The sequence below is a fragment of the Pistacia vera genome, unplaced genomic scaffold, assembly GCF_008641045.1.
Source record: "Pistacia vera cultivar Batoury unplaced genomic scaffold, PisVer_v2 Contig195, whole genome shotgun sequence".
Taxonomy (NCBI): domain Eukaryota; kingdom Viridiplantae; phylum Streptophyta; class Magnoliopsida; order Sapindales; family Anacardiaceae; genus Pistacia; species Pistacia vera.
Genome location: NW_022195996.1, coordinates 221,686 through 343,581, shown reverse-complemented (window position 1 = coordinate 343,581; position 121,896 = coordinate 221,686). Strand labels below are relative to the sequence as shown.

General features: G+C 35.7%; 9 protein-coding genes, 1 long non-coding RNA gene and 2 pseudogenes across 11 annotated transcripts; 7 read left to right on the top strand and 5 right to left on the bottom strand.

The window, feature by feature from the left end:
* The first annotated feature begins 12,397 nt into the window (after positions 1 to 12,397).
* Positions 12,398 to 14,719, top strand: LOC116127738 (annotated as a pseudogene).
* A 2,049-nt stretch (positions 14,720 to 16,768) lies between these two features.
* On the top strand, positions 16,769 to 21,317 carry LOC116127737 (cellulose synthase-like protein D4). The gene is made up of 5 exons (XM_031413379.1): positions 16,769 to 17,229; positions 17,316 to 17,445; positions 19,364 to 19,771; positions 19,855 to 20,192; positions 20,274 to 21,317. The coding sequence occupies exons 1-5, from the start codon at positions 16,769 to 16,771 to the stop codon at positions 21,238 to 21,240; spliced, it is 2,304 nt and encodes a 767-aa protein (XP_031269239.1). The 3' UTR covers positions 21,241 to 21,317.
* Positions 21,318 to 21,724: 407 nt separating this feature from the next.
* LOC116127777 (AT-rich interactive domain-containing protein 5-like) lies at positions 21,725 to 28,087 on the bottom strand. The gene is made up of 13 exons (XM_031413431.1): positions 27,881 to 28,087; positions 26,858 to 27,633; positions 26,721 to 26,760; positions 26,405 to 26,457; positions 26,028 to 26,073; positions 25,810 to 25,902; positions 24,480 to 24,602; positions 24,296 to 24,347; positions 24,099 to 24,174; positions 23,937 to 24,003; positions 23,790 to 23,840; positions 22,779 to 22,871; positions 21,725 to 22,285 (listed from the first exon to the last, which is right to left on the bottom strand). Exons 2-13 carry the CDS (start codon positions 27,613 to 27,615, stop codon positions 22,181 to 22,183), a joined length of 1,557 nt encoding a protein of 518 aa, XP_031269291.1. The 5' UTR covers positions 27,616 to 27,633; positions 27,881 to 28,087; the 3' UTR covers positions 21,725 to 22,180.
* A 323-nt stretch (positions 28,088 to 28,410) lies between these two features.
* Positions 28,411 to 32,959, bottom strand: LOC116127736 (protein FAR1-RELATED SEQUENCE 9). The gene is made up of 4 exons (XM_031413378.1): positions 32,834 to 32,959; positions 31,870 to 31,982; positions 29,971 to 31,483; positions 28,411 to 28,765 (listed from the first exon to the last, which is right to left on the bottom strand). The coding sequence occupies exons 1-4, from the start codon at positions 32,957 to 32,959 to the stop codon at positions 28,598 to 28,600; spliced, it is 1,920 nt and encodes a 639-aa protein (XP_031269238.1). The 3' UTR covers positions 28,411 to 28,597.
* On the bottom strand, positions 32,885 to 36,721 carry LOC116127771 (protein FAR1-RELATED SEQUENCE 5-like). Its single transcript, XM_031413417.1, has 2 exons — positions 34,096 to 36,721; positions 32,885 to 33,444 (listed from the first exon to the last, which is right to left on the bottom strand). The coding sequence occupies exons 1-2, from the start codon at positions 36,259 to 36,261 to the stop codon at positions 33,271 to 33,273; spliced, it is 2,340 nt and encodes a 779-aa protein (XP_031269277.1). The 5' UTR covers positions 36,262 to 36,721; the 3' UTR covers positions 32,885 to 33,270.
* A 6,940-nt stretch (positions 36,722 to 43,661) lies between these two features.
* LOC116127826 lies at positions 43,662 to 44,666 on the top strand. Its single transcript, XM_031413490.1, has one exon. The coding sequence runs from the start codon at positions 43,770 to 43,772 to the stop codon at positions 44,499 to 44,501; it is 732 nt and encodes a 243-aa protein (XP_031269350.1). The 5' UTR covers positions 43,662 to 43,769; the 3' UTR covers positions 44,502 to 44,666.
* Positions 44,667 to 46,573: 1,907 nt separating this feature from the next.
* Positions 46,574 to 49,958, top strand: LOC116127711 (probable L-type lectin-domain containing receptor kinase S.5). The gene is made up of 2 exons (XM_031413352.1): positions 46,574 to 47,981; positions 48,971 to 49,958. Exons 1-2 carry the CDS (start codon positions 46,727 to 46,729, stop codon positions 49,792 to 49,794), a joined length of 2,079 nt encoding a protein of 692 aa, XP_031269212.1. The 5' UTR covers positions 46,574 to 46,726; the 3' UTR covers positions 49,795 to 49,958.
* A 913-nt stretch (positions 49,959 to 50,871) lies between these two features.
* On the bottom strand, positions 50,872 to 53,258 carry LOC116127786 (transcription termination factor MTERF6, chloroplastic/mitochondrial). 2 transcript variants are annotated; one of them, XM_031413440.1, is made up of 3 exons: positions 53,158 to 53,258; positions 51,665 to 52,660; positions 50,872 to 51,163 (listed from the first exon to the last, which is right to left on the bottom strand). In XM_031413440.1, exon 2 carries the CDS (start codon positions 52,653 to 52,655, stop codon positions 51,666 to 51,668), a length of 990 nt encoding a protein of 329 aa, XP_031269300.1. In that variant the 5' UTR covers positions 52,656 to 52,660; positions 53,158 to 53,258; the 3' UTR covers positions 50,872 to 51,163; position 51,665. The 2 variants fall into 2 exon arrangements, with proteins under 2 accessions (XP_031269300.1, XP_031269301.1); XM_031413441.1 differs by lacking the exon at positions 50,872 to 51,163 and having other exon boundaries at positions 51,639 to 52,657; positions 53,158 to 53,249.
* Positions 53,259 to 53,353: 95 nt separating this feature from the next.
* Positions 53,354 to 77,364, top strand: LOC116127735 (pentatricopeptide repeat-containing protein At4g38150-like). Its single transcript, XM_031413377.1, has 2 exons — positions 53,354 to 54,233; positions 77,147 to 77,364. The coding sequence occupies exons 1-2, from the start codon at positions 53,354 to 53,356 to the stop codon at positions 77,362 to 77,364; spliced, it is 1,098 nt and encodes a 365-aa protein (XP_031269237.1).
* Positions 60,498 to 61,713, top strand: LOC116127820 (annotated as a pseudogene).
* Positions 77,365 to 81,955: 4,591 nt separating the features above from the next.
* On the top strand, positions 81,956 to 84,634 carry LOC116127765 (AP-1 complex subunit sigma-2-like). The gene is made up of 7 exons (XM_031413410.1): positions 81,956 to 82,053; positions 83,194 to 83,280; positions 83,460 to 83,551; positions 83,648 to 83,756; positions 83,868 to 83,903; positions 84,319 to 84,386; positions 84,485 to 84,634. Exons 1-7 carry the CDS (start codon positions 82,012 to 82,014, stop codon positions 84,486 to 84,488), a joined length of 438 nt encoding a protein of 145 aa, XP_031269270.1. The 5' UTR covers positions 81,956 to 82,011; the 3' UTR covers positions 84,489 to 84,634.
* A 3,126-nt stretch (positions 84,635 to 87,760) lies between these two features.
* LOC116127800 lies at positions 87,761 to 89,030 on the bottom strand. Its single transcript, XR_004127642.1, has 3 exons — positions 88,945 to 89,030; positions 88,401 to 88,507; positions 87,761 to 87,804 (listed from the first exon to the last, which is right to left on the bottom strand). It is a non-coding gene; the product is annotated as an uncharacterized LOC116127800 (long non-coding RNA).
* Between the last annotated feature and the right edge of the window lie 32,866 nt (positions 89,031 to 121,896).

Here is a 121,896-nt window from a genome sequence, read left to right as displayed (position 1 = left end):
TGTTGGAACTATTTTCCTATCTCCATAATTGTAATTAATTAGGAAACAAGCGATCTTAATTAATCTTACCATTAAACAACCCTAGACAAGCGCTATAGATTTAATCTAATGGCAGCCTTAAGAATTAGAGAGATCGATGAAGCTAAACCAACACAAACTCAAGCGGTGTATTAATTTAGTCGAGTGTTCTCTTAAGATAACTAATTCTGACGCAGCAAATTAATAACCCTAATTGCTTCACAAGTTAGAGGGATCAAACAATTACGGATTTGATATCTAACTTAGCAGTAGATTGTAACATATAATAACCTAGTAGGCCTCCTAGAAATAAATGAAACAATCATGAAAATAAGCATAGAAGAACATCCAATACTCAAAGCATAAAATTGAACACTGAAATAAAACGGATTAGATCTCACAGTTATTGATTCTGAGGCCCTCCTTTCCTTCGACCAAGTTATAAAGTTAGCCGCTCATGGCCATCACGAATATTCAAAGGAAAAAACGAAAATCACCCAAGAGAGAAGAGAGAGAGGCGTGTGTGTGTAGGTCTAATCTGATCTCTCCCTTAAAAAACCAATTCGAATTCTAATTTACTCAATCTCCTAAAATATTTAATATCCTAAAAAATAAACACTTATCCTAATCTGATTATTGGAAATAAAATAAAGTCATAATAAAATAGGAAAGTTGGTGTTCAGCTGTAAATTGCATGCAAACAGGTCTTCAACGACGTCCAAATAAATGCCTATTCAATTGCATGATAAGGCGGAATGTTCAGAACGTCGGCAGTGCAGGTGCGTCAACTTCAAGCCCAATTACAACCTTGATGAAGCGAGTATTTCTCAAAACTCAAAACATAAAAGTTGTAGATATCTTTTAATGTTCCATGGCATTTGAATCATCTCAATCAGAGCTCAGATGAGAGAGTTATGCCCAGATTATGAAGCAGTGTCGAAAAACTGTCCGAATTCACCTAATTAGTTCCGTTTTGCAATTAACACCTCCATTTGCTTCCTAAATCAAAATAAATAATAATGAGTACAATTAGGCAAAAAATATGTAATAAAGACTAAACATTAAGGGGGGTAAATATGATATTTTGCATTCCCATCAATGCATAAAAAATTCATAGAAATGTATCGTCTTCAGGGTGTTTATACATGCACAAGCTCATACTTAGGTGGTATATAACATATTACACATAGCCTCCATGGTCATTCGTTACATCACAAATATATTGTTCATACAATCATAAATAATCAAAAGACCACTCATTCAAACATGCTTCACAACCCTTTAAGCATCATTTTCATACTTGGAATCAATATAGATTATTAGACTACAAATAAACTAATAAATGGAAGCACTTTTGAGATAGTCATTCTGCACATGTCATAGTCAAGAAGGCATATCTTGAGTTATACACCTTATATTGCTATGATCTTGGCATCTTTTAAAGCTTAGAGAAAGGGCTACAACTTTTATGTTTATGACTCCACCTGTTTGATCGCTAAGATGCCCAAAAATCACTTAGAAGGTCACGGATTTGACAAGGCAACCTTGGTAACATGCTACTTTAAGGCTTTTCCATACCTATTTACCTCCACTTACTCCCTAATCTTTCCTAACCATTCTCCCTGTGAAAACAGGTTAAAAGATCAATAATATACATTCAAACTTCAAGTCTTGCCTTTCTCTAACCTTTTCCTCATTAGGGTTTAGCAACTCATGCATGCAATTTCTCTTGGATTTTCAGCAAACACTTCATATGCACATGCAAACTAACTTGTTGGCTACACTTCCACACTCTCTAATTCAACCAAATGTGAGCCAAAAACTCACTAATTATAGCATCAAACCTGTCCATTTTCAAAAATCTCTACACTTCAAAAATTCAACACAAAATCCTCCACAACTTCACCAAATAACACATAACCATACACTACTTCTCATGGCTAGAATTAAAAATCAATAAAACATCAAAAACAGCCCACAATTCTCTAACACTATCACATAAAACATGCAAAAATTCATTCAACACAAAGTTTTGCTCAAATTAAGGTTCAATTAGGTTATTACCTTGAATATGTGAGATCATTTCCCTTTGCTCTAAATCTCTTCCACTTGGACCTATATCATATAAAAAACCATAAAAATTTAAACTTTAAGTGTTAATCACATTCCTTTTGCTAGAATTACCTTAGGATGCTTTAGGATTGAAAATCTCCAAAAATCCAAACCAAATCCTATGATTTTCCTTTGAAATTTGTGAAGGAAATTGAGAGAAAATGGGTATAGGTGGTGTTAACAAGGGCTGAAGTATGGTAGGGGTTTCTTCACAATAAAGCCTTATATCAAACAATATATGCATTATGCCATTTTTGCCATTGCACTTTCTATGAAATTCCATCTATGTCCTTTAGTTAATTACTAAAATACCCTCATTTTTATTAGCTTCTCCATGTTATTCTATTTCTTTTCACTCTCCACTCTTTCATCTAATTAAGAGTGAAATGACCATTTTACCCCTAATGAACTTTTAAGGAATTTTCTTCACATTTGTCTAAGGTAACTTCAAAGAAATCCAACTAAGGGTATTAAGGCATAAGTAAAATTACGTACCATGATGTGGGTGTTACAGGAGGTCACTACAAGGACGCTCTCTACATGGCCTATTCTCTCTTGGCTCCCTTTGCTCCAGTGGGCTAGCTTGCATCTTAGACGCAAAGGGGATTTCACGCACCTTCTTTCCCGATTAGTCCTTTCAGCTACAGTTTATTTCCTATCGTTTGAATGAAATAACTGTGTGTTTTGTCAACACTGTAGCTCTCGCAAAGATACGGTCTTTGCTATTTGTGATTTAGTCTAAGCCAAGATATTGGGTTTAGCACCCAAGTATGAGATCTCGGCCCAGCTCTGTGCAATATGGCATCTTCCTGATTAGCTTTGTAGGGAGCCTGCGTGCTCTTTTATGCTGGTTTGTGGTTTATGGCATCTTCTTGTTTTGTTTTGTAGGGGAGTCTGCATGCTATTTTATGCCAATTTGTGGCTTTGTGGTTGTCTTCCTTGTGTTTTTTTTTACTGAGATTTATCAGTCTTTCTCTTGGGGTATGCCCCTCGTTTTTGTACATTTTTTGTCTCTTTTATAAAATTCTTACCTTTCCAAAAAAAGGTTTTCAGTTTTTTTGGGTTTAGGGTTTAAGGTTTTTTAGCTTTTAGGGTTTAGGGTGTATGATTTTTTCAAGGTTTACGGTTTTTTAGGGTTTAGCATTTAGCATTTAGGGTTTAGAGTTTAGGGTTTTTTAAGGATTAAGGTTTAGGGTTTAGGGGTTTTAGGGTTCAAGGTTTAAGGTTTTTTAGGGTTTGGGGTTTAGGGGGTAGGATTTTTTATGATTTACGGTTTTTTAGGGTTTAGTGTTTAGGGTTGAAGGTTTAGAGTTTTTTAGGGTTTAGGGGTTTTTAGGGTTTAGGGTTAAAGGTATTTTAGGGTTTAGGGTTTGGTGTTTTTTAGTGTTTATGGTTTAAGGTTTTCTAGGTTTTAGGGTTTGGGGTGTAGGATCTTTTAGGGTTTGCGGTTTATTAGGGTTTAGTTTTTCTGGTTTAGTGTTTAGGGTTTGGGGTTTTTTAGTTTTTAAGGTTTAGGATTTATGTTTTAGGGTTTTTAAGGGTTTAAGGTTTAGGGTTTAGGGTTTAGGGGTTTTTAGGGTTTAGGGTTGAAGGTTTTAAGAGTTTTCAGAGTTTAGGGTTTAGCATTGTTTAGGGTTTAACATTGTTTAGGGTTTAGGGTTTTTGGGGTTTAGGGTTTTTTAGGGTCTAGGATTTTGTGTTTTCTAGGGTTTAGGGTTTAGAGTTTTTCAGGGTTTAGGGTTTTTTGTCTTTACGATTTTTTAGGGTTTTAGTGTTTATGGTTTAGGGTTTTTGGGTTTAGCGTTTAGGGTTTAAGGCTCAGGGCTTAGGGGATTTAGGCTTTACAGTTTAGGGCTTAGGATTTTTTAGGCTTTAGAGTTTGGGGTTTTGAGTTTTTTAGGATCTAGGGTTTAAGGTTGTAGGTTGTTTAGGGTTTAGGGTTTAGGGTTTAAGGTTTTTTAGGGTTTAGGGTTTGGGGTTTTTTAGGCTTTAGGGTTTAAGGTTTAAGGTTTTTTATGTTTTAAGGTTTAGGGTGTCAGATTTTTTAGGGGTTACGGTTTTTAGGGTTTAGTGTTTAGTGTTTAGAGTTTAGGGTTTTTTAGTGTTTGAGGTTTAGGGTTTAAGGTTTTTAAGGCTAAGGGTGTAGGATTTTTTAAGGCTTTTTCGGGTTTAAGGTTTAGGGTTTAGGCTTTTGGTTTTAGCATTTAGGGTTTAGAGTATTGGGTTTTTTAGGGTTTTGGGTTTAGCGTTTAGGTTTTAGGGTCTTTTAGGGTTTAGGGGTTAAGCTTTACGTTTTTTAGGGTTTTGGGTTTAACGTTTAGGGTATAGGGTTTTTTTATTGTGTAGGGTTTAAGGTCTTTTAGGCTTTAGGGCTTAGCATTTTTTCAGGTTTTAGGGTTTAAGCTTTAGTGTTTAGAGCTTTTTAGGGTTTCAGATATAAGGTTTTGGGTTTTTTCAAATTTAACGTTTAGGGTTTATGGTTTTTTTTTACTTAGGGTTTTGGGTTTAAGGTTTTTTTTTTAAGAAATAATCAAGTCATGGCAACGGAAAACAAAAATTATTTACAACATGGATCGTTCCTTAGAACCAAGATCAAGGCACAAATTTACAGTTTATGCATTATATTAGAATCTACAGAAAAAATCATTTTAGAGTTAAGAAATCATACGCATGTTTGAAGGCTCCTCCAACTTGTCTCTAAACGAGTTTCGCTACCGATCCAAGGGTAGGATCGAACCAGCGATAATTCACACAAAGATAGCCCCAAGGAACCAAATAGGGATTTGCTAGATCCTCTTTAGCCTTAAGAACCAAGAACAAAATTAATAATATTTTGATTCAACAAAAAAAAGCAATCTGGCGTGGGAAGAGAGAAAAAGGGGGCTGGAATTTTTAATCTTAATGACTGAAATGAAATGTTATTTCATTTCACAAAAATTCTACACTTATATAGTGCACACAATGCCCTATTCCCTCACGGAATAGGCTTGGGCACCAACCCAAACAACCCCTATGTCCAAACAGCCCCATTTAGGTATTTTAATTATTATTATTATTATTTCAATTCAATTCAATTAATATATATACCATATATTAACATTTAACAATAACAATAATTCATTTAAATATATGAGAACACATATTTAAATATAATCTCACTTATTTAATGTTAATATCAAATTAAATAAAGGCTACGACCTCAGCAAATTTAATTGCATTGTGAGATTACCAAAATATCATTTTGCCTAAAAAGACGAAAAATGCCCTTCTTATAAACTGGTTCTTAAATTATCTTCTATATGTGTGACCCATAAGCTCTTTATCATACCGATAGTGTGTAGTATCGCGATTAACACCAATTAAGCATCTCACTATACACAGACCAAGATTGGCCCCTAGCAAGGTATCATGGTGACCCGATAGATTCGGATTCAGCGAAGCAACTACCTGTCAATGATATGGTTACCGAACAATCCAATCCTTTCATCATCTGTTATCTCAAAGAGACCGAGGCACAAAAATAGTGTCAACCTCAGTTACTCTCGACATGTATGTATTCAGTTATTGGACCAATGACCGGAATAATAATCTGGATAGAGCAACAACTCAATCCCACTGTAGCCACAGTTTTAGTGTCATTGCCATTTACTGAATTGCATTGTGAGATAACTTCTCTCGTACCGGGAGTATTGAATCCTCTGTCAATCCACCATAGTCTTAATACACTCTTTGATGTAGCCAATCATTACCGTATTGACAGCTCTAAATAGAACTGTATTGGGCTAGTGTCAAACTACACCAATCGGTGCACAAAGTGCTTTAGTGATCTCAAGTCTAAGGATCACATGCACCACTATTCATTAGAGGATTTGTTCCATAGACACTAGGGTTACCATCCATATGGAATCCTTTGGTGGGTCAGTCCAGTGAACTTGCCTACAGCAAACACCCATGTGTTGCACCAAGCTGTCACCAAACAACCTTGACAGGTAAGATCAGTCACTACCTTTCAATAGGGTCATTCAACACTTATTAGGAAACGACCCGATAACGAAGTGGAAAACAAAACAATAATTTCTAGGATCATTCCCATTGAGCCAAGATCAAAGGTATAAATTTTACAGTTTATAAAATAACAAGAATCTGCAAAAAATAAATCTCAAGTTTAGATTCATACCCACGTTGGAGGCTCCTCCAATGTTGTCTCTGAACGTGTTTGCTACCGATCCAAGTGTAGGATCGAACCCACAAAGTCCACACAAAGACAATCACAAGGAACCAATGAGGGATTTGCTAGATCCTCCTTGGCCTTAAGAAATCAAGAAGAAAACAAAAAGGTATTTGATTTTAGCACAAACTAAAACTGGGGTGGGAAAGTGTTTTTCTTTGTGTTGTGTGTTTTTCTTTTCTCTCAAAAAGGCAAATTAAAATCTTTTTAAAATCACACAAACACTTTTTCTTTTATAGGTAAACTTAGTTGCCCTATTCCCATATGGAATGGGCTTGGGCTCCAACCCAAACACCCCATGTTACCAAATACTCCCAATTAGATATTTTATTTAATTTCACCATTATCTCAATTAAAATCAATTAATATTTAATTAACATTTAACAATAATGATGATTTAATTAAATATGTGCGAACACATATTTAAACATAATTTCACTTATTTAATTTTTCTAAAAAATTAAATAAAGGCTACGACCCAGCAAATTTAATTGCACTATGAAATTACCCAAATACCCTTTCACCTAAAAAGACGAAAACGCCATTCTTTCTTCTTGGCTCTTAAATTATCTTCTATGTGTGTGACCCATAGGCTCCTCATCATACCGATAGTGTATAGTATCGCAATTAACACCAATTAATCGTCTCACTAATACACAGACCAAGATTGGCCACTAGCAAGGCATCATGGACACTCGATAGATTCGGATTCAGCAAAGTAACTACCTGTCAACAATATGGTTACTATGCAATTCGATCCTTTCATCATACGTTATCTCTGTAACGCCCCACTTGAGGTACGTAGTTAATGCTTCTTCTTTTGCTCTTTTTGAGTTGATTCATTATTGTTTGGTTGGCCTTTGAGTGTTATGTTGAACACTTGCCTTGATATTGGTTGAAAATAGAAGAAGTTTAGTGTTTTAGGATTCGCTGGGGCGAAGAATAATCTTTGCCGCGGCGAAGAGGTGTTGTAGCCACGGGGAAGCTGCTAGACAGTTTCGCCGCGGCGACAGAAGATTCCTCGCCGCGGCGATGTGCCAACCAAAATGTTTGTTAAGTTTTAGATATTTTCTTCCCTAAGGCCAATTTGACCTTTCTACCCCTAATTAGTAGGAAAAGTGGGGAGTAAATTGAAAGGATTTTTCATGGAGAATATGTTATTGTGGGGGTGTTTTTGTAATGAATCAAAGGATATAGATGGAGTTCTTAGGGAAGAGTAAGGGCAAAATGTGAAGGCTTGTGCTTAAAGAGAGTTAAAAGGAATTAAGTCATTGCAAACCGTTCATTCTTCTTCTCCATCGCCACTCTCCTTTCTTATTTCCTCTCAATTTCTCTTTCATTTGTTAAGGGACTTTTAGAAGGCTTTTGGAGTGATTTGGGGTAGAAAATCAATCTAAGGCATCCTAAGGTAAGGATTCTTGCTTTGGATGTGAAGTTTTGTGAGATTTTGTGTATCTCCACTCTTTCATCTAATTAAGAGTGAAATGACCATTTTACCCTAATGAACTTTAAGGAATTTTCTTCACATTTGTCTAAGGTTAACTTCAAAGAATCCAAAGGGTATTAAGGCATAAGTAAATTACGTACCATGATGTGGGTGTTACAGGAGGTCACTACAGGACGCTCTTACATGGCCTATTCTCTCTTGGCTCCCTTTGCTCCAGTGGGCTAGCTTGCATCTTAGACGCAAAGGGGATTTCACGCACCTTCTTTCCCATTAGTCCTTTCAGCTAACGTTTATTTCCTATCGTTTGAATGAAATAACTGTGTGTTTTGTCAACACTGTAGCTCTCGCAAAGATACGGTCTTTGTATTTGTGATTTAGTCTAAGCCAAGATATGGGTTTAGCACCCAAGTATGAGATCTCGGCCCAGCTCTGTGCAATATGGCATCTTCTGATTAGCTTTGTAGGGAGCCTGCGTGCTCTTTTATGCTGGTTGTGGTTTATGGCATCTTCTTGTTTTGTTTTGTAGGGGAGTCTGCATGCTAGTTTATGCCAATTGTGGCTTGTGGTTGTCTTCCTTGTGTTTTTTTTTACTGAGATTTATCAGTCTTCTCTTGGGGTGATGCCCCTCGTTTTTGACATTTTTGTCTCTTTTAATAAATTCTTACCTTTCCAAAAAAAGGTTTCAGTTTTTTTGGTTAGGGTTTAAGGTTTTTGTTGCTTTAGGGTTTAGGGTGTATGATTTTTCAAGGTTACGGTTTTTTAGGGTTTAGCATTTAGCATTTAGGGTTTAGAGTTTAGGGTTTTTTAAGGATTAGAGGTTTAGGGTTAGGGGTTTTAGGGTTCAAGTTAAGGTTTTTAGGGTTTGGGGTTTGGGGGAGGATTTTTTATGATTTACGGTTTTTTAGGGTTTAGTGTTTAGGGTTGAGGTTTAGAGTTTTTGGTTTAGGGGTTTTTAGGGTTTAGGGTTAAAGGTATTTTAGGTTTAGGTTTGGGTTTTTTAGTGTTTATGGTTTAAGGTTTTCTAGGTTTTAGGGTTTGGGGTGTAGGATCTTTAGGGTTTGCGGTTTTTAGGTTTAGTTTTCTGGTTAGTGTTTAGGTTTGGGGTTTTTAGTTTTTTAAGGTTTAGGATTTATGTTTTAGGGTTTTAAGGGTTTTAAGGTTTAGGGTTTAGGGTTTAGGGGTTTTTAGGGTTTAGGGTTGAAGGTTTTAAGAGTTTTCAGATTTAGGGTTTAGCATTGTTTAGGGTTTAACATTGTTTAGGTGTTTAGGGTTTTTGGGGTTTAGGGTTTTTTAGGGTCTAGGATTTTGTGTTTCTAGGTTTAGGGTTTAGAGTTTTTCAGGGTTAGGGTTTTTTGTCTTTACGATTTTTTAGGGTTTTAGTGTTTATGGTTTAGGGTTTTTGGGTTTAGCGTTTAGGGTTTAAGGCTCAGGGCTTGGGGATTAGGCTTTACAGTTAGGGCTTAGGATTTTTTAGGCTTTAGAGTTTGGGGTTTTGAGTTTTTTAGGATCTAGGGTTTAAGGTTGTAGGTTGTTTAGGGTTTGAGGGTTTAGGGTTTAAGGTTTTTTAGGGTTTAGGGTTTGGGGTTTTTTAGGCTTTAGGGTTAAGGTTTAGGTTTTTTATGTTTAAGGTTTAGGGTGTCAGATTTTTTAGGGGTTACGGTTTTTAGGTTTAGTTTTAGTGTTTAGAGTTTAGGGTTTTTTAGTGTTTGAGGTTTAGGGTTTAAGGTTTTTAAGGCTAAGGGGTGTAGGATTTTTTAAGGCTTTTTCGGGTTTAAGGTTTAGGTTTAGGCTTTTGGTTTTAGCATTTAGGGTTTAGAGTATTGGGTTTTTTAGGGTTTTGGGTTTAGCGTTTAGGTTTTAGGGTCTTTTAGGGTTTAGGGTTAAGCTTTACGTTTTTAGGGTTTTGGGTTTAACGTTTAGGGTATAGGGTTTTTTTTATGTGTAGGGTTTAAGGTCTTTAGGCTTAGGGCTTAGCATTTTTTCAGGTTTTAGGGTTTAAGCTTTAGTGTTAGAGCTTTTTAGGGTTTCAGATATAAGGTTTTGGGTTTTTTCAAATTTAACTTTAGGGTTTAGGTTTTTTTTTACTTAGGGTTTTGGGTTTAAGGTTTTTTTTTTAAGAAATAATCAAGTCATGGCAACGGAAAACAAAATTATTTCAACATGGATCGTTCCTTAGAACCAAGATCAAGGCACAAATTTACAGTTTATGCATTATATTAGAATCTACAGAAAAAATCATTTTAGAGTTAAGAAATCATACGCATGTTTAAGGCTCCTCCACTTGTCTCTAAACGAGTTTCGCTACCGATCCAAGGGTAGGATCGAACCAGCGATAATTCACACAAAGTAGCCCCAGGAACCAATAGGGATTTGCTAGATCCTCTTTAGCCTTAAGAACCAAGAACAAAATTAATAATATTTTGATTCAACAAAAAAAGCAATCTGGCGTGGGAAGAGAGAAAAAGGGGGCTGGAATTTTTATCTTAATCTGAAATGAAATGTTTTTCATTTCACAAAAATTCTACACTTATATAGTGCACACAATGCCCTATTCCCTCACGGAATAGGCTTGGGCACCAACCCAAACAACCCTATGTCCAAACAGCCCATTTAGGTATTTTAATTATTATTATTATTATTTCAATTCAATTCATTAATATATTATATATATTATATATATATATATATATATATATTATATATATATATATATCATATATATAATATATATATATATATATATATATATCAATATTAACATTAACAATAGCAATGATTCATTTAAATATATGAGAACACATATTTAAAATATATCTCACTTATTTAATGTTAATATCAATTAAATAAACCTTGAATATGTGAGATCATTTCCCTTTTGCTCTAAATCTCTTCCTCTTGGACCTAGATCATATAAAAACCATAAAAATTTAAAACTTTAAAGTTTAATCACATTCCTTTTGCTAGAATCTTACCTTAGGATGCTTTAGGATTGAAAATCTCCAAAAATCCAAACCAAATCCTATGATTTTCCTTTGAAATTTAGTGAAGGAAATTGAGAGAAAATGGGGTATAGGTGGTGTTAACAAGGGCTGAAGTATGTTAGGATTTCTTCAAATAAAGCGTTATATCAAATAATATATGCATGTATTCCCATTTTGCCCTTGCACTTTCTATGAAATTCCATTATGTCCTTTAGTCAATTACTAAAATACCCTTATTTTTATTAGCTTCTCCACGTTATTCTATTTCTTTTCACTTTGTCACACCCAGCCTTCTGCCGGCTTGCCCGGCAGGCCTAGGCCCAGACCCGAGTGTGAATTCTAGGTACTGTCCCCCCCCCCCCCCCCCCCTTTAAGGGATTTCTTTCGCCTCCCCTACTACTCGAACCCAAGACCAAGGGGCTATAGTCAATTGGGAAGCATGGTGAGTACCATCAGGCCTAGGCCCAGACCCGAGTGTGAATTTTAGTTTTTAACGTTTTGGGCTTACAGCTTTCTAAGGTTTAGGGGTTTTTAAGGTTTATAGTTTAAGGATTTTTTGGGTTGCGGGTTTAAGACTTTTAGGGTTTAGGGCTTAGCATTTTTAGGGTTTTAGGCTTTTTAGTGTTTACGGTTTAGTGTTCATAGTTTAGGGTTTAACATTTAGGGTTTACGATTTTTTAGGATTTAGGGTTTAGGGTTTTTTAGGGCTTAGGATTTTTTTGGATTTGGGGTTTAGCGTTATTTGGGGTTTTAGGCTTTTTAGGGTTTACAGTTTATGGTTTTTTAGGATTTAGAGTTTAGGGTTTAAGGTTTTTTTGGTTTTAGGGTTTAGGGTGTATGATTTTTCAGGGTTTAAGATTATTTTTATTTTTAGGGTTTAACGTTTAGCATTTAGGGTTTAGGGTTTTTTAGTTTTCAGGTTTTGGGTTTACGGTTTACGGTTTTCTAAGGTTTAGGGGTTTTTTGGGTTTAGGGTTTAAGATTTTTTAGGGTTTTGGGTTTAGCATTGTTTAGGTTTTAGGCTTTTTAGGGTTTAGCGTTTACAGTTTAGGGTTTACAGATTTTTAGGATTTAGGGTTCAGGGTTTTTTGTGTTTACGATTTTTTAGGGTTTAGTGTTTAGGGTTTTAGGTTTTAGGTTTAGCATTTAAGGTTTAGGGTTTAGTGCTTAGGGTTTTTTATGCTTTTCAGTTTGGGGTTTTGAGTTTTTTCGTAATTTATGTTTTTTGGGTTTTAGGGTGTAAGGTATTTTAGGTTTTAGGGTTTACGATGTAGGGTTTTTTAGGGTTTACGGTTTTTTAGGGTTTAGTGTTTGGGGTTTGGGGCTTAGGGTTTTTTAGGCTTTAAAGTTTAGGGTTTCAAGTTCTTCAGGATTCAAGGTTTAGTGTTTAGGGTTTTTTAGGTTTACTGTTTTTTATGGGTTAGTGTTAAGATATTTTAGGGTTTAGCGTTGTTTAGGGTTTTGGGTTTTTTAGGGATTAGGGTTTAGTGCTTAGGGTTTTTTAGGATTTAGGGTTTAGGGTTTTTTAGGGTTTAGGGTTTAGGGTTTCCCGGGCATATTCCACGTCACTCTTTCATTCTCTGGCTCGCTTTTCTTGGTCGGCTTCACACCATGGACCGGCTCAGTTCTCATGGTGTCACTACATCCTCCCAGTGTGTTTTGTGCAGATCAGCTACAGAGACCCATGACCATTTGTTTTTCAGTTGTGACTTTTCTAGTTTTGTTTGGCGGGAGGTCAGTACCAGGACGCTCTCTACATGGCCTACTCTCCTCTGGCTCCATCTGCTTCAGTGGGCGAGCTTGCATCTTCGACGAAAAGGTGACTTCAGCCACCTTCTTTCCCGGTTGGTCCTTTCAGCCACAGTTTATTTCCTATGGTTTGAACAAAATAATAGTGTGTTTCGTCAGCATTGTAGCTCTCGCAGAGATATTGTCTTAGCTATTTGTGATCTAATTCGGGCAAAGATTTTGGGTCTAGCACCTAAGTACGAGATCTCAACTCAGCTCCGTGTGATATGGCATCTTCCTGATTAGCTTTGGAAGTAGCCTGCGTACTCTTTTGTGCCGGTTTGTGGCTTTGTGTTTGTGGTGAGCCTGCATGCTCTTTTATGCCGATTTGTGGCTTTGTTATTTATGGCATCTTCTTGCTTTGTGGGGAGCCTGCATGCTCTCTTTATGTTGTTTGTGACTTTGTGGGGTTTCCCATGGGTTTTTGACTGAGAGGTATCAGTCATCCTCTTGGGGTATGCCCCTCGTATTTGTACTTTTTTGGTCTTTTATACATACTTACCTTATCCAAAAAAAAGTTTTTTAGGGTTTAGTGCTTAGGGTTTTTTGTGTTTACAATTTTTTAGGGTTAAGTGTTCATGGTATAGGGTTTTGGGTTTTAGCAGTTTGGGTTTAGGGCTTAGGGTTTTTTAGGCGTTAGTGTTTAGGGTTTCGAGTTTTATAGGATTTAGGGTTTAGGGTTTATAGTTTATTATTTTTTAGGTTTTAGGGCTTAGGATGTAGGGTTTTTTAGGGTTTACGGTTTTTTTAGGGTTTAGTGTTTGGGGTTTGAGGCTTAGGGTTTTTTTGGGTTTAGGGTTTAAGGTTTTTTAGGCTTTAGGGTTTAGCATTTTTTAGGGTTTTGGGTATATTAGGCTTTAGCATTTTTCAGGGTTTACAGTTTTTTATGGTTTAGTGTTTAATATTTAGGGTTTAGTTTTTTTTGTGTTTATGATTTTTTAGGGTTTAGCGTTTATGGTATCGGATTTTGGGTTCAGCGTTTAGGGTTTAGGGTTTAGGCCCTAGGGTGTTTTGGGCTTTAGTGTTTTGGGTCTCGAGCTTTTTAGGATTTAAGGTTTAGGGTTTAGGATTTTTTTGGGCTTACAGTTTAAGGTTTTTTTACGTCTTAGGGTTTAGGGTGTAGGATTTTCTAGGGTTTACTGTTTTTTATGGATTAGTGCTTAGGGTTTAGGGTTTTTTGTGTTTACGATTTTTTAGGTTAAGTGTTTATGGTATAGGATTTTGGGTTTAGCGTTTAGGGTTTAGGGTCAATGGTTTTTTTGGGCTTTAGTATTTAGGGTTTTGAGTTTTTTAGGGTTTAGGATTTTTTTGGGTTTAGGGTTTAAGGTTTTTTAGGTTTTAGGGTTTAGGGTGTAGGATTTTTAGGGTTTACAGTTTTTTAGGGTTTAGTGTTTAGGGTCTAGGGTTCAGAGTTTAGGGTTTTTTATCATTTAAGGTTTAGGGTTTTTTAGGGTTCAAAGTTTAGGGTTTAGGGTTTAAGATTTTATAAGGTTTAGGGCTTAGCATTATTTAGGGTTTTAGGTATAAGGTTTAGGGTTTAGGGTTTTTTATGTTTATGGTTTTTCAGGGTTTTAGTGTTTAGGGTTTAGGGTTGATGTTGTGTCAAACTACGCTAGGCGCCGTGGACGGGGTGTTTGTGTCCTCAACAGAACGGGAGCGGTTACTAATGTGACGTTGAAGCAACTGGCTGCTTTAGCTGAGAGTGTGATAACACTACATAGGCGGTTCGAGATTTTATCCCTCACGAGGACGTCACTACCACCACCGGCGCCACCAGGAGCGGGTGGCTTGACTATATATCTGGCGGGTGGATAGGGACAAGTGGTGGGAGGGAGCGTTGTGGGGCCTTTGACGGCTTCAAGTCCGGTGGTTTTGATAGTGGCATCATTTGCAAATGCAGTTTATGATAGGTTACCACTTGAGGAAGAAGAATCACCGATTTAGCCAGCTGCTTCCCAGTCATCGAGAGTGATAGGTGGTGGAGGGCAATTGGGCGATGGAGGAAACGACGGAAGTAATTCCGGTGGAGGTGTTCCTTTCTATAATTTAGGAGTGACTATGGGAAATTATCCTCCTTTCCCTGGTGATGTTTTTGGTTGGGGTAGTGGCACTGCAGGTGGTAGTACTACAAGGCCACCATTTTAATAGTAAGTTTGAAGAACAGGAGAAGAAAAATAAGGAGAAATCAAATTAAACTTGTCACTGAGAAACGCTGTAGAGATCATAAAGTCCTCTAAAATTAAAGCTAAATGAAGAAATTTTAAATAGGAATACCAAAGATCATGTACATAGGCTTGAAGCTTCTGAATCAGCAAGTTCCAAATTCATATGTACAAAATATTATTCTGACATTTTTAATTTTGTTTATTTTCTGTTGATGATCTATATATATATAGGCTCTGCACCAATGTCTTCTTATTCTTCTACCAGTACCACATTTATACATAACTCTATCATTTTGTATTTTGGTTTTGTAATCCTCTACGCAGTAGTAGTAACAGTAGCTCCACTTTGCATTATGCTGACTAAACGTTACAGAAGAAGAAGAGCTATAGGAAAGGAAAGTTCTAATGTTAGTTACGAAATGGCCTGGTAGAATTGAACACTGTTTCTCAGTCAAATCTCTTTTGTTGTTCAAAAGATTCTAATTAAACAAACAAACCACCATCTTGGGCAGAAAAGAAAAACCCTAATTCCAAAATGCAGGAAAACAGATGTTGGCATTGGAACTATTGAATCAAAACATTGAAACTTGAAAAATTAGTATGCATGGATGGGTTGGGTGGTGCTTTGTCTCTTTTGCTTCTTCAATTTTACTTAGTCATTGCTTTGCTTATGGTTAGCATTACCACTAGGGTAAAATAGTAAAGGGGCCAACATGGGTTCCTAAGTTTGAGTCCCCCAAACACTAATAGGGGTAACCACTAAAGGAATTTATCCGGTCATTCATTCAGGACTTCGAGGGATTAGTTGAGGTGCATGCAAGTTGACTGAACACACCTCTAGTCACCAATATATATATATAATTAATTAGTTGCATTAATAGTGCTCTTCTTAGGTTTTACCTTTTTGTTTCTTAGCCTATTTCTATCTCCTCCCCATTGATATCTCAAATTCACTGTCTTGACTAAAGGAATAGATTAAGAAGTTAGACTTATATAAAATTAAATTCCATGCCATTCATGATCCCTTTACCAATTAATTTTTTAGTAACCATTACTGGGTGGTATGAGGTAAAAGAGCAAAAAATATTTCATAAATCTTATGTTCGAGTCTCTTCAACCACTAATAGGAGGCCATTGGGCAGTTGGGCTTTATCTAGAGACAGTTCCAGGATCTGGGGGATTAGTTGAGGTACGCACAAACGGGCTTAAAACCTCCAATGATAAATAAATAAAATTCTTTTAGTCAAGTAGTGTTATCTGGTATGCCATTAGGCAATAAATTAACTTGTTAATTCCTCTGAATAATATATATTCTTTGATCTCTCAAATAAGCAGTTGCAATGATGTAACACCAAAAATACTACTGTTTAGCAAAATTATATATGCTTGGATTCCACTCGTACGTTTTTTTTTTTTTTTTTTAATCATCGAGGGTGTCCGAACCAGTTTGCCAACATATATATATATTATATCCTTGAATTAATTTTCTTAAATATGGAAATTAGTTAAAAAGCTAATTAACAAGCGTTTTTTATGGCCATGAACAAATGAATATACTTTAATTAATATAGTGGTTGCAATTGAAAATGTTACATGTTACACTTTGTAAAGAAAATAATAATGTAGATGAGTTAGCTATTTTGAGAAAGACAAGGGCAGAAAAAAAAGCATGGATTGATCAATGGTGAAAAAAATTTCATGGACGTGGAAGAAAGTGTTGAAATAACTGTCACTGCTTTCAAACAATCTCCTTAAAATTCGTAACAACACAGCCTTGTATCAGACTTGGTCTCTCACCATTAAATCACTTCTTTTCTTTCAATATTATTTCCAATGTGCCTTCCCATTCCGAATTTCGTCCCCGCCCCTAAGAATATGGTGGAACAAGCTTTCATCATCAGCCTGAATCCTGCTTCCATTATGCATCTTCACTTCTGTTCTTCAACCTCCAATTAATTAATCATGCTCTTACATTTTCATCACTCTGCAACAGATAATTGTAATTAACAAACAAACTTTTATTTATACAATGGCTTCTCTAACTTCACAAACGTCAAAGAAGGTAAGAAATGGCGGGAGTTCTAAGGATTCACCCAGCGGTCGCAATTCAACAAGTGGACAAACTGTAAAATTTGCAAGAAGAACTTCAAGTGGGCGGTATGTCAGTCTGTCGAGAGAAGATCTTGATATGTCTGGTGAAATATCAGGAGATTACATGAATTATACTGTCCACATTCCTCCAACTCCTGACAACCAGCCCATGGATTCCTCTGTGGCTGTCAAGGCTGAAGAGCAATACGTTTCTAATTCTCTTTTTACAGGCGGATTCAATAGCGTTACGCGTGCACATCTCATGGACAAGGTGATTGAGTCCGAGGTCACTCATCCTCAGATGGCTGGAGCCAAAGGTTCTTCTTGTTCCATGCCTGCTTGTGATGGCAAGGCCATGAAGGATGAGAGAGGAGCTGATATTGTTCCTTGTGAATGCCGGTATTAATTCATTTGATTAACAAAGTTTATCAGGTTCAGCACAATAGTCTTTCATAATAATAATGATAAAATTGTTTCTTTTCCAGGTTCAAAATATGCAGAGATTGTTACCTGGATGCACAAAAGGAAAATGGGCTGTGTCCGGGTTGCAAGGAGCCTCATACGTTTTACATCCTGCTGTATTTGGGTTGGTCTTTCTGTCTGAATTTGGGCTTGGTTTATGTAACACGTGAAGATGCCTCTTATAGAGCTTAATACCTTTCTCAACTTAAGCTTTTAGGTGAAGTTGTTTATCAACAAAATTGTTTTTGAAATTTCGTTGTAATTTCAATTTCTTGTGGTCTTTTGTGCTTTTAATATAAGTAATCAGTTTATGCATGCTTAAATGTTTTGTACATAAATAATATTTGTATACAGGAGATTAAATTAATAGTAATCATTTTGATTAAGCATTATTGAAGTTATAAAAGTAGTTGTGTTCTAGATTGACGTAAGAAAATTTTAATCAATAAGCAAACACTGATTATAAATGTTTAACGTTAAAATTCATGGATTCCCTTGAAATTAACTTGGCTTTTATGAGCATCGTGGTTAAACATTATTAAAATTATCTCATAAAATTTGTGGTTCATAGGATTAACATAAAAACAAAAAGGAGAAGATGAAAATTTAATCAATAAAAAACAAACGAATGTTAAATAAATACATATTGATCCATCCACTACATTTAATAAGAGAAATTAATTGAAAGAATTAACATGTCAAAACATTGAGAGAAAAGTTCAAGATTATGTTTCACATTTCATTAATTCTCTCGCAGAATATAATACGTTAAAAAATTAGAATAGAAAAGTCTTACACCTATCAAAATTTTCTCTCTTCTAATTGATTCCATCTATTATTGGAAGTATAGTCTAATGAACTTCAAATCCGACTTCGCTACCTCGTGGTGCACCTCTAATAATAGTCTATAATAAACAACATAAAAACTAATCTTATAAATGAAGAATTTTTAACTAGAAAAGGGATATGGACCTAATGTTGTTTGCTACAATACTTTAATCAAATGGTATTGCAAAAATAAAGAAGTTAATGAAGTTCTTAGTCTTTATCAGGAGAAGATTTTAGAAGGAATTAGGCTTAATGTGATTATAAATAACAATTTGTTAACTTGCCTTTTTCTTAAAGCTAATGTAAAATATGCACAGAAATTAGTTGGTGAGATGCAACTTAATGGTTTTACCTTGTTCTTGGACACATATCATTTTTATTGATGGACTTTGCAATAATAGATGTGTTTCGGAAGAAGTGGAAATGTTTCATACTTTAGTAAATATTAAGTTTGCAGTTGACCTTGAAAGCTTGAATTCCCTCTTTGATGGATTGTGTAAAACAGGGATACCCGAAACTGCTTGGTAACTATTTTAGAAATTTCTCTCATTGAAAGCCTAGTGCCTTAGAAATTTTGTAACTATTTTTAGAATTTAGTTTTGATGGATACCATTGTTTCCAAATTTTACATGCAACTAGGGTCATAATAGAGATTACAACGTTATAAGAAGCACATTCATAACAGAAGCTCTTTACTGAGATATGTGTATGTGCGACTGTCTAATCACTTGATATGTGCTGATCATATATGTTAATGTATAGTGCACGTTGTGGATAAGGTAATGTAGAACATTACAATAGTATCATAAAGTGTTAAGGACATCAAGTCAACTCCTTTGAGCTTCACTATAATTAAAGATATTCATTTAAGATTTTTGAAATAATAAATTTTTTCTAGTTATTAATAAACTATTAGTCTGCTATAACATATATCTATAAAATTAATAAATATTTATTAAATTGCCCTGATTCTATTATTTTAACCCTTATAATTTAACAGTAGAGATTTTTATTATTTTATAAATTTGATTATTTTTATTATATTAAACCTCAAGGCTGTCAATATAACTCTATTGTATAATACAAAACTAGTAATTATATTAAACTAACTCTATTGTATAATACAAAATTAGTAATTATATTAAACTATACGTACTATTATTTTAGTAATATAGATATTTCAGCAATATAATTAGCATANGATTTTCATCTTCATGTGATTATAATTCAATCTTCCTAACAGGTAATGCTGAAGCCTCCTAGCGGTGATCCTCTGCTGGGAAGCGCAGATGATGATAAGATCATAGACTTCACAGATGTGGATATACGCCTACCTTTATTTGTGTATATGTCACGTGAGAAACGACCGGGCTATGATCATAACAAGAAAGCTGGTGCCATGAATGCTCTGGTACGAGCATCAGCTATTTTGTCAAACGGACCTTTCATGCTCAACCTTGATTGTGATCACTACATCTATAACTGCAAAGCCGTTCGTGAAGGAATGTGCTTTATGATGGACAGAGGTGGTGAAAATATCTGCTACATTCAGTTTCCACAGAGATTTGAAGGCATTGATCCTTCTGATCGATATGCTAATCATAATACTGTTTTCTTTGATGGCAATATGCGTGCCCTGGATGGTGTGCAGGTAGATAACATATATTTCTTTTCATTTTGGTGTCTCTTTAACATTTAAAGATCATTTACCAAGTAATAACTCTTCACTCTCAGGGTCCTGTGTATGTGGGAACGGGGACCATGTTTAGGCGATTTGCACTGTATGGATTTGACCCACCAAATCCTAACAAGACGCCTCAAAATAACTCCACCGAGATGCATGCCTTGAGTCCCACAGACTTCGACTCCACTCTTGATGTGAATCTACTTCCCAAGCGATTTGGAAATTCTACAATGCTGGCTGAATCTATTCCCATTGCAGAGTTTCAAGGCCGACCTCTCGCTGATCATCCTTCTGTCTCCTATGGACGTCCTCCTGGCGCTCTTAGAATCCCCAGGGACCCCCTTGATGCTACTACAGTTGCTGAAGCAGTCTCTGTCATTTCTTGTTGGTACGTTTCTCTATTTTGAAAACAATTACATAGAACTTCAACTTATGGCCCAAATCTTGAGATTCTTTTTGTAAATGACAGGTACGAGGACAAGACAGAATGGGGTGAGCGAGTGGGTTGGATTTATGGTTCTGTCACAGAAGATGTGGTGACAGGCTACCGTATGCACAACCGTGGATGGCACTCTGTGTATTGTATCACCAAGCGTGATGCATTTCGTGGTTCAGCTCCAATCAATCTTACTGATCGACTCCATCAGGTGCTGCGGTGGGCAACAGGCTCAGTCGAGATTTTTTTCTCCAGAAACAATGCGTTTCTTGCCTCTAGAAGACTCAAGTTCCTGCAGCGCCTGGCTTACCTGAATGTCGGCATCTATCCATTCACTTCAGTGTTCCTCATTGTGTATACCTTCCTCCCTGCACTTTCGCTGCTTTCAGGACACTTCATCGTGAAAACTCTAAATATTGTGTTCTTAGTGTACCTGCTAATTATAACTATTTGTCTGATCGGGCTAGCCATTCTTGAGGTGAAGTGGTCTGGTATAGGATTGGAAGAGTGGTGGAGAAATGAGCAGTTCTGGCTCATCTCTGGAACCAGTGCTCATTTGGCTGCAGTTGTCCAAGGTCTTCTTAAAGTGATGGCAGGGATTGAAATTTCTTTCACATTGACTACCAAATCTTCATCAGACGATGACGAAGACATTTATGCAGACCTATATGTAGTGAAGTGGACTTCCCTGATGATTCCACCAATTGTTATAGCCATGATAAATATAATTGCCATTGTGATAGCATTCTTAAGGCAAATTTATAGCACAGTACCACAGTGGAGTAAGTTCATTGGTGGAGCTTTCTTTAGCTTCTGGGTGTTGGCTCATTTATACCCATTTGCCAAGGGCTTGATGGGCAGAAGAGGGAAGACACCAACAATTGTATTTGTTTGGTCAGGTCTCATTGCTATCACACTTTCCTTGCTCTGGATTTCCATTAGCCCACCTGGAAACGATGCATCAGCTACAGTTGGCGGCACTGGTTTCCAATTCCCATAAACTGGGACCAAATACTGTTTAACTATTTTTTACTTCGTTGCTATACAAAGTCACAGGTGGGGATTCTACAAGATTCTAATGCCTAAAAATGAAGAAGAAGATTTTGCATTCACCATTATTCTTTACCTAATCTATCATGGCTGGCTGTAGGTTAAATGATAGGGTATAAACAAGGTTTTGTTTTAGTACTGTAACTGAAACAATGTTTTAATATATTAGTAATGTGCTATGTGCTTCAAACTACAATTTGATGCTGCAAGTTGTTTACCTTTAGCAGATGAATCACAATAAATGGAGCAGTTTACGATTGAAGAGATGAGGAAAGGAACCATACTTTTTGCTCAGCCACCAGAATTGTTCTGTACATCTGAAATACCAGACTAGCAAATAGCAATAATACTGTACCATTCACTATTTTGTTCTCTGTTCATACTTGCAAAACTTATATGATAACTTAAATCAAAGGCAAGAGGTCAATGCAGTATATACAAAGGAAAATACATTTAACAAACAACTAGAAAGAAGGAAGTTGCAACATGAGTGATACAGGTGTTCTAAAATATAAGTTACTTGTTTATTTCAAACTTATGTTACTGACATACAGAAGCCTAAATGCAATAGAAAGAAGGAATTTGCAGTGAATAGATATAGACTACCTCCCGAAAGGTAAAAGATACAGTGTTCTACATATTTACCTCTCTCCATTGAAAAAGGAAAACCATAATCTTCCATACCTATCCAACTATGATACTCAACTATAAACATAACTAGAAGCATTCATTAAATAAGCTTGACCTTCAACCACCATTGTTGCCTAGTTAAGTATTCTTTCACCGCAAAATCAGACTTGATAATTTGATGTTAGCTTGTTTCATCTTCTTGGAGCCAAGCTGAAGGATAAATCCTTGTATGTGGGGAAAGGGACAACAATTTCCACAATCTACAGATCTGACTGCTCAAATGGGACACGCACAAACAACTGGCCATGCAGAGTAACCACTGCAGATGTTTGATGTGGATCAATTCTGGAAGGTAAGCTAACAACCTATTAAAAAGGCAAAAAATAAATATAATGAGATAAATTGTACATTTTCTATATTTAAAATAAATTTACTAGTCTGAGAATTCCATAAAGTTTCTTTTTTTTTTTTTCCCCCTCTCTTGTGCTCTTTTTCTTCTCGTCATAGAGCAATGTCCATGACAGTTCAAAACTAATGAGAAAAAATCACATCAACCCAAGGACTTCATCTTTCTTGAATTGGTTTAAATTATTATAAGATCAGAATTCAACAAAATCCACCTTGAAACCTCGTTACCATATAAGTACTCCTATAACCAAACCTATTAAGTGGTACACTTTGGAGAGGATAGATAGTAACATAAGTACTTCTGCTATTTTGGGATATCCAACAACTCATTAAAGAGAGAAGAGATCCACGTTACTTTTCAAGTGACCTAAACATGCTGCAAAACCAAAACTACTTCACACCTGCAAGCCACATGCAACTTTGCTTTTTATCTTATCAACCTTGACTAACCTTCTTAAAGGGTGTCACACCCCAGGGATTATCCAGTTGCTCTGGCTGACCAGATATAACCAAGCGTCCTGCTGGATCAGACTGAACATGCACCTGGTTTATAAAAGAGCAGAGTAAAAATAATTCTCAACAGAAGATGGACCATCAAAGCAAAAATTGAGCAGACATTTGTTAAAGAGAGGATTCTACAGGTTTACCAGAAGGTTTCTCCTTGTTTGATTAAATTTTCTACTTAATGTATTAATTTTCTGATAACCAAGAGATTTTCAAGCATGAGCATCTGTTCAAACTCTATAACTTTTAGTAGTTAGGACACCAATGAAATATAATATACAAGGTAGGTGATGTATAGGGAGATTTGAACATCATGAATTTTGTTAAATCCCTTGGAACTGAGAGTACATGAACACTAAAATGTGCATTGTGTTCTGACCTCAGTCAGTCCATTTCAATACGGGCAGGTGAACAGTACCATACCCTTGGCTAAAGCTACACTTTAAAGGGTTAAAACAAGCCGGCAAGAAGACAGCCCACCCAACCTTGACATTTAGGTGGTTGACCAATGTTATAATACAAACAGGTCAACCCTTAAGCTCAAATTCCATGACTCTGAGATCAAGACCAGCCTATGAGAACACAATTTAACCAAATATAAGTTTACAAGCTGGGTTTTTCAAATTTGGTCAACTCAGCAATAGGGTTGATTGTCTATTACTTTTTCTTTTTTTACTCAATCATAACTGGGAGGTGGCAGTGACTTGATCTAGGGCTTTCAGTTTTTGCTGACTTCAGGAATCTTTTTAGAATGTCCTGATCTATTGATTTTGAATTTCTTTTTTTTTCAATTGCCTTGGGTTGTCCTATACATGTCAATCCATACTTCGGAACTCTTGTGCATACTTTTGTAAATGTTTAATCCTTAGTATCACATCAATTTCTGATTTCAGTTAATGAAAAAACAAAAAACAAAACAAAATACAACCAAGCCTATGCATCCATTTAAAGTTTTACCTCCTCTCGTAGAAGCCCAGGAACTAAAGCATATACTTCAAAGCAATCACTCTGCATACAACCAAATTTTCTATGATAGTTATACATCCATCAACTATTATTCACTGGAAAAATATTACACTTTCATAAGAGCAACACTAAACTTACAGTTTTTTGTACATTAATCTTCACCCAATCAGCAGGAGGTCCAATATCAATTACCATCGTATCCGATCTGCCACAAGAATGGCATGAACTCTCTCTAGTCAGAATATAATTTTATTTATTAGAAGTTAAGAAGTGGCCCAAAAAATAATCACTGATCTTAACTGTGAATTTGCTCCTTTCATAGTAGAAACTTGAACGGTACGCTCAACACTAGACGGCTTTTTACGCTTCAGTATACCTGAGTCAATAAAACCAAGTTTTAGGGAGTAATGGACCAACAGAAGAAAAATATACTTTAAAAAATGAGGGACTATATTGATAATTGAGGTTGCTCAAGACGCTGACAGTTGAATTTGTACCTATATTTTTAATCTGTCTATCACTCTTTGGCGTAGAACTTGAGTTCTTTTCCTAGTTAAGAAAAAATATTTTGTTACCTGAAAACAGTTAACAGAGCACTATGGAAGGGGAAGAGGTTTATTCAAACTAAAATGAAAAAGAAAAAGAATAGATTTAACTAATAATTCTTATGTCTCCACAGACCTTGATGATTGGCTGACAAACCTCACCACTACCAAGAAGACGCTTAGAATGCCAACCCTGCATAGCACGAGCTGCAGCATCCCTCCGAGCCCTGCCTGATCCTAAAGCTTGACAGCTAACCGCCTGAGATATTCATAAGAATCATTATAAGTTGCATGACTTTACAGTAAATTAATGCACATGAGCATCATTTTGTACATAATTTAGCACTACCATGTGCAATAACCTATAAAAGCACCAGGAAGCCCACCCGCTAACAATGATTAGCATACCAGCACAATCACCACAAATGCTACATATGGCCCACAAGACCACTGGCAATTCCATTTCCTGGATTATCTTAAATACAGTATATTTGAAACACCAAAATTCAATTCCTTCAGGAAAAAATTGAAGATTGAGAAAACTAGAAGCAACAATGAGAATCTCCAAACCCCAATATACACCTAACATAGATTATTATTCTCATAATTAACTTTATCTTGTTACCCATAAGTTCATCAAGCAAGCTATGTTCAAAATCCACAACCAGTCTAAAGACGCAGCTTAAAAGAATCAACAGAATACAGCAGCAAAATCTTTCCCAAAGCTACCACTTAAAAAGATAGCAACCAAAAGCATAGCCAACATACTCTACACCAACCTACACAAAGAGATGCTTATAACACTAGCAACCACCCCACTGAGATTTTACAGCACAGATCATCTTCCATTGTATTGATCATATTAACATGACTGATTCATCTGACCAACACCAGCTATAAGTTTTCCCAACCGCCCAATTCTTTGTCATATCCCCTCACAAATCGCAATTTCCAACGCACTCCACAATCCATCAGTGCATTTATTTTCCAACAAGAGCATTCCTAAGCACCATGTAAATTATTGTGCGTAGTGGAGATTTAAATTTGTGTAAGGAAACCTAATTTATAAGGGAACCAAAAAAGATCAAAAGGGCCTAATTTACATAGGGCAATGACTACTACTTCCACAATAACTTCAACAACAAATCACTAAATGCCTTTGCCTTAGAATGTGAACTTCTATTTTCACCACCAAACTTCCACTCCTAAATCCTCCTTATAGTTTGTGTCCAACTGAGTATCACCAAGAACATTTTCTAACCTCCTTATAGTTTGTGTCCAACAGAGTATCACCAAGAACATTTTCTAAGAATGCAATACCCAACAAAACAGTAGAACATGATGCTACCAAACAAGACTATAAGGTAAACATGGTGCATCATGATATGCACACCAAACCATATCATTAAGATAAAACATTTCGTTCTTGATACATCAAAGACATGGTTCAACATCTTTCAAATTACCTGACTCTCAATCCTACTGGGCTCTGTAAGGGAAACATCACGGTAAGAATGCTCACCATCTTGCAATCTTTGCCTCTCATATTCGAGTAGAGCCTGCAAAAACTGATGATTAGTAAAGATTTAAAAGATGCAAATAATCAGGAGGCTGTTCTTTTTGCCTGAAAATAAAATAGCAGTAAAAAAAAAAAACTAAAATCGACAAAGCTAAAGAGTGTAACCTTCTCATAAAATATTCGGAATGTCCAGGAGACAGTGGTGCATGTCCTATCCAAATGTAAACCATAGAAATCAACCATTTATTGACCAACATAACTTCAATTTTTTTAATAAAATAAAAAAAGCAAAGTGATTAATAGTAATCACTATCAACAAGAGCAAGTAAAACAGTGATCAGGGGTGAGTTATAAAACAAATAATGGTTCACTAAACCTTATCTAGGGGAGGTATGAGTATTGTTGTAAGCTTTGGTAACTCCACCAAAGAAAAAAAATCACAGAAAAACACACATTGTGATAAAATTCATTTAAACAAATTCATAAGATGAAATTGTAATGCTCCTCATTTTTATTTTTCATAGATACATAGTCATCCTTACTTTGGGGGATTGAATGACTCTCCCACTTGCCTCCACAACTTGCATGAAGTGACCTGAGAATGCCCACAAACATAAAAAAGCTTTAATACCTCTCGAAATACTTTCAATCACTGAAACAGAATACAAAGACCAACTGAACTACAGCTGGATAATCGAGCAGAATCAGAAACCATTAGAAAATAAACACAATACAGGCAACCAGTAGAACATATAACTTAGAAAGAGACACACCGAAACCAAGTTTCTCGGATCAGCATTTGAAATAATTATAAATCACTTGAACAAGAAAATATTTCAACAGAGAAACCAAACAAACCTCTTCATAACCACCGAGTTTGATCACAGCTCTCCATAACCTGAACCAAAGGACCACAAAAAAACCTCTAATAATTAAAAAGCTGTCTAGTAGAAACCATACTCAAACTCAGAAGACTACAACGAGCAAAAACATACTTGAGCAAATTCAGGTCCTCTTTGTAGAACTTCGGGTGCTTAAATTCTAGGCTTCTCTCTTTATAGAAATTTTCTACCTCCTTCACAAATGCTGCTTGCTCCTCCTCCGTTCCTGATTCATCACCCTCGGCAACTGGAGGTTCATAAAGAAAGGAAAGGTTTGAGCTTTTCATACCAACTTCACACCCAACATCAACATGAGGATTTGGCTCCTTAACTTCACTGCTCGGAGACAACTCCATTTCAGCCACTCCATTCAATTCCAGGTCCTTCTCATCATTTTCAGCTTTTATCTCTGAATACCTCACATCCGATGCAACACAATCTAGCTGATTTGATGGAGGCTCATGACCGCCATCGTCTTTGCTATGAGAAAGTTCATTAGCAGTTTCATCAACAGCTGCAACATCATTCTCCGCTTTAGCAGCAGCAGCAGGTTCAACCAAATCTTTATTATCAACAACTGATTCATCAGCCTTGTCATTTTTATCCACAGACTCCATTTTGGCATCTTCATCTTTGCCATGTAATCCATCCACATTGTCAAAAGGTTGAACATCAGTAAGCGTTTGGTCATCAACGGAAGCAGGGTTATCATCAGTGGCTAATCCAACACTTTTGACATCACTATCCTCAACATTCTCAATAGAGTCTGGATTTTCTGGTTGAGAAGAAGGTGGGTCTTTGGCTTCAAGTTGATGGTCTTTATCTTCTTTTCCCTTTTCTTCTTTGACACCACCCATCTCACTATCACTCATCTTAAAAAACAAAACTTCCTGTACATATAAGCTAACGTCAAAACTCCTCCAAAAAGAAAAGAAGCAAAAGAAAGAAAGCCCTAAAAGCCAAAAGGGTCTCTGTAACAATAAGAGAAGAAGACAAGCCGCAGCTAACATTTACAGTAACCTCCCTTTAAACAAAAAGTAAAAGAAAAAACACAAAGAAACGTCATTTATAAACAGAGTAGATGACACATGGTTAGTTAAAAATAACAATGGGAGAAAAGAAGAAGAAGAAGCATACTTAGGTTGAGCTGAAACAGAAGGCAGCCGTTTAAATTAAGTTGAGATTAGTTTAAAACCCTAACGCTGTTTGTTTTTCTGTTTTGTTGAGGAGTTGCAGAAACAAGTGAGAGCGTGGCAATGTTTGTTTGCAGAGAAGAGAGAAGACAGAGAGCAGAGCTAAATTGTCACGCCTCTATTTATCTTTTTCATCTTTCTCACGTGTGTCACCCAACTATACTTCCATTTGTTTTTTTAATATTTCCATTATCAACTCATCATGTCTTTCCAAATTTTTTCATTCTGTTTTACAAGTTTCCTCTTTTATTTATACATTTCTTGACTTTCCTCTTGCTATACCACCCACCCCTTTTATCACATTATTTAATTTCCAATTTATTAACTTTAATGGAAAATTGTTAATTGTTAATTGTATTGAATGAGCAACTTTTCTGTTCCATTTCTCTGTTCTTCATAATCCCTGTAGTCAAGAGCAGATTTTGCTGGATAAAATGCACTAATTGATGTTTTGTTTCTTGAAAATGCAACATTGGAACATTGTCCTATTATGCTTTAAGAGGTGAGCCCTATAATTGAAGTTAAATTCAAGAATACTGTTGGTACAAGATTATCCGAAGTCTTTGTCATACATTCTAAAGTCTAAACCACAATGTGAACCAATTATTTCACCACAAATGATACAGAATGGTAAGACTTTCGACTTGCCCTGCCGATGCTATCACTCTTTCAAACTAAGCCTCGCATTTTGCACCTTCACTGACAGCTTTAATTTCTGTTCTTCCATGTCTCTTAAAACGGCTAGCAGATTTGTTCGGTACACTTCGCATCGATGATTTATATTCTCCAACTCAGCTGTCATTTCCCGAATTTTCTTTTCTTTCTCATCCTGGACAGGAGAGGGGAGAGAAACGTAAGAGAGAATTGAATTAAGGCATATGACCATAATTGAACTGCAAGTAATGTCATAGACAAAGAAAATCTATCCGCTTCAGATGTTATACAACATACTTAGACATCAATATAAGGTCATTCTACAAAATATGTGACAGAAACATGAAGAAGAAGAAGAACAGAACTCAGAGAAGCAAACTGTCCCCCAAAGGAACAAAAGTTTCAGCTCTCACTAGTGGAAGTACAATTATAGGCCAGCATGAACAATAACAAGCAACTATGATGTGCAACAAAACACTTAAAAGATACAAACACCATTTAAGGAGGGCGAAAACAAAATCCTAAGCAACCCAAAAATTATCAGATTATGAAGGTTTTATTAACTATGTTTAATACATCCTTGAACGTTTCAAACTTAATTTGCTCCTACTTTTTGTTTATTCATTATTGCACTTAGATACTGCAACTGAGCCAGATACAACTAATCACATGGGTTTATGAAGCAGTCTATGTTTTTTGTTTTATTATTTGTTTCCCCACGTACAACACAAATTAAATGAATCCCCACCAAGCTAGTTGCTAGTACAAGGGAGATTTCATCCTATACCTCTTGCTTCCACTTCAAGAGATCTAAGCAGATAGGCTGAGTTTACATACACATTGCTGTAATTTCAAAATTTATTGATTTTGGAAATATAGTTTCTCTCTCAAGCTGTTATTTGAGTTCGAAGGATCTATTGATTCAAGGAATAATAAGCTTGCACAAGTATTCTACATATAAAGCGTTATTAAGGCCTTACTGGTGAATATTGTAGACTCCAAAGATGGAGTTAATGAATAATGGCACAGAAGTTTGGGTTTAGAGACAGTAACTGAGGTATATAAGTAAAAATCCTTAAGGGGCCAAAAAACTATTACAATTTGCTTGTATAAATCTGTGACTGATATGCCCTCTAGACAAAAGCCTCAAGCCCTAATAAAAAAGGTATAAACAAACCAATCATCAGAAAATATAGGAGATCTATTATGTTATACACTTCATTTTCAGAAACCATTCCTAGGATTTAGCAACTCTAAAACTTGTACTTATCTTGTTTGGCTTTAAACAATTAAATGAATCAGCAGTATATGCAAGCATTTTTTCTTAGAAATAATGAAGAACCTTGAACTCTTATCAGTTGCAGAGTAAGAGAAACTAACCGTTGATTGAAATGTTGGAGTTGGAGTTCCTTCAGCTGCATGCAACTCTTGGCTACCTCCATTAGTCAAAGTGCTAGCATGAGTGGCTCCCGAACCTTGATTCTTTGTGGCAGTAACCTTACTGGTAGCCTCTCGTAAAGCATCCATTGCCACATTATAAATGTGAATTGATTTTGCCCCTTCTTCAACATATTTGATTGCTTCCTGGCGTAGATTATTATATCGAACTGTTAAAGACTCTCTAGCATTATTTGCCAATTCAGATGAAGGTTCGTCTGTCACAACTCCAGTCTTGGCATTTCTTGTCCATCGTTTTAATACATATTGAGAAGGCAACGTAAGAACATTTTTAGCTCTAAAAACTGCTAAAATGTGCCTACAAATTATTCCTGAATATTCAAACATTTGGCAGCTGCAGCTAGCTTTCATCTCAAAAGAATTGAAACTGACAGTTCGAGCTTTGTGGTCTTCACCAAATTTGGCCACACGATAAGTTATGATGGCTCCTGAGTCATCAATTTTAGTTGCAGGATTAGCAAGGGTCTCAACCAATTCCTCTTGAAATTTCATGAATGCTCTTCTTGTATACAGGTTCGCTGCTTGTTTTTCCATAGGAGATGGTGTCTTCAGCACTGGTGTAGTGTTGGTGGTGTCATAATCTGCCTTTAATTCCTTCTCATGCCAGCTGGCAACAGCTTTCTCATACTGTTTTATCAACATCTGTATGGTAGTTGATGCATTCACATACCCCTCAAAGAACAAGTTCCCTGCACTTCTGTCAGTAACAGACATCTCCCCAAAAAACGTTTCTCGCATATAAACTGGAACCCACTGTTGCCGAGCATTATACATTGATTGCAGCCATTCATTATCCATAACATAGTATCTTTCCAGCAGTGACTGCCAAGATGACTCAAATTCATCAATTGTCTCAGTCTCATTAATACACTTGTGAAATTCAGTTTCAAACATAGGATTTGATTGATAAATTTGAACCAGTTTCTCCTGTGTTTCTCTAAATATGCCCCATTTACTAAAACGATGACGGGTTTCAGGGAGAACCTGTGCAACGGCCACCTGAATCAACCTATCTGGGTCAGTTGTGATAGAGACAGGGCGGCACTCAGACATCGCATGAAGCCAGGTTTGAAACAGCCAAATGAATGAAGACTCAGATTCATTAAGAATTAGGGCACACCCAAACAACACGGGCTGACCATGATGATTCAGCCCTGTGAAAGAGGCAAATGGAACCCTATACCGATTTGACCTGTATGGTGTGTCGAATGTGACAGTATCTCCAAAGTAAGAATAGTTCATCCTAGCTGTTGCATTCGCCCAAAATATGCTTCCACCACTGTGATCATTATCACCCTGAGCCTGAACTGCATAATAGAAAGAAGGATTCTCCGCCTGCATCCGCTTCAGGTAGTCCAATACATGCTGACCCCCACCACCAAGGGGCCCTGTCTGCTGCCACTCATGGATCCAAAAATCAACTGTACCAGCATGTAAACATATATAATAATAAATCAGCAATTCCCAAAGCCATTACATAAACCTAACACATTTACACGATACATGATTTATTAAAAATGAAAAAAAAAAAAAAAAAAAAAAAAAGCTTGAACAGCGTAATACTGTTCTTTTCAGTCTAAAACGAGTGAAGCGGAATTAAGGATGTATAAATATAGTGCGCAAACTTTGTAATCGGGATTTGGGAATTTAACAAAGGGAATAGAAAATCATGTGGGAAGCATGTAATTTAGCAGAAAAATATAAAATTTAACGAAAAGGATTGAGGTTTCTGAAAGTAATAATGAGAAAATGGAGAACTGACCTAAACGAACCGCCAGAGTAGGGGGGGGGGGGGGGGGGGGGTGTTTCTAGGGTTCTGACTGATCGCTGTTATTGGCCTCTCCCTCCGCAAACGATTTAGCACTTGAATAGTTGAATTCCTCTTTTTCCAGTTGAACTAAAAACAGAAGAGATTCTGTTGCACTTCGCTGTTCCTGTTCGCATAACATTAACTTAACTTAACTGTTAACTCAACTCCCTCACGGGTTTGTTCTGTTGTGACCCGGACCCGAATAACTGAGATACTTGTGGTTTTATCTTATTTATTTATTTACTTTATTTTAGAGTTAACAACTATTTCCTACTTAAATAATAACTTAACGACGCATTCCCACGACTGACTTTAAAATACTGTTCTATATTCAAATTTATATTTTAATGATGAATAGAAAATAAACTCGGTCTAAGTTATTGGGGCTTTTAAAAAGAGAAGGCCGATAAATTTTTTAATGGTGGAAAATTAGATTTTGATGATTAAGATTAATCGGAATTTGACTTAGGAATGACGGTTATGCAAAACCTAATCATTCAATTGCCGAAAATTAGAGAGATCAACAAGAATAGGGTTTGAGGGGTTTTGATGAATGATGATCAAGAAAAAAAATTGTGATAATGTGAGATCATAACGATTTCAAAATTGAAAACAGAATATATATTTGAATAATAAAATTATATTTTAAAAATTTGTGCGTAAAAAAAGTGTCGTTAAGTTATTATTTGGGTGAAAAAAAACTGTTTACTCCTTTATTTTATTCCTTCCATGCATAAAGTTCAAAATAATAAAAACTAAGTTTGGATTATAAAGTTGGATTTTTATTTTGTTTTATATAATCTGATTTAGGTGTCTCCAAGTGATAAGATTGGGTGGGTTATCTTATCAGTTATCACTTCCATTTTCATGAACATTTGGATTTTAACTTTTGCTTACCATGAGTTAACAAATGGAAACCCAATATCTTAAACCATGAAGTGGAAAGAAAAATTCTTAACAATGATCATAACTTACAAAGACCCACTGCCCTCTATTATGATGAATCCCCCTCCCATGTGCTAAATTGACAGGTACATCCAATAAATGACAGACAAGAACCCTTTTAGCTTTAATTGATATTGAATTGGAAAAGGCCGCCATCTTTATGACTGCCTTTCAACCAATAAATCTTCAAGTTCATCAAGAAAAATGCCCAGTTGACTATACATATGGAGCAGTTTAAAACTTAAAATGAAGGAACTATAACTTCAAATTGGCAACATATGCATCTAAAGACATTACGTACACTGTACAACGTAACAGATTGAAAGGCTAACCTATATCTACACCATCAGCAGGCAAATGTTACAAAGCCTTGCCAAGGGAGTATTAGAAGTACAGACTTGACATAAAAAATAAAAAAATAAAAATAAAAATAAATAAAAAATACAAATTAAAATTGTATTGCATCTTTATAGGCTATCTTTCATACTAATCTTTATGTTTTGCACTTTTATTGACAACTGTAGCTTATGGTCCTCGATATCTTTTAATACTGAAAGCAGGTTAGCCCGATAAACTTCACATTTTCGACTTGCAAATTCAAGCTCATTGGTAAGTTCTCGAATTTTTTTGTCCATATCATCCTGCAAAATGAAGTCAAAATTACAACAGTCCATAGCAGATAATATACACATAGCACTTGAATTGCCAGAGTCGACCTTGTCGATAGAAATATGAAGGCGGTATGGCCAACATTAATACATGACAGGAAATGCAGCAATACAACATCAGTAATGATTCAGATGCCATGTCCATATAACTATGAGAATGAAAGAAATACTCCCATGAATATCATAAAAATCCTATTCAACAGTCTACTGCTACATGTTGCTGCACTATTGAAAAGAAAAGATTAAATCCTATGAATCATAAATTAGAATTCTTATAATACATACCTTATAGGACTGAAACTTAAATGGTGCAAAGCAAACCTAAATGACAGCTCTATGATACCATTAGACCTGAACAAACAATGCCTTAAACCATGTACCAGCCAGTCAATCAGTAAAACATTATGACATGCTCATGAAAATATATTGCACACAGAGGCAAAACTACAAATTCTTTATAAGTGCAACATTAGCTTTCAGAGTCTTATAGGTGCTTGGCACAAAATCATCCGACTACAAAAATTTATGAAAGAAAAGCATCCTCATTAAAGGGGTTTTAAATTGTCACAAAAACGTAAATAAATATATAAGCAATGCACTATATAACTGAAAAATGATTCTCACCTCAGACAAAGGTTGGCTGGAGACTACCTGATGATTCGCATTAATACTTATTGCTCGATTGGCCTCAGTTTTGGTCCTCATACGCCCATTCATCAAGGTAGTTTTCCCATCATTCTTTGTCGCCACTGCAACTCTTTTTGCGGCATCTTGCAAAGCAATCATCGCCACATTGTAAGTGTCCACAGACTGTGCCCCTTCATCGATAAATTTGAATACCTCATGACGTAGTGTATTATATCGAACTGTATGAGATTCTAGATAATTGGTATATACATCATTTGCACGCTCTTCTAATATAACACTGCTCTTAGCATTTCTTGTCCACCGTTTCAAGATATAATGAGATGGAAGCGTAAGGACATTAGTCACCCGAAAGACTGCCAGTATATGTCGACAGAGAAGACCTGAAAACTCAAACATCTGGCAACTACAAGAGGCTTTCATCTCTAAAACATTAAATTTGACATAGTAAGCTTTATGATCCTCCCCAAACTTTGCCACTTGATATGTAATGATCTCCCCATCATCATCTGCTTTTGATGCCGTGAATGTAAGTGTGCCAACCAGCTCCTCTTGAAATCTCATAAACAATTTTCTTGTGTAAAGCTCAGATGCCTGTCTCTCCATTGGAGATGGAGTCTTCAAAACTGGGGAAGTGTTCATTGTATCATAGTCTGCTTTCACTTCTTTCTCATTTCGAGATTCTAGTGCTTTCTCATACAGCTTAAAAAATTGACTAAGATTGGTTGAAGCGTTAACATACCCGTCAAAGTACGAATTCATACTATCACTTCGCTGAGTTATGGACATTTCTGCAAAAAAGGTGTCCCGCAGATATACTGGAACCCACTGCCTACGAGCATGGTAAATTGTTTGAAGCCACTCATGATCCCTGAGTTCATATCTATCAACCAGAGACAACCAACAAGACTCAAATTCTTCAATTGACTCAGTCAAGTTAACACATTTATGAAACTCTGCTTCAAAATTTGGATACTTGAGAAAAACATGGGACAATTTCTCCTGACATTTTTTGAAGATGTGCCATTTGCAGAAACGATGGCGTGTCTCCGGGAAAACCTGAGTGATAGCTGATCGTATCACGGCATCATGATCAGTTGTGATTGACACTGGAGGGCGACCAGACATTGCTGTAAGCCATGTATTAAATAACCAAATAAAAGAAGCTTCGGATTCGTTGATTAAGAATGCACAACCAAACAGGACAGGCTGTCCATGATGGTTTACTCCAGTGAAAGGTGCGAAGGGCAAGCGATACCTATTGGACCTGTAGGTCGTATCAAAGGTAACAGTATCACCAAAGTAAGTGTAATTAGCCCTAGCCTTTGGATCAGCCCAGAAGACGTTGCTCACAGACTGGTCGTCATCACCCTGGACAGCATAAAAGAAATTGGGGTTCTCTGCATGCATTTGCCTCAAATAATCCAAAAGTAGCTGAATGTCTCCTTCTAAGCTCCTCTGGCGGTTATTTCTCATGTAATTCCTACAGTCCACCTCTGTAAATCCAACTTTGCTTATTCCACCATATTCTTTTATTAAGGCTGACATAATCCTACGAGGGCCCATTCCAGCTGCTTGCAAGGTATCAATCAAGGTCTTAGCAGGACCAGAAATTTGCCTATGAGAACGAAGGCAATGAACCTGGTCTGGGGGAACCAGCTCATGATTGTGTTCTTTAACAAAACCAGACACAACCCATTTCCCAGAATCCTGCATTTTAACAGACAAAGACGCTTTGCACCCAACTCTAGTAACCGTTCGGGGTCTCTTAATCTCCCTATCCTTTGTGCGCTTCTCATTCAAATTCCTAAACCCTTCTTTAGCACAAACAAATTGCCTTTGGATAATAGCTCCATCACGCCTGGAACGGCGAGAGGAGCTGACACGAGTACTGAATCCAACACGTCGAGCATAAGAGTTGTAAAAGGCCTTGGCAGCCTCTTCGGACTCAAATTCCATGCCCTCATAAGGTTCAAGATCCGAAAGGTCACCTTCAGGAAGGTAAATTTCACCACTCCCAGTATTGCCAATAGTAACAGGAAGAGGACTATCATCCATGTCCTCATCATCAACACCTTCATCCCCCTCTCGCCCACTACCCACTCCTCCTAAACCTATATCAAATTCTAAAACCTCACTGTCCATGTCAATCTAATAAAATATACCTCTACAACACAATCTAGCACAAAAATGAAAAACAAACCAAACAACTAACCATTTGTACAATCTAAACTTCAAGTCTTTGCGCCTCACTCTCCCTCCGGTGGATCCTAAGTGTTAAAAACGTCAGCCCAGCAATTGATTGGCGAAGTGGAAGAGTTGCAACACTGACACACACAAAAAGGGAGGCTTTTTTATTGGTGTCTAGGGTTTCTAGTGAAGATTGAGAAGGGGAAAGAAACCCTAGAAGAATCGAAGTTAAATTTCGGAATTTGTACGGGATTGATGAGAATTGGGGCTGGAAGCGATTGAATTTTAGAGAAATTATTTAACTGAAAAATAAATTAAATAAAAAATAGTTGGAGAAGAGAGAGTAGAGAGAGAAGCGTGGGCGGAGAGGTGGGCTCATGTGTTCTACTTTCTAAACTTAACCTCCTTGCTTGAGTTCTATCTTTTGGCCCTGCCTATCATATCTACCGTACGATCTTATTTTGAGATGATCTGTTGCGTTTATACTTTATTGTTTATCTATTTCATCAAATGATGGGCAATTTGGTTTTATCTTTTGTAACTTAATCAAAACAATATATTTCAAAGTTTTGGGGTGTGTAGATATAACAAAAATCCCGGGGGTCTATATAATTAACCGAAATTTCAAACCCTAGACCCATGTAGCCACCAAATGTCATTTTCCCAAAACTACCTTTATATATAAGCAAAATTTTCTCCATTGTTCTCCCGTTAAAAAATAGAAGGCTTTTGGATTCTGATTTTGATTTTTGAATTTTCATTCCCTTATTGCATTAATCATAGTATAGATTTATTAAAGTAAATATTCTGACTACACTTTGATTGATTTTTAGACGATTATAGTAGTGAGAATGAAATTAACTGCGACATTTTAAAAGAAGTTGTTAGATTTTTTAGATTATGTAAGATTTAAGTTAAGGTGTAAAGATTTTAAATTTCTAGAGTTTTTCTGGTTAATGTGATTATTGTTGTGGTGGTTGTTGTTTAATGAATGTTATCCGTGTTATTGTGTTTAATGGGAATAAAAGTGTATTGATTTTGTCTATGATAGATTTGAGTAATTACAACCAATTCTACACTTGCGTGAAAAAATACGCCAACTAAGAGATTTCTTGTAAAGTTTTCCAGTAGGACTAATTTTTTACGCCAACTAGTTTAAAATTCAAATTTTACTTGTCCCTGGCAGCATATTTTCTATGCTATTAGTGCAAAACATTGACGTCTTTTTTAGTCAATTGGCGTAATTTAATTAGTCAATCGGGATGGGGTGAAAAAATAAGACACCAAAAATTCAAGAGTATAATGATATTTAATTAGAGAAGTTGGTTATATTGGTATAGAATTCGAAATTTTGGTTAATTACTATAGATGAAATTTGGTTACTTTATCAAAACCCCAAATTAAATTCTTTAAAATACGCGTTGCAATACACGTGTCATTGTATTATCACTTTAGCAACTTTCATATTAATGAGCGGCTTTTACTTAGGTTTTGATTAAATAATCATCCTTTTATAATTAATTTTATTTTAAAATTAAATTTAGATAACTGCAACTTCCATTTTTCCTCACTCTTTTAATGAAAAACTGATACTCTATATATAAATAAACTCTATATAGTTATAAAAAATTATATTCTTAATTTGGGATAATTATAAATAAGAATAAACTCTACATTATAATAAGTTATAATTTTTTCAATTCTCGTCTTAAGAAAAGTTGTCTCCACATAGTAATAATTATCTGTATATTACAAAAAAAAAAAAATATGATATGTTACATTAAAAGTTTAAGAGAAAATAAAATATTTTTCTGAAATTGTTTGAGATAATAATTTATGTTTTAGAGTTATTATTAACTTGCAGGTACATTACTCGCTAGCATGAACATTTTCTTATTAAAACCAAAACATTTATAACTTATCAAGCATGTTTAGAGTTTTTTGGCATGAAACTTTTTGTATTTCCATACTATCATACTCATAATTATTTCATTTCTCTTATTGTTTAAATGCAGAAATGATTTATTTTTTGTTAAAGCATACATGACTTGTTACTCATTTGGATAATTAAGAAAAACATTAATATTCATTCGATTAGTGTAGTGAAGTTATCGAATCTAATACTCAATTCTACAATGACTTTTTGATTCTCCTCATTCACTTCATTTGTAACTTGCAATTCATCGACATTGGGGGTCCTAATTTGTAATGCTTAAAATAATTGGCAATTGTGTGTAGCTTCATATCAGTTGTCATGAAGCAATTACATTTACAATTCCATTAAAAACAGTTATCTTTGTTGGTTTCAAAACATGATCTTTTGTCCGTTTCAAAAATAGGCAATTGAAGCGTTGAATTAAAACCATAATTTTATTAAAACATGAATTGAAATCATAATATTGTATTACTAAAACATGAATTATGAAATAAGAAATTTTTTTAACTGCATCTCTATTAAGTTATAACATTCTCATAGTAATTAAATTAGCTAGTCCCACCATTATGACTATACAGAGGTTTTATTGTATATTGTATATTGTTTTTTAATTTTTTAATAGTTTAAATAAAATATCAAGAAATACATACTATTTTTAACTACTATAAAAAAATAAATAAAGTAACATATCGTAAAAATAAATAAATAAAAAGTAACATTTTTTTTTAACTAAGGTGTCCGGACTAACTTTCACGTACCTATAAACAATTTTTTTTTTTTTTTTTTTTTTTAATGATTGAAGGTGTCTAAGCCAACTTATGTGTATCTCAAATAATCTCCCTAAATCTTGGAAATACCGATCAGATAAAAACTCTAGTGATTAACTCAATTAGCGACCAAGAAAAAACTCAAACTAATAAACTCTTGAGTAATATATCTAAGAAACTTTATCAAACTATTCGACTATCCAGAGATAGTTTACAAACAAGCTCCCATGCCACAATCCAATCAAATATTTCAATAAAAAACGTATGTGTACTTGTCTAATTACATTCTCCTTTAATCATGTGATATTTGTAAATTATGCCTTATGACTCATGATATACTATACACTCATTAGATGGGGGCACAAACACTTGGATATTGTCTTTTATTTCAAATATTTGTTTGTGGATGAATTAACGAAAAAAGTTTCAAATTTGAAATTGGAGAAAAAAAAACGTTTAACAAAAATTTTAATTAAGTGTAAAGGGTTATTTTTTATATTAAATGGGATTATATATATATATATAATTATTTAACGATGAGCGATACTAATAAATTAGATGTAAAAATCACTTGCAATACTTTAATTCATCCATGAAATCCTTAGGGTCTGAGAAGTTCAATCCATATGTAAAGGCCCGTACATATACTTATTGGCTAGGGCCTAGGGCCGAGCAAATTTCTACTTGGGCCTTTTCCTACAATTTTGACCTTAAAATTATGTGTGTATGCTTCTCAAATTTAACTATTCTACATAATTTTAAAAGTTTAAATTCTTAAACAATAATAATTGATTTACAACCCAATCTCATAACTCTTACATGATAATTCTTAGTTTTTTGCTGATGAATATTGAATTCTGAAAAATTCATCGGTAAAAAACTGGGAGCCACAACCCCAAAGAAAATTTATAAAATTGAGTTATAAATATAGTATTGTTCATTCTTAAAGCTTCCAACTCCACTCACTCTCTCTCATTGTAGCCGTCAAAGCATGCTTCCAAGGAACTTGCTGGATACAGATTCGGGTTTTAGATGAGGAGCTCAAGAATAAAATTGGCTAAGGAAGAGACACCAAAAGTCAAGTAGGAGGGAGATTTTCTGAGTTGGAATGATGACATGGCAAATGGGAGTGATGATGTGTCAAAGAAGAGCCAAGTCGGCACGAAAAGCATGAAAAATGTGTGAATATACTATTTTAGAAATTTAACTAAGTAAGAAAATATATGGTATTATGATAGTATTGTTGACGTGATACTGCAAGACAATGCATGTATGCCAAATATTAATCACAGTTAATTACAAGATGTAGTAGAGAAAAAAAATTCACAAGTGGCAAAAACTCATTGGGAGGTGATAATACTCTTATTGTATTATATATTTTTTCGTAACTTCCGTAAAGATTCATTTCCCCTCCCTAACAAATTAGTTGTTTATAAAAGAGTGATACATGTAATTAGACATGGTGTATTTTAATATTATATGATAAGTCCTTATTTGGAATCTTGAGAATAGAGTAAACCACTTTTCTCACCCAAGGATTGCCTTAATGAAACTTTTCCACCAAAAAATTTCAAAATACTACTTCCCACATGATGTTTATATTCTGTTAATATCTAAAATATACTTCATTTTCTCAATTGGTGTTCGACGAGTTACTAGAAACTAGGGTAACAGGGTTTTTATAGAGTGCAGACTAGTGGAGCGAATAGTGGTGACAGATTGAATATTTGTCACCGGAATCAGTTAAACCTTAGTTTTATGGTGGTTGACAATTGACGTAAAATCAAGTGTCTGAGTGTCTGAGTGAGAGGGGTTTTTTAGAGAGGAGACTGAAAGTTTAAATGGGGATGACGGAAAGAATTTTTGCTGTCAGAATTGGTTTTGAGTAATGACAAAATATTAACTTTGGATGTGAAAGTGATATTTTAAAACTTTTTGGATGAGAAAGTATCATTAAGGTAAACTTGGGTCGAAAAAAAGTCGTTTACTCCTTGAAAATACGGCATACATGTAGTATTTACAGAGAAGGCCAAAGGCCCAAAGCTTTGCTCTCACTTTGATTTTTACAATCCCATAGATTATCACAGCAATTACTAATTAATTGCATTTAATTAATTAATTAATCGACCTTCACTTTAACTGTTTTGTTGATGTTCATGAATGATGAAAACCTTCGAGTCCGAGAAGGGACAATCTTTCTCTTTTATGTATAGCTTCTTTAAGTGTTTTTTAAAAAAAAAAATTAAAGAAACAACAAAAGAGAATAGAAAAAGAAAAATAAAAACTAAGAAGGGTCTTAAATCTTAAGCTTATCTAAGCTCGTGTAAGGAAATCATGGAGAAGATGTTTTTACCTAAACACCCCTGAGATTTAGTCAGAGAAAATGGAGACCTATAGGTTTCCGAATGGAATTCTACTTTTACATTTGAATAAAAGCTTCTCACGGAGAATGTAGAACTTTGAAGCGTTGACCGAAATCTTTCTGTATGCATGCCGCCTGTAGTTTCAATTTGATGACCCCCATATATGATCTTGTTCTTTACGGTTCTATTTTGTACCAAAAATTCTTCATTATATTTATCACAAAGCTTCTCTTCTCTTCTCTTCTCTTCTCTTCTGGACCTACTTTTTTATAATTAGAATTTTTATTAGTTAATCATTTTTTTTTATGATGGAGGGTGTCTATACTAGCTCATGGGCACATCACTTATTAATAATTGGAATTTTTAATAATTAATATTTTTTTTCTTGACTTACTTCTTCATAATTGGAATTTTTAATAGTTAATCAATTTTTTTTTTTTTTTCTATGATCGTAGGTGTTTGTGCCAGCTCATGGGTACATCACTTCTTCATAATTGGAATTTTTAATAATTAATCTTTTTTTATGACCGAGGGTATCCACGCTAGCTTATGGACACATCAATTAATCCCTTAGACCTTGAAATTATCGACCGAATAAGAGCTTTAGCGATTATCCTTATTAACACTTGAAGAGTAACTCAAACTCAGAACTTTTTGAGTAATACACTCAAGAGTTCCTATCAAATCAAGTTACTTAGATGTAACTATAATTAATCATGTTTCATATATGTCAAAAGAAATACTACTTTCCAATATTAACTATCAAGAAAACTTGCATGTGTATATTTTTTCATCACAACTGTACCAGCTTCATCTTTATTTTAATTTGTTTAAATTTATGAAATTACGATAAATCTCGCCATTACTAAAAATTATCAGAAGAATATATCAAATTCATGCATATTCCTTATATTAAACCATGATCGATCCATCAACTTCCTACAGGAACAACCACTTAGGTGTGGTCGGATGATAAGACTTTGGATTACCCATAAGTCTTGTGTTGAGTCCTATAAAGTGGCCATCTATAATATTTGTGACTTACTTGACTCATTGGGCTTATAAGGCATTCAATAAACTATGATGATTAACTGAAATACTCGTAAATTGGCGCAGACACCCTCGTAACCAAAAACACAAAAAAAAACTTCCCACAAGAATAGTACAATACTAAACTATCATATAATATCACTTACTTGACCCACTAGATTTATAAGGTATTCAATAAACCCCAAAGATTAGTTGAAGTGTATACAAGGTGTACGTAAATTACCCGAACACCTTGGTTTAAAAAAAAAAAAAAAATTCCTGCAAGAATAGTACAACACTAAACCATGAGATACCTGTAATATGAGTGGTTTGTACGTCCTGGAATTCTTCCAAATAGTTGAGATGCTTTTTGCTTTTTCTTGTAAAAGTACTCAACCAAACATTGAGAATAATCCAGGCGACTGCTTTTTCATTTGTTGAATTCCTTTATTTATCAAAGAGATAAGAATAAGATCCATGACACCTGACCAGAAGCTCCTTTTGTATAGAATTCAGCTGAATCCTTGGAGCTTTGATTTGTTCTCTTGTTTGTGCTATTCCCATCCAAAAAGAAAAAGTTTGCCAATAAAATTTTATTAAAGTTATTATGAGTAGGTTTCTTTAGCAAAACTCCGACATTTGGTCAAACTAATCGATTTTAACACGAGAAAAATATTTATATGGAATAATCTTGTCATCTTATTACTTAATTGGTTAGCGTGGTGAGACAGTTTAATAAAACAAAGGTAAGTATTGTTAACTTCTCAAAACCACAGATGATAAATATATGAAAGAGAAAATTTAATAAATATATAGTTATACACACTATTATATTTTCAGATGATCTTATGTTTAAAAGGTGAAGTGATAAGACTGTTTTATATAAATATTTCTCAACCCTAAGGGGTTGACTTGATGATCAATCAAGTTTGCTCTATTAATTTCTTTGGTTTGAACTTTGGAGTTACCTATCACATTTGTGACTTACCTGATCTTTTAAGTTTTTAGGATGTTCAATGGACTCGGAGATTAGTCAAAGTACACATAAATTAGCTCGGACGCATCGATTGCCAAAAAAAAAAAAAAAAAAAAAATTGTCTAACACGGGAACTTTGATGGGTCATAGGAATGCTAATTATTCATGAAGTAATGTTAAAATGGAATTAGATTCTAGCCAATCCGCCTCCTTTTTCCTTCACTCAATTCCCTATTCATGAACTTAATTATTTCATCAGCATTCCCAGGTTATTCTCTCCTTGTGAAACTTAAGCAAAGTATCTGTATCTACCAAGAATTAAAACTGTTCAAACTCCCTTTTGCCTTATATATAAACACTTTAATTAACGAAGTGACATCAATAAAATCATCATGAAGATTGACAAAGAAATCTTTCATCCTATCCACCCACAACACAAACTGAAGCTCGAATACACAGAGATCCCATTCAACTGTGATGGCTGCAAGGAAGCCGGCATTGGGTTCAAATACACTTGCAGGCGATGCGAGTTCGACTTGCACAAGGCTTGCGCCGTGGCAGATCAAACCTTCACTCACCCTTTCTACAGAAAATGCGATTTCGAATTCCACTATCAGCCCCCGGGTCGAGAAATGAGGTACTGTGATGCATGTGGAAATGATGTTCTCGGGTTTGTTTACCACTGCAAGAGATGCGGGTTTGATATGCATCCTTGTTGCGCGAATCTTCCTCAAGTCCTTGACGACGGGGAGCACAATCTCTACCTCTGTTTGAAGCTGTCTAGCTCGTGCCATCGGTGCGGGGGCAAAGGCCCCGGATGGTCTTACAGGTCCAAGTGTAAGAGTTATAATCTTCACGTGTCGTGTGTTAAGGAGCTGCTGGTCGAGAGTTGGCAAGCCATGTATTTGAATGTGGATAAGAATAAAGTCAGGGAGATGCAGACAAGGATTCCTACTCTTAAAGGGACGTTGAAGAATCATCATGGACGAAGAGGGAGAGGTGGTGGAAAGGTGAAGAAGTGTTGTGAAATGGCTGGTGGTGCCGTCCGTCTTATTGTTTCTGCCATTCTTGGTGATCCTACTACTTTGATTGCAGCCGTCATCGGTGGGTTCATGTCCAAGTAATACAAATATATCATCGAATTAACATATATATATATATGCATGTTGTCGTACGTGTATGTTGTCGATTTTATGTTTGTTAATTAATTTATGGTTGTGTGCATGATCATTAGGGCCTATATTATACACGAGATCGTCCAAAGCATAATATTTTCCACGGCTAGTCTTGTTTTTTTTTAAATGATCAGGATGTTCAGATTAGTTTACGTGTATTTCAACTAATCTTTTAAGATTCTAGAATTATTGATCGGATAAAAACTTTAGTGAATATCCTTATTAACAATCGAAAAGAGACTTGAAATCAGAATTTTCCATAATTATATATATAAACATGCTTTGATTCGTTTAAATTTAATAAAGAACCATGTTTCTGATCGGCAATCATATGCGCAAGTTGCGGATCAAGTAAACAAAGTCAACCAACTTGCTCTTAGTCAATCAACTAATTTCTTCGTATCCTGAGTTAGTTTTTTTTGTCCCTGTAGTTTCAGTTTACTTCCTTGAAGGACAATGATTTTAAACCCTATTTCGATCCTTATTGTTTTGTAATATTACTGTATTAGTCCTTTGACTCAATAAAAGTTAGCTGACTCTTAAAATTTTATTAAACGTTGATATAAGAGTGTATTTAAAAAAAAAAAAAAAAGTGTAATAAAATTATATATATTTACTAATAACAAAAAAATACACATTACACATTTGAAAATCAAAATTATTAATTATACAAATACGATGAATTTGTAGTCTACAATGTTTTTATTTAATTTGAGTTTAAATTTGTAATGTGTAAGTGTTTATTTAACATTTTTTTTTCTAAATGGGGTATTTTTGTCAATTCATTGTAAATTTAACAATCAACTAAGATAAAAAACTTTAGTATTTGAAACTATTATTCCTAAACAGTAGTACATTTAAAGTACAGGGACTACAACAGAATTGACCCTTCATATCTGCTTCTTCTTTGTCTTCTTTATCTTAAGAGAAAAACAAAATAATGGTAAGTTTGAAATAATCTGTTGAATTTAATTTATCAAGTTTTTTATTGTAATTCTAACTTAATTATATTGGTGTGCTAACCGTGTTAGTTAAGATGTTAAAAGATTGCCGCGTGGGTCACAGCTTCCTTCAAATATATATTTCCCCCAAACTTTGATGGAAGAAGAATATACACGCCCTTTTTTTTAATCATTGGAATGTTCATATCAGTTTACACACACTTTAATTAATTCTTGAGATTTTTTTTTTTTTTTTTTTAATCAACGGAGTGTATGTTCTATGTAAGCAACAAATGATTAACCTTAGAGTTTATTGAATATCCTACAAGCCTAATATTCTACGTAAGTCATAAATTAAATTCATCGAGGTGTTCAAGTCAGCTTACATGCACCTTGACTAATTCAAGGATCTATTGAATACTCTACAAGTTTAATGTTCTAGGTAAGTTACAAATGATTAATCCTCAGAGTCAATTGAACACCCTATAAATTTAATGTTCTAGGTAAGTCATAAATTAAATTTGTGATAGATGATCCTAAGACTTGAACCCAGAAAATCAAGGAAGAGAGTAAACCTGACATACATAATTTTATTGTTCATTTTATGATTAAATGAAAAGAGAGTTATTTCTGTGATAACAAGGCAGACAAATTTAATTTATATTTCCAATATTAAAATGTAGTATAGTAACGAAAGTTATAGACCAATCTTCTTGTATTCTTCTACCGCAGCGTACAAGATTGGCGTGTAAAATCGCCGGCAGGCTATGTATCTTCTGCAGAAACTTCGTTGCAGAAATGTCATTCCAATTCCTATTCTAAATGATAATCCCATTGAGTTTTCTTTCGGGCGTGCTATTGTTGACATTACTGTCAAATTTCTTTAATATTTCCGGTTTCAAAAACTCAACTACCACTCCATACAACTTGACATTTTCATTCTTCGGATGAAGGATGTATATGTGTATATATATATATATATATATAAAGAATAAAACCAGAATACGATGTGGAATTTGGAACGGGTCCAAAAGTCAATGGGGGAAACCAAAGCACTCTATTGAAGAAGCTGAAGCGCAATTTCCTGAACAAAACTTAAAAAATATATATGTGAATAAAGAGAGAAACACAGGCATCAATCATCTCTCTTTCTGTGCTTTCCTCAACTTCTTCTTCTTCAGATCTCTCTGCCAACATATAACAAACTGAGACTGCTTCAGTTGAAAAATATATATGGGCACACGCAGGTCAAATAAAATCTTGATCTTGCTGTCAGTTTTCGTACTTTTCATTTGCAGCACAGAGGCAGCATCCTTTCAACCAGTCAAGTTTTCCAACTTTACTTCTAATACGGATTCGAAGTACTTCAAGCTTGACGGGGATCGGACTAGTATCGATGGTGGAGCTCTTCAGTTAACGTATGATTCCATCAACAATGGGGAGTCTGATAATTTCTTCAACAACTCGGGTCGCATCATGTATTATCAGCCTTTCAGGATCCACAATGGTGATGATGGAGGTGAAATGTTGGCTTCCTTCACCTCAACTTTTGTCATTAATCTCTTTCGGCAACCAGAGTGGGAGCCTGGTCATGGCCTTGCTTTTCTCATAGCCCCCAATTACAGCTTACCCGGATCAAGTTATGGTCGTTGGCTTGGCCTCACTAATAGTTCCACAGATGGCAGCAGTGAAAACTATTTTGTAGCCATTGAATTTGATACTAGAAAGCAGGAATTCGACCCGGATGGAAATCATCTTGGTCTCAACATCAACTCTGTCATATCAAACAAGTCTGTTCCTCTCGATCCCTATAACATCACTCTATCTCCAAACGATACAAGTAACTATAGGGTCTGGGTCCAATATGATGGAGCATCCAAATTGCTGCAAGTGTACATGTTGAAGGTGCCAGATGTAGACTTTGATCTCCCCAAACCATCCGAACCACTTCTCAACGCGACCATAAACCTGAAGGAATATTTGAAAGCAGAGTCCTACTTTGGTTTTTCTGCTTCAACAGGTGATCCATACATTCAGTTGAACTGTGTACGAGCATGGACATTAGACATAGATGTTGTTCCCAAGAAAAAAGATTGGAAATGGCTGATTATTACTGCCTGTGTTGGTGTTCCTGTGCTGATAATACTTTTAATGTGCATAGTGGTTTACATGAAGAAGGTAAGGAAGGCAAAAGTGGAAGAGTCCCATGAGTTTGGAAGATTGAAATGGTTGCCCGGAATGCCAAGGGAATTTAAGTACAAGGAATTAAAGAAGGCGACCAACAATTTTCATGAGAGTATGAGGCTTGGAGAAGGTGGATTTGGAATTGTTTACAAAGGCATCATTCATGAGAAGGATCATGATCAAAGTCCTACTGAAGTTGCAGTCAAGAAATTCTCCAGAGATAACATCAAAAGCAAAGGGGATTTTTTAGCTGAGCTCGCCATCATCCATCGTCTTCGCCATAAACATCTTGTCCGCTTAGTTGGTAATTTCCCTTGTCACTTTTCTTATGACTTTGTTTAATTAAATGTTTATATACACACACGACAACGATATAGAATTGAGAAGGAACAATTTGTCAGGTCTATTTATATATGATGTCATGTCTGTCAGTTTATTGATCAAGATTTGTCCCATTTAAATAAAGAATACCCAACATAGAAGCAACCTAAATAAAAACAATGACCACCATAGTTTTCAAAGTGCTCGATCTTATCCTGTGGGGAGGCTAGGCGAGCGTCAAACTTCAAAAGTTGAATGATGAAGCTATTCCCAAATGCTATGAATCATCTTGGCAGGTCAAGTCAAATTTAGCTCATCCACAAACCCAACATAACAAGATGGCTTCATCATTCATGAATGATTAAAAAAGGGCATAAAATATTGANAAACATCTTGTCCGCTTAGTTGGTAATTTCCCTTGTCACTTTTCTTATGACTTTGTTTAATTAAATGTTTATATACACACACGACAACGATATAGAATTGAAAAGTAACAATTTGTCAGGTCTATTTATATATGATGTCATGTCTGTCAGTTTATTGATCAAGATTTGTCCCATTTAAATAAAGAATACCCAACATAGAAGCAACCTAAATAAAAACAATGACCACCATAGTTTTCAAAGTGCTCGATCTTATCCTGTGGGGAGGCTAGGCGAGCGTCAAACTTCAAAAGTTGAATGATGAAGCTATTCCCAAATGCTATGAATCATCTTGGCAGGTCAAGTCAAATTTAGCTCATCCACAAACCCAACATAACAAGATGGCTTCATCATTCATGAATGATTAAAAAAGGGCATAAAATATTGATAGGAACTTTTCAAAGAAGATCGGCCTTTTTTTTTTTTTTTTTTTTGTATTTTGTATTTTTACTCCTGTACTACATAAAACTAGCACATACATGACAAATATAATCTCAAGTTTAGTAAGTTCATGTATGCTAACATTTTCTCCAACTTAACTGCTATCCAGGATGGTGCCACGAGAAAGGGAAGCTTCTATTAGTATACGATTTCATGCCAAATGGGAGTGTGGAGAAATACTTATACGGGAATTCCGAGCAGACAACGCTGACTTGGAGTCATAGATACAAAATACTAGCAGGGGTTTCATCAGCTTTATATTACCTGCACAATGAGTATGACCAAAAGGTGGTGCATCGTGACCTTAAGGCAAGCAACATCTTGCTTGATGTTGAGTACAATGCTCGGCTGGGTGATTTCGGTCTTGCTAGAGCCATCGAGAATGAGAGAAACTCCTATGCAGATGTGGGATTAGACGGAGTTCCAGGCACCAAGGGTTACGTGGCTCCGGAATGTTTCCATACAGGGAAGGCCACCACAGAATCTGATGTGTTTGGCTTTGGAGCAGTGGTGCTTGAGGTGGTGTGTGGCAGAATGCCGGGGGTCATGATCCCTGCCCAAGAAGTTTCTTATACCTTAGTTGATTGGGTCTGGATGTTGCACCGCGAAGGGCGCATTCTGGATGCTGTTGATAAACAGCTGAACAATGATTTTGTAGAAGATGAAGCCAGGAGGGCTTTACTTCTGGGATTGGCATGTTCACATCCCATAGCCGGTGAAAGACCTAAAACAGAGGATATATTGCAGATCATAACTGGAACTTTGCCAGTCCCTGATGTTCCTCCATTCAAGCCCTTCTTCACATGGCCTTCTATGGATCCTTCTTTCAGCATAAGTAGTATACTTACTGGCATCTCATTGTCTTCTAAAGATTCTAATACGATAAGTGATGTATCCCAATCACAGGAGGTTACACCTCGTCTCCCAGTTTGAATCTTTCAAGCTTCTCCAGCTGTGTAGCATGCTTTTGCTAGAACTATGCTTGTAGTATTTGTAATAGAGGAGAATTCTTCTGTAATTTGCTGAGGAATTCCAGGAATTAATCTAATGTATCTATTTTCAAACAGTTGGTTTACATCCCCTTTTTAGACAGGAAATCATTGTCTACTATGCCAGAGCAGGGAAACAAATATTATGGATGAGATTAAGAACTAATAGCAGATTTCTCTATCACAGACGAAATTCCCTTTGCTATCTTATGGTTGATTTCATTGACCAAATTATAGAGGGATAATACAGTCATCTGAGTACCAAATTACTCCATAATGACAAAGATATTACAAAGCTTGAATGCATCTGGAACTAGTTTGTTCTGATGGTTTCTTTCAAGAATGTTGAGTTGAAAACTGAATCATTCTTGCAGAGAACAGCATTGACAGGTTATGAAAGACATGCTTACGTCCCTGTCTTGCTGAATCATTTGTTCTATTTATACCTTTTTTTGAGGAATACATCATGATCACAAGTTGATACTCAAAAAATAACAACTACTATTTAATTTCTAAAATTTTATGGCATAATATCGAACTTAATGCTTGAATGTTTATTAGGCTAATCTATCTTATAAGCTAATAGGAAAGTGAGGAACTAAACCTTGTTGGTAAGCCATTTTTTGTAATGATCACTTGTAAAGGTCGACATAAAATAACCATCTTTCATCTCGTTCATATTACGACGGAGTTTCAAACTAGTGCTTAAAATCCTAGTGGAAAGCATTATTCTCTCAGAGATGAGACAACCACCTCTGCGAAGTATGTTTCACCAGATTTAATAGACATTAAAAAATAAGTTTCTGAGCTTTGCTAATCAGAAATTCTTCTGTAAGTGTCAACAAGAACAGGAAATTAAAGTAGGCCTACTGATAAATTACCCTCTTTGTACATAATCCACAGACACAATCTCTGTGAACAATGGACATTGAGCAGGAAAACTTTATATTTGCATGCATACTATAGGTATGGCATAGGCTAGTGCAAAATTATTCAGAACTTGATAATATGCCAGAGAGGATCCTAGACAACTAAGAAATGGTCACAAGGAAGCTACAAACATTTAACTTCTTTAAGCAAAAGATTTCCACCAAGTAAAACATTCAATGAATTGGAACTATACAAGGACACGGTTTGGTCTAGTAAATAGCAGTGAAGTTCAAAATGTCTTACTGTTATAGCAAGTACCAAGTACACCTAGTCAACTTAAGAAAATTTTTTGGCCATGCGCAAATAAAGATCTTCATTTTGGAAGCTGAGATATTGTATGCAAAATCGTGGATATTGGGAACCACTGGACACGCGTAAAGCAACTGCAACAAGTAAAAAAGTCAAAGAGGTATAAATGAACCCAAAACTCTTATTGAAGAAGATAGATTCTTCTATAAAAATTGATCGTACAATAGCACTAACCAAGTAAGCCCTAAGATTCTTAGATCCTAAAAAAGATCTAAAAGCAGCCATATCTACAATGTTGTATACATGGGTAATATTAGTACTTGAATCCACCACTGAAAACCTAAAAATCACCAACTCTCTTAAATGTACAAGAATTTTCTTTTATTGAAAGCAAAGATAACCCAGAACCTAAAGTCTAAGTTATACAAATATGAGCATTTAGTGTAGAACACTACTAATGAATAAGTAGATTGCTATGGATACCTGAGTAACAAAACTTTATTTCTCATTAATCCACACAGAAAAATATAAAAGTCGAAATATTTGAGAAACCAATGGAAAATATCTAATGAAAGGTTGGTTGAAGTAAACTAGAGGTTGCCAAAAAATAAAGATAAAGGATGTGACTTTAATACCTTAAGCAATTAAACCAAACTTTATTTGGAACTTCTTTGCATTACAGTTCAGCATTTCACTCAAGCTACAATCTACATTCTTTTGTTTCAAAAGCTTGTGTCGCAGCTCAAGACTCTTCTTCAAGCCATGCCTAAAGAAGTCAGGACAATCAGCAACTTCATCAATTTGCCGTCCCATAACCTCCACCAAAAACTTGATCCTGGGTTCTAAAGAATTCTTGATGCTCTTGATAAGAATGGGGGGATAAGCAGTCACCAAAGCCGCTATCTGTCCATCTTCAAACCCACATCTCTTTAAATAATTAAAATTGGGTCTCAAAATCTTGTTCACATCTCTGCACAAAACTTCAGGGAATTTCACTGCTACCATTTGAAGATCTAGCTCCTTCAGTCCTACCGATTTCAAAAACTCTGAAGTAGGTCGAAGCCTATTATCAACGCTATAACCCATCATAAATGGATGTTTCACGAGGACTTTACCAATCATTCCATCTTTGGCAAGGCCAAGACTAGCTAGAAAGTCCACATTTTCTTTGAGCTTAGATTCAATGCTGTAGCTGATGAGCCTCGGATTGAGCAGTATCATTCTTCCAAGTTGCTTTTCAGGGACTCCCAGAGCCTGAAAGAAAGCTAAAAGTGGACAGAGCTTCTCTTCGACACTATGGGAGAGTATATGAGGGAATTTGGTTATGGCAGAAGCAACTTCACGGGGTTTTGTTCCTAGCGTAGTGAGGCACTCAACCATGGGTACAAGCTTCTCATTGAGACCCAGAGTAAGGATTTTGGGGCACTTAGAAACAACGTGAGGGAGCTTTCTCTCTAGAATACCAATGCTTTTCAAGTAAGCCCAGTTCTCAGAGGCTCTTTCTCTTTCAACACCCTGCAGACGCTTGCACCTTTTGAACATATCATTGATGGTTTTATCATCAAAACCCCTATCCCTGAAGAACCACATGATGCTACTACCATTTTGACTGGTGCTGATCTCCATATCTCCTGAGTGAAAAACATATCAAGCTCAAGCTACACCCATAAGTTCTCTGTTTTTTTTTTTTTTTTTCCCATTTCTTGTTAAAACTTAAAACATAAATATACAAGTTGATGAATGTGCATACTATTTGGGTAAATATATCAATAGTAGAGAAAAAAAAAACATCAACTCAGTAATGCAATAAACTGTTCTACTCCATAAATCATCATAAAAAGGTACTGGTTAATGCTCAGTTAAAAATGAAGCTTTGTTAATCCAGTTTCTTTTCTAGTACCAAAGCAACTAGTATGAAAGGATGACAAAAGAACAAACTTTGGTAGATTTTTCTCAGGAAAAACACATACTTTACAGCAATTACTACGAAGACAAGTAGAATTGAAGCAGAAAATCAAATACAAGGATAGGAAAAAAAAGAAGAAAAAAAAAGCCATATTCAAAAATTAGAAAGCACAGACATGTAATCATGATAAACGAAAATCTAGAAAAGAAAAAGGTGAATTACCTGAAGTACTAAAAGGGTTTCTAGTTGGGCATTGAATGTTGAACTTAGCAGCTGCCTCTCATTCTTTTGTGTAGTCAGAACCGAGCAGCGAAGTGTATGTAAATTTTAAAATGAAATCCAAAACCAGAAGCCTTATCTAATGTCTGTTACTTTGATTTTTATCTTACCTCATTTGCCCTTATGATATCTACCTGAAATGACTGATGTGCCCTCCACATATGTAGTCAAAACCCTAACTTCCTCCTCTCCCGGTGTGAGTCTCCCCGACCCCAAAACTGTTGAATTCATTGTAGGATTGAAAACAAAACAGAAGATGATGCCATCATCTAAAGGTCGGATTTTTTTTAAGTTTTTAGGCAAGTCGGAGCTCTATGAGTCTACTACAACAACTATACTACGCCGTTTTTCTTCCTTGAGAGATTTCAATGCTAATAATGGTGAAGATGATGATGGTAGATACAGCAACAACTATCAGAACCCTCCCGAACCAATACCCAATAGGCCTTTGAGGGGAGGGAGATCATTTAATCATCATAATCCGCCTCAAAACTCTTCTCACACTCACTTCAATAACACTAACAGAGCTCGCCCTCAACCATCCAAGGTTGCCGATGATGTTCAATCAAACGAGAATTTCTTAGAAAAATTCAAACTTTCTGTTGAGAAGAAGGCAGAAAAGCCCTCACAAAATGATGCACCAACAGCAACACAACACAAGAATGATCCTCCCCAAGACGCGGACGAGATCTTCAAGAAAATGAAGGAAACGGGTCTCATTCCAAATGCTGTTGCTATGCTTGATGGACTCTGCAAAGACGGTCTTGTCCAGGAAGCAATGAAACTGTTTGGTTTGTTGCGCGAAACAGGTACCATTCCTGAAGTTGTTATTTACACTGCTGTTGTTGATGGCTTTTGCAAGGCTCATAAATTAGATGATGCAAAGAGGATTTTTAGGAAAATGCAGACCAATGGCATCTCTCCAAATGCCTTCAGTTATGGTGTGTTAATTCAAGGTTTATGTAATGCTAACGAGTTAGAAGATGCTATTGACTATTGTATTGAAATGTTAGAAGCTGGTCATTCTCCGAATGTTACAACTTTTGTTGGATTAGTTGACGGGTTGTGTAGGGAGAAAGGTGTTGAAGAAGCTCAGAGTGCTATTGAAACATTGAGACAGAAGGGATTTCTTGTTAATGATAAAGCTGTTAGAGAATACTTGGACAAAAAAGCTCCTTTTTCATCATCAGTTTGGGAAGTAATCTTTGGGAAGAAATCCTCTGAGAAACCATTTTAATTTTTTTCTTTTTCTTTTTTGTAAGTTATTCAATGATGCCCTTTCATTGATTATGTGGCCTTATTGTTTTATCATATGAGAAGATGTGAAAAGAATATTTAATTTCATCAATGGAAGTTCTCCTTTTAACTTGTGTTTGCCATAATACTTTTGCTTCATTCTCTTGCTTAAATAAATGTGTCGGTCATGTGTTTCTGGTAAGTGATCACAGGCGGTACAGTCGGGAAATGTTAGTGTAGTAATACAGAAACTAGTGCCGTAACTACAGAGCACTCTGTTCTGCATTGTTCTATTTCTGTCATGTAAAGTTAGATAGCTTATATGGACTTGAAATGGAGAAGTAAAAATATTGTTTTCTGTAATAAACTGTATAATAAATTAATTTTGGTGTGAAAAATGAATGAAAAACCAGATTGCAGACTCATCTTCTGCTGTCCTCTCTGTTTAGCACTGTTCAGCTGCCCTTCTTTTTCAAAATCAGATTATCATTCAATTTATGCTGCCAAAGTATGTATGTATAATAACAATTAGAATTATATCCTCTCAGTTCTCGCTTCTAACAATAAGCATGATCAATTAGGACATCTTCATATTACTGTAATTCATAGTTTTGTTAAGTTTATTAGATTGAGGTTGAATATTTCACCCTAGAAATGTAACGGCACTAGTATTTATTGTAGCTCTTCCACTTTGGAGCAAGGATTCATGTCATGCTAGTATTCGTGACAAAGTTGTTACTGCAGTTGAGCATATTTTGAAGGCAGAAGAGCTAAAGGAGACCATTATCGTATATGACAATTTGAGAATGTGATGTGCAAACTGAACTGATAAGATTATGTCAAATGTATCTTCTGCCTATACTTTTTCTACTTGCATTTTCATTTTAGTCCATATTCAACAGGATTGATAAATTGAAATTTTTATTAGCTGATGCTATACTGGTTCTGAGATGCCTTATTTTAAACTATATGGGACTTATGTCTTACTTCATATAAAAGCCCAGTTAAGAGAGAGTTTTATTTTCTTCCAGGGCACGTCTTTTATTCTAATCTCTTCAATTTAAGGCCATGTCAATGCTTTCTTTTCTGTGCTTTCAGCTGTTCTCTCCAAGTAATCTCACAATTGATTATCAGGAAAATAATGCCTTTGACAAATGTATATCATTCACGACACAGAAAACATACATTAAATTAACTGCAATGTATAGAAAGGTTGTCTGCTTTTGTTTTTATTCTCTCTCCTGAAGAACACAACAACTAAGTAGAAGATCAACCTGGTATACAAACTAAAGCAGGACATATATCGAGAAAGCACTAGTTAGGGAAGATAGTTCAATCTGAAGATTTGAATTGGTGGATTCAATGCCGTGTCATTGGGCAGGGCCTTACGAGCTATCTCAATTGTTAAACACTGATTCAATTCAATTAATACCTTATTCATGGTTGTAAGTTGAAGTCATAGCTAATTCTATAGCTTTTCTGTCGGAGTCCATGTCGAAGTCCCCTGTAATCTTGGATCAACAATATTTCTAATATCCTCCTTTGTAAACAGGACACCCATTTACTTATATGAGTCCATTCAGGACTACTTTTTATCAATAACAGGTTTGTATGTGATTATCTCCAAAAGAACCACTCCAAAGCTATACACATCACTTTATTTGGTTAATTTTTTTGATGTAGAATACATGCCCTCACTTTGGTAATTCCCGATATCTAGATCATGAATCTAACCTTTTTTTTTTTTTCTGGTAATTGCTGCGCAATTTAAGGTTCTAAGGTGAAATTATTAGACAAGGATTTCATCAAACTAATTTGTGAAATCATGTGCATTCCATATGGTGGTCGGTCATTGTTTAATTATAGTGAGCTAGCCTAAGATGAACGGAGAGAGACTAATTTAAATTAAATGTTGAGCACAACACAACTCACCAATAAAATTCCCAACCCCCTATAAGATCTTTGTGTGATTTGGTCGGCCTGATTGTTTACGCTGGTCAAACCAAAGGCAGAGAGAATTGTGCAAAGTGATCGCTTTTATAATAATATTTGAATCCATGGTTGCTGATTTAATATTGTGACAAACACACGCAAATGCTTTAGCGTGAGCGTGTTATTTGTCTTCGCCCATTGGCACTGCAGTGTGCAACTGTAAGTGTTTGCAATTGCAGTCAGCTCATCCAAAATTCTGCTTCTTCTGTAAGATTTTTTTTTTTTTTTTTTTGGCATATACTCAATTAATCTTTAGAGTTCTGAAATTAACGACTAGATAAATCTCCAGTGATTACCTTTATTAGGGGTTGAAATGAATCAAATTTAGGACCTCTCGAATAATATACTCAAGAATTTTAGTTGATCATTCAATCATCTAATAGTAGTTAGTAAGATCTTACATTGAATGCACATAAATTTTTCAGATTAAAATGTCTTCTTGTGAGGCAAAAGTTTAATTAGATTGATTTGAGTTTTTTGCAAAAACTTGATTTGGTCGTTTGAGTGGTAAATGAGGCATTAGAACTCGTGGAGACCATATGGACGGACCTCAGAAGGGGCGAGTGGGGGCTTACAACCCTACTCAATTTTTTATTTATTGATTTCCTTTATATTTGTCTTTTTTTCTTTTTTCTAAATTGATATAATATAAGAAGATGAGTATATTATTATTTAAATATATTGTATATGTATTTATCATTTAGAAGTCAACTAAAAGGTAAAACTTAGAAATAATATTTCTTGCCCTCTCTAATATTATTTTTATCACAAATTTTATATTATTTATTTTAAATTTGTCCACTCTGATATTAAACCTAAATCTGTCCCTGTTAATGAACTCTACATATAACACAAGTGGTATGAGTTAATGATTTTTTCCCATCTAAATAATAGTTTAATGACATTTTTCCACATAGAGATTTTTAAAATATCATTTTATTACTCATATTTATATTCTTACGATGAACATAGAACAAACTTGATCCAAATTATTAGGGCTTTTGAAGAGAGGAGGCCGATGAGTCTTTTGATAGTTGAAATTGATTAGAACTTGACTTTGGAGAGGTGACTGCGTAAACCCTAATCTCTCGATTACTAGTGATTGACGAGATCGACAAGAATAGAGTTTCAAGGGTTCCGGTAAGTGATGATTGGAGAAGAAAATTGTGGTGATAACGGGTCGCAACAATACCGAAATCAGGAACCGAATATAAATTTAGATAACAAAATAGTATTTTAAATGTATGTGGATGAGAAAGTGTTATTTATGATGGGTGGAAAAAAGTCGTTGACTACAAGAGGTATGCTGATGATGAATTCATATTCAATCAATCATGGTTTTTGTTAATTTTTTTTTTTTTTTAGTGATGTTTATTTATAATATATGGAAAGGCATGCTGAAGGAGGTAGTGTGAGGAATAAACAAGAAGAATTGGGTTAATTAGGAACAGGTGGTGTCCTCATCGAGAATAAAATAAGAGAAGACTGAGAGGATGTGGGGTCGGCGCCGGCCCTGCTTCTCCGCCGAATTCAAAGTTCGATAACGACCCAACACTTAATAAAACACGACTTAGTATCTTTCAAACCATTTTTAATTCTCAAATATCCTCCAAAAGTCTAAAACCTTTCAGCAAAAAAGAAGAGGTTAACAAATACTATAAAATGGTTTGACCCTCAACCCTATTTTCCTATATAAACAAACAACAACCGCTGCAACAACCTCGTCTTCCTCTCTAGTTTCTACTGATTCAGCTCAAAACAAAACACAAAACCAGAGAAAAAATGATTTTTTTAGTGTATTCAGAGTCACGCTTGTGCATGGCCAGCATCGTTTCTACACTTCTATTACCATCCCGTTACTTCACTGACGAAGGGTCTTCACAGAATACTGGCTTTTATGTTTTTCAAGAATGCGGACGATGATCAGAGCTCTATCGAGGAGCTTGCGCCCTATCTTTCAGTAAGTAATTTGAAGAACTGGGAGGACGGAGGAGGGAATGTGCTCCATTTGCTTGATAAGTTCCAGAAGGCATGCAGGAGCAGACTATGTAGATGTGCCACGTCTTCCACATGGATTGCATGGAAAGATGGCTGGATTGCTGTCAGTTTACCTGTCCCACTCGGCAGAGCCTTCGTCCCATGAATGTTAAATCTTCCCAGCCAAATAATGCCATTTCCATTAGACTCCTGTAAAGTTTTGGTTGTAATTTTTGCAAAGAAATGAAACAGTTTAGTTTAATTGTTGTATATGAGTATGATTTTGATACTGTGTTTGCTATATTCTGGCTTTTGATAATGGAAGATAATTGAAGTGCGCGAAGTCAAGCGGCGGGAGCATTAGAATAAGGAATCTAATGGTTCTGGGATTGCGGCTTTGATATGTCAAATGTTTTAAGAGTTTGACATGTGACATTTGCCTGCCGCCGCCGACCACGCCGTTTCTTAATTTCTTATTACTATTATTATTCAAATGAAATCTCACTTCACGGCCGTTCCAGTATGACTAAACACAAGAGTTTTCCCCAAGAAAAAAAAAAAAAAAAAACAGTTAGAATTCTGCAACCGATTATGGTGAAATCCTTAACAGAAGTTTTTTTTTTTTTTAATAAAGCTGTGGATTCTGTAGAAAACCATTGAAGAATTGCTGAGATTCCATTCCATTCCGAACAGCCGAAACAATTGAACAGGTCGATGTCGCGACTGGTTTGTAATTAACAACCCATAAAGTCATATTGGGCTTAGATTTAAGAGTCTAAATAACGAATAAATAACAATTGGCCTGGGCCGCCTTTTCTATATTGGCCCAACTGTAAATTTATCATAGTCGTGTCCTGTCGTCAGTCATCATACATAAGCATCTAGTTGTTTAATAAGGAACGAGGGAGAGCAAAATTACAAGCAAATTTATTGGTGACCGACACAATTTCATTCTATCGTCAATATAGTCGAAAAACCATGGTATGTGACATTATATGTCGTTGTTTGTTGATTTCATTACTTAATGGAGGATTGATCCATCGAATTCCGTTTCTTTAGATTACCTCTTTTATTTATTTTTCATTTTATAAAACTTCTTTGGAGTTTTTCATTTATTGAAGTATTACATTAGATTTGGTGGTTTTGTTCGCTGATGCATTGTTCTTGAACTGATTTTATATTTAGGTGATATATTGTCAGCGTTAGATCTGACTTCATAATCGCATTATTAGATGATGTTTGAGTAACGTTTGGGATTATGATGGATTCGGTTGCTCTCTGACGTGCAAGTTTGCTAATTTCGTGATATGTATTGTCAAGTTCGTTATTATCTATGTCAACCTCGCTAAGATCTTGATTAGAGATCATTGAAGCGTATGGCGTAGAATAACAGTTTATGAATTTTTTGGCCTTCACCGACAAAGCTGTTATTAGTTTAGCAATTTATTACAAGTTCTGAGACTTGCCCATGTGGGTTATTCATTCTTGAACTACCTTGTTTTTAAACAGAAGTTGGAAGACGACTTTTGAATATTGTATAAGAGGGATAAGGATGCATTTGTAGAAAACTAGTTGCATGGACTTGTATGTCAGAATGGTAAGCTTAGCTGAACTAGCTTATCATACTATACATTGGCTTTCTTGGAAATGACCCATGTTTTTATGTCATTTTCTCACAGTTGGCTTAAGTTGACTACAAACAAAAACCATATCTAAATTTTCTGGAAATGACGTGATGTTGAGGGATAAATCATGGATTGAAGGAACATGTTTTGATTGCAAGAATTTTGTAGTGTTTATAAAGTTGACAGGCGTTGAAGAGCAGCCTTGGATGTTGAGATTAAGGCTTTTGATCTTGGTTGGCCTGAACCATTGCCAATAATATCTTTCAAAATATAATTGAAAAATGTGTATTCATTTACAATTATTGATTGGATAGGCCACAATCATTTAGGTTGTGCTATGTCCGACAACTCTGATTTATTAATCTTGTTCATTTTATGTTGCCAATGCCAATGAGATTAATGGTTTTACTTTGCTATGTTCTATAATTTTTTATCTTCATATGTTTCATTCAATTTGTGCTTCTTATTAGCCGACAGGAAAAGTCCGGTTGACTAAACGGTATTCTCCTTATTTACAAAAGGAACGAACTAAGGTATGGTTTTAAATCTATGTCACTCAGATATTCTATCCTTAGATCTTAATATTAATTTTATTTCAAAGGACCTGCCTTGTGTTGGATAATGATCGTTGTGGTATCATTTCCTAAACTTATTGTAGCACTGTGGTTACATTGATGATTTGTTTAAACTGTTGCTTTGTCTGAAGTTTATTCGTGACGCTCAGTGGAATTCATTCTTCATGAGGATCCAAGCTCTGTATTTTGTGGAATGGAGAGGATACAAAGTTGTTTATAAAAGGTATATGCAAATATGACAGTATTTGTGACTTAATGAATGTGTTTCCCATCATAGAGATGATCAACTAGTTGGTTCCAATAATAGTTTTTGCAGATATGCTAGTCTATACTTCTGCTGTGCATTGATCAGGATGACAATGATTAGAGGTCCTTGAAATAATTCATCATTATGTTGAGATTATTGACAGATACTTTGGAAGTGTGGTGAAGTTGACTTACTTTTTATAAGATCACTAGTGCATTAAAGTGTATATTCCATTTGATTGGTATAGAAACTGACGTTTGTGGTAATCTAATTTTGCTTCCAGGTCTGTGAGCTGGACTGATCTTCAACTTTCACAAGGTATGCTGCAATGGGCTTGTTTTGCAATTGGGATTTCCTTTCTGAAGGGTTTTTTTTTTATATCATAATGGTGATTGATGCAATAAGTGACTGCCCAAAATACCTTATTAATTTAATGTCCTCTTGCTTATCTAGCGTAGATCAGTTTATATTGCATGGATGCCAAAATCTGTGTCTTTTGCTAATGTTGATAGTCGTTTATGTATAGCCATTATATTTTGGATGAACTCTTGATAGCCGGTGAACTTCAAGAGTCAAGCAAGAAAATGCTGCACGTCTAATAGCTGCTCAGGTATATTTCTTTTTCTTGGTCACATGGTTTTTGGTTGTCAATTCTTCTCATATTTTTTTTTTTTTTTTTTTTATGTTGTCGACTCATTGGTGGAGACTGCAAAAGAACAGACCGGTTCAATAGTAATATAATCGCACAGGCCACCATAGTAGGTAACATATTGTGGTTGTGCATGTTTTGGTCTACTTTGAGTGCTATCTGTATTCATTTCATCTCAATTTCCGTTGTCAGAGCTGAATTGCACGGTAAGGATCTCGCAAGAATTTTATACTTGGTTGCTCATCAGATTTGCGTATAACAGTGATAAATTTGGCTGATGCATCTATACAGCTGATCCAAGCCTTTTAATGTAAAGACACTATACGACGGAACATTTGCCTGTATTTCTTGCTGTAATTTGCAAAGCACAGTATTTTTTGTTAGTGAATCGTTGATTTTGCTATATTCTGGATATATATTACATGTTCTTTTTGAATGATTGTCTCTTATATACTTTAAATTACCAAAAGATACCACTTTGATTAAGAGTAGATTTTGACAACAATGGTGTTGTCATTCGATATTAAATCATTTGCTGTTTGAGAATTCAATATGGTAAAATGCTAGTCCTCTCCTACCATGATGCGAATCAAAGGCCAATTGATTCTGCGAAAGAAAGGATGTTGTTTAATTTCATTGGCACCACTATTTGATCCTAAACGATCTGCAGGATCTCTGTTTAACAACAAATTAAGCAGTTGCCTACCTGCAAGACTGACTTGGAATGAAATATCAAGCAAATTAACATCAATTGTTAAATTTGCCTGCTCATCTCATGAAACTGAAATGTTCTGCCCGAATGGAATACTTATTTTACAAGTTCAATGAAGAGAAGCCCTGTTCATCATCATCAATCACTTCTAAATTCAAGTTGACATCTTCGATTTTGGTTTTCCTAGCCAGTTAAAACTTATAGCTGGTACACATTTCCATCAAAGGCACTGAAAATTTAGACCCAATATACTTTGTAGCCCTGATGTTCTCAGGAAGGGATCCGCTACCTTTCCAAAAGAAGTTTTCGGTTAATACTCACTTGTTAAATGTTCTCCATTGTTAACTATTCATCAATTTAAGTTCAAGAGATTATCCATATTTTGACCAAACCTCAAGATCCTGAGCATGTATACAATATCAACTGACTCACCAGAATAACCAAAGAATAATTTTAACAGACTTAAAAGGCTTTACCGGAATGCTACTGGGGAAAGTGAGGTCCTTGTGCAAAATGTTGGCAAATGTCTTCCATCTATTTTTACCTCTGAAAGGTGTAGGGCCGTAGAGCATCTCATACAAAAAAAATACCTGAATACCAGACATAAAATGAATTCAAAGCATTTGATAAGTATCAAACTAGATAGGAAATTCCGGAAAGATGTGATTGTTTGCAAATTTTGTGTGTAGACATGACAAAAGCACATTCTGTGGTGACAAGAGATTACAAGGAATCCTTTTCATAACCTTGCAACGCCGGAGAAAGAATTGATTACATAAAGATTACACAATTTTCTTAATTCTATAGTTATTTTTTTACACCCTTTAATCCAGCAAACATAAACCTTCCAACCCTGGCATGGGCAGGATTTATTTCATAGACTTTGTACATCTATAAGAAACCTCAAAAGCTAGAATATAGCTAGTACCCTACAAATCATGCAATTTATNCGCTCAAGTCAGCAAGGCTGAAAGAGATTTAATAAGAATTAAGGAGAAGAAGAATTACCAGGAGTCTTGTCGGAGGCTAGGACTACGGCAGAGGCGTCGGGTTCTTGAAAGTAAGAACTTTAGGAGTAAATAGATGATTTTGAGTAGTGTAGATTGACTATGGGAGATTGCCCCTTAATGAGAGGGTAAGCCTCTGTTTTTATAGTAAACCCAAGGGGTTGGAGTCCTAGTAGGACACTGAGCCCTCTTTTTTGAGAGATAATCCCTATCAAGAAAGAAATATGATTTGTTCCCCTTATTAGATTAAGTTTAATAGTTTAAATAAGATTTGAAATCTTAGTAGGACATTAAGTCCTATTGTGGGAGATAATCCCTATCATAAAAAAGATAAGATTTCTTGAACTTATCATATTAAGTTTAATAGTTTGAGTAAGATTTGGAATCTTAATAGAAGAGGAAATAGAATGAGATTCTGATTTCCTATTTATAGACTGTTGCAGGCTAATGGGCTGAAACCCAGTTTAGCTTAACTTATAAGATATCCCAACTCATAAAGTGGGTAGGTCGCAAGGTGATTTTAGGCGTAAGCCCAATCGGGATTGGGTTGAGGCTTTGGGTCGTGACATGTTTATTTCATTATTGGGCCTCGTCAAGCCCAAGACAATTTTTGGCCCTAACAGTACCCTTATCCAATATTTATTTTAATTATAAATGGAGCTGGTCCGCGTTTGGTTTGTCTTCAACTGGTTTTATATCAAAATAAACAACTTGCATTTCATTTGAAAACATGGAGGATAATTTTACTCAAACAAAATTTAGAATAGCAAAAAAAAGAGAGGTAAAACTTAAATCCCAAAACAGAGCAAAGAAATTCGCGATTTCCTTCGTCATTTTGCCCTAAAATCTTCCTTTCTTCACTACTAATCATCTCCTCTTTGTCGTCACTTGTCAGCTCCTCTTCATTGTCACTCGTTAACTTCTCTTCATCGTCAAGTATGTCGATCTCTTCTCCTTTCAATGCTTTCGTCTCTCATTTCCGATTTCCTCCTTCAACGACAGCCTAGAGCCTTCAGCCTTGTTTCTTTAGAGGTGGAGGCTTGCTTTCATCTTCGGCAGTAGCTCATCTTCGTATTCAGCTCCAGCTCATCTTCGTTAGATTTGTTGAGCTTTTCCTTTCTTTTGAGAACTACATGCCATTAATTGATTTGAGAACTGCATGCCTTCAACCTTGTTTGTGTTTTTGGTTTGAAGTAAATGAATGGAGGTGTTGATTATGGTTGTGGTGGGAGCTTAATCTCCATATTCTTGATGAGACGACGTTGGGGATATTCTAGTGTAGGTGGTGGTGTCGATCATGAAATGGCCAAAATTAGTCTAAATTACGTCAAAAAAATTTAAATTTTATTGCTTCGATTTGGTTGATGTACTTGGGATTAAGAGAAATTTAAGAAATAAGGAACATAATTAGTGGTGGATTAATGAAACATTTATATTGAAAAACCGGTTAAGTCGGAGTTCTATCCAACTATAGATGGGACAACTCCACTTCTATTTTTACTGGTTACCTTCTTTCAATTAATAAACTCATTTTTATTTTAATTAAGAATGGCGGTGGCCCGCATTTGGTTTGTCTTCAACTGGTTTTACGTCAACTTATATTTCATTTGAAAACATGAAGGACAGTTTTACTCAAAACAAATATGCGAATTTAGAAGAGCAAACAAAACAAAGGTAAAACCTAAATCCCAAAATAGAGCAAACAAATTCGCGATTTCTTTCATCATTTTGCCCTAAAATCTTCCTCTCTTCACTGTCGATCATTTCCTCTTTGTTGTCACTTGTCAACTTTTCTTCTATCATCACTCGTTAGCTTTGCTTCGTCGTTAAGTACGTCGATCTCTTATCCTTTCAATGCTTTCATCTCTCTTTAACCTCGGCATTTCATCTTTCATTTCCAATTTCCTCCTTCAACAACAAACAAGAGCCTTCAGCATTGTTTCATCCGAGGTGGAGGCTTGCTTTCATCTTCAGCAACAACTCATCTTCATCGTCAACTCCAGCTCATCTTCGTCGTCAGCTCCAACTCATCTTTGTCAGGTTTGTTGAGATCTTCCTTTCGTTTGAGAACTGCATGCCATTAATTCATTTGAGAACTGCATGCCTTGAGCCTTGTTTGTGTTTTTGGTTTGAAGTAAATGAATGGAGGTGTTGATTATGGTTGTGGTGGGAGCTTAATCTTCATATTCTTGATGACACGAGGTTGGGGGTATTCTAGTGTAGGTGGTGGCCGGTCATGAAGTGGCCAAAATTAGTCCAAATTGTGTCAAAAAAAATTTAAAATTTTATTATTTCTGTTTCGTTGATGTACTTGGGATTAGGAGAAATTTAAGAAATAAGGAATATAATTATTGGTGGATCAATGAAACATTTATATTGAAAAACCAGTTAAATCAAAGTTCTATCCAACTATATATGGGACAACTCCACTCCTATTTTTATTGGTTACCCGCTTTCAATTAATAAATTCATTTTTTATTCTAATTATGAATGGAATGGAGCTGGGCCGCGTTCGGTTTGTCTTCAACTGGTTTAACATCAAAATAAACAACTTGTATTTCATTTAAAAACATGAGGGATAGTTTTGCTCAAACAAATTTGCGAATTTAAAAGAGCAAACAAAACAGAGGTAAACCCTAAATCCCAAAGCAGAGCAAACAAATTCTCAATTTCCTTAGCCATTTTGCCCTAAAATCGTCCTGTCTTCACCGTCGATCATCTCCTTTTCGTCGTGACTCGTCAACTCCTCTTCATCGTCACTCATCAGCTCCTCTTTGTCGTCAAGTACATCGATCTATTCTCCTTTCAATGCTTTTATCTCTCTTTAACCTCTGCATTTCATCTCTCATTTCCGATTTCCTCCTTCAACGACAGCCTAGAGCCTTTAGCCTTGTTTCATCAGAGGTGGAGGCTTGCTTTCATCTTCAACAGGAGCTCATATTCGTTGTCAGGTCCAACTCATCTTCGTCAGGTTTGTCGAGCTCTTCCTTTCTTTTTGAGAACTGCATGCCTTGAGCCTTGTTTGTGTTTTTGGTTTGAAGTAAATGAATGGAGGTGTTGATTATGGTTGTAGTGGGAGCTTAATCTCCATATTCTTGATGAAACGAGGTTGGGGGTATCCTTGTGTAGGTGGTGTTGTCGGTCATGAAGTTGCCAAAATTAGTCTAAATTATGTCAAAAATTATTAAATTTTATTGCTTCGATTTGGTTGATGGACTTGGGATTAGGAGAAACTTAAGAAATAAGGAATATAATTATTGGTGGATCAATGAAACATTTATATCAAAAAATCGGTTAAGTCTTATAAAACTATAGATTGGACAACTCCACTCCTATTTTTATTGGTAACCTTCTTTCAATTAATAAAATCATTTTTTATTTTAATTATGAATGGAGCTAGCCCGCGTTTGGTTTGCCTTCAACTGGTTTTACATCAAAATAAACAACTTATATTTCATTTGGAAACATGAAGGACAGTTTTACTCAAACAAAATTGTGAATCTAAAAGATTTTTCAAACAATATGAGAACAATAGTAATGGTGTTTTGGTGTTTGAACCAAATAATGTAACACGAACATGATATAAAATATGTTACATGTCATGTTAATATTAAAAGTTTACCTGATTCTCAAATTACACCACTATTAATAATGACATTAACCGGGAGGTCAATCCAATTCCAGCTTGAATTGGGATATATTTCCAAGCCTTAAATGCAAGCCAAAAAGCTTGATCTAGATCCAATTCTAGCTTTAATTGGGTGATGTTTCCAGGCAGCTGAAAAGCTAGACCTAAACCCTAGGGGGTTGACCTTACGAAGATTTGTTCAATTATTTAAATTTTTAAGTTTAAATCTTGAGACGATAACATTGTGACTTAACTGATTCTTTGAGTTTGTAGTGTGTTCAATGGACTTTAATGATTAGCTAAAATACGTGCAACTTGATGTAAGCTGGTCTGAACACTCTAATTATAAAAAAAATAATAATAATAAAATAAGGGAAATTAATTTACAGCAGTTGACTAAAGCAAAGCGTTAACAAAAAATAACTGTTTATCCACATTAACCGACATACCTTGAATGACCCACTTCCCATTATACATATCTTCCTGTCTCACTATACTCATCTTCCCTTTATTCAATCTATCTCCAATAAAGTAAAGTTCGTTATATTCCGTATATTTGAAGAGTTAATGATGATTATTTAATAAAGTTTATTTTCTCATATTTTATCTATGAAAATAAAATTCCATAATTTAATTATCTTATATTTACAGCACATATGTTAAATTATGTGTTACATGTTTATACATATATTCAATAATAAATATTGTTTATCAATTCTGAACATGTTGAAAATAAATGTGGATTTGATTTCTAGAAGTTCTTAAATATTGAGAAAAAATTTCCTCTAATTTTGTAAAATACTTTAGAAAATATAATTCATCAAAACCTAACCTTAAAATCCTTTAAATCGTGTCACTTTCGACATGAGTAAATGAATGACTTGATTTAACAATTAATAAATATTAGTAAATCACTTGTTCTATTATCAATAGTTTTTCATGTATTAAGGTATTTAATAAATTACGGAAATTAATTAAAGTGCACATAAGTTTGTTCGAATATGTATCTTTTAAAGAAAAAAGATAAGACTCCGTTTGGTTCACATTTTTACGTTTTTGGGAAAAGTTTTTTGAAAAAAGTTAAAAAAAAGTTGAATTGGACGGGTATTATATAACACCTGCTCTCTACTACTATTCTTATAGTTCATACTATGTAAATTATAGATATACATAGCGTATGGAAGATAGTGAGCTCAAACTTTTCTTTACTCATAAAATATAATTCTTCACATATACAAAATACTCTGTATTAAAAACTTTCTACGTAATACAAAATATCATAACTGGTAGACAGTAGTGCCAGTACTCTCTGCTCTTCGACGTCCATCCGACCGCTACTCCTAATTTCCTGTAAAACAAGGAAGAACAGTGGGGTGAGCACAGCAATGCTCAGTAAGTAAATCCTCTACTACCTGTCCCCACAACTCACTTTTTGGTTCTTTCCTTACTTTACCGTTCTTATATTTCTAATTCTCACTGTTTTTCTCTTTCTTGCTAATACTTTTATTCTCCTTTAACTCTGTTCTGCTCTTTTTATTCTTTCTTTCTCTCGGTTCTTATTATCTTTTCTCATTCTCTTATTCTTACTCACCGTGAAGGAAATTCACAGTTCTCTCTTATTCTCATCATACTCACCATGAAGAAAAATCATGGTTCTCTCTCTTATTCTCGTTATACTCTCACTAACTATGGAAGAACTCATGGTGCATGCATGTATGAGATGTACATACACTTAATGCAAAAGGACTGCATGTTTCTTTCTTCTATTCTCTATCCTTACTAACTCAAACTCTCTCATTCTTTCTCATACTCTCTCTCTCTCTATCTCATTCTTTCTCAAGCTTTCTCATTCTCTCTATTATCTCATTCTCATTTCTCATAATTCATTTCTACTAACTTGCTCTTTGAATGTCACAGCACAATCATACAGGAGGCACGGCCGGGACTTCTCTCACTCTACATGACTTCTACTGATTCTCTTTCTGTCTCTCTTTCTCATAACTCTTTTCTGTTAACTTCCTGTTGTAGGTCACGGCTTCATCTTATCGGAGGCACGACTGGGTACTCATCCCACTCTTCGTAACCCTACTCATTGTCTCTCTTTATTCTTTCTCATGTTTACTCATTCTTCCTCACTTGCATGTCATGGCCTCATCTTACCGGAGGCACGGCTGGGTGTAGATCACAAAGCACCAACCCACTCTTCGTGACTTCTACTCATTCTCTGCCGATCGGAACCCTTGGCCACGTGAGTGTATTCTCTCTCTCTCTCTCTGAATGTTACGGCCCCATCTAACCGGAGGCACGGCTGGAACCTCATGTTCCACTCTTTGTGACGGTCACAGCCCTATCTAACCGGAGGCACAGCTGGGGATCACAAAGCACCCACTCTCGTGACTTTACTCATCACTCACAGGTTTCCCATCGCACAACCTACTCTATTCTCTTTTTTAGCACTTTTCTCTCTTTTATTCGCTAGTGCTCAATCTCTTTCTCTTTACTATTAGAGTGTTCTCATTCTCTTTACTCTTAGAGTTGCTATTCTCAACATTCTCTACTCTTTCTCACTCAAACTATTACTCATAGTATAACTTATACTCAAAATTCTCTACTCTTGCTCAAGCTAATATTCATCTCTTCCTCAAGCTAGTACTCATAGTATAGCTTAACTCTTAGAGTAGTCTATTCACAAAGTTCTCTACTCTTTCTTAAGCTACTTCTCAATGCACAATTAATGCATATAGATGGTTCATGCTCATTAATACACTTATGAAATGCCAAATGCAATATTGCATCAAAATAGTCATTCTGTGCAGGTCACACTCAAGAAGACATAACTTGAGTTATACATCTCGGATTGCTACGGTTTTTGACTCGTTTCAAAGCTTAGAGACAGGGCTACAACTTTTATATTTTGGTCTCAACCCAGTTCGATTTCTAAGATGCCCAAAAATCATTCACAAAGTCACAGCTGTGACAGGGCAGTTTCTCACTTAGACATTTCATCAAACAACTCATGTGCATACCAAAGCTCTAATTATCTATAACTCTACTCTTCTCTCTAACTATCCAAAATGGGAGGAAAAGTCCCTCATACACTCTAATTTCCTGTCAAGGTAAAACACTCCTATAGGGTTTGCTCAAAACTCCCTTCAACTTCAATCAAACTCAACTCATCATCATGCAATCACAACACTCCTCATAACTCAATTAAATTCATATCAATATAGATAAATACTCATAACATCTCCATTTCTCAGCAAGCATAATACATACATATACATACACAATCTCCACTCAAATAAATTCTTAAATCTCAATTTAGTTTGGATTTACTTACCTTGAATTTGAGCAACTCCACCACTATAGTCTCTCTTGGATAGAATTCCCTTACCTCTTAAAACCTAAGCATATAAAACCATAAGAATTCAAAACTTTAAAATTTAATCTCACATCTTGATGCAAGAATCTTACCTTTGGATGCTTAGGATTGAAAATCCACTCAAAAATACCCAAAATCTATGAATTTCCTAGGAAATCTAGTGAAGAAATTTGAGAGAATTTGAGTAAAGAATGGCATGAATGGAGGGATAGAGTGGCTAGGGTTTCTACTCTTGAACTCTTATTATATATATATATATATAGTTTCCCATTTTGCCCTTGCTCTTTCTTAGAAATTTCATCTATGTCCATTAGTCAATTATAATAATGCCTTCATTTTTATTACATTCTCCATGAAATTCTATCTCTTTCACTCCCCAAGTTTTCAACTAATTTTGAGTGAAAAGACTATTTTACCCCTAATGAAAGTTTAAGGGATTTTCTTCACATTTTTCTCAAAATAACTTTAACAAAATTCAACTGAGGGCCAACCAACCAAAAATAACAACATGCAAGCTCAAATGAGAACAAATCAATAAACATTCAATAAATGCAACAATAATTTAACTACATACCTCAAGTGGGGCGTTACATATTACGATGTAGAATTTACAAATTAATAAAATACCCCCTATGTTTGTTTTTTTACAAAACACCTTATAATAAAACATTAAAAATTAACAAAAACACTTCCAACCCACCCACCAAATACAGACAGCCAGCCACCACTGCTGGAGGGTGGCCGGAGTCATCCTATTGACGCATGACCGGCTGGATCTTGTCGGTCGTGCACCGATATGACATTTTTCGATCAGAGTCACAGTGGATCTGGCCGAAAAACGCTAGATCTACGGCTAGATCTAGCCGCATTTGCTCGTCAACGATGGCTAAAGATACAACCGTCGTTGATGGTCAACGACAATTAGAGGTGGAACAAATGGGCCGAGTTAGGCGGGTCAACTCTAACCCGGCCCGTAACGAAGTGGGTTGAACCTGGACAGCCAAGATGGCGGTCCGAGTTGATCCTAACCAGATAGCAACCCTCGGGCGGGTCGGGTTGCAAAATGGCAACCCGCAACCCGGCGGGTTGCTGTTTTGTTTCTTTTGAAAGAGACACGCCAACCCGTCGGGTTGGCTGTTGTCAACCTAGCGGGTTGACTGTTATGGAATAACGGGTCGGGTTGGCCCAAAAAAATAAAAAATTTTATTTAATTTTTTAAATTACCCATTTACCCTTGAAATATAGCTGTTGGAGGGGTCTTTTTCATCATTTTTCTTTCCCTTTTTTTTTTTTCCCTATAAATTGGCCTTAAACTCTCACATTTTTCTCACAACTCAAATTCTCTCATTCTCTCATATTCTCTAATATCTAATCTCTCAATTATTTATTTATTCTCTTAATCTCTTTATTATCAATTTGCTCGTATTTTAATTTTTATTAGTTTTTGCAATTTTTAATTCATATTTCCAAATTCCAATTTCCATATTCAAATTTTCTTTCTTTAATTTTTATTTCTTCTACNCTATTAATTATACAAATACGATGAATTTGTAGTCTACAATGTTTTTATTTAATTTGAGTTTAAATTTGTAATGTGTAAGTGTTTATTTAACATTTTTTTTCTAAATGGGGTATTTTTGTCAATTCATTGTAAATTTAACAATCAACTAAGATAAAAAACTTTAGTATTTGAAACTATTATTCCTAAACAGTAGTACATTTAAAGTACAGGGACTACAACAGAATTGACCCTTCATATCTGCTTCTTCTTTGTCTTCTTTATCTTAAGAGAAAAACAAAATAATGGTAAGTTTGAAATAATCTGTTGAATTTAATTTATCAAGTTTTTTATTGTAATTCTAACTTAATTATATTGGTGTGCTAACCGTGTTAGTTAAGATGTTAAAAGATTGCCGCGTGGGTCACAGCTTCCTTTAAATATATATTTCCCTGAATATACACACCCATTTTTTTAATCATTGGAATATCCAGATCAGTTTACACACACTTTAATTAATCCTTGAGATTCTTTTTTTTTTTTATATCACAAATGATTAACCTTAGAATTCATTGAATATCCTACAAGCCTAATATTCTACGTAAGTCATAAATTAAATTCATCGAAGTGTTCAAGTCAACTTATATGCACTTTGACTAATTCAAGGATCCATTGAATACTCTACAAGTTTAATATTCTAGGTAAGTTACAAATGATTAATCCTCGGAACCAATTGAACACCCTATAAATTTAATGTTCTAGGTAAGTCATAAATTAAATTTGTGATAGATGGTCCTAAGACTTGAACCCAGAAAATCAAGGAATAGAGTACACCTGACATACATAGTTTTATTGTTCATTTTATGATTGAATGAAAAGAGAGTTATTTCTGTGATAACAAGGCAGACAAATTTAATTTATATTTCCAATATTAAAATGTAGTATAGTAACGAAAGTTATAGACCAATCTTCTTGTATTCTTCTACCGCAGCGTACAAGATTGGCGTGTAAAATCGCCGGCAGGCTATGTATCTTCTGCAGAAACTTCGTTGCAGAAATGTCATTCCAATTCCTATTCTAAATGATAATCCCATTGAGTTTTCTTTCGGGCGTGCTATTGTTGACATTACTGTCAAATTTCTTTAATATTTCCGGTTTCAAAAACTCAACTACCACTCCATACAACTTGACATTTTCATTCTTCGGATGAAGGATGTATATGTGTATATATATATATATATATATAAAGAATAAAACCAGAATACGATGTGGAATTTGGAACGGGTCCAAAAGTCAATGGGGGAAACCAAAGCACTCTATTGAAGAAGCTGAAGCGCAATTTCCTGAACAAAACTTAAAAAATATATATGTGAATAAAGAGAGAAACACAGGCATCAATCATCTCTCTTTCTGTGCTTTCCTCAACTTCTTCTTCNTTAAATAGATGAATTGATCTGGTTTCAACAGTACACCAGATATAAGAATGTCATTAATATTTATAGTAGTTACATGATAGAGAGAAGTTCAAAATAACAAACAGAAAGATTACATAGAGATCTACGTAACAGACTTATCAAATAAGCATTTCAAACTATTATTGTTACAGCAGACTTGTCCTTCAATATCTGACTGTTGAGTATCATGCATAGGGATGGATTCTGTTCTGTCACTTATCTATTTAACTGGCCCCCGCAAGCTAATGGTGAGAGGTTGAACCATAAGCTTGCTGCGAAGGAAGGAAAATCTAGATGCTGTCAGTCCCTTAGTGAACATGTCTGAAGGTTGGGAGTGGGTAGGGATATATCGAGTAAGGATGTCTCTATTGAAGATTTTCTTCCTTATAAAATGATAATCTACCTCGATATGTTTTGTACGAGCATGGAACGATGGATTGGAGGATAAGGATAGTGCACCAAGGTTGTCAACCCATAGGCAAGGAGGGGAATGGAGTGGCAGACCAAGTTCTTTGAATAACATACGCACCCAATATAACTCGGTGACAGTAAGGGCCATTGACCGGTATTCCGCCTCTGTGCTTGATCTTGCTATAATTGGTTGTTTCTTTGCCATCCAAGAAATGAGACATGGACCTAGGAAGATGTAATAACCTGTTGTGGACTTGTGGTCATCGGGACTCCCAGCCCAATCTGAATCACAGAATGCATGAAGTGCTAGTGATCCTTTTGTGTAATGGAGGCCATGTTCAATTGTACCTTTGAGGTATCTAAGTACGCGTTTGGCAGCTGTGAGGTGGATTGTAGTAGGACAATGGAGAAATTGACACAATTGATTGACACTATAAGCAATGTCTGGGCGAGTTAAGGTACAATAGTGTAATGCTCCCACAATGTGCCTGTATATGGATGGATCGGGGAGAGGATCACCTTCATGTTTAGACATCTTGCTACCCGATAGACATGGTGTTGAGACTGGTTTGGCACCAACCATTTTGGTGTCTTCAAGCAAGTCAAGAATGTACTTACTTTGATGAAGATGAAGTTGGCATGAGGTACGATGAACCTGGATGCCCAGAAAGTATGATAGTGGTCCTAAATCTTTCACTGCAAAGTCACGGCTCAGTTGATGAAGAATTTCTGTCACTGCAGGAGGGGAGTTGCTTACCACTAAAATATCATCAACATAGATGAGAATAAATATGGTGATAGTAGGGTGATGTAAATAAAATAGAGAAGTGTCCACATGAGAACCGGTAAAGCCAAGATCAAGTAAGCTTTGGGAGAGGCGCCTAAACCAAGCCCTTGGAGCTTGTTTCAAGCCATAAAGGGACTTGTGTAGGCGGCACACATGAGTTGGGAACATAGGGTTTTCAAACCCTGTTGGTTGTTCCATGTAAACTTCTTCCTCAAGGTGACCATGCAATAACGTATTAGATATGTCAAGTTGTTGTATCACCCAATTGTGATGAACTGCCAATGCAAGAATTAACCGAATGGTGGCAGGCTTAATAACGGGACTGAATGTCTCATAGTAATCAACTCCATGCTCTTGATCAAAGCCTTTGGCTACTAGCCGGGCTTTGTACCTTTCAATGGTTCCATCTGCCCTTTGCTTGAGTTTGAAAACCCACTTATTTCGAATGATATGTTTGTTGGGAGGTCTAGGACACAAAGTCCAAGTTTTGTTTGCAAGGCGAGCATTAAATTCAAGGTGCATAGCTATTGTCCAATTAGAATCCTTGGAGTCTTATTTGCAGGTTCGAGGCTCAGAGGGGAGTGTGGAGGACAAGGCCTGTAGGGGATGATTGATGGAGGAGTATAAATGGTAGTCAGAAAACTGTTTGGGTTTGTGGGAGTTGGTTTGAGAACAGGTGACCATTTTACTAAAGGAGGGATGGGCAGTAAGGAAGGCAGTGTTGATGGATGAGTCATGAGTGGTTGGGGCAACATCTGTCTGGGCAGGAGAGGAATTTGGAGCAGAGAAGTCCAGATCTGCAAAAAACTCAGGAGAAGAATGTAATGGAGAAGTAATAGATGGTAAGGAAGGGGGGGGGTTGGGGGGGGGGGGACATACCTGTTGATGCAGGAGTAGCAGAGTCCACTAAAGTGTCGTCCAAGGTGGGAGTAGGAGCAGGAGGAGAGAAGTCAATCACGGGAGGGAAGGGGACAGGTGAGGTAGCGGTAGAGGTAGACTTTTGATGGATGGAGGCAGCAGGGAATGTATGTTCATCAAACACAACATGTCGTGAGATGTATATCCTGCCAGAGGTGATATCAAAACACCTATAGCCTTTTTGGTTGGTAGCATAGCCAAGAAAGATGCACTTTTTGCTACGGTATGATAGCTTATGAGGAGAATAAGGTCTTAAGAGGGGATAGTAGGCACCCCCGAATGTCTTAAGAAGGGAGTAGTCTGGGTGTTTTTGAAATAAACGATAATAGGGGGATTGATTGGCAATGACAGGTGTGGGCATGCGATTAACAAGGTATTCTGCGGTTAAGAAAGCATCAACCCAATGTGTAGGAGGCAAATGAGACTGAGCTAAGAGACTTAGACCCGTCTCTGTGAGATGTCTATGTTTCCTCTCAGAGATGCCATTCTGTTCAAAGGTGTATGGGCATGTTAGTCGATGTAAAATGCCACTTGCTGCCAGAAAAGATTGAAAAGAATGAGAGAGATATTCTCCTCCATTGTCGGTTTGCAATTGTTTGATTTTAAATGAGAAAAGATTCTCAACCAAGCATTTAAATTTAAGGAAGGATAAGGAAACATCAGATTTTTGCTTAAGAGGAAATAACCAAGAAAACCGAGAATAATCATCTATAAAAATAACATAGTATTTACAACCACTAATTGACATGACAGGAGAAGTCCACACATCAGAATGAATAAGTTCTAGGGGGTGGTTGGATTGATGAGTAGAGATGGAGAAGGGAATTTTATGGCTTTTAGCCATTTGACAAAATTCACAAACATGCTTGAGCTTGTGAGTGCCAGAAACCAAAATTAAGGAGCTAGTAGTGAGCTGCTGGAGGACAGATTCGGATGGATGGCCTAATCGTGAATGCCAAGTTGGAAGAGGGATGAATTGAGTGGTCCAATTGAGGTAATTGGTGCCATCCAATTTGACAGATACCAAGGGAGTGATGTTGGGTAAAGAGAATGTTGCAGCGGAGTCTTTGGAAGCCATAGGATCAAAGAAAAAAGGGGGGTTAGCCAAGTAAAGGCTCTGACGCCAAGTGAAATAGATGAATTATCTGGTTTCAATGGAATACCAGATATAAGAATGTCATTAATATTTATAGTAGTTACATGATAGAGAAAAGTTCAAAATAACAAACAGAAAGATTACATAGAGATCTACGTAACAGACTTATCAGATAAGCATTTCAAACTATTATTGTTACAACAGACTTGTCCTTCAATATCTCCTTCAATATCTGACTGTTGAGTATCATGCATGGGGATGGATTCTGTTCTGTCACTTATCTGTTTAACTTCAACTGCCAGTGATTGGCGAGATCGACGAGAATATGGTTTGCAGGGTTTTAGTGAGTGATGATTGGAGAAGATAATTGTGGTGGTAACGGATTGCAATATGTCGGAATCAGGAACCGAATATAAATTTAGATAGTAAAATAATATTTTAAAAGTATGTGGGTGGAAAAGTATCATTTATGATTTAACCATTATTGGGATGGGAAAAACTCGTTGACTCCAAGAGGTCTGTTGATGATGATCTCATATTCAATCAATCATAGTTTGTGTTAATGTTTTTTTTTAATAATAATAAATGACTATTTATAATATATGGAAAGGCATGCTGAAGGAGGTAGTGTGAGGAATAAACAACAAGAATTGGGTTAATTAGGAACAGGTGGTGTCCTCATTGAGAATAAAATAAGAGAAGATGCTATTGACTATTGTATTGAAATGTTAGAAGCTGGTCATTCTCCGAATGTTACAACTTTTGTTGGATTAGTTGACGGGTTGTGTAGGAAGAAAGGTGTTGAAGAAGCTCAGAGTGCTATTGAAACATTGAGACAGAAGGGATTTCTTGTTAATGATAAAGCTGTTAGAGAATACTTGGACAAAAAAGCTCCTTTTTCATCATCAGTTTGGGAAGTAATCTTTGGGAAGAAATCCTCTGAGAAACCATTTTAATTTCTTTCTTTTTCTTTTTTGTAAGTTATTCAATGATGCCCTTTCATTGATTATGTGGCCTTATTGTTTTATAATATGAGAAGATGTGAAAAGAATATTTAATTTCATCAATGGAAGTTCTCATTTTAACTAGTGTTTGCCATAATACTTTTGCTTCATTCTCTTGTTTAAATAAATGTGTCGGTCATGTGTTTCTGGTAAGTGATCACAGTCGGTACAGTCAGGAAATGTTAGTGTAGTAATACAGAAATAGTGCTGTAACTACAGAGCACTCTGTTCTGCATTGTTCTATTTCTGTCATGCAAAGTTAGATAGCTTATATGGACTTGAAATGGAGAAGTAAAAATATTGTTTTCTGTAATAAACTGTATAATAAATTAATTTTGGTGTGAAAAATGAATGAAAAACCAGATTGCAGACTCATCTTCTGCTGTCCTCTCTGTTTTGCACTGTTGAGCTGTCCCTTCTTTTTCAAAAATCAGACTATCATTCAATTTATGCTGCCAAAGTATGTATGTATAATAACAATTAGAATTATATCCTCTCAGTTCTCGCTACTAACGATAAGCATGATCAATTAGGACATCATCATATTACTGTAATTCATAGTTTTGATAAGTTTATTAGATTGAGGTTGAATATTTCACCCTAGAAATGTAACAGCACTAGTATTTATTGTAGCTCTTCCACTTTGGAGCAAGGATTCATGTCATGCTAGTATTCGTGACAAAGTTGTTACTGCAGTTGAGCATATTTTGAAGGCAGAAGAGCTAAAGGAGACCATCATCGTATATGACAATTTGAGAATGTGATGTGCAGACTGAACTGATAAGATTATGTCAAATGTATCTTCTGCCTATACTTTTTCTACTTGCATTTTCATTTTAGTCCACATTCAACAGGATTGATAAATTGAAATATTTATTACCTGATGCTATACTGGTTCCGAGATGCCTTATTTTAAACTATATGGGACTTATGTCTTACTTCATATAAAAGCCCTATTAAGAGAGTTTTATTTTCTTCTAGTGCACGTCTTTTATTCTAATCTCTTCAATTTAAGGCCATGTCAATGCTTTCTTTTCAGCTGTTCTCTCCAAGTAATCTCACAATTGATGATCAGGAAAATAATGCCTTTGACAAATATATATCATTCACGACACAGAAAACATACATTAAATTTACTGCAATGTATAGAAAGGTTGTCTGCTTTTGTTTTTATTCTCTCTCCTGAAGAACACAACAACTAAGTAGAAGATCAACCTGGTATACAAACTAAAGCAGGACATATATCGAGAAAGCACTAGTTAGGGAAGATAGTTCAATCTGAAGATTTGAATTGGTGGATTCAATGCCGTGTCATTGGGCAGGGCCTTACGAGCTATCTCAATTGTTAAACACTGATTCAATTCAATTAATACCAGATTCATGGTTGTAAGTTGAAGAAACACAAGTCATAGCTAATTCTATAGCTTTCCTGTCAGAGTCCATGTCGAAGTCCCCCTGTAATCTTGGATCAACAATATTTCTAATATCCTCCTTTTTAAACATGACACCCATTTACTTATATGAGTCCATTCAGGACTACTTTTTATCAATAACAGGTTTGTATGTGATTATCGCCAAAAGAACCACTCCAAAGCTATACACATCACTTTATTTGGTTAATTTTTTTGATGTAGAATACATGCCCTCACTTTGGTAATTCCCGATATCTAGATCATGAATCTAACTTTTTTTTTTTTGTGGTAATTGCTGCGCAATTTAAGGTTCTAAGGTGAAATTATTAGACAAGGATTCCATCAAACTAATTTGTGAAATCATGTGCATTCCATATGGTGGTCGGTCATTGTTTAATTATAGTGAGCTAGCCTAAGATGAAGAGAGAGAGAGAGACTTTTTGAATAATTGTATAAGAGGGATAGGGATGCATGATAGAAAACTAGTTAGCATGGAGGCTTTGTATGTCAGAATGGTAAACTTTCAGCTGGAACTAGCTTATCAATACTAAGCATTTGGCTTATCTTGGAAAATGACCCATGTTTTATGTCATTTTCTCTCAGTATGGCTTAAGTTGACTACAAACAAAAAACCATATCTAAATTTTCTGGAAATGACAGTGGATGTTGAGGGAAATAAATCATGGATTGAAGGAACATATTTTGATTGCTAAGAATTTTGTAGTGTTAAAAAGTTGACGTGTTGAAGAGCAACCTTGGATGTTGAGATTAAGGCTGTTGAGCTTGGTTGACGGCCTGAACCATTGCCAATAAAAGCTTTCAAAATAATGATTGAAATGATGTGTATTCATTTACAAGTTATTGATTGAATATGCCACAATCATTTGGGTTGTGCTATGTCCGACAACTCTGATTTATTAAATCTTGTTCATTTTATGTTGCCAATGCCAAATGAAGATTAATGGTTTTACTTTGCTGTTCTATAATTTTTTATCTTCAATATGTTTCAGATTCAATTTGTGCTTCTTATTAGCCGACAAGGAAAAGTCCGATTGACTAAATGGTATTCTCCTTATTCACAAAAGGAACGAACTAAGGTATGGTTTTAAATCCATGTCGCTTAGATATTCTCTCTCTAGATCTTAATTATTAATTTTATTTTCAAAGGACCTGCCTTGTGTTGGATAAATGATCGTTATGGTATCATTTTCTCAACTTATTGTAACAGCTGTGGTTACATTGATGATTTGTTTGAACTGCTGCTTTGTCTGAGAAGGTTATTCGTGAGCTCAGTGGAGTCATTCTTTCACGAGGACCCAAGCTCTGTAATTTTGTCGAATGGAGAGGATACAAAGTTGTTTATAAAAGGTATATGCAAATATGACAGTATTTGTGACTTAATGAATGTGTTTCACCATCATAAAGATGATCAACTGAGTTGGTTCCAATGAATATGTTTTGCAGATATGCTAGTCTATACTTCTGCATGTGCATTGATCAGGATGACAATGAATTAGAGGTCCTTGAAATAATTCATCATTATGTTGAGATTCTTGACAGATACTTTGGAAGTGTGAGTGAAGTTGACTTGAGTTGTATTTATAATATATGGAAAGGCATGCTGAAGGAGGTAGTGTGAGGAATAAACAACAAGAATTGGGTTAATTAGGAACAGGTGGTGTCCTCATTGAGAATAAAATAAGAGAAGACTGAGAGGATGTGGGGTCGGCGCCGGCCCTGCTTCTCCGCCGAATTCAAAGTTCGATAACGACCCAACACTTAATAAAACACGACTTAGCATCTTTCAAACCATTTTTAATTCTTAAAAATCCACCAAAAGTCAAAAACCTTTCAGCAAAAAAAAGAGGTTAACAAATACTATAAAATGGTTTGACCCTCAACCCTATTGTCCTATATAAACAAACAACAACCGCTGCAACAACCTCGTCTTCCATCTCTAGTTTCTACTGATTCAGCTCAAACAAAACACAAAACCAAGAGAAAAAATGATTTCTTCAGTGTATTCAGAGTCACGCTTGTGCATGGCCAGCATCGTTTTCTACACTTCTATTATCATCCCGTTACTTCAACTGACGAAGGGTCTTCACAGAATACTGGCTTTTATGTTTTTCAAGAATGCGGACGATGATCAGAGCTCTATAGAGGAGCTTGCGCCCTATCTTTCAGTAAGTAAGTTTGAAGAACTGGAGGAGACGGAGGAGGGAATGTGCTCCATTTGCTTGATAGAGTTCGAGAAGGACGATGCAGTGAGCAGACTATGTAGATGTGGCCACGTCTTCCACATGGATTGCATGGAAAGATGGCTGGATTGCTGTCAATTTACCTGTCCACTCTGCAGAGCCTTCGTCCTCATGAATGTTAAATCTTCCCAGCCAAATAAGTGCCATTTCCATTAGACTCCTGTAAAGTTTTGGTTGTAATTTTTGCAAAGAAATGAAACAGTTTAGTTTAATTGTATATATATGAGTATGATTTTGATACTGTGTTTGCTATATTCTGGCTTTTGATAATGGAAGATAATTGAAGTGCGCGAAGTCAAGCGGCGGGAGCATTAGAATAAGGAATCTAATGGTTCTGGGATTGCGGCTTTGATGACGTCAAATGTTTTAAGAGTTTGACATGTGACATATTTGCCTGCCGCCGCCCACCCACGCCGTTTCTTAATTTCTTATTACTATTATTATTCAAATGAAATCTCAACTTCCACAGCCGTTCCAGTATGACTAAACACAGAGATTTTCACAAAAAGAAAAAAAAAAAAAAAACAGTTAGAATATCTGCAACCGATTATTAGGTGAAATCCATTGAACAGAAGTGTATTTTTTTTTTTTTTTTTTTTTAATAAAAGTTGTAGATTCTGTAGAAAACCATTGAAGAATTGCTGAGATTCCATTCCATTCCGAACCAGCTGAAACAATTGAACAAGGTCGATATAGCGGACTGGCCTGTAATTAACAACCCATAAAGTCATATTGGGCTTAGATTTAAGAGTCTAAATAACGAAATAAAAATAACTATCTGGGCCGGGCCTTTTCTATATTGAGCCCAAACTGTGAATTTATCATCGTCTTCCCGTCGCAGTCTATCATACATACAAAGCAGACTAGCTGTTTAATATAAGAGACGAGAGGAGAGCAAAATTACAGCCATAATTTATTGGTGATCGATGACAATTTCATTCTATCGTCAATATAGTCGGAACACCATGGTATGTGAAACTTGTATTGTCATTGTTTGTTGATTTCATTAGCTTAATGGAGGATTGATCCATCGAATTCCATTTCTTTAGATATACAGCGTTTATTCATTTTTATTAAATAACTTCTTTGGAGTTTTTCATTTATTGAAGTATTACATTAGATTTGGGGGTTTTGGTTCTACTGATGCATTGTTCTTGAACTGATTTTTATATTTAGGTGATATATTGTCACCGTTAGATCTGACTTCATAATCGCATTATTAGATGAATGGTTGAGCTAATGTTTGGGGTTATGATGGATTGGTTGCTCTCTGAACGTGCAAGTTTGCTAATTTCAGTGATATGTATTGTCAAGTTCATTAATTGTATATGTATCAATCTAGCTAAGATCTTGAATTAGAGATCATTGAAGCGTATGGCGTAGAATAACAGTTTTATGAATTTTAATTGGCCTCCAACCGACAAAGCTGTATTAGTTTAGTAATTTATTAGAAAGTTCTGAGACCTGCCCATGTGGGTTATTCATTCTTGAACTACCTTGTTTTTAAACAGTAAGTTAGGAAGACGACTTTTTGAATAATTGTATAAGAAGGATAGGGATGCATTTGATAGAAAACTAGTTAGCATGGAGGCTTTATATGTCAGAATGGTAAACTTTCAGCTGGAACTAGCTTATCAATACTATACATTTGGCTTATCTTGGAAAATGACCCATGTTTTATGTCATTTTCTCACAGTATGGCTTAAGTTGACTACAAACAAAAAACCATATCTAAATTTTCTGGAAATGACAGTGGATGTTGAGGGAAATAAATCATGGATTGAAGGAACATATTTTGATTGCTAAGAATTTTGTAGTGTTATAAAGTTGACATGCGTTGAAGAGCAACCTTGGATGCTGAGATTAAGGCTGTTGATCTTGGTTGAGGGCCTGAACCATTGCCAATAATATCTTTTGAAATAATCATTGAAAAGATGTGTATTCATTTACAAATCATTGATTGGATATGCCACAATCATTTAGGTTGTGCTATGTCTGATAGCTCTGATTTATTAAATCTTGTTCATTTTATGTTGCCAATGCCAAATGAAGATTAATGGTTTTACTTTGCTGATGTTCTATAATTTTTTATCTTCAATATGTTTCAGATTCAATTTGTGTTTCTTATTAGCCGACAAGGAAAATTCCGGTTGACTAAATGGTATTCTCCTTATTCACAAAAGGAACGAACTAAGGTATGGTTTTAAATCCATGTCGCTCAGATATTTTCTCTCTAGATCTTAATTATTAATTTTATTTTCAAAGGACCTGCCTTGTGTTGGATAAATGATTGTTGTGGTATCATTTTCTTAACTTATTGTAATAGTTGTGGTTACATTGATGATTTGTTTGAACTGCTGCTTTGTCTGAGAAGGTTATTCGTGAGCTCAGTGGAGTCATTCTTTCACGAGGACCCAAGCTCTGTAATTTTGTGGAATGGAGAGGATACAAAGTTGTTTATAAAAGGTATATGCAAATATGACAGTATTTGTGAATCAATGAATATGTTTCGCCATCATAGAGATGATCAACTGAGTTGGTTCCAATGAATATGTTTTGCAGATATGCTAGTCTATACTTCTGCATGTGCATTGATCAGGATGACAATGAATTAGAGGTCCTTGAAATAATTCATCATTATGTTGAGATTCTTGACAGATACTTTGGAAGTGTGAGTGAAGTTGACTTTACTTTGTATAAGATCACTAAGTGAATTAAAGTGTATAATTCCATTTGATTGGTATAGAAACTGACGTTTGTGGTAATCTAATTTTGCTTCCAGGTCTGCGAGCTGGACTTGATCTTCAACTTTCACAAGGTATGTTGCAATGGGCTTGTTTTGCAATTGGGATTTTCCTTTCTGAAAGGTTTTTTTTTTTTTTTTTTTTTTTTTTTTTTTTCATATCATAAATGGTGATTGATACAATAAGTGACTGCCCAAAATACCTTATTAATTTAATGCCCTCTTGCTTATCTAGCATAGATCAGTTTATATTGCATGGATGCCAAAATTTGTGTCTTTGCTAATTGTTGACAGTCGTTTACTTTATAGGCCTATTATATTTTGTATGAACTCTTGATTGCCGGTGAACTTCAAGAGTCAAGCAAGAAAACAGTTGCACGTCTAATAGCAGCTCAAGCATAATTTCTTTTTCTCGGTCACAGTGGGTTTTGGTTGTCAGTTTTTCATAATTTTTTTATTTTACAGTGTATCATTTTTTTTTATGTTGTAGGACTCATTGGTGGAGACTGCAAAAGAACATGTCGGTTCAATAAGTAATATAATCACACCGGCCACCAAGTAGGGTAACATAAGGATCTTGCAAGAATTGTATACTTGGTTGCTCATCAGATTTGCGTATTAACAGTGTGATAAATTTGTCTGATGCATCTCTGCAGCTGATCCAAGCCTTTTTGTGTAAAGACACCATACGACTGCAACATTTGCCTGCATTTCTTGCTGTAATTTGCAAAGCAACAGTATGTTTTGTTAGTGAGTTGTTGATTTTGCTATATTATGGATATATATTACATGTTCTTTTTGAATGACTGTCTCTTATATACCAAAAGATACCACTTTGATTAAGAGCAGATTTTGACAGCAATGGTGTTGTAAGTTAATGGCAATGCAGAAGGCAATGTAGAGGGTGAGAATTTGTAAGTTATCAAATTCTCACAATTTGAGGAATGGAAAATTTATGTTTTTATAGGAACTGAAATGCTTGACCTGTTATGCATGGTTCAAGATTAGATTGTGCATTTGTGAGCTGACAAAGAGAATAGCAAATTGTGCTTTATTTATAACACTTTGTTCACTGGTTAGATAGAAGTTTGATATCTACAACTACGCCATAGCAGAATCACAAAATGAAACAAAAGCTGGATATCTACAACTGCGCCATAGTAGAGTCTCAAAAAGAATGGGAGAGATGGGAAGTGTTGAGTTATATTATATGGTTAAATACAGGGCAAAGTCTTAATTCTCCACAGAAATCAAATAAAAACAACCTACATGCTTTACTTTAGGTTTAGGATGACATGACACGATGACAGAACCTCCTCCATCTCACCTTCATTGTCTATATCCCATTTCTGGTCATATGATAAGAGAAAACATGAATCAACAATAAAGGGAGTGTAAAGCAGAGTCAATCTGAAGTCCATGTTTAACATTAGAAATGGTTGCTAATCCAAACCTTTAGAAAAGGTCCAAATCTACAGGATTAACAAGCACTCCATCATCTTCATACTTGACATCTTTGACTTTCAGATCTTTTTCAATTAACTCAGGAGGTGCATCTAGTGGAGGTAGGCTCTGCATAGGCATAGAGAAACATTCGATATTAAATCATTTGCTGTTTGAGAATTCAACATGGTAAAATGCAAGTAGTCCTCTCCTACCATGGTGCGAATCAGAGGCCAATTGATTCCACGGAAGAAAGGATGTTGTTTAATTTCATTGGCACCACTATTTGATCCTAAACGATCTGCGGGATCTCTGTTTAACAACAAATTAAGCAGCTGCCTACCTACAAGACTGACTTGGAATGAAACATCAAGCAAATTAACATCAGTTGCCTACTCATCTCATGGAACCGAAATGTTCTGCCCAAATGGAATACTAATTTTGCAAGTTCAATGAAGAGAAGCCCCATTCATCATCATCAATCACTTCTAAATTCATGTTGACATCTCCGAGCCAGTTAAAACTTATAGCTGGTACACATTTCCATCAAAGGCAGTGAAAATTTAGACCCAATATACTTTGTAGCCATGATGTTCTTAGGAAGGTATCCTCTACCTTTCCAAAAGAAGTTTTTGGTTAATACTCACTTGTTAAATGTTCTCCATTGTTAACTATTCATCAATTTAAGTTCCAGAGATTATCCATATTTTGACCAAACCTCAAGATCCTGAGCATGTATACAATATCCACTGACTCACCAGAATAACAAGAGAATAATTTTAACCGACTTAAAAGGCGGCAGATTTTTACTGGAAAGCTACTTGGGAAATTGAGGTCTTTGTGCAAAATGTTGGCAAATGTCTTCTGTCTATTTATACCTCTGAAAGGTGTATGGTCGTAGAGCATCTCATACAAAAAGATAAATGAATACCAGACATAAAGTGAATTCAAAGCCCAAATATAAGCTAGTAATATTTAAATTCCCACATCTAGAAGGTAAGATGAATCTAAAACTAGCATTTTTGAAACAGATCATTTAAAAGAAATAATGATGAGAATCCAAGCCCATCATGCTCATCACAAATGCTAGGGATTTCAATGAAGACACAAGGACAACATGAAGAACAACATTCGGCCCAAGCAACCCAAACACTCAAGGAAGCTCACAAAATTGTCCAAGAGGTCTTAAGGTTCCAAGGCACGGCTCAAGCCCATTTTGTGACCAAAAACGTGAACAACAAGTGGAAACAAGTTACATTGGCCCAAGCCCAAGTTTTGGGTGTCATTTGATTCAAATTTTGGAGGAAAATCCCTAAAATTGTTATTAAGGACATAAGTCCTTAAATTAGGGAAAGGTTGTCCATGACATTAAATGGTTATGGCTTGCTTTTGGATTGTGTGGTGGAGACTTTTTGTTTATTAATTTTCATGTAATATTTTAATGTTTTCATCATGTAATATTTGCTAGGGTAAATCCCTTAATTTTTGTAAAGCCTATTTAAAGGCCACTTGATCATTTTTGTAAAGGGATTGAATATTGAAGTGAATAGTGCTTTGTCTTGAGAATTGTTTTTCTCTTGTTTCCTTTACCCAAGTTCGGCCAAACTTGGTGGTGGAGTGTCTATCAAGCTGGTGGAGTTTCCTTTAGGCTTGATTGATTCCTTGGTCATCTCTTTTGTAAGTTGTTTTTCTTTAGCCTTAAGTTAACTCATTTTCTGGATTTTGTTTTGCATGGTGTGTATGAATCCGTTTGTGGTGCATTTGAGCATGAGTGCCTTTGTGTTGATTGGAGTTTGATATAAAGGGTTGTTTTAAGTTGTTTTAATGGTTGTGTGTGTGTATGGAGAGTGTTAGCCGAATGGTCTTAAGGAGTTGGAAGAAACCCTAGCCTAGGTGGAGTTAAAATTGGTTGTTTTAGGGTAGTGTATGAATTGTGGTTGTAAGAATTCATATCAAATAACAAGAAGAGGAAACACAAAACGGTCATGATATCATGTATTCAGCTTCAGTGGGTGCTTACCAAGAGCCCTTTGAAACAGATCATTTAAAAGAAATAACAAGAAGGGGAAACACAAAACGATCATGATATCAAGTATTTAGCTTCAGCGGGTGCTTACCAAGAGCCCACCAATCAATAGCACTGTTGTGGCCAGCATCTGTAATAATTTCCTAAAATCGAATAGCAAATATTAAATACATGATAATACAGATTGCAAAAACAAACAAGAGCAGGAAAAGAACAGTTAATATCTATTAGCTAGAATTTCAAAAACCAAATTAGACAAAAAGTTTTCATGCAGCAAATATTATCTAAACCTTCCATTTCAGATGAAGCAAATGGACATTAACAAGCTAACAGAATATCACAAATAGCATGAAATGCATAAGCTCTGGGAAAAATTGAATCTCTTACAGGAGCAATGTACTCTTCAGTTCCCACAAATGAATTTGACACTATAACTGGTTCTACCAAAAATGTTGGCAGTGGTTGACTCCTGGATCTTCTCCTATTAGGTGGTGGATGCTTAATAATCTGCAGAAGTAGTAAAATTTATAGCCTGTAAAGGTAGTCATAGTTCCTATTCTAAGCATTTGATAAGTATCAAAGTAGATAGGAAATTCCGGAGAGATGTAATTGTTTTCAAATTCTGTGTGTAGACATGACAAAAGCACATTCTGTGGTGACAAAAGATTACAAGGAATCCTTTTCATAACCTTGCAACGCCGGAGAAAGAATGACTACTTAAAGATAGTTATTTTTTTACACACTTTAATCTAGGAAACATGAACCTTCCAACCCTGACATGTGCAGGATTTATTTCATAGACTTTGTACACCTATAAGAAACCTCAAAAGCTATAATATAGGTAGTATCCTACAAATCATGCAATTTATATTGGTATAACTAAAAGGATGTGTCCGTCTTGCTATCGAACAACCTTCCTGAAAGGAAAATCATCTTTTTCATGCATACCAGTGACAAGAAAAGAGCAGTTGAACACCCTCCAAGAAACAGTTGATAAATTGAGCTAACTCATATTATCCATGCTCAGGGAACATAACTCAGGAAATAGACAAAGTGCATATCCTAATGAAAATATAAACAATTACAAGAACATGGTAACATACTCAGGGTTTGCAGGACGTCATGAATGATAAATCAAAGTCACTTAATACTATATGCCCATCTTTCTGGAGTAAAATCTTTTCAGGCTTCAAGTCTCGATAAATTATTCCTGCAGGGTCATCACCAACAAAAATAGAAAAAAGCACAAGATTAATGACATGAATTAGTTATAAAAAATTATTGGATTGCAGCCAACTAATTTTCTTTATCTTAAAGCCATTAGAGAACATGTCTCTCACTTCCATCATTAGCTGATATCTCCTACTCAACTTTACAACAAAACTTCTCATGCACAGATTTTTTTCTAAAAGCCATTGGAGAACATCTCTCTCAGTTCCTTTTTACAATGATGCACAATATTTTTGTTCAAATCCAATGAAAATATGGACTCTGACATTTTCCTAATACTTCAAACAAAGATGATTACTGTTCAGTGACGAACTCACATAAATAACTTGATATTTTTCCAAGTTATGATACAGGAAACATAACACAATGAATTTATCTAAACAAAAAGCAAATACAGTTCTCAGTAGCTCAAAATACCTAAACATTGAAGATATTCCAAGCCAATGACAACCTCTGCAGCATAAAACCTGGAGAAGTACTAATTGTTAGATATTTATTAAGATCGTACAACATAACAAGGGCTGGACAATAAGCTCAGACATAAAGAAAAATAAAAGAAAAGGAAAAGGAAAACAATATTAAACAGCCAGTCTCAAACTCCAGCAAACTCTAGCAAGAATAAATGTAAAGTAATTGAATTTTCTCTAGGCCAGTCATCTGAAAGCAACATACTTCAATGATTTGCTTTAAGTTGTATTGAAAGTATATCTTTAGCAGAGTTTCAAGTCGTTCAACAAGAAATAATCAGATACCTTCAGAGGTAACAGATGAAAGTACCTGTTAGATTCCTCTTTAAATAACTTCATAGGCTGCCTGTCAAGTAAAGCAAATAACTCTCCACCAAAGCAAAAGTCTGCTATCAAACATGTGTGTAGGAGTCTGAGGAGATAAAGAGACATCAGTACGTATTACTGCAGTTACTAAGTCATTTTAAGAAACCAAACAAGAAAATTTCTTGATACGACTCTAATGAAATATTTTAAATTGTAGTATTAAGGGTATTGGATTGATGATCAATATAAACATAAAACAGATAACAAGTCTCAGGATCTCTTAATTTCAAAGAGAAAAGGTTGAAAATACCTTCTTTACCTATTTAAGAAATTTTCTTTTCCTATTTTAATTGGGATTTGTTTCCTAGGGTAGATTTCCATTGTCTATTTAGTTTAGGTTTCGGCAACTGCAGATAAGAACTTTATTTTCGGTTGGAATCAAGACTTGCTAATATTTATTATTGTGTAATATAACATTATGTCTCCCTTTTCTTTTTCCTCATTTGACTTTCATCACATGTCTGCATATGTTTTTCCTCTTCTGATGTTTTACGCTGATACTAAAATTTAGGTTGGTTGAACTTTATTATTTTCCAACCCTTTTGTTTTATCTACAACTGAAGCTTAGAGACAAAACCAGGATGGTAAAGCACCTCATAGAATTTGTGCAAACTCATGCCAACTAGAGAAGAAGTTGCATGAATTGCGATTCGCATCCACATTGACAAAATAAGTAAAATAGGAAATTATTCTAGCTAGATTAATATTACACTTTAAAAAGGAAAAAAAAAAAGAAAAAATAACCTATTGCCACATTGCAAGTTCTTATGCACCCCCCACCCTCAGGAAAAGAAGAAAGAAGAAGAAGAAGAAGAAAAGATCTAAAGTTTACATAAACTGATTACTTATTAGAAGCAAGAAAGACCATATTTATAGATAAGTGCTTTTTCCCATGTTTGGTCACTTGAGCAGAGACAACATTAATTTTAAAGTCCGATTTATGATTCTGATTCACCAAAGTTGTAACCAATGGTCATTTTTTGTACTGGAGAAATTGCTTTTTTCAGTGTTATTGGTGTTGTGATGTTTGTTTTTTTTTCGCTGGAATGGGGCTGACATTGATCAGTTTTGTTCATTCCACAAGAGCCATTACTTCAATACAAGATTTGTTTGTTTAAAGGTTGAAGTTTCACCGTGCAACATAATCTGAGTGCCTTTTGCCCCATCAAAGCATCTTGGTGGATTGCCCAAATCAGTGCAGCTCTTCTGCCCAAATTTGTTCGTTTATTCTCTTAGATGGGCAACAAATGAAGTGATATGCTCTTCCTAAAATGATTGTATCATATTATCATACACCTTTAACATTATCAAAGACCCATCATATGTGCACTTATTCATATCAACAAAAAACAAGTGCCTTAGTACATAAAGGAAACGGAAATGAAACATAATTCATAGAGTCAATTCAATTAAACCCTCTCAACACTTGCTTAAAAAAAGGAGAATCTCATACAAATACATGAATAACGTTTAATCTAAATCATGGGGATTATGTAAATATTCCATTCCAAATATAAAGTGAAACAATTAGGTCTTTTTAAGATGGTACTAATTCAATCCATGTACAAAGTGAAAACCTCATTCTCGATTCTGTGAGAATTTTTAGGAAAGCATCCAACAAATCATGAAGAGTTTTAAGTGAACAAACATAATATATGAGATATGGATATTCAATCAAAATAGACAATCAAATGAATACATGTGCGGAATTTTAATCGGTCCGAGCATACCAGATATATTTCTTCATATTCTTCCTCAGATATTTTCTAGACCAAAGACATTTTTTCACATTTTCCACAAGCATGAGATGCAAGGCCATTGCTTTTTCGTTCTCAAACAAGTATTGTTGGTCATAATTGTGTTTACAGAAACATATTAAGGCAAAACCTTATGTTTTTTTTATAAGAAAGAGAAGTTTGTCAATTATTATGCTATTCTAGTTAATATGTAACATGTAACCCCAGGAACAAACCTCACTTCTTAAGGAACATTTCTCTAAACTCATTATTTGACTTCAGCTTCTCATCTTCCACTTCCTCGGATTTTGGATTTGTCAAGGGCACACCAAGTGGTCGGACATTCCTTGGCATTGCAAATGTGTTCCTCCCCTTCAACTGAATGTTATCACTACGTTTATTAGCAGCATAGTGTGGCGCTCTAGACTCCCTGAAAGTCTGATTACTACTTTGCGCTGCCATTTAACCTAAAGGAGTAAGAAAATAAAAAGTAGAAGTGGGAAACACAAACATGCAAAACGTCTATAGACTGCATTGTGCACACACACACACACACACACATAATAACAAAGATAAAACGTAATTCCACTTAGCCTACCATGTTCTCCAGAGGCCCCATGACCAGCACAATCCTTTCTCCTTTGTTTCGGATTTGATCTTGCAATGCTTATCTTCTTCCTAACAAACATTTGTTTGTTCTTTCCTATAGCTGTAGTAAGGTGTGCATCATCGGAAAAATCCACATATGCCAGGCTCTTCAAAAATCGACCAGAGGATATTACAAATTAGTGTGCAACGGATCCAGACATAGGGCAAGCTGGAATATGGGTAAATCTGTATGGGACTATGGTTGAGTCTCCTAAGCATATCACTTGCTATCAAAATGAAAAAATATGCTCTTAGACAGTTAAGACTCTTTATACTTAGAAAATTAAGCAATTTTACCATAATTATGGAATTCAACCCTTCAGCTGGTTTATTTGAGACTGCATAATCGTCTCTAGCAAGGACATTCATCTTAAAACCAAAAGCGTAAGAACTAAATGATTTATTGATAGCATGAAAGGAAAAATCAAGTTGAAGTTTCAGTGAGCACCCTTGAGAAATTTGATCAAAGAGAATGGACTGCATTTAGCAGTTTCCATCTCCCCGAACCATCAACCATGCTGATCTCCCAGTCTAATTAAAATTAGTTTCTTAGGGCTAATTTCTGCGGTACAGTCCACATTATGCATACACATGTTGAAGTTTAAAGTAGGGGTGGAAAAAACCGATTACCGAGAAGCTTGAACCGAACCAGTTTTCGGTTCAAAAAATTAATTGAACCGGTTCGGTTAACCGGTTTTAAACCGGTTAATTAGGATTAATATTGGGCTACATTTGGCCCAATTATGAATTATGGGCTGCATTTTTCAACCCAATTTGGCTTTCTCTTTTTAACTGCTAATCAAGCAAACTAAACGGCCTTGTTCTGCCCATAAACAACAAGAATAGCTGTTTCTTTTCACTAAATATTGTACTAATCAAGTAATTTTTCTATCGTTTAATCTTGTTTTGCAATTCCCTTTTTGTTCTGTTTGCTACACAAATTTGATATTAGCACTGAGAATTTCTATATCTATATATTCTATTGGGAGGTTTTGCATTTGCAGATGAAGAAACGAAAACTTAAAAGCAGAGCAGAAGAGAATGGAACTTGAAGCAGAGAAAGACTGATGGTCCCAATATAGATATTTTCCATGCATAATTTATGTCTGGCCGTGGCAGATGAGATTAGTGGTGTTGTATTTGCTGCACAAAATTTGATTTACAAAATGTGTTGATGCTTCAATGTCAAAACCCAAATCTGAAAACAGACGACGTGACAACACAGATTTGAAAAGCCAGATCTAAAACCCATCGAAAACAGACGATGACGACTACTGCAGCTGAGCGACGGCAATTGCAACTGAGCGACGACCACGTGAGAACACAAATCTGAAAATGAAGAGACAGTGAGAGTCCGATAGAGAGTGAGAGACAGAGAATGAGAATGAGACTGAGCGTGATAGACAGAGACAGAGGCTGAGAGAGAATGTGTGACTTACTGAGGTCTGAGGTGAGTGAGCCGTGAGGTTTGATCTGAGTAAGTGAGTAGTGACTTCAGTAGACTCAGTACCGTGCAGCTACGGCGTGCATCGTGCGGCTGCAACAGTGAGAAGTCTGAGAATGAGTATTATACTGGGTGAGTAGTGAGTAGTGTTAGGGAGTCTTAGCTTGTTAGACTGTTAGTTTTAAAACGTAAAGTCGCAAACCACAATTGACAATACCACATAAATTTTTTTAATATTCGGTTCAGAAAACCGGTTCCTAGTAACCGAAATTTATTTTGCCAAAAACCGAAACCGAACCGGATTTTTGGTTTTTTTAATAATCAAACCAAAACCCAAAAAAACCGGATTTTCGGTCCGATTCGGTTTCCGGGTTTTTTTTTCCACCCCTAGTTTAAAGGTCAGGCAATGTTAAATAAGGATTTGACTGTAAGACTGATGTGCACATGGAAGGTCTAGTGGATAGCTTCCCCTTTTTCATTTGAAGCATAATGCACAAAGAACATTGACAAATAATGAATGAAAGAAACAAAGTCATACCCTTGATTTTCTGGTGAACTTGCCCTGCAGAATTCGAATAGATTCAACCCACCAACATGGCTAAAGAATTTTTTCAGATCTTCAGAAGTTGCCTTAAAAAAAATTTAAAACCATCAAAATTATCTTTGTATTTGCCTATCCAGCGTTAAAAAGAATAAAAAGCAATCTCTCTCTGAAGTGCGAGAGAATCTCTACTTGGCCTGAAGTTAAGGTTTGATAAAAATGCAGTACACTTATTAGTGTATACTTTGGCTCTTCCAGTGGTGGTGTCTTTGATGTGCTGGTCATTTGGATGCTCTTCAAACTTGGGTTTTGCTTTTTCTACTTTGATTTCTTCAGCTAAGTTCTGTACTCGTCCCTTTTCTTTCCCATGTACTTTGTTTGGGTTTTAAGCAGTATTTTTTTGTCGCTTACCTAGAGACTGTTCGTCAGTCATGTTTGAATCTGTTTTTCTCCTTCAATTAACACTTTTCTTATGCGGGCAAGCAGGCTGTTCATAAAAGCAATGACAAGAGGGAACTCAAAATCTATAGACAAACAAAATATCAGACAACTGCAAATTATCGAAAACTAACCTCCCAAGTCAACCATCACTGCTTCCTAGTTGCAACATACGAAAAAAAAAAAAATAGAAAGGAAGAAAGCTCAAAACTTCATTTCTTTTACTCAATTAAGTCGACATTTGAGCTAAGGCTCAGTAGATAGAAGTCAAATAAACTTTAATTCAACATCATTTTCACCATTTAAACCCCAAAAGATAAACACTTCCTCCTTTCAAACGAATCCATTTAATTTTTCTCTTTATACTTTCTCTTGTTAACCATAAACCCTAAGCGATTAAAATTTAATCATGAAACCAATAACAAGAACACAAAACGAAAAAACTAAAACATACCCCGTTGAAATAGAAGCTTCATCTCGAGCCCACTCTTGCCACATAACAGGAGTCAATGAAAAAATCTCATTCATAGCTTCTCTTGCTTGTCTTAGCTTCTCAATCTCACCCATCTTCCTCAAAACCCTTATATACTAAAACCACCAACAAAAACAATAAAAAAGCAAAACAATAATATTACCGAAAACAAAAATCCAAGAACTGGGTATTGAAATTTATATTCAAATTGACATAAAAACGTACTTGAACATGGACTTCATAGTTGGAGGGTTCATTGGCGAGCAAGGACTCGATGTCTTGAGGCTCAAATTTTTGCTGTGCTTCATATTCTAAGTCTGAGTCCGAGTCACTTGAGTCTCTCGAGTCTGGAGACTTGGGCTCTGTTGCTTCTGGGTTTTCGTTAGTATCCGCCATAGCCGTGTTTGTGTCTTCTTCTTCTCGGGTTTTTGGAGCTAGGGTTTGATCTTCTGGTTCCATTCTTCTGCTTTGTTTGCTCTGTGTTTCTCTCAAGTGTACTGAAGGGTTGGGTTATATATATATATTCCAATTCTAATTCTAATAGGGAAGATTTTTTAATGTCGAGTATCTAGTACTGAAATTATTATTATTAACTGTTTACTTTATTAGTTCATTTCTGATGCATTAAAACTAATAACTGATAAATGAACTGATACCATGAACTAATAATTGTTCTAATATTGCAAAACGGAAAATTGTTCTAATACTATAAAACTAATAACTAATACTGAACTGATCATAAATGTTAACTGATACATTAACAGATATGATCAACACATATCAAGTGATTAAACAGTCAAACATACACCCATCTTAATAAAGAACTTTTGTTATGAATGTGCTTCCTAGCTCCTATAACATTGTAATCTCTGTTATGACCTTTATTTCTTGCAAAATTTGGAAACAATGCTACCCATCAAAACTAAATTCTGAAAATAGTTACAAGAATCGGATGACTAATAGTTGAACAATATAATTTACATAAGCATTTCAAATGTTTTCTTTTAAAATACAACTAATTAACTGTACATAAAATTGCATGACAGTAATGAGTCACCAGAACCAATCAATTATGGAAACATCTTCTTGCAACTGTAATACAAGAGTGACTGTAAAAAACCTTCTAGTGTTTTCTCATCCGGTACCTTTAGAAGGTGAGCAACTTTGCAGAATCCTGCATAATATCTATACAGACATTCTTCATTTATTGTTGGTTTCATCCCATTCCTACAAGGTTTTGGCCTTTTAAGAGTCCATTGCCCATATGGCCAACGAATGCATGTATTTTAGCGCAGTAAAACAATCAATCTTGGTCCAAGCTTCAGGAGTTTAGAAAGAATAACTACGCAGAAAACAGCAATGAGTCACTCAATTATCAGGAACAAATAGTTCTGGAGTAGATATTTTTCAGTGTAAATTATGCAGAATGTAAAGTTTCCAATTGTAGTCGGTAGAAATTTATCCTAAAGGCAGTCACCTGACTATGCAGGACATAAAGGAAGGATGCAAATGGGTATTTAGTCCTTATCTTCTACATTTTAGGATCGCGTATTTGAGTCCTTGGTATCCCTTTCTTGATTTCTCCTCTTAACCTATTAATTTCTCTCTATCACCCTATATAGAATCCTTATTATCTATTCTACGATAATTCTTTCCCCCTCCATCACTAAGGAGCAAAATATTATCTACTAACATTATAACTACCAGAGTTTTGTCCAACATTTCACAACATCAAGAATCTACTAGAAAAGGGTTAAACGGTACATCCCACCAAAAAAATAAATGAACTGACAAAACAGATGAAATGAAATCTATACAGATTTGAGATAGATTTGATACTAAAAAACACAAATCATACCTTAGTTAACAGCCTATTAACTAAGCTATAAGATAACACTTTAAATAATAGGGGTTCTTACACGAGTGCATTTTCGACCATTCTGCTTCATAGATTTCAATGGCAATTGAAATCCCATATCAACCAATCTCCATGATCATCGTTACAACCACTGCACATGTAACACAAGACCATATTTTTCTTGACTGCATGTTTGTCATTTTAACTGTTCCAACAGGTAGATCCCATTGACGGCCCCTGTTGTGCATCCATATTCTTTAAGATATCAGTGAAAAACCTTCTCTAATGCTCTTTTTGCTTTGTCTTCCAACATCGCTGAAAGAGCACATGCGTGCATAACTACATTAAAGACACACCTGTAAGTTCTGTCTTTTCAATCTGAACTAAAAAAATAAATATTAGAAACAGAAACATGTGAAACACATAAATAAATCAGATTTCAGGCCTGAAATTGAAATATCAATGATGAAGTCAATCAGTCACATACCATTGCTAGTAAACTGTTAGCTTGAATAGATGAACTGAGCGCAACCATTTTGTGTAGTGTAGTAAGAACCATTCCAATTCCTCATATACAACTTTTGCTTACGAAATTTCAACCAAAAAATCCTCAAACCCTTAAGATCTACTACATGTGCAAATCCAAACACAACCTGCAATGTGCCACCTCATATATGTACTTACAACAGAGACAGATTACGTATCGTATGTCTGATCAGAAAGCTATCATTCTCAATCACCCTATCACCATCCCTATCAAATTCGAACAGATAAAGTGTTTACTGAACCTTTGCTTACCGTAACCATATAGAGCATTTGGGCAGCTGGATGAACTTTTGCAGGATTCTGTCCAAAAAAAGTTTAATACTGCTAAAGTTTTATCGTAAACATCAATTTCCTTTTGGAGAAATGAGAAGCTCGTTCAAACATTCACTATAATTTTGGCTTCATTAGTAACTGAATGACTAAGGACATTGTACATTCATCGGCTTCACATTTCTCTCCACCATCTATGAAGGATTTCAACAACTTTGGTATCTCATTATTCTTAGGAAACCAAACATAAGCGTAGTAAATGTGACTACATTTGAGCACAACCATTTTCTCCATATATGACAACAACTCATTTGCCATTTCTAGTTGTCCATTTACACACCCATTGATCAAATGTGGTTACAACTTTTGGCACAGGTTCATGAAGAAAAATTCTGAAATAGGTCCCAAGCAGTTCCCAACCTTTTACATATCCACATGAGGAATTCAAACCTTAATGCTAACTGCAAACTTATTATTTACTAGAGCATTAAACATTTCCAATGCTTCCAAAACACATCCTTTCTTGCAAAGTCCATTAATGAAATGCTATATGTCCAAGAATTAGGAAAAGCATCGTTAAGTCCATCTCACCAACTAAATTCGTGCATCTTTCACCTTACTATAAGAAAAAAGCCAGTTAACAGGTGCTATATGTAATCACATCAGGCCTAATCCTTTTGAAATCATCTCTCATAAAGACTAAAGCTTCTTGATCTTCTTTATTCTTGCATACCAATTGATTAAAGTATGGTAGCAAACAACATCAGGCCTATACCCTTTCTAGTTATAGAATCAAACAACTCTTGCATCACCAATTCTATCGGTCCAAGCAATAACCGTTTATTAAAATGGCGTAAGTATAAATGTTAGGAACCACACCTCTCTGAATCATATGTTCCAACAATAGTTGTCTAGCCTTCTCAACCAATCCAGCCTTACAAAGACCATCAATTATAATATTATAAGTAACAACATTTGGCCTACAAATAACACCAGATTCTTTATTCCCATTAACCATCTCTTCAAGCAACTTAATGGCAACACTTATTTTCTCTGTTTTACACAATCCACCAATCAAAGTGTTGCAAGTGATCACATTAGCCCTACAACCAACAACAACCATTTGCTTAAACAATTCCATTGATTCCATAATCTGTCTCTTTACACACAAACCTTTAATCAAACAATTAAAAGTCACGGCATTTGGGCTAAAACCCAACTTCAAAATTGCCCCAAAAACCGCATAACCATCAGAAACCCTTTCAATATTACAAAAGCAATTGATCAAAATATGCAAATACATTAAATTTGGAGACAACCCAGTTGAATTCAACAGCTTATATAGCGAAATCACTTCATAATAATGCTTTTTCTTAGCTAGTGCACTAAACAAAGTAGTGAATGATGAAATTGGAGAAATGGGTTTCGAATTAATCATGTAATAAAAAAAGTACAATGCTTCATTCAGAATAAAGCTACCTGATCAACAATTTTTTTCCAGGAATTTAGCAAGTGAGGATCGCTCAAGGGGTTTTTTGAAAGAATACAAAACTTCATTTTTGGAGCTTGAAGATGTGAGGTTGCGTAAGTCAGCTAACAAAAAAAAAACATTAACTTTCGAAGATGGGTTTTGAAAGATTGAAGATGAACGAAACGGGGATCTAAATCTCAAAGCCATGTATGAATTGAAGAGTGTTTTTGTGGGTCGTTTTTACTGAAGTAAGGTCATTGCAAAAGGCAAATGCATTAAAGAGAATTGTTTTGACAAATTTCACAAACACCTTAAGGTTTTCAAAATTGCAAACTTGTGTCAAGTATCGATCTTTCCTATTCAAACCACCTCAAATGTTTTCTTTTAAAATACAACTAATTAACTGTACATAAAATTGCATGACAGTAATAAGTAACGAGAACCAATCAATTATGGAAACCATCTTCTTGCAACGGTAATACAAGAGTGACTGTAAAAAACCTTTAAGTGTTTTCTCATCCGGTACCTTTAGAAGGTGAGCAACTTTGCAGAATCCTGCATGATATCTATACAACATTCTTCATTTACTGTTGGTTTCATCCCATTCCTACAAGGTTTTGGCCTTTTAAGAGTCCATTGCCCATATGGCCAATGAATGCATGTAATTTAGCGCACTAAAACAATCAATCGTGGTCCAAGCTTCAGAAATTTAGAAAGAATAACTACGCAGAAAACAGAGACGAATCACTAAATTATTAGGAACAAATAGTTCTGGAGCAGATATTTTTCAATGTAAATTATGCAGAATGTAAAGTTTCCAACTGCAGTCGCAGAAATTTATCCTAAAGGCAGTCACCTGACTATGCAGGACATAAAGAAAGGATGCAAATGGGTATTTAGTCCTTATCTTCTACATTTTAGGATCGAGTATTTGAGTCCTTGGTATCCCTTGCTTGATTTCTCCTCTTAACCTATTAATTTCTCTCTATCACCCTATATAGAATCCTATATTATCTATCTATGATATTCTTCTCCCCCTCCATCACCTAAGGAGCAAAAATATTATCTACTAGACATTATAACTACCTGAGTTTTGTCCAACATTTCACAACATCAAGAATCTACTAGAAAATGGTTAAATGGTACATCCACCAAAAAAAATAAATGAACTGACAAAACAGATGATGAAATGAAATCTATACAGATTTGAGATAGATTTAGATCTAAAAAACACAAACTCATACCTTAGTTAACAGCCTATTAACTAAGCTATAAGATAACAGCTTTAAATAAACTTAGGGGTTCTTACACGAGTGCATTTTCAGACCATGTTGCTTCATAGATTTCAATGGCAATTTGAAATCCCATATCGACCAAATCTCTATGATCATCGTTACAGCAACTGCACATGTAACACAAGACCATATTTTTCTTGACTGCTATGTTGTCATTTTAACTGTTCCAACAGGTAGATCCCATTGACTGGCCCCTGTTGTGCATCCATGTTCTTTAAGATATTCTAGTGAAAAACCTTCTCTAATGCTCTTTTTGCTTTGTCTTCATCAACTATCGCTGAAAGAGCACATGCTCGTGCATAACTACATTAGAGACACACCTGGTAAGTTCTAGTCTTATCAGATCTGAACTAAAAATGAGAAGCAGAAACATGTGAAACACTATAAGTAAATCAAGATTTATCAGGCCTGGATAATTGAGAATATCAATGAATGAAGTTAATCAGTTGCAACATACCATTGTCCAGTAAACTAATTAGCTTGAATAGATGAACTTGAGCGGCTACCATTATTGTCGTAGTTGAAGTAAGAACCATTCCACAATTCCTCATATACAACTTTTGCTTACTGAAATTTACACCAAAAATAATCCTCAAACCCTTAAGATCTACTACATGTGCAAATCCAAACGCAACCTGCAATGCTGCCACCTCCAATATATGTACTTACAACAGAGACAGATCACGTATCGTATGTCTGATCAGGAAAGCTATCATTCTCAATCATCCCCATCACCATCCCTATCAAATTCGAACAGATAAAAGTGTTTACTGAACCTTCTGCTTACCGTAACCAATATAGAGCATTTGGTCAGCTGGATGAACTTTTGCAGGATTCTGCTCCGAAAAAATGTTTAATACTCGCTAAAGTTTTATCACGTAAACATCAATTTCGCTTTTGGACCGGAAATTGAGGAAGCTCGTTCAAACATTCACTATAATTTTCGGCCTTCATTAGTAACTGCATGACTAAGGACATTGTACATTCAGTCGGCTTCACATTTCTCTCCACCATCTTATGAAGGAGTTCAACAACTTTTGGTATCTCATTATTCTTGAGGAAACCAAACATAAGCGTAGTAAATGTGACTACATTTGGAGCACAACCTTTTTCCTCCATATATGACAACAACTCATTTGCCATTTCTAGTTGTCCATTTTTACACAGCCCATTGATCAAAATGCTATATGTTACAACATCTGGCACCAGGTTTCCATGAAGAGAAAACTTCTGAAATAGGTCCCAAGCAGTTTCGAATCTCCCTGTTTTACATAATCCATCAATGAGGGAATTCAAACCTTCAATGCTAACTGCAAACTTATTATTTACTAGAGCATTAAACATTTCCAATGCTTCCAAAACACATCCGTTCTTGCAAAGTCCCTTAATGAAAATGCCATATGTCCAAGAATTAGGGAAAGCATCGTTAAGTCACATCTCACCAACTAAATTTCGTGCATCTTTCACCTTAGCTATAAGAAGAAAGCTAGTTAACAAGGTGCTATATGTAATCACATCAGGCCTAATTCCTTTTGAAATCATCTCTCGATAAATACTAAGAGCTTCATTAACTTCTTCATTCTTGCAATACCAATTGATTAAAGTATTGTAGAAAACAACATTAGGCCTATACCCCTTTCTAGTTATAGAATCAAACAACTCCCTTGCATCACCAATTCTATCTGCCAAGCAATAACCGTTTATTAAAATGCTGTAAGTATAAATGTCAGGAACCATACCTCTCTGAATCATATGTTCCAACAATAATTGTCTAGCCTTCTCAACCAGTCCAGCCTTACAAGGGCCATCAATTATAATATTATAAGTAACAACATTTGGCCTACAAATAATACCAAATTCTTTATTCCCATTAACCATCTCTTCAAGCAACTTAATGGCAACACTTATTTTCTCTGTTTTACACAATCCACCAATCAAAGTGTTACAAGTGATCACATTAGCCCTACAACCAACAGCAACCATTTGCTTAAACAATTCCATTGATTCCATAATCTTTCTCTCTACACGCAGACCTTTAATTAAACAATTAAAAGTCACAGCATTTGGGCTAAAACCCTTCGTCAAAATCCCCCCAAAAAACTGCAAAACTATCCAGAACCCTTTTGATATTACACAAGCAATTGATCAAAATATTCAAAGACATTAAATCTGGAGACAACCAAGTTGAATTCAACAGCTTATATAGCGAAATCACTTCATAATAATGCTTCTTCTTAGCTAGTGCACTGAACAAAGTAGTGAATGATGAAATTGGAGAAATGGGTTTCGAATTAATCATGTAATAAAAAAAGTGCAATGCTTCATTCAGAGTAAAGCTACCTGATCGGCAATTTTCTTCAAGGAATTTAGCAAGTGAGGATCGTTCAAGGGGTTCTTTTGAAAGAATACGAAACTTCATTTTTGGAGCTTGAAGATGTGAGGTTGTGTAAGTGAGCTAACAAAAATAAAACATTAACTTTCGAAGATGGGTTTTGAGAGATTGAAGACAAACGAAAGAGAAAATTTAAGTCCCTGGCCATCCCAAGTTTCCATTTAACAAAATGGCCATGAAAATGTTTTTCATTTTTTTTTTTTTAATTTAGAGAAGCTGACGTGGCATAGTTAGGATTCATTAAACACATAAAATGGGTTAAAATGAAAAGATTAAAACATATGTAGGCCGAATATAAATAATGAAATTTTTTAAAATTTGAAACTTATCAAAACAAGCCCCACCTATTCACCTTGCTTAATCGAAATTCATTAGGGCAAAAAGCGATTTCTTGAAGCAAAGGGAGACACTGCGATTTTCCGATTGAACCTGCAAATTTGCACACCATATTCTATCCTAAATCAATTTCTTGAACCCTAAACCGAATACAGTCGCGATAGAGTCGCGATTTCCGATCGATTTCTTGAACCCTAAAATTGATCTCTTAAACCCTAAATGGAATCTATGCTATTTCCGACGATAGGTCATGATTTTCGATCGATTTCTTGAACCCTTAACGGAATCTGTGCGATTTTCGGCAATACAATCCACATTTCCAATCGAAACTACAAATTTTGACACCAAATTCAATCCAAAACCATGGCTGACACTGACAGTGAGGAGGAAAACCCAACGCCACTTTGAATCCTAGATTCCAGTGGCGTAAGCAGTTCAATGGGTGCTCCAATGGATCATCCGATCAGTGAAGGTGGTCCACAGGCAGAGGAGACGACGGCGGCACAACAACAGAGAGAAGCATCGCAAAACGATTCTGAAGACGAGGAGTCAGGCGAGGAGGAGGAGTCCGGCGAGAATTTAGGCCAAGAAGAGTCTTCTGAGGATTCAGGCGACGAGGAGGAGGCCGACAAGAATGCAGGCGATGAGGAGGCTGACGAGAATGCAGGCGGTGAGGAGGCCGACGGAGAAAGGGTACGTATTTGTTTTGGCAGTATTGCTCTATACTGTCGCTTAAACAATCATTTATATCGCTTAAGCGATTAATCTCTTTCACTCATGGTCGCTTAAGCGATTGATTCAGTTGACTCTTGGTCGCTTAAGCGATTTCAGATCGCTTAAGTGATCCTTTGGAGGCAGAATCATAGATATGAGATCGCTTAAGCAATCTTTTGTATCACTTAAGAGATTCTTTCAGTTTACTCTTGGTCGCTTAAGCGATTTCAGATCGCTTAAGCAATCTTGCACGAGGCAGAGTCAAGATCTTTTAAGCGATCCGAAATTGCTTAAGTGACCCTAGTGGTAATTTTTTGTTGCTGATATTTTGTTTATTAGTTTTTTTGGTTTATTTTTGTTGCTGACATTTTGTTTATATCGATTGTGCATATTGTGGGGACCGTAAACTATAGAGACTACGAGTTAGATCTTGTAAGCAAAAAGGTACCCTACTTCCCTGCAAGGGTGACAGTCAGGTCAAGTTGGGATGTTTTTGACAGAATAAAGGACATTTTATGTGGAATGAGGCATGGTACAAGAGATTTCTGTGGCATTTGTTTCGATCAGTTTTTAAGAATCAAAACAAATTGGAAAAAGTCATTTTGGGGGCAGGGAGTGCATTACATGTTGCTGCACTCAGTAAAATGCAATAAAAAAATGTGGTTCGTGGTGGATGGAAAGCCACTACGTTTTGGGATGATGGAATATGCCTTGCTGACGACCTTAGGATGTGGGGAAGTGCCAAATAAAGCAGAGGCAGATGCAATAAGGAAGAGTCCGGGAGCCAAAGGTTTCATAAGAAGGTTTTGCAGGGGGCAAAGTCTATTAGAGGAAACGTTTTAGAGCAGAGGCTAGAAATAGTTGCATTTAATGATAAAGAGAAGATAAAAGTGTGCTTGGTATTGTTTTTACATTCGATCTTATTGGCTGGTGACTCAACAAAAGTTATTGAGAAAGATTGGTTGTTGTTTGCAAGCGACTTGCAGTTCTTTAATTCTTATCCGTGGGGACGAATATCATTTGAGCAAACCATCAAGAGCTTAAAAAAACCAGACATGGTGTTAAAGCAGTCCCAATGGGTCGGGAAGGATAAACCAAGCACGTACAATTTGTTTGGCTTCCCATGGGCAATGCAGGTAAATATTAATAACTTTTTGTTATATTTTTTGTAATATATGTGTTTGAATTATGATATGGACTGTTTTTTTACAATGTAGGCTTGGATGTACGAGGCCATCCCTGCTAAGGCGGGGGGGAGGAGCAATAGTTTGTATGTGCAATAGCAATTTCCTAGGATGCTGCGGTGGCATGTCGAGAGGTGTGTCCATTCGGATTACGAATAAATAGACATTGAGATTCAAGCAGCTAGGGTAAGATTAAAGGATTAAGCTTTTGAATATGCAGTTGCTTTAAAATGTCACTTCAATCTGATTGATTTTGTTTCTTATTGTAGGGAGTCGTCCGTCCCTTTCTCACTTCTACTGGGGATGAAGCAGAAGAGGACTATGGCACATCTTTTCAAGCACTGGAGGATGCAAGGGATGAAGGGATAGACTACCTGATGCAAGACCTAGAAGGGGTCACGCATGTGACGGCAGTTGTAGGGCCATTGATTGACAACGTGGTTGATGTCGAGGATGATGAAGCTCCAATCGACCGGAGGCCCGAGGAGGAAGATGAGGGGAAGAAGGAGGAAGAGGTTCATATGCCTAAGCAAACCGGTACAACAAGTACCATTTTGCCGAGACATCGACATCGGGATAATGAGGTGGTTGACCTCATAAACAGCCTGTTTTAGAGTTTTACAACAACTGTTTATGACAGATTTGACAAGATATAAGAGCGCATGAAAAGGGTGGAGGAGAAAGTGGATAAGCTGGCAGAGAAAGTTGGTATAGTGGAGGAGGAAGTTAGTGGAGAATTAAAGGCAGTTGAAGTAAAAACTGGGCTGAAAAGAGAGAGCCGAAAGAGCAAGTTTGTGAAATCGCCTTACATGGCAGTGACACAGGTAAAGAAGAGGAAAATTAAGAAAGAAATAGAGGAGCTTAAGGAGGTTGGTGGAGGAAGTGGGGCGGTGATAATGGAGGAGGGCGAGGTGGGAGGTGAAGGAAGCGGGGATGTAAAAATTGAGGAAGGGGGAGGAAGTGAGCAAGCAAAAATGGAGTCAAATGTCGATTTGTATAGGCCAATAAAGGAAAAGAAAAAACATTTCTATGCATATTACAATGAATCAAGAAGTAATGGCCATATAAAGTGTAAGACAAGGGATTATCCCCGGGAATGGTTTGAATAGTTGTTGACGATATGCAGGTGGCTTAAGGACTCGGTAACTTATTTTCGCTTAATGTTCCTTATTTTTGCCTATGTTTTCCATACTTATCTTGTTGTTTTTATTTGTTGCAACACATCGATGAGATATTGGCACTGATGAGGCTACGATAGACTAGTGATGGTAATCTATTGTATCCCGACTGTGCCATCACCGATGTGGCGTTTGGCCAAACGCTTGTTTCGACATATCGCACTTTAATTAAAAATGTTGTTGCTAGTGGTCCAGCAAAAGGACCGAAGCGAAAAAAATTGGCCCCAAAATAGTTGGACTCCATCCCTGATGATTTATAGTTTGATGACAGGATTATGTAGTATGTACGGGGGGGTCGGCCCAAATATGGCCACGGTTGGGCCTTTGTTAAAAGAGTGTACTGCATTATCCTTGTCAAACAAATGCACTGGATAGCAGTCGTCGTGCATCTAGAGGAGGGGTTGCTAAAGATCATTGACTGCAACCCAACTATTTGTGGAGACAAGTAGTTGGAGGTCGAGTTGGAGCTACTATCCAGGTTGTTCCCGCGACTGTTGCATGCCAGCGGGATGTTTGGGCACTTGGGTGATCAAGTACTAACCGGAAAGTGGCCAGTTAAGCGCTCTACCTACCCAATAAATGAGTCAAGGTAAATTTTGTATAAAACTAACTTACATAATACAATTGTTCTATAAGTTTATTCTAATGCTAATGTCTTCTTCCTATTGTAGTGCTGAATATGGGGCATATGCCCTGAAATTTATTCAGTTTGACATGACCAACACCCTGATGGATGGCTTGAATGACGAAACAATGAGAGACTATCAGGAGCGTTAGGTTGTCGACTGCTTCCATGGGCAGATGGATTCGTTTTGAGTGACAAGAACCAATCAAAAGGTATGAAAGTTGGACTTTGAATTTTGTAGTTTTTGTGATGTTGATGTTGATACTTGGGTTGTGGTGCTGGTGCTGCAGGTGTCATGCTTATATGGAGCTTTACTAAAAGAGATGGACTGAGCGAACTTCTCACCTACCCACTATGTAACTTTTTTACGTGTTTTTTTTTTTTTTTATTTACAAAAGCTGACATGTCTGCAGGTGTGTGCCGGATAATTTTTACAGGTTCCTGGCAAACAATGAGAGGAAACTTCTCAAAGGCTGGTTGACAAAAGGAGGCATCTGCAATAAAGGCTGCTGGGAAGGCATGGTACCAAACAATGATCTCAGACAGATTACTGGCAAACAGAATTCGAAAACTTCTCAAAGGCTAGTTGGCAAGAGGAGGCATCTGCAATAAAGGGATTGTGCAAAGGTGTTAGTGACATTAAACTCTTTGGCATCAAAAAGTAAATTAAAGGCAGTGTATAGGAAATTGTAAAAAATTTACTCTGTATGGTGTGATCATTGTAAAGAATTGGATTTGACATTTGGAAGATATTATATGTTTGTCCATATAAGAATTGTATGGTGTGATCATTGTAAAGAATTGTATAGGAAATTGTAAAGAATTTACTGTGCATGCCTATTTTTTATTTTGTGTTTCGATAAACATGTTACATTGATGTCTCTTATATTTTGATTTGTGATGAATTAGATTGATATAAATTGCTTAATTTTGCGATACAAATTCTTTTCGGATTTGGGAGGGAAATGAGTGAGGTACAAATGTTTCCCAATCACAGTCATTTCAAAATTAATTAACTTAAAGACAGGCATGGTACAAACAATTACGTATATGACCGACCACATATATCTCTTAAACGACGAAGACTTTTCCAAGATATGATAGCTTAAGCGATCTCAAATCGCTTAAGCAACCAAGAGTCTATTACGAAGCATCGTTTTAGCGATACATATAATCGCTTAAGTGATTATCCATCTGGGCAGATGTTCATTTTGCCTCAAAAAATATCACTTAAGCGATCCTGAATCGCTTAAGAGACAAAAACTCTTTTAGGAAGAATGGCTTAAGTGATACATAAGATCGCTTAAGCGATCATAGATCTGGGCAGATATTCATTCTGCCTCGGACAAGATCGCTTAAGCGATCCCAAATCGCTTAAGCGACGAAGAGTCTTTCACGAAAATCGCTTAAGCGATACAAATGGATCACTTAAGCGATCATAGATCTGGGCAGATGCATTCTGCCTCGGACAAGATCGCTTAAGCGATCTCAAATAGCTTAAGCGACCAAGAGTCTTTAACGAAAATCGCTTAAGCGATACAATTTGTATCGCTTAAGCGATTTTTGTTAAAGACTTTGCCATGGACTAGATCGTTTAAGCGATACAAACGGATCGATTAAGCGATATAGACGGATCGATTAAGCGACTAGAGTAAAAGCAAAGAATCACTTAAGCGATCCTATGTATTCGGATATTATTTATTGTATTTCAGAGCATCGGTTAAGCAATTAACGCTATGCTAAACATATAGGGTTTACGATTCGTTCAGTGGACCATGACCATTATTATATTTATATTAAACATATAGTTCTTTTACGTCAGTATGAAACATATAAGGTGTAGAATGTTTACATTTATGCTAAACATATAGAGTTTACGATTCGTTCAGTGGACCATGACCGTTATTATATTTATATTAAACACATAGTTCTTTTACACCAGTATGAAACATATAAGGTGTAGAATGTTTACGTTTATGCTCAACATATGGGGTTTACGATTCGTTCAGTGGACCATGACTGTTATTATATTTATATTAAACACATAGTTCTTTTACGTCAGTATGAAACATATAAGGTGTAGAATGTTTACGTTCATGCTCAACATATCAGGTTTACGATTTGTTTAGTGGACCATGACCGTTACTATATTTATGCTAAACATATAGGGTTTACGAATCGTTCAGTATATTTTTATATTTCTTTGTTTAATTATTTAGGAAATATTAGTAAATTTTTAATTAATTTTAGACCCATTAAGTGAATTAATTTCATTAATACCGCCTGAAAAAGTTTAAAAATTAACAAAAACACCCCCACCCACCCAACTTCCCAGATTTCGGCTACCACCAACAGCTACGAATGACTAAAAATGGCCAGTAATTCACAGTTGTGACCTTTTCCGGTCAGATCCACTTTGGATCCGGCCGAAGAAGGCCACATCTGGCCGTTATCGACTTTCAAAGAAATGGCCGACGTTGACGGTCAACGACGGCCAAATCTTGGGCATCGTTGACCGACAACGATAGCCATATATTTGGCCATCATAGACGGCCAGATGTGGACTTTTTTGTCCGTCGACGGCCAAATCTGGTCGTGATCTAGCCTTTTTCGGCCACATCCGTGGTCAATCTGGCTAGAAAAGGCCATATCGACGCCTTATCCGCCAGATCTGACCACTGTGCATTGTAACGCCCTTTCCTGGTAAGATTTCGGTGGTGGTGGCTGGAATCTGGCACCGTGGGTAGGTGGGGTGTAAGTGGGATGTATTTGTTAAATTTTAAAATAATTTTCACAAAAAATCTGTTTAATAGTCAAAGGAACTTCGTTTACACAAGGTCGCTTACACGATCTACGCGATCTTAGATATTGCTTAAGTGATGCTTTTCTTTTTAACTTGGTCGATTAAGCGATCGTAGATATCGCTTAAGCGATCATGTGATTGGCAGAAGCAAATATGCCCAGGTGCATGATCGCTTAAGCGATCCGTGATATCGCTTAAGCGATTGTTGTCTTTTTCACTTGGTCGATTAAGCGATCGTAGATATCGCTTAAGCGATCATGGGATTGGCAGAAGCAAATCTGCCCAGGTGCATGATCGCTTAAGCGATCCGTGATATCGCTTAAGCGATGTCTTTTTCACTTGGTCGATTAAGCGATCATTTGATGGCTAGAATCAATATTTGCCTAGGTGCACGATAACTTAAGACTTGTCCTTTACAATTTGCCTCATGAAAGTGTATGAAAGACCCTTACTTTATGATGTCATTGCTCATTCCAAGGCCTAAAGCACTTGGAAGAGATATTGATGTATATTTGCATCCCTTGATTGAAGAATTAAAAGAGTTATGGGTTGATGGTGTATAGACTTATGATACAGCTTGGGGAGAACATTTTCATTTACATGCCACTGTCATGTGGTCAATTAATGATTTTCCCACTTTAGGCAATTTGTCTGGATGGAGAACCAAAAACTATAAGGCTTGTCCTGTATGTAATGAGAATACTTCATCCCAATTGTTGAGAAGTAAAATATGCTACATGGGACATCGGCGATTCTTGTCTCTAGATCATCGGTGGAGGTGAAGCAAGCAATTCGATGGGAATAGAGAAGTTAGATCTCCGACGAAACTATATTCAGGGGATGAAATTCATGAACAACAATCTCATGTGAACGATTTGCGTTTCAGGAAAAATATATTATCAATGGACAGAGGTAGAAAATGGAAACATAGTCCTGGTGAATCAGAGTGTTGTACCGACTCCTGAAATTGTTGCAAACACTGGTAAAGTTATGATATTGGTTAACATAAGCATACTAAAATATATACTTGGATTTTAGATATTGTCTCCAATGTTTGTTTAAAATTTAAGAATCCATTTTACTTTATCAACATGTAAACAGTCCTTGTGATAACATATTATTTACTAATGATGCATTATTTTGATTTTGTAGACAATATTGTGGCAAAGAATGTGAGAGGGAAGACTAGAGGAGTTGGATGTGAAAGACTCATACAAACAGCGAAGTCGAATTTGCATGTAGACTTTCAAAAAGAAGATGGAGTACCTACTAAAGTAAATGCATCAAAGTTGAGTACTGCGGTAGAAATAGTTGCAAGGAACTATGCCCCTGTTAGAGTGCTTACTTGGAAGAAAGTTCCTACGATGTGGAAAAACAAATGATTGTTTGTATCACGGTAATGTATTTCACATCATTATCCATATTGCCATACTTCCTTATGAAAATAATATATAATAAGTTTAATGCATGTACATTATTGCTGAATTTTGACCAAGTTTGACATTGATGTCATGGAGCCCCATGTACTCAAATGGCTGAAGCACAAACTATGTAAGAGATTCAACGGCTTTTGGAGTGCCCTACACAAGAAATTCAAAGCATATGCTACTAAGGAGAAAGCATTATAGAATAGACCTAAAGAAATTAAAGATCCCGATGATTGGATATATCTTTGTGACCTTTTTTCTAGTGAAAAGTTTCAAGTAAGGTCAACATGGCTTTTAATGTTATTATATATGTGTTGTATTTTAATATTAAATTTTGTGGTGTTAGGCACGGTCAAAAACTTATTCTGAGAACCGGTCGAAGATGAGGTGTAACCACCGCGGTGGGTCCAAGAACTTTATTCAACACAAAAAGGAAAAGGTATTTAATATTATTCACCTATACAAATATACAACTTTGTTTTCTTGATTACTAATTTTATTTCAATTTATGGTCAATGACCATTTGAATTGTTAAGGCAAACCAACTTGGGGAATCTGACAGTCCTATACAATTATTTCATGACACTCATTGGAGCGCTGAGAAATGGTGGATTAATAAACTAGCAAGAGAGCTATATGTAAGTTGATCATCTTTCAATTATCGATATAAGGTCTCTTCTGTTATATGTTATGTGTTGTGATCAGAAGTAGTGAAAAGGAGTAGCTTTTTCCTAAACATAAATATGCTTCTGCTTTGTGTTATATGTTCTAATGAGAGGAATCTCTGTTAGTATGAAGACAAGTGTGGAAATTGTAGTATATTGCATATAGATGAGAAGGTTAGTCCACAAGGAGTATAGACACATTGAGCTGCACATTTTTTTCTTCTTTTTGAACGTTAGCCTTTTCATCTTTTTTTGCTCTAATCACTTCCTCTAAATCATGGCCTACCATATCTGAGAACACACCCTGCCACAAGCTGATTTGATAACACTTTAGAAGGTTTTCCTTATATGATGATGTATACATTAATGGCTTTTGGAATGAAAATGGTCATTGTTGCCACGCCTATCTATTTATGTAGTAAAAAACCAGCCTTTTGTTTTATTTATTTTGGGTAATTCCACTGTAAAGATGTGATAAAAAGAGTGAAACTTTATCCCTTTGATGGAATTTCATTCTCATTAAGAGTTTATGTATGGAAAGGCTAGTTTTTCATAACTGTTTAATTTATGTTAGCTTGTTTTTAAACTTATGTAAATATTTAACTTTAAAATTTAAAACTAGGGAATTGAAGTTTAGATTGATAATCTATGAGATACTTGCTTTTCTACTCCATCAATTTTATTTTTGGTTGGTGCTGCAATATATTCTATGAACTTTGAGTAGTCTTTCTTTTATGTTTCTATTTCATAAGTTTTTGTCACATATTGTATACCTCAGAATAATTATAATTTATTAGTAATTATTTAGTTTCTTGGTTGACTTATTGATTATGCAGTGAATTGATGGTAGGAAAAAATGATAGAGCTGCAAGATGAAACACAAGCAGGGGAAAGTGAAAAAACAGAAGCAAAAATATGTGTGGAAGTTCTGGGTAAAGCTTCTGGATTTAACCAAAATTTTGCATTTTCACAAACTGGGCATCATGATACTGCAGCAGAAGCAGAGTTAAGGTGCATAGTGCAACAACAAGAAAATGAGATTAAACAGTTGGAGGAGCAGGTCATCTTATTTTATCAACAAAAAGAGAAAATAAAAAGCCTTGAACAACAACAATTTGTCCTGTTGGAGATGATGAAGCAGCTAACTATAGTCCTTGAACTACAACAATCTAGTAAAGCTCTAACTCGACAGCCATCGCCATCTCCAACTAATGAAGACTCGTCCTCATCAGCTATAGCTATTTCAAAAACCTCCACTAATGACACTTGAGATGCTAACAATATTGATGGTTAGTTTTTTGTTGTATGGGCAATAGATATTTTGACATGGGGGTAGGACCATCTTTTTAGGAATGTTTGCATATATCTGTTAGATGGTGTACATGGGGTGGGCACTTTTTTCTTAGTTATGCACAGATAGATAGCTAGTGATGAAAATGTGGGTGCATGCTTTTTTTTTGGTTATGCACACGTGATAGTGCATTTCGGATTTTTATTGCTCATCATGCATAAAAATCCATGTATGGACTATATATCCTATATATATATATATATAATATATTATATTATATATATATAATTATATATTAATATATTATGTATGAAAATATGATATTTGATGTTAGTGATCAGATTTTTATATTGTGTCAATTATTTTGTTGATGTTGAATGTATAAACTAGGGTCAATACGAAATGCTTTAGCAACTAATTATTTTCTCAAAAAAAACACATTCTACAACTAATTTTTTAATAGCAAAACGTAATTTATCATAATTGGATTCCATATTCAACGTCTAAAATTATTAGAATTAACCACCAAATTTTGGTCACCAAAAGTTACATTCGTCCACTAATAACATAGTCGCAAAAACCTTTTGAATCCCACATTCAGCGTCTAAAATGATTAGAATTAACCACTAAGTTTTTGTCACCAAAAGATACATTCGTCCACTAATAAAATAGTTGCGAAAACCTTTTGGATTCCACATTCAACATCTAAAATTATTAGAATTAACCACCAAATTTTGGTCACCAAAAGATACATTCGTCCACTAATAAAATAGTCGTGAAAACCTTTTGGATTCCACATTCAGCGTCTAAAAGTATTAGAATTAACCACCAAATTTTGGTCACCAAAAGATATATTCGTCCACTAATAAAATATTTGCGAAAACCTTTTATGAAATTACCCTTACACCTTCAGCATCTAATTTTTGTGGCATTCATGACAAATTATTAGACACTAATAGGTACATTTTGCAACTAATTGATTAGTCGCGATACCATTTTACCAAATTACCCTTGAACAATTAGCGTCTAAGCGGGGGGACTATTTCAACCAGCAATTAGCGACTACTTTGCTAGTTGCCAAAAAAAAAACTTTTCGCGTCTAACCAACAGTTTAGATGCCCATACTTTCTGCGACATCGATTTTGCAACTACGTAGCGACTACGAAATTTAGATGCACAAGAGATTTAGCGTCTAAATTTTACTTTTTGCTAGACGCCGAAAGCCATTTTTCTTGTAGTGGCTTGGCCACTTTCACTATAATGGCCTCAAAGAGCTTAGGAACAAAAACATGGTTTTGGACTTGCCTAAGATTGAAGAAAAGAAGAGTCTTTGCAGTGCTTGCTAACTTGGTAAGCTTAGTAGGCCATCCTTTCCCACAGATCAGATCTGGAGAGCAACTGAAAAACTCCAGCTGATCCACACTGATGTTTGTGGCCCTATGCAAGTTGAATCCATGAGTGGAAGCAGGTACTTTGTGCTGTTTATTGATAACCTCACACGGATGACTTGGGTGTATTTCCTAAAGAAAAAGAATGAGGTTGCTGCAGTATTTAAAAGTTTCAAGCTATTGGTAGAAAATCAAACAGGGTTAAGAATCAAGACTATAAGGAGTGACAATGAGACAGAATACACATCCAAGGAGTTTGATTCCACTTGCAAAGAAGCAGAGATCAAGCACCAATTCACTACTCCATATACTCCACAACAAAATGGAGTTAGTGAAAGGAAGAATAGGACACTCATGGAGATGGCTAGGTGTATGATTGTAGAGAAAAAATTGCCAAGAATGTTTTGGGCTGAAGCTATCAACATAAGGGTCTATATTCTCAATAGACTCCCAACCAAGGCTGTCAAGAATCAAACTCCATTTGAAGCCTGGAGTGGAGTCAAACCGACAGTAAGTAGTCTTAAAATGTTTGGGAGCATTTGCTATGTAATGGTTCCAACAAATAAGAAAAGTAAGTTGGATGAAAAATTAGAAATGGGAATCTTTATAGGGTACATCAGTCAGTCCAAAGGCTATAGAGTCTACATTCCTGAATCTAAAAGAATTGTGATTACAAGGGATGTAAGGGGAGATGAGAGAGCAATCTGGAACTAGGAGGACAAAAAGGTTGATGAAGACTGCAAACTACAGCAGCCAACCGAGAGTCTGATTGATGAGACTGAAATTGAAGAGGATGAAGAGCCTTCTGTTAGAAGGACCAAAACCTTGGCTGATGTTTATGAAAGAAGTAATATGGTTGTACTTGAACCAAGGAATTATGCTAAAGCTGCTGAGTCAGAAGCTTAGAGAAATGCAATGCAGGAGGAGATGTCAATGATAGAGAAAAACAGCACCTGGGAGCTTGCTGATAGACCTGGAAATAGGAAAGTGTTCCAAGTGAAGTGGATTTACAAGAAGAATCTTAATCCTGGCGGATCAGTCCATAAACACAAGCAAGGCTGGTGGTTAAGGGGTTTGCATAGCAGCATGGGGTGGATTTTTCTAACTTTTGCTCTGATGGCCAGGCATGGCACTATCAGGTTACTCCTTGCAATAACAACTCAATTTGGCTAAAAAATTTTCCAGCTTGATGTTAAATCAGCATGCCTAAATGGCTGGTTGATTGAGGAAATTTTTGTGGAGCAATCTGAAGGTTATCAAGTCAAGGGTGAAGAAGATAAAGTGTACCAGCTGAAGAAGACCTTATATGGCCTGAAGCAGACACCTAGAGCCTAGTACAGCTGCATAAATGACTATCTAAACAACCTAAGATATGCTAGAAGTCCTAATAAGCATACACTTTATGTTACGGAGACTAAAGGTGACTTGATTGTAGTCTCTTTGTATGTGGATGATCTGCTAATTACAGGGAGTAATGTTGATCAATTGAACCAGTTTAAGAAGTCCATGCAAAGTGAATTTGAGATGATTGATTTAGGGGAAATGACATACTTCCTTGGTATGGAAATAAATCAGTCTAATGATGGGATTTTTGTGTGCCAAGAAAGGTATGCAAATGAAGTTCTTAGGAAGTTTGGCATGGAAAATTACAAACCAGTGGACACTACATTGGTTCCCAATTTGAAGTTAAGCAAAGATAATGGTGCAATGAGAGTGGATGAGGGGCTGTTTAGAAGCTTAATTGGATGCTTGCTATACTTGACAGCTACACGACCTGACCTCATGTTTGCCTCTAGCTATCTTTCCAAGTTCATGAGTAATCCGAGTGAGTTGCATTTCAGGGTAGCCAAGAGAGTGTTGAGGTATGTGAAAGGAAACACCAGGCTTGGCATTTGGTTCAAAGAATCTGAAAACCTAAAGTTGCTAGGCTATACTGACAGTGATTGGGGAGGATCTTTTGATGACATAAAAAACACCTCAGGTTATGTGTTTTACATAAACTCTAGTGCAATTTGTTGGCTATCAAAGAAATAGGAGACTATGGCTCAGTCCATAGTAGCAGCAGAGTACATATCTGCTGCAGCAGCCATGAACCAAGCCATTTGGCTTAGGAAAATTCTGGTTGACTTGAAGAAAAACTAGGGAAGTCCAACTCTAATTCTGTGTGACAACCAGTCTACAGTTGCCATGGCCAAAAATCCAGTACTTCACGGCAAAACCAAGCATATCAAGATAAAATTTCATGCTGTGAGGGAAGCTGAGTATAATGGTGAAGTTACTTTAATCCATTGCAGGGGTGAAAATCAAACTGCTGACATTATGACCAAAGCGTTGTCCAAAGCCAAGTTTGAAGATCTTAGGCTCACACTTGGTATTTCCAGCAAAAGTATCAAGGAGTGTTGATGCAGTGATACTTTGTTGGAAATGCATCAAAGTTCCAGTTTGCAATTTGAATGTTCTTGGCGCCAATTGAGTTTAGTTGTTGCAATTGGTCTAACATGTGTGATATTTTGGTGCATTCTTGTTGATTTGTTTAGGTGTGATTAAGACCTATAAATGATGTGTATTGTGCAGGCTTTTGTTGGTTGTTAGAGTTTAAATCAAAATATGAAAATATCCCTACTGTAGTTGTTGTAACAGTGGATATTTTAGTTGTATTGTTGTATAAATTATCAATCTAAATGAAAAGTTACAAACTTCTCTATACAGTCTTCAGTTTTTCCTTTCTTTTTCTTTGAATTCTCCGACCATAACACCATCAATAACAATAAGACCAAAATTTAAAAGACTAATAGTTCTAGGGTGGCTTAGAGACAATAAAATAACATATAATATGATGAACAAATGTATGTAGTTCTAAGATTACAAAGAACAACTAATAAAAAAGGATGCAATTACCTGTGGCTTTCGGGTTGAAGGTAATTGCGGCTGTTTGAGAATTCAATGATCAGGGCCTTCTTGCACATATTCACCGTCAATTATGATGGTAGAAATTTGAGTGATCTTGGGCCAATTGTCTTCTATTCTCTTTTTGAAATATTATGTTAAAGCAGGACATCCATAAAGCTCCAATTTTTTCAATGTTGTCCCTTGGAGAAGGTCGTTTGGCAGTGCATTTAATTTGCCACAGAAATTGATTTCCAATGAAGTAAGACATGGCATGAATGTAGTACATTCTTTTTCTTCTCCCTCCCTTTTAATCTTATAATCCCACTCCTCCCATTCTTTCATATCCAAAAATTTGAGATATTTCAATTTGGGGAAGAGAATAGTTGATGACGATGATGAAGATCTGCTATCACTTTCTATTCCCTAAAATTTATCATCCACTCTTTTCACACTAGAAATTTTACTTATCCTTGGTGATTCAAGAGAGTGTAATTCTCCAAAAGGAGACAGATGTTTACAATTTATGCAAAATTTGAGTGGAAACTTTATGATTTCCAGCATGGTATCACCATCTTCAACACTCCTCCTTGATATCATTGCTTGAAACACCGAGTCTGAACTGAAGATATTCAAACTTGGCTTTGGATAATGCCTTGGTCATGATGTCTGCGACCTATTCTTCTCCCCGGCAGTGTATCAACTCAACTTCACCATCTTGTTTAGCTTCCCTTACAGCATGGAACTTTATCTTTATATGTTTGGTTCGGCCATGATGAAATGGGTTTTTGGCCATAGCTACTGTAGATAGATTGTCACAAAAAATCATAGTAGGCCTTCTCTGAGTTTGCTTTAAATCATTCAGAATTTTCCTAAGCCAACTGGCTTGGTTCACGGCAGCAGTAGCAGAACTGTATTATGTTTCTATTGTGGACTGAGCTATAGTTTCCTTCTTTTTGGACAGCCAACACACAGCACCTAAATTCAAGAAAAACACATAGCCAGAAGTACACCTCATATCATTAATGGATCCAACCCAGTCACTGTCTGAATATCCAACAAGTTGGAAATTTTCAAACTTCTTGAACCACACACCAAATCCAGGATTACCTTTAATGTATCTTAGCACCCTCTTGGTGCCCTGAGATGAATTTCACTCGGGTTGCTCATAAACCTAGAGAGAAGACTTGTTACAAACATTAAGTCAAGCTTGGTTGCTGTTAAGTACAGCAAACAGCCTATTAAGCTTCTATACAGACCCTCATCTACCTTCACAGCCCCATCTTCTTTGTTTAGTTTCTGATTTACAACTAGTGGAGTATTTACTGATTTGCACTTATCCATGCCAAACCGTTTAAGAACTTCATTAGCATACTTCCTTTGATTAACAAAAATCCCACATGAAGCTTGATTGATTTCCATACCGAGGAAGTAGGACATTTTCCCAAGGTATGTCCTTTCGAATTCACAATGCATGGCTTCCTTAAATTCATTCAACTGACTTGGACTGCTTCCGGTAATGAGAAGGTCATCTACATAAAGTGAAACAATAATCAATTCTCCTTCAACTTCTCTCACATATAATGTGTGCTCATTGGGACTTCTCAAATAACCCAAACTGCTCAAATAATCATTGATCCTACTGTACCAAGCTCTAAGAGCCTGTTTTAGGCCATACAAAGCCATCCTTAAAAGATACACTTTATTCTCTTGGCTTTAACTTGGTACCCTTCCGGTTGCTCAATATAAATCTCTTCATTGAGCCAACCATTCAAGAATGTAGACTTGACATCCAGATGGAAGATTTTCCACCCAAATTGTGTCGCCAAAGCAAGTAACAACCTGATTGTATCATGCCTAGCCACGGGTGCAAATGTATCTTGAAAATCCATATTGTTGAGCAAATCCCTTAACAACTAACCTAGCTATATGCTTATGAACTGAACCATTAGGATTAAGTTTCTTCTTGTAAATCCACTTGACTTGAATCACTTTTCTATCCTCTGGTCTGTCCACAAGTTTCCAGGTCTGATTTTTCTCTATCATTGCTAACTCCTCCTGCATAGCAACTCTCCAAGCTTCTGATTTTGCTTAGACATCATGACCAAGGCATTATCCAAAGCCAAGTTTGAATATCTTCAGTTCAGACTTGATATTTCCAGCAATGATATCAAGAAGGAATGTTGAAGATGGTGATACCATGCTGGAAATGATAAAGTTGACAGAAAATTTGAATTGCATGTTTTGCTGCCGTTTGGACCCCCACTGTTCATGCAAAAGCAATTTTTGGTCACTGTTTTAGAAAGGATTTAGTGAGGTGTTTAGGTGAATTAGGTTTGATTAAATGTAATATTTCCATATGTTTGAACGTGTATTAGTTGAAGTATTGAGTTTAAATTTTAAATTTGTAAACCTTTAGATGAAAATAGTGGGGGGTGCTTGTATAAATTTATCCCAATTTTTTTATTAAAAAATAGAGCATTATTTCCAGTTCTCGGTTCTCTTTCTTTTATCAGTTTTTCCTCTTTGTTTTCATGCAAAACCAACAGCTACCTAATCTGCTAACATATATGCTAGCCAAACTAGGATCTGTATCCAGATATATATTTTCGTCGTGAACCAAATATGATGAGAATGTATTGTAAACAAAGGCTACTTAAAATCAACACTCGGATTTCCCATCCATTCCAAAGTTTATTGAATTCGTCTGAAAGATGCTCCATTTTGACCTCCTATATATATTTTCCTGAAAAATTTAAACGAGCAATTAAAATGTAGAAAATATGTATATATATTTATACACACTGATGTTATAGAGAGAATATAATATTGATTTTCTACCAATTTAAATGGAAAAATCTATTTTGAAGTATGTACTTAGACAAGTACATGCATGTACATATTTGAATAAAACTAGACATACAAAAGGTAATTTTATGATAGATGTAGGAATGTTGTTGTAATAAAATATGGCTGGCTTACCAAAAAAAATAAATGCACCCAATTAAAGAAGTTCCAATTCGAATGCAAGTGGATTAATTAGGCTGTCTCTGATATTGTTGCCTGAACCACTAAGTGTGGCAACTCAAATTTTGAGGTTTGAGTTTGGAGCTAGACTCTTTAATAATATAAAAGCAAGTGTTGAAGCTGAAGTGATAGCTAGACTCGTTTTGTTCTGCAGCCAGGGGACTACAGTGATAGCTTCCAAAATCAGAATAGCTTCCCAACTTAACTTGTCAATGTGCTCATCCAGTTAGCCCAATAAAAGTAAGCTGAAGCCCGCGAAAACTGCGTCATGTAATGATACAGAATCTATCTTAGTAAGAATTTATGTTATTGATATAGAAACAATATAACATGTTCAAAATCATAATCAGCAATCATGTTCAGGAATAGAAGTGTATATTTATTAAGGAATAAATCATCCTTATTTTCTTTCCTTATTATCATGATTATTATGATATTGTTTTTCCTTATCCTCGTGATTAATTTCATTATTAGGATGATTATATTTCCTTGTCCAGATTATGATGAACCTAAATATTGTACAATTTTCTCAATATTTAATATACAAGTAATTATACAATTCTACATGGTATCAGAGCAGTATTCGCTCTTGTGTCCTAAAACTCTAAAAGCTAAAAGTTTCGCCCCTACATATAGGTTTTATCTTTTTCTTCTTACAGCCGCCTCCCCTCAACTTTGCGATCTTACAAAGTCACCCCTACAATTTTTTTTTCCAGATCACGACTGTTCAACTTCCTTGACTTCAGCGACTGTTCAGCTTCCTCAGCCCCAACAACGGTTTTTCTTCCGATGGCCACTCTCTCTTCTTCTCCGATCATCGTTGATAATCCGAGAATTATACTATTTATATTAGGCTTTTTGGCCAGATTTTAGATACTTCTTAGTTCATTTTTGCCTGAATTGGTACTTAATTCTTTACATTTTGTGTTTCAGGCCAAAATTGACATTTTGAGCAAATAATGAGCGAATTGGAGTTTCTAGACCCAGAAGTGAGCGGATTTCGGAATTTGGAGGAGTTCTGAAGCAGATTGAAGCACTATGAAGCTTATTCCAATGAGAAAGCATAAGAGATCGAAGATTCAAGCAAAGAAGCAAGGGAGGGCAATTCTGTAATTTTAGAATTCTTCATGAAGGTTCGCCGTGGCAAAGTTCTGTTCTTTGCCGCGGCGAAGGAAGTGAAACACGAAGTTTGCAGATTTTTGTTTTCTTCAAAACGCACAGATTTATTTTAGGAAAGATATAGGTTTTTGGGCAAACTATAAAAGGAAAAATTTACCATTTTGAGAAGGGTGGTCGGAGTTCGCTTGGTTTTCATTTTTCCTTATAATAGATTTGACATTTTTGTTAAGAAAGTGCAAAGATTGGAGATTAAACCTTGTGGATTCTTCAACTAAGGGAGATATCTTTTCTTTTCTCTTTAATTCAATATGTTGAATGCTACATTTACTGTTTTTCTTGCTGTGTATTTTGATTTAGTTATGAACTAACCCATTTTGGGTTAGGGTTTTGATTAAGTTCGGATTTCTATGGGTTAATGAATTGATTATTGCTATTTCCATATTCTATTGCAATGATTGTGTGGTTATTCTGTTTTTAATGGAATTTATTTGATGAATATGATGAGATTGAGAAATGAATCATGTTGAGCTCCTTGGGTAATCACCATTGTAGTATTGAATGCTAGAGATAGATTTGAGAATCAATGAAATCAATCTAGGATTCCATTAGCTTAATGAACTTGGATCTATTATTCTTCAATTTGTTGGGTGCGGAAGTTTAATAGTGAAAATTAGGAATTCATAGCCTGAGAAGGTATGTTTGACAACTTAGAGAATTCGATTTAAAATCAATGCATGTGAGTGTGGGATTAACATAGTCCGTAGAATTCATCCATAGAGTCT

Coding starts and splice junctions, on each gene's coding strand:
- LOC116127711 (XM_031413352.1), top strand. CDS start 46,727: ATGGGCACACGCAGGTCAAATAAAATCTTGATCTTGCTGTCAGTTTTC. Junction 47,982..48,970: donor ACATCTTGTCCGCTTAGTTG/GTAATTTCCCTT, acceptor ACTGCTATCCAG/GATGGTGCCACGAGAAAGGG.
- LOC116127765 (XM_031413410.1), top strand. CDS start 82,012: ATGACAATTTCATTCTATCGTCAATATAGTCGGAACACCATG. Junction 82,054..83,193: donor AATATAGTCGGAACACCATG/GTATGTGAAACT, acceptor AATATGTTTCAG/ATTCAATTTGTGTTTCTTAT. Junction 83,904..84,318: donor TGATCTTCAACTTTCACAAG/GTATGTTGCAAT, acceptor TTTATGTTGTAG/GACTCATTGGTGGAGACTGC.
- LOC116127735 (XM_031413377.1), top strand. CDS start 53,354: ATGACTGATGTGCCCTCCACATATGTAGTCAAAACCCTAACTTCCTCC. Junction 54,234..77,146: donor TATTGAAATGTTAGAAGCTG/GTCATTCTCCGA, acceptor TGTTAGAAGCTG/GTCATTCTCCGAATGTTACA.
- LOC116127771 (XM_031413417.1), bottom strand. CDS start 36,261: ATGGACAGTGAGGTTTTAGAATTTGATATAGGTTTAGGAGGAGTGGGT. Junction 33,445..34,095: donor CCAGCCAACCTTTGTCTGAG/GTGAGAATCATT, acceptor TTCATTTTGCAG/GATGATATGGACAAAAAAAT.
- LOC116127736 (XM_031413378.1), bottom strand. CDS start 32,959: ATGGCGGCCTTTTCCAATTCAATATCAATTAAAGCTAAAAGGGTTCTT. Junction 31,983..32,833: donor ATAGAGGGCAGTGGGTCTTT/GTAAGTTATGAT, acceptor TTATGCGAACAG/GAACAGCGAAGTGCAACAGA. Junction 31,484..31,869: donor GAGGCCAATAACAGCGATCA/GTCAGAACCCTA, acceptor TTATATATGTTT/ACATGCTGGTACAGTTGATT.
- LOC116127737 (XM_031413379.1), top strand. CDS start 16,769: ATGGCTTCTCTAACTTCACAAACGTCAAAGAAGGTAAGAAATGGCGGG. Junction 17,446..19,363: donor TCTGTCTGAATTTGGGCTTG/GTTTATGTAACA, acceptor TCTTCCTAACAG/GTAATGCTGAAGCCTCCTAG. Junction 20,193..20,273: donor GTCTCTGTCATTTCTTGTTG/GTACGTTTCTCT, acceptor TGTAAATGACAG/GTACGAGGACAAGACAGAAT.
- LOC116127786 (XM_031413440.1), bottom strand. CDS start 52,655: ATGGAGATCAGCACCAGTCAAAATGGTAGTAGCATCATGTGGTTCTTC.
- LOC116127826 (XM_031413490.1), top strand. CDS start 43,770: ATGAAGATTGACAAAGAAATCTTTCATCCTATCCACCCACAACACAAA.
- LOC116127777 (XM_031413431.1), bottom strand. CDS start 27,615: ATGAGTGATAGTGAGATGGGTGGTGTCAAAGAAGAAAAGGGAAAAGAA. Junction 26,458..26,720: donor AACTCGGTGGTTATGAAGAG/GTTTGTTTGGTT, acceptor GGGCATTCTCAG/GTCACTTCATGCAAGTTGTG. Junction 23,841..23,936: donor AGATTAATGTACAAAAAACT/GTAAGTTTAGTG, acceptor GGTTGTATGCAG/AGTGATTGCTTTGAAGTATA.